We start from the raw sequence: 144,179 nt of genomic DNA, 5'->3' as shown, positions 1-144,179 counted from the left end.
TGATTTATCAGTGGATAATACATATCAATAAACCTATGGGATTTTGTTAATGTATTTACCCTTACTAATTAAAGATAATTTTCCAAAATCTGTTTGCAACTCTCTGTTTTTATTGATACTGTTTTCATTTTTTTAATTCCAAAAAGTTTAAATTGGGGGAAAATAACTTAATATATTAAATAAAGAATAAAACACATGCATATTTGAGGTTGAAAGTCTTCATAGCTAAAAAGTGTTTAGCATCTATGACTTAATTTTACATTTTAATATGTAAGCCATTGCATGTAACACACAAACACACACACATAAATTGAGTCAGGATAAGCCCCTTGACTTATAGTGTTTTAAAAGTTTCTGCCCTGTGCATGTATTTTACTTGACAATTTTATAATTTTATTGGCATAAGAATCTGAGAATAATAACTCATTAAGAATAATGAAATATATATCTTCTTGCCTAACCTCCAATTTTATCACTGACTACTTTTCCCTAATGCCACTAATATTACTTTAGTAGCCCAAAGCACTGTTATCTCTCACCTCAAGTATACTCCTCTAGTTGTCTGGCTCTTCTATTATACTTTCCAATGCACTCTTCACAGTGTAGACAAAATGGTCTTTTGAAAATCCAAACGAGCTTATTTTATCAGTTATAATTCATTGTTGCCTCGCTGCCTTCCATTTTCAACTATCATCTAGGCTGCCCACTTTATATGACCTAATCTCATGCTAGTAAACTTTCATTTGCTAAACTCTAGTCATCTTTACTTTCTTTTCTTTTATCAGCCACAAAAGCTCTCTATCGTCTCACATTTTTTGCATCTACTGTTCTCTCTATATTTAATCCTCTTCTTACAGCTCTGTGAATGAATGATTCTGTCTCATCATTTAGATTTTGGTTCTGTTGTTACCATACTAACACCTATTTAAGGATAAGCTTGTTGCTCAAGCTTCTTCCTAATAACTCTTCTAACTGTTTACTATAACCTTCAGAGCACATATGCACTGCTTACTGGGTATGTCTTTATTTTCTATCTCCTGTTTGAAAATAAGTATCCATAACATGTTACAGCTGTCTTTTTTCACTTCCATTGCTTAGGAGGGTGCCAGGCATATAGTAGGAATTCAATAATTTTTGATTGAGTGAAGACTAATTATGACTCATAAAAGGACTCCTCTGCAATTCAGGAAATAATTTTATGGACCCATAAATGTCCATTTTATGTTTATGTGTTAATGTTTGTATATGCCATCATAACTTGGCAAAAAGAAACTATCTCACTAGAGACTACATCATTCAAAAAAAGATTTTGCATGAATACTTTGAGAAGAAAATAGGACTCTGTGTTGTTGAGGAAATGATAAAAAAAAATTAGAGCAGAAATAACAAGATTCCTAGAAGGAGGCACATTGAGTTTAGAAAAACTAAAGCCTCATCAATGAAGCTTAAAAATATGCCTTGTTTGACAACTTTAAATACTCTGCTTATAACCTCTCCCAGGATTTACCAACTTTAAACTGAATCTATTGATTATTCACCACAGAAATGAGAAATTTATTTCACTCAGAGTGTTTCTCTCCACTGTCCTCTCACAATTTTTGGAGTATTTTTAGTTCTTCCATTTGTCACTTTTACAACTTTAAACATATTTTCTTGATACCTGAACTTTACAGTGTAAATTAGTTTTTGCTCTATATCTAGAAAAGGAAGATAGCACCATTTATTCTTCTTAGCTTCCAGTTTATACAACATAAAAATGTTTATATAGCATTATTGAATATTTTGTCTTGAAACAGAAGTTTATTGTTAAGACTCAGAAGCCTTTACAGTCTTTTAGCGAAATTATATATCATGTTATGTAGGCAATTTGATATAAGTTGGCTTGGCTCTGAAATTTCAAAAGTGGTATTTTCATAATTATTTTTGCCTTTGTTCTATCTGTTTTCCTTTGTCAAACACCTTTCAAATGATTGTTTTACTTTTTAGAAATCATGTGTATCTCAGGAATTTTGTATTTTTTCATGTCATATGTGCCTCAAAATTTCTCTACATTTTATTCTTATGGTTTTCTGGATATGTTATGTAGGTAATGATATTTTAACATCCCAAAAATATTCTTTTGTTTTCAGTATGATGTTTTTTACTACATTTTTTATTGTAATTGATTCAATATAGCTTCTATTCTCAGAAATTTTTATTTGAAAATGTAGGCTATTATTTTTCCTTTCTTTTGAGTCAGTTGTCTGTTAGCTCATTTTGATACTTATGGTATCTACTTTCCTATTTTTCTCAATAGTTTAGCAATCACTGGTTATTCATTCAAATTTAGGAATGCACTACACTTAAAATTATGAGAGTTTCTGCTGCAATCCTAGCAGCAATAAATGTATTTCTTTATTAAGTTTAATCTCTGAATAGTGACATTCTCTGCAAGAATATCTAAAATGCTAAGTTGTAGGCTGCCACCCACATTCATTTCCATTATTTTTTAATATTTTCCATTTATTATTAATAGATTATATCAATAAAATTAATATATTAACTATTAATAATAATATATTGCATTTATTAAACTTATATTCATTTCCAAGATTTATACTGTTCTTTATTCAATAGCTTTTTAAATTCTAAAAATGACTCTTTGTGTTACCATTGGTATCCTCATCTTACATATAAGGAAACAGAATTATAAATGTTTAATACTTGTCCAAATTCACATAGGTGGTGGGTGTTGGAGCCATTATTGTATCCTGACAATTTGATGTCAGAGTTCACTGTGATTTAATCATTCATTCTAGAAAGTTTCTAAATTTTTTTCATCAATGTGTCATTCTTCAATTTTCATTTGTACTCATTCTAACAATTCTAACAGCTATGGTCTGAATGTTTGTGTTCACCCCAGAAATTTATATGTTGATCTCTAATTACTGATGTGATGATATTAGGAGGTGGGAGTCTTTGAGACATGATCAAATGATGAGGGTGAAACCCTCATGAACAGGATTAGTACCTTTTTCAAAGAGGCTCCAGACAGCTGCCTTGTCTCTTTCACCATGTGAGGATGGCATCGAACCCTCACCTGACACTGAATCTGTATATTGATCATGGATCTTGATCATAGATATCTCAATCCCTAGAACTATGAGAAATACATTTCTGTTGTTTATAAGTCAATAAGTTCATAGTATTTTGCTTTAGCAACCCACATGGCCAAGACAAGTACTTGTATTGAGCATTTCTTATTTTTAATTTCATAAGCATTACTATAATATTGGATATGTTTTCTTCTTTTTCCAACTGCTCCTTTTATTATTATTTTTATTTTATGGATTTAATAGATTCTCAGGTATCTTTAATTGATCAATTAGAACACATATTTTTCATTTGTTTTCTGTTTTCTTCAATAACCCTATTCTATTTTCTGTAAATTTAGATAACCAGTTTGTTTTTCCTAAAGACTCTCTTTCATATTTTGCTTGTGTCTGGTGATTATTGGATGAATATTCATATAAATGTATAAAAATTAGGTGGATCAGAGAGGCAGAATATATTTTAATGGTATGTTCTTTGCTATCTTGAGAAGCTTTTCTTAAAACCCCCATATTAATTTCTATTGTTGCTATAATAAATTAGCACAAACTTAATGGCTCAACATGACACAAACTTATCCTCTCTCAGTAATTAATAAAATTAATATATTCATTAATATATTATTAATTAATCAATAAAATTAATATATTAACTATTAATAATAATAGATTGCATTTATTAAACTTATATTCATTTCCAAAATTTATACTGTTCTTTATTCAATAGCAATTCAATCTGCAAGCCAGAGGTATGAAATCAATTAACAAAGATTTTATGTTGTGCTCTTATTTATTCTATTTATCTGAAGAGAATAAATGATGGGTTTGTACTTTTACTTAGGAAGATTATAAAGGGAAAAAGTGTGGGGTGAGGAAAATAACTGCTTTGGATTTGGTAGGTTCAAAATGCACAATAGCCATCCCATTAAAGATTTGCATTGGTTAGTCATCCTGTGGTTTTGCAGTTTAAAATATGATTAAATGAGATCTACCTTGGAAAAGAGTACAGAGAAAAGAAGCTTAGATCCAGGATGAGGCTATGACACCATTCAGTATTCAGAATAAGAGAAAAAATAACAGAGGAGCCCCCAAACGGGTGATTACTGAGGTAGGAGTAAAGCCAGGACTGCAGTGTGACAGAGACCAAAGGAGAAGAGAGCTTAAAAAATGAAAAGAGGGTCAACTGCCGATGACACCAATCTCTGTTGAGAGACAAATCAGGTAAGAATTGAAAAATGATGATTGACTTTGTAAAGCAGAGGTCATTAGTTACCTTGCCAAGAACAGTTTTAGTAAAATAGTGGAAAAATAAATTATTAATTATATCCAGGCTTCTAAAAGTTTGGTTTTTAGTCTACAGTTGCATCATATTTTATAAATGCATATTTTCACATAATGTATAGATATCTTAGTTCATATATGCTTTCAGTTTGCCCATGTTAAAATATATATTAATGCCATTAATTAAAGCAATTCGGTACCAAATTACAACCAAGCATGTTAACAATCATTCTTAGTCTCTCACATAGATACAGTGATACTTGTATAGGTTTAGGTGGTATATTCAAAATTCAATAATTGGTTTCTTTGGCGTTTTAATAGTTAATTATTTGGCATTTAATAGTTAATTTTAATAGTTAATAGTTCACAATGTCCCAGTACAATCAAGAAAGGTTAGCACAGAGAGTAGACTTCTAATATATTAACTGTTGGGTCATAGTCAGAATAGTGGACAAATAAGCACATATTGAAGAGGGAACATTATATAGGAAAGAAAAAAAATGTTGCTACTTAAAGGATGACATGGAATTGTAGATTAAGAAATTTGAGATTTTCTGCAACAGCCAAACTCAAGTATAAAAAAAATTAAAAAAAAAAGAAATGTGAGATTTTTATTTTATAGGATTGAAGTGCCACTGATAAATATTTTCAGTTAGGGTTATCTGATAAAAGATATTAGGAGAAAATTTATCTTTAATTGTACATGGCACATTGCAGTCAGCTGATACACATTAATTTTAATGAGAGCTTTCTTACTGAAGACAAATTTCTATTTAAGTGAACCAGGAAGTTGGATCTGATGTGTGCTATTGCTAAGAAGTAAATGTCTTTGTAAAATGTGAATCTGACAGTATCCAGCAACCTTCTATTAAGTGGTTAAAAATATAATATGCCTACTCTCAATGATTTGACTCATTTTAATCGAAATGAATTACATTTGGTTTTTCCAAACAATTTTTTAAAGTTTCCTATAATGATTTGAGAATATAGCTCCATTAGGGCTCTATTAGAGAGGTTTATTTTAATTTCTTTCCAATCATCATTTAAAGAGCATTAAAGCCAAAGGATATGTGGAGATTTATAGTGCTTTGCCACTGCTATGTTTTTTTGTGTTTTTTTTTTTACAGTAAATGGGAAAAAATTATCTTTGAGTTAGCAATTCAACTAACCAAAAAGTCTGTTTATATTTTATTCAAGTAGCCAGCAAAATATTGGGTAGACTATTCAATATTATAATGTTCATTATTTCCTTTTCCTTTTCCTGGCCTTGGCAGATTTCTTGAGAGCTGCCATAGGAAAATTCTCTGTGTTTGGCAGAAGTCAAGGATTTATGATGTGCCTCTTAGCAATACTGCGGCAAATAGCAAAAACTGTTATCCTTAGTGTTCTTCTGCAAGGCTAACTCTTGAGACATATATCTCACCTAAAGAGTCTGCTTTACAATACAATACTGTTTGTATACAGTTTGTCCCTTGAAAAAAAAAAAAACGCCAAACACAGATCTAGAGAGATCCAGGATTTCTTCTACGTGAGGAATTTTAAAATAAGTCATAAATACTGGACTGAATTACCATAATCTTACTAAGCCAAACTGAGTGATGAAATACCAACACCAGCACCCATTATGATATTAACCTTGGATAGAATCAGTTTTTAAGGTTTAGCAGTAAAAAGGTTAATGGATAATAGATAAAAGTGTGCCATTTAAAGCAGTGAACAATGAATACCTCTTTATCTCAGCAAGATAAAAACTTACTATTCCGATGAGTGAGTATTCACAAGAACAAGAACAACAACAACAACAACAAAATGCTAGTAAATACAATTACTCACCCAATTCTGATTAATAATATATCTTCAGGGATTTACCTAAGACTTGGTTTTTGCCACGTTGGTCCTGAAAATTTATTAGACATGTAGAACTTCAGAACTAGAAAGACCATCAGAGAGAATAAAATCCTGCCTACATTTTAGAATGAAAGTATAGTCTATGAGAAGTTATAAACTATGCCAAAGTTTAAAGAGAACACTGATGGTAGGACTAGGCTGAGAAACATTCAGTTAATCAAAGTTAAATAGATTTTTCATTACAGGACTTTTCAGAACCTTAAATAAATGAATGAGCATTGTGAATCTTCTAGAGGTAATATACACAGCTTATCATATGTACCTAAAAGTGAGAACTGCTAATTTGAAGAATGCCTGTGAATATTTCCCTTCGGGCAAAAGGGAGACATCACACAGTTTAGGAAAATGCTAGAAAACATTGATAGATAGCATTACATATTAATAATTTATTATGTATTCTTTAATATAATAATCCTAATTAACTTATACTGGAATAGAAATAGAAACAATTCATATATATTTAGTTTATTTTATATAGAACATAACATTTCTAAACAGTAATTAGGAATTACTGAGTAATTAATATAAATTTACAATTTTACAAAACTGCCTAAATGTGATTATTTAATCCTTCTTTCCCTTCACCTGATGCCAGAACCCTTCTGTAAACAAGTCAGCTAATTTTAAATCAATTATATATCCTTATAGATATATTCTAAATCTCATTTAATCATATGTGGCAATATGTGCACAAATGCATTTACAGCAATTGTATTTATTTTACACAAATGACAAAATATTATACACAATTTTCTGAATCTTTTATTCACTCATCGCAATACGTGGTAATCCCTCCAAATAACCTAGCTTAGCTAATTTTTCAAAATTGTTTCAATCTTTATTTAATATGGAGATGCATACTGGTTTATCTAGCCAGACTCCTTTTATTAGGCAATCATATTAAGTCCATTTTTTACTTTATGGAAATGCAGAACTAAATATTCTTGATTATACTGCATAACAATATTTAGATACTCTGGGTTTTTTGTTTGTTTGTTTGTTTTTTTAATGGGAAAGATCCTGAAAAAGGATTGCCAAGTCAGGGATATATGCATTTTTTTATACAGACTAGAATAGCCATTGAAATACTGCTTTTGGAAAGCCACAATAAATCAAATATCCAAGAACAATAAGCAATGACTTTTCTCAGCCACTGAAGCATATCTAGCCCTGCCCATGTTGGTTGTTCTTTATTGTCTTGATTCAGTTCTTCCATACTTTTTTCTAGCTTTTACAGTTGCTTTAAGAAGTGGATTATATAAAAGTCATTCTGTTGTGACTGGATCCTGAAGTCCGTCATCATCGTTGTTGTAATAGTTATTTTTTCGTCTTCACTTTTGTGATTCATATTTTACTTCTTCAACAATTTTATATTGATTTATTTTATATTCTATCTTATAAACTTCCCAAAGCTTAGCACTTAAGTCCTCTGTTAATGTTCTTTTATTGTACCCTGTTTCTTCTCATGATTTATCATCTTTTATTGTGAGTTCATATTTGGTGGATGTTAATCTATAAGGATTATAGAGGTCTATACTGAGGAATAATCTCTTACAGAGAGAAGTTTACTTGATTCTGCTAGGATGCCTAGGGCAATGCAGGACAACTTTAGTCTCCTTTCAGGGTTCCTGGTTTAAATGTAGAAGTGTCATCTCCTGTGTTATACCACATGTCTCATGGTTATTTTTTTTATTTCTGTGTTTATAGTTGCAATTTTGCTTGAGGCTTTCCTTCTTTTTCTATTTATTTTTTACTTACTGCTCAATTTATTTACTGCTTCAAATTTCAATTGAAGGGTTTATTATATTTTTATTTGTATTTAAGGATTATTGAAGATTTATAATGCTCCCTTTAGGAATGATAACACATTCAATTGTATCCAATTCAAGAATTTCTCTGAGAAGTTCCTAATTGAAATTGAATATATTTTATATATGAGCACTGAATGCATCAACATATTTTGTTTTTGAATTTTTCCATTCAGGTACATTGATTTGCTTTTTCCATTTATAAAGATCATATTTTATGTCTTCCAGTAAAAATATTTTTCTTGGTAGTTACTATGTCTTTCTTGTTCAAACTATTCACCAATATTTTATATGTTTTTGCTTTTGTATTAACTATTCAAATTGAGTATTTTTAATATTTTTTCTGGTACTCTTTTACTTGAATAAAAAAGCTAATTATGTTTTATACATTTTTGTTAATTCATTTTTTTTATTTTTTATAGATAATACTTTTCTTCATTTTTCTAGGAATATGTTTATATCATCATGAAAACAAGATATTTTAGACCTTGCTTTTTCAATGTTCATATAAGTTATTTAATTTTCTAGTCTTTTTGTCACATTTTACATTTTAAATTTGTTATTATTTTTTGCATTGTGACCTATTTTATTACAGTGAATTGAGCTGATTTACCAAACTGTGAACTCTGTAATCCAGTGTTTATAACAAGTTTTTTAAATTTTTTAAATTTATAATTGACACATAGTAACTAATCTTCAAGACAAGAGCGAACACTATCGGGGAAATTAAGTTCCTTATACAACTAGTGGTTTAATCAAATTACTTTTAAAATTATAGCATTTAGAATAATAGTTGCAAATTATGTTGAAATCAATCTTTTATTAGTTTCCTTATAATCCAGTTTACCTGAAGTTTTATGATGAAGTCACATTTAAATAGTTATTGGTAAAATCTTAAGAAATTTCTCCTTACTTTGCTGTTGTAATGAATTATGTTAAGTCTATACCTGCTAATGAATCAGCTTCTATGTTTTGGAGTAAATCCTCTTCAGTGTAGTGTAACATATTTTTGCATCGTTACTCCATTTTAGTTAATGGGGAAAATCTCATTAAAGAAAGGGAAAAATGAGAAATATATGGTAGTCAGTGATGCCTCGCTCTTACCAACTCATAATGGTGAGGAAAAATGAGATTGCTCTTTCCAGGTATCTTCTTCACGTAGATAACTCCCACACATCTCTCCACCCCCTAAAACTATAACCCAAATTTTGACATCAAGGAATCTCTATTATTCATTGTTATTGACTGCTACTTGGGACATTGGGATGATCTTTTTTACCCTTTTTCTCCCTTGGCCATATGAAATAAATTTTGAGAAGAATGCCTTTTCTGGTGAATGTTCAGCTTTTGTAGTAGGTGATGAAGAGTTATAGACTGTTCCAGTCCATGATTGAAATTACTTTTGCAAAACATTTCTTTTAAAACAATTATGCTTTAAGGATATTTTTTACAGTCAGTTGCTGTACAAGTAACCATTGCCAAAGATTTTGCTTAAACATAGTCTTTAACGATTCCTGTGTTTTTTACTTGTGGTGTTTTTGTTCTATATACACCTCTTTCCTTTCCCCTTCCTATAATGGATGTTGACCCAAGGCAGTTTGAAATGACAGCCTTAGGTGGACAGGCACCATCCTGAATCCTCCCTTGGACACCTGCTGCCTAATTTTATCAATCTTATCTCCTACTGAGACAGCTATTTCCCTGCTTCTTGGAATAGTTGCAATTTGGGGTACACACATTGTCTTTTCAAACCCAGCAGGCCCACAAATTATGGGACTTTAAATCACTTAGATTGCAGGCCACATGTAGAGAGCATATCTCTTAGCAAAGCATTATTTTCTTCCTCTGTGTTTTAGACTGCTTACAGAACTTCGAGTTCATACCTCCTTTTGGAAACTTGGCTGAAAGCAGATAGAGATAACTACTGTACACTAAAATTCTCAGTGTTCCTATTTTGTCTTAACTCTACAGCTTTAGTTAACACTTATCTTGGGTACATCCCAAAATATAGTAGGCTATGTATTTACTCACTGTTTTCTGTGCCACATGTTCATGTGTTCACATGATAGTTGTGTCTGTGATTTTGGCAACAGTCTGCATTCAAGACTGGAATAAGTTACAAAAGGAATCATCAGAGAAACGTCTGTTTATTTTCATCAGGACAGCCAAATACTTTTCAGCATCCATCAAAGACATGTCTGCTTATGTATTAATGTCACTAGTAAGAATTTGTGCACCTGGAGACGCTTACACGCAAGAAAGATAGGAGGAGCTAGTATGTTGTAATTCTAGCTTCTGGAGTCAATGTGGGCAAGCAAAAAAGGGATTGGAAATCTGTTTAAGGGCAGTAAAATAATAAGGTACATCACAGATGAATACTGACTCACTTAATGTATTCTTTATCCCATAATAATAAAGATATAATTTTATTAATTTTCTCTAAGCATTGCATTGAGTGTCCATTAGTTTTAATATAAAGTATGGTGAGAAATAAAAATAAAATTCTAAGCCTGAAAACCAAATGAATGGACCCCTTCTTGGCCAACTGGACCCAAGAGAAACCTTAAAACCATACCTGCCATGATGGTACAGGAGGTTGGACATGCCTTGTTATACCCCCTCGCTCCCAAACTGCCATTAAACATTCTTTTCTAAGGATTAAACAGAAACTGACCCTTTCAAAAGACTTTCATCTTTATGTAGTTATTACTCACAATTGCTTCCATATTTTTAGCCATTTGGTGAGAAGTGCAGGTGACTTGAGGATTTCATTGGTGACTGGGATCTAAAATAAGGGCATTCTGGTGAAGAACCAGGCCCTTAATTTGTGGGATGTATGCTAACTCTGGGTTGTTAGTATCTGCTAGAGTTTGAATGTGTCCTTTTCAAATGTTATGTACTGAAAATAGGCAAAGCAATAATATTAAGAGGTAGAGACTTTAAGAAGTTCATGAAAGTGGCTCCCTTATGAATTGTATTAAGGGCCTTATAAAAGAGGCTTCATGCAGCATTCAGCTCCTTTCACTTTTTCTATTCTTTCACCGATACAGCATTACTCTCCTCTGGAAGATGCACTAAAAAAGTGCTGTCTTGGAATCAGAGAATAGGGTCTCACCAGCCATTAAATCTGCCCACCTCTTGATCTTGGATTCCTAGCATTCAAAACTGTGAGAAATAAATTTGTTCTTTATACATTACCCAGCCTCAGATACTTTGCTATAGCAGCAGGAACATACTAAGACAGCACCAGAATTGAATTACAGAATATCTGTTGGTGTCAGATTAATCTCTATCACCTTGAATAAGACCAGGCACATGGTATTTACTACTTCAAAATTTGGATAATTGAATAAAGAAAGGCTGGAGTGAACCAAAGACAAATTTCTTAGTCCATGGATTTATTTTCAACTTATGTCCTTGAATATCATAGCCCTATTGCAGCCTATTAAAGGCATTAGAAATTTTTTTCTGTGTGTAAGTTTCATCATGCCTCTAAATCAGGAAAGCAATATTCTGCTTGCTGATATCTTTTGTCTATTCAGATATTAATCTATTGCCTATTCCTTACCCGCCTTCTGTTATCATCACTACCAGTCTCAAATTTCTATCCTACAGCTTAAATTCTTCTGCTCTCCCTTTCATAATAATATTAAACAGTAGGTCCCCTATACTTCAATTACCAAATTAGATATATAGTAGTCCCTCTTTATCCATGATTTTATTTTCCACAGTTTCAGTTACCAGCAGTCAATTGCAGTCCAAATATACAAAGATATTTTGAGAGAGAGAAAGGACACATTCACTTAACTTTTATTAAAGTATATTACTATAATTATACTATTTTATTACCAGTTATTGTTGTTAATGTCTTACCATACCTAATTTAAAAAGTAAACCTTATCATAGTTATGTATGTTTAGAAATAGAATTTGGTACTACCTGTGGTTTCAGGCATTTAGTGGGGTTCTTGGAACTTATCCCCTGCTGATAAGTGAGGACTACTGTATTCACAATTCCTTGATCCTCAGTGCTTCAAGCACATGTTAACACAGCTTATCATTGTAATTTAAGGAATTTTTTAGACACTCTCTTCCTCTTATTTCCTTCTCTCTCTCATGCCCCTTCATCAAAAACATTCTTTGAAAAGTGCAATTATCATTTGTACTGCACATTCAAATATTATCATTTGTTGTTACAAAAATATAACAATTGCCAGTAATTTTAAGCTATGAAATAGAAAATACTGAACTCACCTTTTCCTGCTTGTATAATTATTTAAAACCAAGGAATGTGATAAAAAACATCAATTCTTATAAGCCATTAGGTGCATTGCTACTGCAGTGAGGGAATCAAAAGACTCATAATACATACTGTATAAGAATTATAATGTTAGCCAATATTATGCACAAAATATGGTACAAAAATATAGGTGTTTACAAAAGTAACAAACAGTACTATTCTCTCAAATTATATCTGAGTGGGCCTTTGGGGTATGTCTAGCAAAAACATTAACTTCAGAAAATATACATATTCTCTTAATGTAAACAACTTTTATCATAGTAGAAATTAAGATTTAAACTTGGACATAATTCTTTCTTGATTGCTGTAGTATTCAACCTTCAGGTTTCAACAAAATAAAGGTATCATCAATTTTCAAGATAACTACTGTTTTGTTACTCAAAGGCGTTCTTATATTTAAAATTACTGATTAAGTATTACATAGACCTAGATAATCTCCCACTGGGACTCAAATAACTCTATTTACATAATAACCATATAATAGCACATTATCTTTTACTTCATATAAACAACAACAGTGCCATATGTTTTACCATCTGAAAAGTCTGACAAAAAAGTCTAATTTCAAAATTAATTATAAAAGTTGAAGTAATAAAAAAGCCAATATTTGTGTTAGAGCAATCAAGCCTCTTGTGACCATAAAAAGGACAAATATTGATAAGTATGGAGAGTTGGGATGTTAAAGAGATCTCAAAGTCTCTAAATATATATTTCTATTTTATGTATAACAATACTAGAAATTTTACTATTAAACCAGTGTACTAGTCTGGGTTCTCAAGAGAAACAAAACCAATAGGATGGATGAATAGATAGATAGATAGATAGATAGATAGATAGATAGATAGATAGATAGATAGATAGATGGACATCCTCTGGAAACACCTACACAGACACAGAAATAATGCTTTACCATTTCTCTAGTTATTCTTTAATCTAGTCAAGTCAACACCTAAAATTAACCATTATAACCAGGCTCCCTCAAATTTCTCTCTTTTGTATCCTTTGAAAAAATAATAATAGCAAACATTTAAAAAATAGCTTTTTAAAATAATATAAATTATAATGCCAATATTTAATCATAAGTATTTTAGATATTTTTAAAGAATGAAAAAAAATATTTCCCAGGGTCTGAATAGGATGTCATACACTCTTGTGAGTATGAATCAAATAACAGAAATAACTCAGACTATGACAAGATCAGAAATCACTTCTGGGGGCTGAACTCTGAAAGTAGGTTTTCAGATAAAAAACTGTGAGTTCTTAAACTTGTCTCCCTTTCCAGGATACACAGTCAATGATAAGGAAGGAGGGAAAAAAGAAGAAATAATATCTTATAGCATTGGAAACAATGAGTTCTCAGATTCTCTAGTTGCCTCTTATGTTTTCAGATCAACATCCATTGTCTGCTTGTTCACAATCACACCAGCTGGCATTTGGGCTAAAGACAGGTTTGTGTAACCTGGGATATTTCTCCTTCTACTTGCCAGTATGCAGCAGATCTGCTTATCTGCTTTGCCTTTTCCCCCAACTCCTCTGGCATATATGTAGAACATTCTTGACACCTAAAGCACACTTGTGATTCTGATCTCCATTTGTTCCTAAATTAGACAAGTGCTCCTTCTGCCCTTTGAGACTCCACTATGGTGTCTCCTGAAAACTCCCTCAACTAGTCTCTCATAAGAGTTTCTGATATCTATGCATGCCACAACTACAAGTGCCACTCCAGAAAGATAAACTTTATTTTCTTTCTTCCTAATCACTGATGGCATTAGGTTCATTTTACTGTGATTGGAGCTCAAATAAAGAGCGTGTTGAAAACGTCCACATTTTTTTACGTCTCACAAATTATTTCGTTTCTCTAAAGCCATACCCTTTTCTAGGCTCAACCTCAATGCAGAGGCATAGGGGTAGAAAATAACAATTTTCTTAAGGTTTCCTCTGTCACCTTTCTCATACTCTCATTTACTCAAGTTTAGAAAAAAAATAAGCTTTCTCTCTTCTTCTCTTTAAGTAGTACCCTATAATCTAATCCATTATACCTGTTTCATGATAAGTTAAATGAGATCACAAAGGAATCCTCTTTAAGATTATTTTCTCTTCCTAGGCTTGTCTTGAAGACCTATAAAAATCCTATTTTGAAATTTCAGAACCTGCACACTAACTTAGCATTTCCATTTTCACTGATGCTATGAAAGTAATCATCACTGTGTGTTTTTTCCATGTTCCTTTCTCTCTTACTCGAAGACATACGGAACCCTTCAATGAAGGTCATACCAGCAGAAATGTAAAAGAAATATGACTATTTTTTTCTTATAGGCCTAGATGATTAGCCTTCACAATTATATAGCTTAACTTTACATATTACCATGAACTAGTGTTACTTCTTGAATATTGCTACCTCTCAGTTCTTGTGACAATAATATCTATCTTTTTCTGTAACTGCTGCACAATTAAAAGTGCAGTAATTTCCATCAAGGTCAAATTTCTTTTTGCTAGTACCATAGTTTTATTAATGTGAAGATCTTTCACTTAGGTGAAATCTCTCTAATATTAATAAATGAGCTTATGGATGAGTAAAAGATAAGGACAGGAAAAATAATAAATAATAAAAAAGGAGAAAATGAAAGAGTTAAAATTCAGCTAATTAATTCTAATAGTAAAATCTAATTTATTTGAAGTCATTCCTTGTAGAACTTAAATGAATGGTTCCATATAAATTTGTATGCTGAATGTAGTGCATGCACTTTCTTCATATTTAATTTCTCCTCCAACTGCTAATTTTGAAAAAGTGAATTCAGTGACAAGGATTCATTTAAAGTTCTTGGCAATTTTATAATGCATATTTGATAATATGATGGTGATAAATATCAAAACTTTTATTGAAGCTAAATGGATAGAATTGTTATGATGAAATAATTGCTTATTACTTTTATAGTACATAAAGTTACAAACTATTATTTAGAGAAAAAACTGTATATGCAAACAATTATCATCAGTTGACACTATTTGAAAAGTTCTGCCTTTGGTATTTTATTTTTTACCTGCTTTTAAAAGTGTCATTTTCCTAGAGTTTGGTGGTAATGGAATATTTTATATCACTACAAAATAGATGTATAAAATCAGATACTTGTAACTATAAGTATGTTTTATGAGGTTTGTCAATTTAACAAGTCATAATTAGATACATAATATATGTCAGGTGGAATGTTAGGAATTTGAAAGATAAAAAATGAATCAAACTTAGTCCCTGTACTTCAGAAGCTTAACTATAATATATTGGAGAAGACAGACACATACTCATGTAACTATAATGTATAGCAAAACAGGAAAGCTATCATCAGTACAAACAAGGGGATATGAGTATAGAGAAGGGAGAGATTAATTCATATATTATGTCTTTTGTTTTCTTTGTGTACCATATGTTGTATAGTAGGAGCATGCAAAAATGTTTGTTTTCACATAAGATGATAGTATATGATATATTGGTTTTTTTGGGAGACTGTAAGATCTAACCACTGATTAACAGCACAAAACCAGCTCCTGATACTCCAAAAATGAAACTGAGAGAAAAAATTAATATATGTAATTCAGATCAAAGTGATTTCCATACAAAGGTCACTGAAGGCCTGTAAGATCAATGCTTTTTTCTTAAAATTTTGTTCAAGACTTTGAGACTTGTTTTCCAGCATGTGAAAAATTATGAAGGTCTTTGTGGGTAGTAAAGTATTTAAATTTATCATTGTCGTGGAAACTAAATATTTTCTCTCTTCTACCATTTTCTCTTTCAAGTTCAACTCCAATTGCAAAACTTTCACCTTAGGAAATCATAATTTAAACAGGATCTATTTTGCACATTTTGTATGCATTCAGCTGGGATAGTTCTTCCTTGAAAATTCCTTGCTTATCTGCTATACTCTAAGTAGAATTTGTAAGACCACCTGTAGAAAAATGATAGTTGGTGTTGGAATGTAACTGGAGGGAGATTTTTAAAAACATACATATTTATCACTATAGAGCCCATATTATGAAATAATTTGATCAACCAGCAACCAGAGTTATTCTACTTTGAATTGTAGTATATACTACCATTATCTCTTGAGGTAATGAAATTGTGTATCTTTTTTACAGAATCAATAAATTCCACATACATGCCTAATTTGGTTCTGAAGGATGACTACAGGAAAAATAACTACATTAAAATGCAAAATTTATTTTTTCCCCTCAAAGAAAGAACAGAATTTAAATGGATCAGTGATAATAGTCTGCCTTGAATATAAATCCTGGGAAAAATTATATTTTGAATGAGACTTTTCAAAGAGTTAGCAATTCATTTTACTATTATTTACTTATACATTTTAGTATAAGAATATTAGAAAGATATCAAGAGCAATGATTCTTCTGAATTCAAATGGTTTAGAATTAACACGCTGAGTAAATGCGTAACTTTGTGTTTTTCAGTTAATTATTAATATTAAAAGCATGGCATGCTGTAAATATGAAAGTAGTTGCAACCTGAAAAGTAGTACTGAGTAATTTTAATCAAACATATTTATACAGGTTGGAACTTTGATCTGCATATAATCTAATATGATAGACAGTCTTCCACTATAAGACACGACACTCTTCATCAAGGCATAAAAAGCTAGAAATCTTGAAAGAACTAAGTGATGTTCCATGGCTTCAAATCATGCTCTTAGTTTATAGGACACCATTCTTCCTAGGTAGTAAGCAATTTCCTTCTTGTTGTAGCAATGATATGTACATGAAAGATAGAAAAGAATAGAAATAAAGAAAAATCAATATCTTTGATCACAGACGTATGTTAAAATTAATTTTAATTTTGGAGAGAAGGAAATTACATTTAAAGAACACTTAAATGAATTACCTGCTATAAAGTTTCTCTGTATAACCTGCTAACATTTCAATTTCTCATGTATAATTATTGGAAAGATTGAGAATAGAGCCAAATTTAGGCATAGCTAAATTTAATTAAAAGTTGTTTGAGCCTGGATTTGTCTTCATGTATCTAAAATATAAATTTATTAAAACAAATTCTAAACTTACTAGCAATGGATGAAGTGCTGCTAAACTATTCTTATATAATTATTATATTGTTTGTAACCCATTTAACAAAGTATAATCAGAAAAAAAAAAAAAGACCTGTGATTATTTTGTTAGGTCTCCTTTTTCTATCCTCCTAAATTCTTAAATAATAGCAACTAACAACTAATAACAACTAACACTACCAACAAGTAAGACAGCCCTCTACTGCCTTGGATTCTTTTTATTTTCCTTCCACATTAAGACCACTCATTCTCTATCATGTTCATTGATGCTCTTTTCCTCAATCTCTACTTGAAATGGTGATTTCATGACCAAATTTTTCCCGTAGTTTGTACTCTTTGTTTGAGAAATCTCAGTCATTACAATTCCTTCCCTGTATCCAACAGGTCTATAACTCTGAAATATGTACTTCTGTCCCCCTTTCCCCTCAACACTAGATCCATATTTTCATTTGCCACCTTGTCATTTCCTATGAAAAGGTATTTCCTCAAGATCAGCTCATTCACAAGGAAGCACATCACTTTTCCCATTTCCTGCCCAACACCACCATCTCAAATTCTATGTATCATTTTGTTTTTTCCCTACCACAGATAATATTAAATGCTCAAAAATACTGCCATATGAATTTACAGTTTTAAGTTCTACTAAACATCACTTTTTGCTAACCTTCAATTAAAATTTGCTTCTTATTCTGGCATTTCAAAATGTCTCTTTTTTCTTATTTCTTTAGTCTGTTTTTCTTATATAATCTGATTTATATTGTTCAAACTTGCCTCCAAAATAATCTTGGAGTAGTCCCCAAACTAATAGCTTATCTATAATTCATTCCTTCTTCTTTCCTCATAAGTTCAAGTCCAAGTCATTTGAGGTTCTATAAAATATAAGATTCTATCATATATAGAATAATTCTACAAAAATATTCTTAATTAGAAAAACATATATTAAGTATTTGGGTACATATCAGAAGCTCTAGTAGATTATAAATATGGACTGAATAAAAAGTAGATATACAAACTCAGGCCATATTTAAGGGGATGGAGAAGTAGGTTTACTTCTGGATGGGATCAATACAAATTCATGCTGAAAATATGTTAATTTACATAGATGGGAGGAATTTCTGGTAATCAAGCAACAAATCACATTATAGGTACTATAAAATTATGATTGTGAAAGGTCAACTCTGAACCCCAGCCTTTGGTTACTCTACTCAAGTATAACCAATCACATTATAGGCGTCACTGAATTACTTATGGCTGTGAAAAGTCTACTCTCAGCTCCAACCATTGGTTACTCAACCATAGTACACTGTGTATAAACAGAAAACAACATATTGGCAGCCAATTTGAGGTATATACCATATCCAGTAGTATTGAACTCCATAATCGCTGGATATTGATTCCTAGCAGACACTTCAATTGAGCCCTCAGCAAAGCAATTCACTGTTCTATTAAACCACCACAGTGAATTCTGTAGATATGAGTGTATTCCTATTTTTCTGCTATGACTTAAATATTTCTGTCTCTCTAAGATTCATGTTGAAACTTAATCTCCAATGCAATAGCATTAAGAGATGGAGCTTTTAGGAGGCAATTAGGTCATAAGGGCTCCGCCCTCATGAAAGAGATTACTCCTCTTAATAAAGAAGCTTCACACAGCATTTGCCCCTTTTCACCTGTTTTTCCTTTCTGTCCTTTCTGCTATGTGAGGACACAGCCTTTATCCTCTTCATAGGATACAGTATTCAAGGCACTGTCTTAGAAGCAGATACCAGGTCTTTACCAGTCCCTGATCCTGCCAGTTCCTTGACCTTGGCCTTCTCAGCTTCCAGAACTATGAGAAATAAATAAATGTTATTTACAAATACTTGGTTTTTGGCATTCTATTATAGCAGCACAACAGATAATTACCTTCACCATAAAATGCAGTCTCTAGTCAAAGTTTATATTTTGTGGGAAGCCTGAAAATGGAAAAGGAATTTTTAAAGTCTTCGAATGGTAGTCTTGCAGATTTTTTTAATAGAAAAGGGAAATCCTTATGTAGAACATGTATCTATCCCCACAGGACAAACTGTGGCCTTCTCCATGATGAAAAGGGTCTCTAATATAATCAACCTATCACCAGTGGCTGGCTAGATGTTGGCCTCTACTTTTGCTAGCAGTAGTAATAGGTGGTCAGTCAGATCAGCCTTAATTAAGAGATATGCATGTTATTGAGTGAATGTACAGTTTCCATTCTTACTACCATGAAAAGTGTGTAAATAAGCCCATGAGGTAAATAGTAGGATGGATATAGAATTTAATTATCAATATCCACAGGAGAAGTCATCTTTTCCACCCTATAATTGACAGTCTACTCCTCTTGAGTTGCCCTTTTATGGGCATTTACATGGCACACAAATATCTTATATTTTGTGACCATTCTGAAAGGTACACATAAATTGTTCTTCCACAGTCCAGTCCTCAAACTGTCTCTCCTTTCACATGAAGTAGGAAACTAGATGAAATGAAGAAAATTCTGTCCTCCATAGCTACTGTCTTTCATAGTTACTCCTGAACTGGGCTATAATGCAATAGTTAAGTACTTCAAATGGATTTCAGCATATCACACAAACCCAGTTATCAACCACATCCATGTTTTTTCTTCCCATATTAACTGGTCAAAAGAAATTCTCCATAAGATTATCAGTGTTGGTTTAAGAGTGGGCAACAAAGCAATAGAAGCAGACACCCTGATATCTTCATAGATATCTGTATTATATATTTGCTGTATTATATATTTGCTGTATATATATTTGCTGTATTATATATTTGCTATTGCCTCTGAACCTATTCAGACACCACCTCAGATATACAATTTCCATTTACACTAGAATGTTTCTACACAGGTCTGATTTTGATTGTCTCCATTCATGCTGCATAGGTCTGGTCACATGGTATACTACAGACAGGCATCCAACAACTATCATGATTTGTTAACAAGAGAAAGACTCTTTTCAAATGGACAATAGTTATTAGCAAAGGAATTCATGGCTCTACTATAAAACATTAGAACTCTGCACTGTGACTGTTCTACTGGGGTTTTCCAAATATTTCATAGATAATTCCTATGTGCCACAGGCACTTCCAATACCATGTGGTCTACAAGATTATAAAGCTCGTGGTGGTTTCACATTGTGTCAACATAGCTATACTGAAGCTATGTTTTCCAGCAGTTCTTTTCTTGTATGGTTTTTAGTTAGATTTGGCCCAGACAGAAATTTTCATGATATTTGGAATATAGAAATTAAGCTGCAGCAATAATTCTCTGAATGTTGGTATAGTATGCCAGGCACCATTGTAGCTCATGTACATTGTCACTAATTTGCTGATACATATTGTTGGTATAGGATGGCAGCCAAGTCCACAGCTTCTTCAGTTCCTGTCAGATATTTTTCTTCAGCTTCACTGAGCTTTTAGCTGGGTGCATGTGCTCCTTCGTGATGGAGGATGTAGCATCTTTTGAAGTTTATATGTATTGTCAAGGTTGGCAGCAATAATAAAAAGACAGGAGTTGTATTCATAGGTACTAGTTTTTCCTTATGGATGCCTACATTGTCATAGCTTTCCTTGCATCAAGATCAGTATTTGTTATCACCTGTCTTCCCTGTAGACCTAAGGCAACTTCAGGCTCCCCACCAAATGCAGAAGCAACAGCTTATAATAGACTGATTAAATCTGCTCCCATAATTGCATACTACCCAATCCATCAATCTAATGTGTTATATGTTCTGTGAGATAACAAGATGATGGCAATCACTCCAGACTACATAATGGCATTGACTGAGATACTAGATATAGTCCTGATAAAAGACAGAAAAGGAGCAATGTTATTTCTACCAAGTAAAGACAAATTATACCTGCTTATTTTGATTGATAGAAATTTCAAAGAAACAAATTGATAGGCCAATAGCTACATATCAGCTGCCAGGAGTTGTGTTTGTTTCAATATAGATATCACAAATGGCAGAAGTGCATGTGCCATTATTATTATCAACTAATTTGCAATAATCTATGGTAAGTTTTCATTTTTTCAAGGACCATTAGAAGGGTTCTGTTTGGTAGTTCCTACCAGAGTAACCTAAACTCCAAGGGTCAGAAAAGAGTATGAGAATTTTGCCAGGTATTAATACTTGTATTTATACTTTGTATAAATTTATATCATGTACTCTAGAATAGTAAAACAAACACCATATGGATCTGTGATATCACAGGCACTACTGTGAGGATGATTTGAGAAAGACCTTATCAGGTACCTTTCCTTCATGAACGCTTATTTGTCAGATCACTGCAGAGTTATGTGTCCCTAAGAGTTAGTATTGTATTTCAGAAATCCTTTTTGATAACCAAAGCATAATTTTTCTTTCCCAAATGCAATTTCACTCTGAAATGTGTCTGCAAATCACTTTTCAAAATAACAGGGAAAAGAGTCACATTATTCTGTTGTGGGCAGACAGCATAGTTCTCCCTCAAGAAAACTGGTTGTCCTATCAATGATGATTGGTCATGGATTGGCTTAGACTTGGGAACTGCATGAGAGGTTCTAGATTACTGTCAATGCTGCTGAGGTTAGGTCTCTACTTTCCATACCTAGAAGTTTTCCATTTAATTATATTAAGTAGCACCTTTGTAGGATGTCATCTGTTTCATTCACAAGGACCTCATAATAAATTAAATATTGCCAAAAAATTTCCAAAATATTCAAGTTGAGTAAAACTTGGTCCCTGAAGCTTATTATTGGCATTCAAATTGTTTCTCAGGTTAAACTCTAATATATGGCCTTTAACCTTTCAAAATGTGTTATTCTTAATGCCACATCCCACCAAAGCATTTTCCACTGTCACTTCCAATTTATGAAGAAGTCACCAAAGACCTATTTGATAATCCTGGTGAGTGCCTCATCAAATCATTTTGCATGCCCAGGAGTATTCTCCTGGAGGATATAGTTAGAAGTGGCTGAGCAGGTTGCATATAATATAGTCACTACAAGAATCCCATTTCTCTAGGCTTTCAGATGACTTCCTCCTAAGTATACCTGAGTAGCTCTGTCTCTCAGTCTTACTGGCTGCATACCACCATTGAGTCTATGCTTCAGCTGAACTTAGAAAATGCTAATGCCACTCAAAGGCACTTGAGCCAATGATTTAAATTAAGAATTTACTAAGGAGAATCATCATGTAGTTGTGAAGCACCTGCCTCACATGAAATACATTTATTTAAGCAGAAAGATGATTTCTTCATAGAAGGAGAAATAAATTGCTTTTGCTATCAAGAAAGATTCAGAAGGTGAAATTTCACCATAAATATTCTCAGCCTCATCTGGTCTATGCTTGCTCAAACTTTTTCATTGTCTGTTTCAGAGTTTCACTCCTTTCCTCCATCAGTATTTACCTTAGCATAAGAATAGTGATTGGATTGCATATTGGCACTGTAACTTCAATTTTTACAGTTAGGCTCTGGGCTTGATTCTAAGGCATATCTTCCCTGAAAGTATAGGAGATAAGATATTCCTTTAGAACTGCCATTGAGGCATTCTGATTTTTCATCCTTGCACTGGGTACACTCTAAAAGCCTTAAACCTAGATTCCTCAAGCCACGATACAGTGTTTGTAATCATGATTGCTGCCATTGTAACTAAGTGCCCCAGCTGTGTCTCCCACTGCCTTGCCCTCCATCTGCAGCCCATTTCATCAGTAATTAACAGAGTGAAAGGAGTTACTGTAGGCCACAGTTTACCCATAAGTAATCTCCTTCCAGCAATGATGTTTTTGTATACTTTAAAAATATGTTAGCAAACCAATTTCAGTTCCCATTTTAAAAATATATTTCCTGCAGTCATTCTTATTTCTAACAATCTCATAAATCCTGACAGGAAACAACATGGCTTACTCAATGGGATTATTAAAGAAATTTAATGAAAGACCATTTATATGAGTACAGAGTTAAGGAAAACCAACTAGGGTAATGTAGAGTTCCTGAAGGTAAAACTTACAAAAGTGCAAGGCCACCCTTATAACTGGTCCCCCTGGAGTTTTTGAATCTCAGAGTTGTCCACACTGAGTCTCTGGTATTTCAACAATTACAATTTATGTTTTCTTACCCTGTCACTGATTCCTGCAGAGGTTTATGATCCAATGAGATATGATTTCTTTGTATTTGCCTGTCTCCCCAGTTTTGGTGGCAGTGGTTTGCCCTGTGACTCCATTTCTCTGATGGATCTAAGAAGAGCTGTTGGTTTTTCAGTGTGTTCACCTTTGTACTTGTTGTTAGTAGGAAGTGGCAATTTCTAGGCTCCTTATATGCCAGACTGCAAATCAAATTTCTGTACATTTTTAACTGTTAAACAAGTAAAAAGAGATTAGAAGAAATTGGAGCAACTAGTTTTAGGATAAGGGTAATAATAACTCATATTTTTGTTTCAAGGCCTGAACTTTGCTTTGAATTCAAAATTACTTTGTCTATGCTTATTGAATGTCTCATACTTGGGACTTGAATGTCTCATACTTGGGACTATTGAATGTCTCATACTTGGGTATCTCATAAGCATTTTAAAAATCAACATGCCCCAAACTAAATTCATCATGACCTAACCTATCTATGTGTATTTTAGCGAAGCAATATCTATCCACTGGCTCAAGCCAGAATACAAAGAGTCACTATGATTTATCCCTCTCTTCTATATTACACTCATATACAAACACAGTAAAATGGGACTCTTTTATGATTCTCAAATGTGTTCACCTATCCTCTTCCTCACTGTCATGGTCTACCTACCACCAGTGTCTATTCTGAAATCTAAATGTCCTTAGTTCTATCTTTGTCTTTTTTACTCCAATTCCTTTAGAGTCTTACCTACTTAACAAAGTATATTCCCAGATAACCTAGTGATTTAATACTATAAACAGTATTTGTGATAGACTGAAAATACTTACATTTCCACTAATTTGTTTTCCTTGAGGTCATTGCCAATTTTTAGTGTTTGTTTTTATGTTTGTTCATTTAAATATTTATAATTTTACTATTGAATATTAATACATTAGTTGAAATGTAAACTAAAAGAGAAGGTCCTGAGGTAAATACAAGCTTTTCATTTGAAAATTTTGGAACTTTTTAATGTAATGTATTTGTTTAGAAATTATTTTCAAGAAAAGTATAATGATTTTTAGGCATAATTTTGGTTATACTTCAGTATATTTTCCCCATTTACACATTGAGAAGAATGAGTAGCTACAGATATTTGAGGATTTATAATTTATTTATTTGTGGCCTCACAGTAGTAATCCAATTCAGATAGTTGTCAACAGGTTGTAGAGCAGTACTGAGGCCCAGGTAGATAAGAAAATTAATACAAAATTGTAAAGTTTGCCTGATAAGTTTAATAATATATTAAAATATAAATAAAATATAACTGATAGTTTATTTTTTAAAAAACCTATAAATAAATAAAAGAAAGCCTTAAATAAATATTCTTTCCCTAAGATTTGGAATCTCTACCAGTAACATAAACAGTTGATGAACACATATTTTTTATATTATATATTATATGCTGTATTCTTACAATAACATAACTTAGAAAAAAGAAAATGTTATTAGGGAAATCTTAAGGAAAATATATTTACTCTTTATAAGTGAAAGTGAATAATCATAGAAGTCTTCATCTTGGTTGTTTTCCTGTTGAGTAGGATAAGAAGGAGGAGGAATAGGAGGCACTGGTCATGCTGTCTTACAGTGGCACAGGAAGAAAACTATTTGTGTATAGGTAGTCTCATGTATTTCAAAGCCATGTTGTTCAAGAGTCAACCGTGTTTATAATTTTATATATGTATGAAGTAGCATGTAAATTACGATTGTAACATTATGTCTGAGCATAATACACAGATAACTGTCATGGAAATACAAATTAAACTCTTTATGTCATAGAGAAAATCTCCAACCTGCATATTAGGAAAACAATTGAAACATTACTTTATAGTCTTTGGCTAACCAGAAGAGTAGAGACTATAGCATTGTTATCATGCAACTCATTTTTATCCATTTATCAATCAAAGCCATAATCAATTAGATGTCTTCAAATTATAATAAATTCAATTTGCCTAAAACTTGATTTTTCTTGATTCAATAGTTAGTCAAATTTAATCCTCCCTTACACAAATTTTTTTTTTCTATTTCTTTTCTATTTCAGCATAATTTGGGAGTACAAATGTTAAAGTTACATACATTGCTATTGCCTACCCTCCCCCATCGAGTCAGAGTTTCAAGCATGTCCATTCCCCCAACAATGCACAATGCACTTTTGTATATATATATAAACTCATCCCTCCCCCCCACCTGCCTGACATCCGATAAATGATTTTTGTTTTGTTTTTATAACATTTTGGATAGATTTTATAACTTTGCCTTTACTTAGCAAAGGTTAGAGGTATGCCCTTCCCCTCCACACTGTTTGCTGCGTCCCTCAGATGTGGGTCTATCCCCCTACTCTCTGAATCTCTGGTGAACACCACCACCCTTTGAGCACCATATTGATAATCAGTCAGTACCAATGTGTCAGCAAGTACATGTGGAATCCATTTTTCTGATCTTGTGTCACCTCACTTTGGATAATGGGCTTAAGCTTAATCCAGGATAATATAAGTGGTGTTAGCTCACTGTCATTTCTTAGAATTGAGTAATATTCCATTGTAAACATATACCAAATTTTAATTATCTAGTCATGAATTGACAGGCACTTGGGTTGTTTCCCCATCCTTGCAATAGTGAATTGTCCTGCCTTAAACATTCAGGTGCAGATGTCTTTATGATAGAATGTCTTATGCTCTTTGGAGTAGATGCCTAATAATGTTATTGCTGCGTTCAATAGTATTTCTATCTTTAGCTATTTGAGGTATCTCCAAATTCTTTTCCACAAACGTTGCACTAATTTGCAGTCTCACCAGCAGTGTAAGAGTGTTCCTCTCTCTCCACATCCTCGCCAGCATTTGTTGCTTTGGGATTTCTTGATACAGACCGATCTCACTGGGGTTAGATGATATCTCATTGTGGTTTTAATTTGCATTTCTCTAATGATTAGAGATGTTGAGCATTTTTTTTTATATGTTTGCTGACCATTACTCTGTCATCTTTGGAAAAGTTTCTGTTCATTTCCACTGCCCATTTCTTGATGGGGTTGTTTGATTTTTTTCTTGTTAAATCTTTTGAGTTCTAGACAGAGTCTTGTTATCAGACCTTTATGGGAAGTGTAGAGAGCAAATATTTTCTTCCATTCTGTAGGTTGTGTATTTGCTCTAATGATAGTTTATTTGGCTGAGCAGAAGCTTTTTAGTTTGATCAGTTCCCATTTGTTTATTTTTGTTGCTCTGGTGATTGCTTCAGGGGTCTTCTTCAAAAACTATTTGCCTAGGCCAATGTCAGAAAGGGTTTTCTCAACATCTTCTTCTAGGATTCTTAGGGTTTCATGCCTTAGGTTTAAGTCTGTTATCCATTTTGAGTGGATTTTTGTGAGAGGTGAGAGATAGGGATCCTGATTTATTCTTCCACATATAGCTATCCAGTTTTCCCAGCACCATTTATTGAAGATAGATTCTTTTCCCCAATGTGTATTTTTGTCTGCTTTATTGAAGATTAGGTTACCATATGCAGATGGTTTCATCTCTGGAATCTCATTCCTATTTCAAAGATCGAAGCTTCTGTTCTTATGCCAGTAGCGGGCTGATTTAATTGTTATTGCTTTATAGTACAGCTTGAAGTCAGGAAGATTGATGCCTTCCAGTTTGTTGTTTTTTCTTAAGATTGCTTTGGCTATACGTGGTTTTTTCTGGTTCCATACAAAGCGGAGAATTATTTTTTCTAGATCTGTGAAGAATGATCGTGGTATTTTGATGGGGATTGCATTAATTCTGTAGATGACTTTAGGTACTACTGACATTTAAATGATATTGATTCTACCAATCCATGAACAAGGTATATTTTTCCATCTGTTTCCATCTTCTACAATTTCTTTTCTTAGCGTTTCATAGTTCTCCTTGTGTAAGTCCTTCGTATCTTTCATTAGATATATTCCTAGATATTTAATTTTCTTTGAGGCTATAGTAAAAGGAATTGAGTTTTTGATTTGAGCTTCGGCTTGATGGTTCTTGGCATATATGAATGCCACTGATTCCTTATACAAATGTATTTATAATTGTTCATAAACACTATTACACACCAAAGCAATAACAGATGGGATTGCTTTAAAGTTTCAATTATTGTGTACAAAATACCATGAACATAGATAATCTGATGTATGATGACTTCATGTACAAAATGGATCAATCTAAGAAATTTTCTTTAGATCAGAGGGGAGATAATGTGTTTTATGCAATTTAGATAACATGTACCACCTTTAAAAAAAAGATTTAGAGAAAAGTTTTTCTATAGAATATACATACACATATGTATATAAAATATGTATGTGCACATTTGTGTATATGTGTTATAATTGTGCACCTATAGACATATATGTTTATGTTTGACTATTACATTTTCTATTGAATTTTACTTTTTTCTATAGTTTACACTCATTTTCACGTTTTTGCAATTAATTCTGTTAATTAGGCTGTGAATATTTTTTTAAATTAGTGCTCAGGAAGAGTTAGTTCTAATGTTTTTTGTTTTATTTTAATTTCAGAATATTACAGGGGTACAAACACTTTGGTTACATATATTGCCTTTGCACTGCCCATCAGAGCTATAAGCATGCCCATTCCTCAGAAAGTACATATCACACCCATTAGGTGTGAATTTCCCATCCCTTCCTTCCCTTCCCACCTGCCCATCATCCAATGAATATCCAATGTGCACTTATGTGCACATTAGATATGTGCACATAAGTTGATTAATTAGTGCCAATTTAATGGTGAGTACATGTGTTGCTTGTTTTTCTATTCTTGTGATACTTCACTTAGAAGAATGAACTCTAGCTCCATCCAGGATAATAAAAGAGGTATTAGATCACCTTTGTTTTTTATGGCTGAGTATTACTCCATGGTAAACATATGCCACATTTTATTAGTCCACTCATGTATTGATGGGCACCCAAGAGACTTTTGGAATTGTTAAAGGATTCAGCAAAGTCTCCAGATACAAAATTAATGCACACAAATCTGGAGCTTTCATATACACCAATAACAGTCAAGCTGAGAATCACATCAAAGACGCAGTATCTTTCACCATAGCATCAAAGTAAAGAAAACATTTAGGAATATATTTAACTAAAGAAGTAAAATATCTATATAGGGAAAATTGCAAAATACTGAGAAAGACATTGCGGAGGATGTAAACATGGAAAATCATACCATGCACATGGATTGGCAGAATCAATAATGCTAAAATGTCTATACTACCCGAAGTGATCTATAGATTCAATGCAATCCCTATTAAAATACCAGCATCATTTTTTGCAGATCTAGAAAAAATAATTATATGCTTTGTCTGGAACCAGAGAAGACCCCATACAGCCAAAGCATTCTTAAGTGAAAAGAACAAATTGGGAGGCCTCAATCTACCAGATTTCAAGCTATACTACAAAGCTATTGTATCCAGAGCAGCATTGTACTGGCATAAGAACAAAGACATAGACCAATGGAACAGGACTGAGAATCCAGATATAAAACCATCCGCATATTGTCATCTGATCTTTTGCAAAGCAGACAAAAACATACATTGGGGAAAAGAATCCCTATTCAATAAATGGTGTTGGGAAAATTGGATAGCCAAGTATAGAAGGCTGTGAATATTTAGAGGCAACTGGAAATCATTTTAGAACAAGATAAAAAAATAACAAATAAAATATGGATTAATTATAATTTTTACTATGATGCTGGTAGGTGTTATTACTATTCCTATCCTATAGATGAAAAAAACAATAGAACCAATAGATAGATACTCTAATTGCCATTACACATATGTGAACACATTTACATATATGTACCTATGTGCACATATTCATATGCACATATAAGATGCCACTTATTTATTTATTATTTATGTTTTCAAATGCTCATTATGGTCATGCTGAAGTACAGCATAAATATTTGTGTTTCTACAAATGGAAATTCCTATACAAACATATCTCATTTTATTATGCTTTGCTTTATTGCACTCCACAGATGCTGTGTTTTTTGTTTTTTAACAAATTGAATGTTTTTGGCAACTCTACATTGAGTAAGTCTATCGGTACCATTTTTCCAACAGCCATATTTCAGACTTTATTATTATTTTATTTCTATTATAGTGATCTGTTATCAGTGATCTTTGATGTTACTATTGTAATTGTCACCCATATAAGACAGTGAATTTAATCAATAAATGTTGTGTGTGTTCTGACTGCTTCACCAACCATCCATTTCCCCATATCTCTCCTACTCCTCAGGCCTCCCTATTCCCTGAGAAACAACAACATTAAAATTAGGGCAGTAAATAATGAAGTAAAAGGAAGAGTTGTCATTTACTTTAAATCAAAAGCTAGAAATGGTTAAGCTTAGTGTGGAAGGTATGTTGAAAACCCAGATAGGGTAAAAGCTGGGACTTATGCACCAAATAGTTAGCCAGGATGCTAATACAAAGGAAAAGTTCTTGAAGAAAATTATAAGTGCTACTCCAGTGAACACACAAATGACAAGAAAATAAAAGGGCCTTATTGCTGATATGGAGAATGTTTTAGTAGCCTAAAAAGATCAAACTAGCCACAACAGTACTTTAAGCCAAAACCTAATTTAGAGCAAGTCTCTAACTCTCTTCACCTCTATAACAATGGAGAAAGTGAGGATGTTGCAGAATAAAAGAAATTGAAGCTAGCAAAGTTTGCTTCATGAGATTTAGGGAAATAAGTCATGTTCATAAAATCAAAGAGGAAGGTGAAGCCGCAAGTGCTAAATTAGAAGCTGTAGCAGGTATTCCAGAACTAGCTAAAATCACTGATGAAGGTTCGGATACATTAAACAACAGATTTTCAATATAGAAGAAACAGCCTTATCTTGGAAGAAGATTCCATCTAGGACTTTCATAGCTAGAGATGAGAAGTTAACGAGAGGGTTTGAAGCATCAAAGGACAGGCTGACATTATTTTTAGGGACAAATGCAGCTGGTGACTTTAAGTTGAATCCAATGTTCATTTACCATTTCCAAAATCCTAGGGCCCTTAAGAATTATACTAGATATTCTCCACCTGTGCTCTATAAAATAAACAACACAGTCTGGATGACAGCACATCTGTTTATGATATGGTTTACTGAATACTTTAAGTCCACTATTGAGACCTACTTCTCAGATAAAGAGAATTTTTTCAAAATATTACTGCTCACTGACAATGCACCTCGTCACTGAAGAGCTGTGATGAAGATGTCCAGGATTAATGTTTGCCTGCCTGAGAATAAAACATACAATTTCCATCCCATGGATCAAGGAGTAATTTTGACTTTCAAGTCTTATTAATTAAGAAATACATTTCATAAGGCTATAACCACCATAGACAGCAATTCCTCTGATAGATCTTGGCAAAGTAAATTGAAAACCTTCTGGAAATGATTTACCATTATAGATGCCATGAGGAACATTTGTGATCCATGGGAGGAGGTCAAAATATCTACATTAAGAAGAATTTGGAAGAAACTGATTTCAACTCTCATGAATGACTTTGAGGGTTTCAGGACTTCAATGGAGAAAATCACTGCAGATAGGATAGAAACAGTAAGAGAACTAGAAGTGGAGCCTGAAAGATGTGAATAAATTACTGAGGTTTCATGATAAAACTTTAACAGATAAGAAATTGCTTCTTATGGATGAGCAAAGAAAGTGGTTTTTGTTTGTTTGTTTGTTTTGAGATGGAATCTACTGCTGACAACAAAAAGTTTACAATATTACATAATGACAGCAAAAAATCTAGAATATTACATAAACTTATTTGGTAAAGTAGTGGCAGGTTTTGAGAAGATTGACTCCAATTTGGAAAGATCTATTGTCAACAAAACGCTTTCAAACAAAATTGCATGCTGCAGAGAAATCTCTTGTGAAAGGAAGAGTCAATCAATGCAGCAAAGTTCACTGTTGTTTTATTTTAGGAAATTGTCACACCCATCTCAACCTTTTGCAGCCACCACCCTGATCAGTCAGCAGCCATCAACATCTAGACAAGATCCTTCACCAACAAAAACATTGCAACTTACTGAATGCTCAGATGATGATTCACAGTTTTTATAATAATGTATTTTTTAATCAAAGTAGGTAATTTTTAAAGACATAATACTATTGCACTCTTAATAGACAACAGTATATTATAAATATAACTTTTATATGAACTGAAAAATAAAAAAATATATTCTGTGACTTGCTTCAGTGAGATAGTCACTTTATTGTGGTGATTTGAAACCAAACCCACAATATCTCCATGGTATGGTTGTACATAAAATGCAACTGTTTTGCTTAGGGTAAAGGTATTTACATTTTACTCTCCATTTTTCTCTTGTCCTATATATAATATATACTTCACTGAAAACATTTTTACTGGTTTTCCCTTTATATTGTACAACAAATCATCTTCAATTTTTAAAAGTAATAATAATGAGGAAAATTATATCAAATTATCTTCTAATACATTCAATATACAACAGGAAAATCAACAGCATAAATTAAATACTTTCTGTCAATCTGCTGCTAAAGAACTTAGGAGGAGAGGTTAATGTAAGTTAATCAATTTATCATGTTTTGATTGCAGCTCTACATTGTAGGAAGGATTATGTTTCAATTTTAATCTTCCCCAGTGTATATATTGTAGTTGCTTTTAAAGGTATGATTAGAAAGAGCAAAATGATTGTAGATTTTTCTTTTGTGATAAAGGCAACATGCAATGTTGAACTGCTAAAAGAGGGTTGAAAAATCCCCATGTGCCAAACACCCAGATTCTTTGTTCATTGCAGATATTACTAAGGACTCATGATAATAATTCTGACTGAATCAGCATGAGTCTCCAAACACTTCTTTACAAAGGATTATAGGCAGCCACTACCAATTATTTTTCATTTTCATTTAAAATTAATCCTAGAATTTTTAACCCAGTCTGAAATTATTAGACCTACTCTCTGATATGTACACATAACAAGCAAATGATTTCAAGATCAGAACATAAATGTATCTTATATTGATAAATTCAGGTGGCTCACTTAACCCATATTTTAAGAACCTTCCTCTGAATAATCATCACTAAAGTAAACAAAATAGTATGTCATTAGAGAACACCATAGTGTGACATTAGGGAATTATCTGTATCCATTGTTAGAAGTAACAATGTTATGATTGGAACACTTGAGCAACATTAATAAGTATAATATCTAATGCTTATTTAGGATTTTCTATGTGTTAGGCACTATTCCAAGGATTTCACTTGCATTAAGTCACATGTTCATCAGATCAGCATTACAAGGTTGATGTTCTTATCCTTTCTACTTTATGAATAAAGAAATAGCCGGGCGCGGTGGCTCACACCTGTAATCCTAGCTCTCTGGGAGACCGAGGCGGGCAGATTGCTCGAGGTCAGGAGTTCGAAACCAGCCTGAGCAAGAGCGAGACCCCGTCTCTATTATAAATAGAAAGAAATTAATTGGCCAACTAATATATATACAAAAAATTAGCCGGGCATAGTGGCAAATGCCTGTAGTCCCAGCTACTTGGGAGGCTGAGGCAGGAGGATTGCTTGAGCCAGGAGTTTGAGGTTGCTGTGAGCTAGGCTGACGCCATGGCACTCACTCTAGCCTGGGCAACAAAGCGACACTTTGTCTCAAAAAAAAAAAAAAAAAAAAGAAACAGAGACACAGACTTGCCCAAACTTGGCACTCAAGTATTAAGCCCAATATAGTTACAAGTAGAGTACCATATTTTGAACCCATAAGGCATAGTTGTATAGTACATTAAATATCACATATTATATTAAGTATTATATCCTTCATATTACTATTAAAAATATATGGTCCAGGAAGACCAGCTAGAGGAAAGCACTAAAGAAACAAAGTGTAATCTGCCACATGTGAAGTTTAAACCCACTTCACAACAAGTATAAGGGACCCTTAGTGGAATCTCACAATACTTTCCAACTCTATATCACAGTATCTATATTTTAATAAGAAACGTGGACAAGTAAACACAAATCTAAAAATTTTGAATACCCATAAGAACTACACATTTTGCTGGAATGCATAGAGAGATATGATCCAATCTATTGTTCACTGACCATATTTTTATGTGAGAATGCTATTAAAATAAATGGGGTCAAGGTAGATGGTAGTTCCTAGTGAAGAAAACAAATTATTGCCTCAGTAGGTTGAGCAGTTATAAGTAAAACAGGAAAGACAGCCAGGCACAAAATCTGTAGCACAGTTTTCTTGGACCTGTGTCTTTGCCTACTCCCAACAAAATAACAAATATTTTATCTGGCAAAATAAATAGTAAAATTAAAGCATATAAAGTTTCCTCTCCTTTTTTAAGTGGAACATGAACTTATACAATTTCTAATAGTCTCTCTCTCTCTCTAGATAAGTAGAGATATATCATACTTTGTGTATCTTTATTATATATGTGCAAATACTATATATTTATAAAAAGTGTACAGCTATGCCAATATTCTCACTAAATATTTTGTACTGGAAAATATATTATATTTTTATTAAATATATTATTTATATTAACATGTGATAGATTTTTTCTTTTAAACTAAATTAATGCATATTTAATGTTTTCCATTTTATTTTATTTTTTAACATAGTAACTATTGGTGGTATATCTCACATAAAACATTTCTTTGGAATAATCAATTATCTTTAAGACTGTAAAGATCTTCTGAGTTGAAAAAGTTTGAGAGTCACTGAATTAGTTTATACTATATATTTTTTTCTCCGTCAAACTTTCAACATTTCTTCATCCTTGTACCGATAGTGTATCTTTTATATGCAGTATATGATTGCCATTTTTTTGTAAGCTACTGTTTTATGTGTTTAATGGGGACATTTAGTACCTTTACATTTATCCTTCTTACTGATATACGTCAGTTTAAATGTCTGTTTTGTCATATGATTCCTTCAACATTTTAAGATAACTTAATTTTGTTTTCTTTTTATTATATAGCTTTCCCTTTGATTTTTAGTCACAGATTATTTCTCTCTCTACTCAGTTATATTGTTACATATCAGATATTATAGATTAAACTTTTAGAGATAAATTGTATGATAGTGTCATCTTCCAAAGAATACTTACTTTGATTTGGTCAGCCAGCTGAGTTAGGATAGAGGACCTTATTCCTATCAGGGATTGAGCTAATAATAAGCTAAGACTGTGAGAGTTGGCTGATTTTTGGATCACAATTGCTTTTAGGGTGTGGAAATTGGAGTTCCAACTGAAATCCTGTGTCATTTCCCAGAGTCCATCTACTTTAGAGGACTATGAACTCCAAGCTATGTTTCTCTTACCCATGAAGGGGCTGCAAGATCAGTTTAGCTTCTTAGCCTCATGATTACGGCCTTGTGCACTTGATCTTAGCCAAAAGGCCAAGAAGTGATGATTACTTCCTTCCTATCCATATGAAGAGGGGAAGTGGTACCATATATACTTTCCTTTCTTCTCTTATTTCTGGGGTCTGAAAATTTGTACTAATACATAATTATTCTTATTCTTTATTGTCCAGCATTTCCAGTTGCTCTCAGTAGGAAGGATGCTGGGACTCTGTTGATCCACCATGACTGGAAAAAGAATCTCACGTGGTTGTGCTATAATTTCTAGTATAATAAAACTGAAATATTTGAAGCCAGTATTTATCTTTTTCTGTAGATTTTTTCTTTTTTTTTTTTTTTGCTTCTATCATTGCTTCTTGTTCATATTTTATTGATTTCCTTAATTATTGTGGGCATTACTTTCTGAAACACAACTTTTTTCCCTCTAAGTATATTTTTCTATTATTGTCTTAAAGTATAAATAAATAGTATGCACTTCTCAATAAGATTACAAGCAAATATATTTTCCATTAAAAAAAATGTAGGCAGGGTGCAGTGGCTCAACCTGTCATCCTAGCACTTTGGGAGGTCAAGGTGGGAGGATTCCTTGAAGCCAGGAGTTCAAGACCAGACTAAGCAAGAGAGAGACCCATCTCCACAAAAAATAGAAAAATTAGCCAGGTATGGCCACACGTGCATGTAGTCCCAGATATTAGGGAGGCTGAAGTAGGAGGATCACTTAAGCCCAGGAGTTTGAGGTTGCAGTGAGCTATGATGATGCCACCACAGTCTACACCTGGTGACAGAGTAAGACCCTGACTCAAAAAAAAAGTTAAGATATTTCTGCGGGTACTGTAACACTCAGACTAGTAATCAATGACCAAGTGGCAAGACCAAGAAAGTGGAAACCCTAGGGATTTGGGCAAGTAACACATTGTTAATATAAGCCTTGTTGGCCAAATGTTTCATGTCTGTTACTAGGAAACACTGTTTAAGACAATATAGATGGTGATCATTTCACACAGGCATGAGCCACAGGCTGTCTGGTTTCTACAGTAAGAGACTTTAAATAAGATTTTAATATCTTTATCTAATTCCTATATCTGTCAAGCTTTTTTATTGCTTTTATAACTTTTGAGGAGTATTCAGAAATCTTATGGTCAAATAAGCGACAGAACAAGAATAAAGTGTGTTGAGGCATGAGAGGAAAGGAAATTATATTTTGATTCTTATCTACAAAGCAATACAAAATGAAAAAAAGGAAATGAAAAAAACACAAATACCATGCCAGGATTGTATCTTGTAGACTAATCAGTTTTCATAATAGTGTAGAATTATGCACATATTTCCTATTAACAAGATATTTGATTTGCCAGTTTTAAGAAATAAACACATCACTGTTATCAATAAAAAAGAAAAACTATGGCTTTTGAGAAATCAAATAACAATTTATTAATGCAGATAGCATACCAGTAGAAAATGTCACTATTTATTCACCTAAAAAAAAAAAAAAAGAGAAAGAGAAGTAACCAGGCAGCAGTTTTAATTTTAAACTGACAAATATTTCCCAGAAAGATAAGTGCCTCTGGTAAATCTGAAGATTTCACCAGATCTCCTGGTGAAACATTTCTACTTTTCCTTACATATTTTTATTGTTAATGAAGCAACATTAATAAATAAACTGCATTTTAAAGGTATAAAATGTCTTGCATATTAAAATCATCTTGGATAAACTGGATGTTGACATTAATAGATTGTTTTACACAATATATAAAAACTAAGTTGAAATATTTTTGAATCTTTTACTAAATATCTCTATATATTAAATAACATCGCAAAGATTGAAGAATGAGCCCACTGAAATATACTAGAATTATAGGAGTAACATAGGAAAAGAACGTAAAGCATGTTAACTGTGATGAATTGAATTATATGGCTCAATTACATATCTCTTATTTTATCCATGTCATTTGCCATATGATTTTGCTACTTCAACTACTAAAGTCAGATTGGGATTTAGCCATGCACTTTCCTTTGGCTAAATTCATGTAGGCTAAACTCAAAATGTGACAGTCCCATGCATAGGTATTTAGGGGTATTCTATGTTTTCTTCTTTTTTAGTTAACCTCTGCCCTCACCATAAAGCAAATGTCCCCATATAGGTGTTGCCCCTTTAGCCTGGGTCCCAAATTAGTACACAGAAAGCAGACCAGATAAAAACCTGTAACAGTGAGCCCAGTCCAGACAGATCTGTAGCTTAAAGCAGAAATGCCTATAGAGCCCTGTGTAGATGAGCTAATCCCCCTGAAGTTCAGAAGTATAAGAAGAAAAAAAAAATGCTTATTGTTGTATGCCACTAAGGTTTTTGTTGGTTTGCTTTACAGTAATAGCTGACTAATATAATGTTGAAGTAAGTTTGAAGGGAAACATTTAGAGAATAAGAATTGCATCTGAAACCTGTACCTCAAAGATGATATTGTTTCTCCCTAGGAAATTAAACTCTATTTACTTATACATGCTTGCATTCTTGCATACACATGTGTGATTGCACATACACAAAAATACATATAGTTAACCAAGGCTTTGTTATGCATAAAGATTATATATGTTATGATAATCATTTTCTGTACTGTATATTTTAACCTTATTACTGTGATATAATAATAAACATATATATGATTACATAATATTGCTATTTGTCTCCTTTGATGTAATAAGTGCAAGTAAATAGTTTTTAAAATTGTCACCTTATTTCTGTGCATAAATGTGATTTATTAACAGTATTTTCTGACATTAGTATTAAAGAAGTATATTTATAAACATTTCAGAGCAAAATACATCAATTATGAAAATACAGAAGCCAAAAGAAAATATCTCAATAATACTATACTTCTATGTGCAGGCAATCATGGATCACATGACATTAGTTAACAAATAATCTCCACATGTATAAATCAATTGCTCAAAAGTTTTCAAATGATGGTTTTTTCAATCCAGAACTACTGAGTCACAGAAAACAGAACATATTAGAGTCATTTCTACTCTTTGCTTAAATTTATTTAATTATTTTTAAAAGGAAACATTTTAATTATCAGGTAAACTTCCTTACTTGATAAATAAATGCTCAATCTATTTTTTAAAATACACACTCTTAATGTATTGTACTAATTGCTTATCATAACATCTAAAAATATTTCTGGATTTCTTTTTTTCATTTCTAGCACTTTCTAAATATCTACATTTTATAATGATTAAGTATTTTATAGTTAAGTTAATTTCTTTTCAGCATTTTAAAGAAGAATTAATATCCAAAGAACATGTATGAATACACAAGAAAGACAAAGAATCAAAAGGACATGGGAAGATGTAAATTCTACTGTAAGAATCTAGGTAGATAATTCATAAGCTATAAATTATGAAAAACAATCACGACTTAACCATATTTAACCTCAGAGAAACAGAGAAATTCCTTCACTTAAAAAAATGGAGGAAGTTATAGTCCATAATTTAAATCAAAAGTCTATAACATCATAAAACAATGCTATTACAAGTCCAGACATTTTTGCAGAGTCTTTTCCATTCTCTTCTAAAAAAACATGGTCAATTTGTCAATTAATTTAGTTTCAGCAACAGACCAAGGAAAACAGCTAGATGTGATGTATTAAGAAAAAGGCTAATTATCAACCACAAACTAAGGTGACACAGATATACAGAGATAAGTATAGAAACAAAGAGAGGCAGTGAGAGGCAGGGAAATGAGATGGAGAGAGAGAGAGAGAGAGAGAGAGAGAGAGAAAGTATTGAGAGTACCTACTTTGTTCCAGTTGGCAACAATGCTTGAATGTCTGATTCACAGTAGGTTTTGTGATAATAGTTATCAATATCAACTTCGATTCTTGGGTATAAAGGTGGGTTTACCTACCTACCTACACACCCTAATCTAAAAGAATAGTGCACAAACCAGGACCATAAAATGGTAAAACTTCAGTGTATGAAGTGATTAGAATAAAACAAAATGGTGGACTAGAAAGCTCCAAATTCCTATCCTTCTACAAAAACACCAGAAAACAAACAGAGACTGTCAGAATCAATTTTGTCAGGACTCTGAGAAAGAAATATTTGTAAACAGCTCAATGCACAAATTTCCATGACCCTTATATATTTTTTTATAATCCTCTCCCTAGACTAACAACGTGACATTTTCTGTTGTTTCCCAGAAATGATAGATTTTCTGCATAACAAAGGAATTGATATTCTGAAGTCCCCAGGGCAGATTTCCTCATTCCAAGACTCACCAACCCCCTCAACCTGCTACAGGGCACTTGGCTTCTCCTTAAAAAGCCCATAATCTCTGTTAATTGGAGAGATGGATTTAAGGCAGCTTTCTCCTGTTCTCCCTCCCATCAAGACATTTTTCTTATTAAAAATTTCTTTCTTCTTTGTAATACTTGTTGTTTCAATAATTAGATCTTTGTGAGATAAGCAACTGGACCTAGGTCAAAAGCCCCTTGCAGTTTTAATAACATATTTGCAGCAACCAAGCAAAAGATGTGTTAATAAAAATATATATATTAAAAATAACAGAAAAGCTTCTTGCCCTTGCTCAACCAGTTTCCCAATTTATTGGCAGTGTTGATGATAGCAACCCATGTTGCCACTGTGGACCCCTCATCCCGGTTCTGGAGAGAGAAGACTAGACCTTATTCATCTTATTCACAAAGTACTGTGAATGTCTATACTTACTGGTCTTGAAGAACTACCTGAAGGACTGAGGCAAGGCACCTATGACAGTTGCTTCTATCTTATAACTCACTAAGAGCAGAAAATTAGTGAGCATTGTTTGAAAACATTGTAAAGTAAATAAAAAAAAAAAATCTTCAGCTGCCTGGGGTAAAAGATTATGGTTGAGAAAGAAAATAGTCTGCCTAAACAGAAAGAGAAAAACAAAATGGGAGAGAATTTATTTGAAAATTAAGGCTTTTAAAAACAGCCGTGTATACAAGGAAATTGTGTAAGGCATGTGCATACGCCTGGCAGGTTGTATGTTCAAAGAGACATGAAAACACCCTGAGCCTTCACCTTTGACTGATCCCTAGGCTCAGTGGCTAAGCAAACAGCCAATCTGTAAAGAGTCAGAGAGGGTTTTGGTTTTGTTGTTGTTGTAGTTTTTGTTTATTTTTTTTTTAAACTTTTAGCTTCTGGCATTGAAGGAAATTAATGAAAAAACGCCATCTTAACATAAGTTAAAGAAACAAAGATGACCATGCACGTGGCCATATATGACAAGAACCATTTATGAATGGCTATATCTTCTAAAACAAGAAATCCACAAACTTTGCAGAACAAGTAAATTCTTATTTGTAGAGTTTCCACAGTATATTTTTCTAATTTCCAGTTTCAATGATCACAAGGCTTACAAAAAGTAGGAAAGTATAGCCCATTCACAGGGACAAATAAATTTATAGAAAATTTCTGTGTAAGACCAGACATTGGAATTACTAGAAAAGACTTTAAAGCAATTCATTTCAAAATACTTAAAGAGCTAAAAAAAAAAACCTGATTAAAATAACTAAAAAAAATCATAAATTGTATGGACACAATAATAATATCAATAAGGGATAGAAATTATTAAACCCAAACAGAAATGCTGGAGCTAAAAAGTATAATGAATACAATTAAAAACTCATCAGATTCAAAAGCAGATTTCAGCAGACAGAAGAAATAATCAGTGAATATGAAAGTAGAACAATTGAAGTTACCCGATTTGAGTAGCAGAAAGAAAATAAAATAAAAGAAAACCATCATGCAAAATTATGTGCAAATTTTGGGAGTCTCAGAAGTAGAGAGAGTAAGGGAAGAGGGGGAAAAAAAACTTTGAAAGAAATAATGGCTTTAAGTTTCCCAAACTTAGTGAAAGACATTAATTATTGAAAGAGTCAATGAGTTCTCCCAGAGAACTCCCAGGATAAACTCAAAAAATCAACACTGAAACAAATTATAATTAAAGCATTAAAAGTCTAAGAAAAAGAATCTTGAAAGAAGCAACAGATAAGTGACTCCTCATGTACAAGTGATACTCAATATGATCAACAACCAATTTCTCATCAGAATTCACAGAACAAAAGGCAATAGGATAACATATCTAAATTATTAAAGAAAAAAATATCAACCAAGAAATCTATATCCAGCAAAACTGTCCTTCATAGTTGAAAGGGAAATTAAGACATATTCATTTAAACAAAAGTTGAAGAAGTTCATACCCACTAGAACTCCCTAACAAGAAATAATAAAGGGAAATGAGAGTATTATACAATAACATAAAGCCATATGAAGAAATAAATATGTCTGGTGTGTTTTGTGTTTGTGACTTTATTTTGTTTTTTTATAAAATTTAAAAGACAAATGCATAAAATAATAAATATAAATCTATGTTACTGGGCATACAATGAATAAAGGTGTAATTTGTGCAAACAATGTAATGGGGTGAGACCACTGAAGTTGTATTAGAGCTGAGTTTGTGCATGCTATTTAAAGGAAGTTGGTAAGAATTAAAACTAAACTGTTATAGATTTAAGAATTAAACGCAATCCTCATGGTACTCGAAAAGAGAGTATCTACAAAATATACACAAAAGGAAATGAGAAGACAATCACAGTGTTATAATATAAAAGGGTCAGCCAATTACAAAAGAAGGAAGTAATGGAGGATTGAGGGTTAAAAGATATAAGACGTACAGAAAACGAATAGCAAAATGGCAGAAGTAAGTGCTTCCTTACCAGTAATTACTTCAAATGTAAATGGATTAAATCTCCAATAAACAAATAGAGATTAACATAATGAACAACAACAAAACCCCCATGATTTTATTATATGCTTGCTATAGTCTGAATTTAGGTGCTCCCCTACTCTAATTTGCATGCTGATACCTAATGCAGGTTGAGTATTCCTAATCAGAAAATCCTAAACCCAAAATCTGAAACTTTTTGAGTGCTGACATTGAAACTCAAAAGAAATGCTCATTGGAGCATTTTGAATTTCAGATATTTGGATTAGGAATTCTCAATCAGTAAGTATAATGTGAATATTCCAAAAATCAATCAATCAATCAATCAATCAAAACACATCTGGTCCCAAGCATTTCGAATAAGGGATACTCAACCTGTACCCAATATGATAGTATTAAGCAGTGGGGCATTTTGGGAAGTGATTAAGTCATGAAGGCTTCATCTTCATGAATGAGATTAGTACATTTATAAAATAGATTGAAGGGAGCTGCTTTGCCTTTTGCACCATGTGAGATATAGAGAAGGTGCCATCTATGAGGAAAAGGTCTTCACTGAACACTAAATCTACTGGTGTCTTGAACTTGGGCTTCCCAGCCTCTAGAACTCAAAGCAATAAAATCATGCTGCTTCTAAATTATCCTTTCTAAGGTATTTTGTTATAACAGCCCAAACAGGCTCAGACTATGCTGTTTTCAAGAGACTCAAATCTCTTTAGATCTAAAGACCCCAATAACTTGAAAGTGAAAGCATGGAAAAGATATTTCATATAACTAGTAACAAAAAGAGAGCTATTTGTTATAATAGTAACAAAAAGGAATTGTAATATTAATATCAGACAAAATAAATTATAAGTCAAAAACTGTTACAAGAGGAAAAGAAACACATTATTTATTTATGAAGACATCACAAGATAAAAAACAAATATCTCTTTAGAATATAGATGTGAAAATCCTTAATAAAATATTATCAAATCTAATCCAATAGCATATGACAAGAATTATACATCATAAGCAAGTAAGATTTTTCTCAGGCAAAGGTGTTGCAACATAAGCAAATCAATTAATGAAATACGCCACATTAGGAGAGTGAAAAACCAAAACAAAACATGATCATCTCAATATACGCAGAAAAATGTTTAACATAAACTGCACTTCATCAAAATATTTAAAAAATTGTATATTAAAGAACATTATCAAAAAATAATAAAACATAGGAATTGGAAATGTTTGTAAATCACATATATTATGATGTTCTAATTTCCAGAATATATAAAGAACTCCCACAACTTAACAACAAAAAGATAAACACTCCATTTAAAAATGGGCAAAGGATTTGAATACATGTTTCACCAAAATGATACACAAATGGCCAATAAACACATGAGAAGAGGCTCAACATCATTAGTCATTAAGGAAGTGCAAATGAAAATCACAGAGAAATATGGCTTCATGCTAAATAGAATGGCTGCAATTTAAAAAATGGTAAATAATAATGAAGTGTTAGTAGAGAAACTGGAACCCTCCTACATTGTTGGTGAGAATGGAAATTAGCCCAGCCTCTGTAGAAAACAGTTTGGCAGTTTCTTACAAAGTTGCATATAAAATTGCCATATAACACAACAATTCCACTCCTATTTATTTATATACATGACTACTTTAAAAAAAGGAACTCAAACCAATACCCACACATGAATGGTCATAATATTCACAACAGTTAAAATTTAGAGGAAAAAATGTTCATCCATTGATAAATGGATAAACAAAACATAGTATATGCATTCAATGTAATATTATTCAGCCAAAACCAAAATAAAGTTCTTGAACATGCTACAATATGAATGAATCTTGGGAATACAGCACTAAGTGAAATAAGCCAAACAAAGGACAAATACTGTATGATTCCATTTGTGTTATGTATCTAAAATAGGCTGTTTCAGAGAAAAAAAAAATGAAATTTTATCAGAACTGGGGAAGGTGGCAATGGCAACTTGTTTAATTGGTATGTAGTTTCTGTTTGGGATCTTAAATTTTTGGAATCAAACAGTGGTGATGGTTGTACAACATTGTGAATTAATTAGTGCCACTGAACTGTACACTTACAAATGGCAAATTTTATATATATTTTTAACTGTATTAAAAAACAGATTAGAATAAACTTTATCTGCACTAAACAAACAAGCAAATAAACATGAACAACCAGCAAAGAGTTTGTTCTTTCTTCACTTTAGGGATGAGTGGAAAGTAAAATTCTACTCTGAGAATAGGTAATCCCCAGCCAGCCCTCTCATTAGCTTGCAACCTGAACTCTCAGTACCTATATGATTCCAATAAAAAAACCTTATGTGAAAAAAAAAATAATTTAAATAATAGTGATCATGAGATCTTCTTTGGAAGAATTTGATTCCAATTCATGCCATTGGAGATGCTCACCAATAACATTCTAAAGTCTTCTTTTAAAAATCACAAACTTACAAGGAAATAAGATAACAGAAAAGAGAGTGAACATAAATAATAGGAAACAGTATTTGATCTACACATTTTCAGATACTGGAAGCATCAAAAGGAGTATAAATGGAACTATTAGAAAATAGTTTTAAATAAATACGTTTAATATGTTTCAAGGAATAAGAGTTTTAAAACTGTTAGTGAGGGATTCCCCTTCTCCTAGGGACAAAAGTGGGTGTTGTTGCCCTCATCTTGGTCCTGCCCAACCCTAATTCTCCATAGCTGGGGAAGGAGGGAATACCCTATGAATCTGCCAATCAGAATGTGGCATGCCAGCTACAGAACAATGCAGAGTATTCTCTAGTCTATGGGCCAAGCCTCATCGGAACCATAAAGTCTGGAACATGACCCAGAATCCACATGCATAGTTAAGGCTAAGGCCATGTGACTCCCAACTGACTAATCAAAGAAGTTCCATGGTGACCTCTGAATCACAAGGGAATTACCTATCCGGACACTATAAAATAAGACACAGATCGTAGCCAATCTGTCTTTGCCCTTCCTTTTGCCTGCCCTGCTGTGACAATGGATCCAGTCATCATCCATGGTAGTATGCACCATGCTCTGTAAACCTACATCTTGTTCTTGCCCTATAAGCCTGTCTTTCTCTCCTTAATAAATCTCATTTTCATACTTGCCTAACTTTAGCTTGTATGGTCATTCTTCAACCATGGGGACACCAAGAACCGAGGTTTCAGATTGAAACCTAACAAAACTATGAGCAAAAATCAGTTAAAAACAAAGTTTAAAAATAATGGAAAGGCAAATATTTATTTGGTGTTGATGGGGTTCAGAACAGGCCACCTCCATAATATAGCACTTTGGAATATTGATTATTTTGAGTGAAAGGCAATTGAAAAGAGCAGATACAAGAAGGGCACTCTGACCTTTTTTCCCTGAAAACAGGAGATAAAACTCCCACATAAAAGATGCCTTTCTTGAACAAGGAGGAAGGAAGACAATCTTATCACCAGAGACCAGGAGTCAATACTGGGAGAAATCTGTACAAATAAACCTTGTTAAACTAATCCTTATCTTCCTAGTCACTTTCCACATTTAACTGTCCTAACCCAAACCTATTTGTCTTGTCACATTTTCACAATTTACTACTGTTTGTTCAACCAAGTATATAAGCTTTCATCCCTGACTGCTTGTTTGGGTCATCACTTTTCTTTTGAGGGCTCTCATGTACATATAAAAATAACAATAAAATCCATATGCTTTTCTCTTATTAATTTGTCTTATGTCAGTTTAATTCTTAGGCCCAGCAGGAATGCCTAAGAGGGTGCAGGGGAATTTTGCCTACCACAAAGTGTATTAAATCAGAATTTATGATCAACTAAAGAAAGAATTAGTGAAATTTAATGCTCCAAACAATTTACCTAGATTGAAATCAAAGATAGGTAGATTAGTAATATAAACAAGAATTTAAGAAACATGAAAAGAATTTGAGAAATAGCTCCTACATGTTTAATCAGAGGTTCAGAACAAAATAATACTATGATGAAAAAGTGATATTTGAAAATATAATGCCTATAATTTTTCCATAATTATTGAAAGAAAACTAAACTCAGTTCCCAAATCTCAGTCATTACAAACAAAATAAATAAAAAGAAGACAAAATCTATATTAGTAAAAGTATAAATACTGATATGTTAATGTATATTATAATTGTTGGGAGGTTATGCTATTATCTATAAAAAAATAACTTCTCATGGGAAATAAAGGCATCTATAAGAGAATAAACATGTATAAGAAGATGCATGAAATAAATGCTAAAATAAGCATAAAATATCTATACATTGAGTATGATTACAAATAACTTATATGAAAATTCAGTGATTTATTAAAAGGAAATTCATATTATTGATAATTCTGGGGTTAGGGTAAAGAAAGAAAAATGTCGTGCTGAAGGTGTACTCTGGTAATTTTTCTTTTGTAGTAGTAATTTTCTATTTCTTAAGTTGTATATTGCATACAAGTTTTTTATGATGTCTTATTTAATACAGTATTTCTTTAATACTGTATATTCACATTAACATATTTACTTGAAAATACTTTCACAACTTAAAAATATCTCAGAAATAAAATGCCAGAAATTTTGAAGTAATATTTATAGTTTTCACATAATAATTTATATACTCTATAATTACTAATAAATAAAATATATGCCAATAAATGCACAAAACAAAATGGTATTATCAGATAGTTAAGATCTCAGAAATTAATTTATCTGTATTTTGTTCCTGAACAAATGACTGGCTAATAAATTAGCCCAATTCAAATGCTTAATTTGGAGAAGTCAAGAAAAAATTTTTAAATGTTTAAGAATATTAAAAAGAGTTAAGCATATGATTTTAAAATAATTATTTTCAATGTATATGACCACATCTTTTTGAGGAATAAATATATTATATAAAACTAAGTTATTTTTAGTTAATATAATCTTATCAACCAGTATTGCCTATAAAAAAACAGGCCTAAAGAAAGAAAAATCAGTACTCAATTGGAAAATGGGATATTCTTAATTTTGACTATGTATGAAAATAGTAATATAAAATACATATTAATTTTGAGATTTATACTTATATCTTAATAGTTAAACATGTAAAATTGATGTTATTTCTCTTCTCTATTTACATTTATATTTACAGATAGATCTGAGAATTATGATTTAAAAACCAAAAGTTCACATTCTTTTGCCATTCAGAACTAGCAAACTAATAGTAAATTAAGGTTTTAATAATAAATAACAGCTAAAATTAAGAAGGCTACATATAATACATTATATTACCTTATATTTTAGAGTTAAAAATAATTTCACAAATTACCTAATCAACCTCTTAGTTTACTCTGGGTAAAATGAGCTTCTGAAAGTTTGTGACTAGCCAAGGTTATACAGCTGAAAAAGTAGTAAATTTGTGTGATAATATAACCTAAGTTTCTATTGTTACTTTCATTGACTAATTCACTACAGAGGCCAGAGAATTAAAATGTCATTATCAGAGCTATATAATGTAGCTTTGCTACATGTAATTACCAAGTCAATTTGTTTCTGTAGTTTGAGTTCTAAATATTGTATTTTTTACATAGCATTGACAGTTTACACAGAGGAATAATTTATAATTCACTTATGTTACTATTAATGGTATTCAGAAGAATGCTGTTTTTCTGTAATAAACATGCTTTCTTTAAACATAGAAGATATTTATATTAAAAAACAGGCAATCTTAGGGAGGAAATGTGGCCTAGGGGTCTAAGGTCTGGGTTTGGGCTCCAGTCTCTCAAAAAAACAGGCAATCTCACCACAATTTAATATTTGAATCATAAAATTCTGTTGATATTATTTATTTTATACAGTGTGTTTCCAAGTATTTGATGTTGTAGTAAGACACACAAAAATTGGAAAGAAATTGCAAACTAATAGACAATGACCAATAGGAAATTTTAGTATACACCAAAAAAATCATATATAATTGACAACATATATATATATATTTAAACTTACATTGCAAAGGAATTATTACACATTGTTTTATAGTATTGTAAATCATTGGTCTAGTATTGATTTTCAGTATCTCATAGAGCTGTTTTTATTATCATTGATATTATTAAAATGATATAGAGTCATATGGATGATACTGAGAAGATGGTTAAATAATGGGAATAAGTAAAGGAACTCAAAGAAAGATGCTGGTGGTGGTAAGTTTTAGAAGGAGAAATGAGAGAAACTGGGTTTCCCTGCTGGTCAGAAACCCTTTTAGCTGCTGTCTGAAGCCCTAAAACAGGTGCCTCACAATCAAGCAACTCATTGCTTCTACACTCGTGTTTCAGCTCTACTTTTACCGCTTTCATGTAATATTTCAAAATACTGTTACTTTAAAAATTATTTCAACTTGAAAAATGATTGTGTGATGTTTTTGAATTCTCTGTGTGGGTGGAAATCGCAATGTGTTCTGTGCACAGACACATGCTAACTCCTACGTACTGTTACGATGTTCATTGTCTGTCTCGTTTCTGGTATTAGTTTTCTAGGGCTGCCATAACAAAGCACCAAAAACTGGGTGGCTTAAACAAAATAAAGTGATTGTCTCAGAGTTCTGGAGGCCAAAAATCTTAGATCAAGGTTTTGACAGAGTTTACTCCTTTCGAGGTTGTGAGGTATATTCTGCCTCATGCCACTTCCCCTAACTTCTGGTGGTTTGCTGGCATTGCCATTCCTGGGCTTGTGAAAGCATCACCTCTTCTCTGTCTTCATCTTCACATGGCATGCTTCCTATGGGTGTGTGTTTGTGTCCAAATTTTCCTTTTTTTTATAAGGACATCTCTCATACAGAAGTGTGATCCAGTACCCTCATTTTAACTAATTACATTCTGTAACACCCATATTTCTAAGTAAAGTGATCACACCAGGGGTTAGGACTTTAATGTATAAATTTGGGGGGACTACAGTTCACCCAATAGCACTCCTCAGTGTTTCAAGGACTCTCTTTATTAACTCTCTCTTGGTTTACCCATCCTTTCTCTATTTCCTGAAATAATTATACTTGGGAAGAAAGAGCCCTAGGGTCAGTTGACTCAAATCCAGTTTCATCAGGAGTTAGAATTGTCCTTCAAGGTTGTTAGTTTAAACATCCTGTTTCACACATAAATATTCGAAAAGCAAAGGAAGTTAAGTGACCTTCTAGGGCTCAAAGGGATAATATAAAACAGTGCAGAAATTCCAAAACAAATGCTCTGGTTCCAAATGCCTGTTCAAACCTTGTTTAAAATCAATGTTTCCTAAATGTATCTGACCTTGGAACTCTTTTTTAGGCCATTCACATTAACCACCACTTCTTTTTCTCAACTACACCTGTTGTAATGAAAAGAAAAATGGAAAACAAATATCACATTCTTGCATCCTCAAAATTGTATAATAGTGGAGCTATGTTCCATAGGACAAAATGGTTTTCTGTGCTCAAATGGGTTTCAGAAATATGCACTAATGTTTCTCTTTTGTAAATTTACAAAATGCCATAAAATATCAGAGTCTCAAATGTCCAAACTATGTTACCTTTTTTAAACCAATTCCCTAAATTTATGTGACTGCAGATTTCCTTTTTTAAGGCTACTTGCATTAACATCCTGAGGAACATGCTTTGAGAATGTCTACCTTAGTACAAATCCTAATTGTTATCAGCTACTTATAGAATCAAATTGCTACAGAAAGCAGTCTTTACTGCATTAAAATCACTCTCATCTGCAATACAGAGAATAACAAATCCTGATGAAAATATCATTAATTTGTCATTTTATTCAATTTAAACTATCACTACAAACAATTCTTGAAGATGTGACTCATGTACAAGTGTATAAATATAGTCAGTTACTTTGCTACGGTAAAATTACTCTTTACATCCTTGAAGAATATATAATAAAATTACCTGAATGTTAAAAATCAGTTTAACAATAGGTTAATTGCTAGCCTGCTGTTCTCTGAGCCACGGATTTAAAACCTGAATCTCACAGTGTAGCACAAGATAGATTACTTGAGACTAAACATGGGAATTCTGAAGTGGTCAGAAACAACTTTTTCCTTTAAAGGAAAGGGCGACATATTCATTCAATAGTCATAGGTGTTTTGTCAAATATTACCTGTTTCTTGAAGGTCTCTTATAAGCAGTTTACATTAAGTTGACTTTTTTCCCTGCTTTTTTCATTTATAATCTAAATAGTACAAACTAGCAAAAAATAATATTAGGTATATAATAGACATTTTCCGTGTTTACATTTACCACTTTAAGCATATTTATTGCATGGTTTTAAAAAGAAAGGTTTAACATGAAATGTGTCACATAAGACCCATTTTCTTCCTATTTTCTACATTAATTCCTTATTAAGAATCACTGAAGCAAAGACATGGGAAGTTAGATTAACATTGATAGCTGCCTTTAATAAAAGTTAGTGGTGAAAAATTATCCTGTCTTTGCCATTCTATGCCGCAGTATATTTTCTGAGGAAGAAATAGAATAAAAATGAGGGCAGAGAGAGTTTGAGTTTTTTCTCCTACTCTATTCTGAAAGAGAATTTGAGTTTTGAGACAATAAATTTGTTATATACAGAAGATAATGATGGATGAGAAAGTTAAAGTTTGAATTAAAAAAAATATTGGTTAGATATATCATTTAATATTATTTGAGTAGGCGATCATAGAGAGGGAAGTATGGAAATTTAGAGAATGGATTCAGGGATGATGTTGGGAGCTGAGCCCACACAGTCCTGCCCCCTTGCCCCTGACTTTCTTTCCTCTTTATGTGTTAATAACTCCTTTTTCCTGCCTCAAGAGAACACAGGAATGAGAGAACCCAGACAAACAGGCTTCTAAGTCAACCTAGTGTGTCTCTTAGGATATTTCCTTTTCCTGAATAAAATCCCTCCAATGGAACTTGAATTGTAGTGCTTTTAACACAGGACTTAATTAGTGTTTGTATAGTAGTCTCCCCTTATTCACTGTGGATAGGTTCCAAGACCCTCAATTGATGCCTAAAACCACAGATAGTACCGAACCCAGTATATGCTGTTTTTTCTTATACATATGTACATGTGATAAAGTTTAATTTATGCATTAGGCACAGTAAAAAATCAACAATAACAACTAATAATAAATTGAGCAATTATAACAATATACTATAATAAAAGTTACGTGAATGTTTATTTCTATAATTTTCCATTTAATATTTTTGGACCAGAGTTGACCACAGGTAACTGAAACCATAGAAAGTGAAAATATAGATGAGGGGACTACTGTATCTAAATATTTATATAATACACATTTAATATCTTTTAAAATACCATTTAATCAAACATATATGACATATCTACTACATGTGTCCTATTATAATGAAACCTGTATTTCTCCTCTTATCAAAGTACAATCACTCTAGTGTTGGATATCTTGCCATTGTGCTATGAGGTCCTGAAGAACAATCACTTTAAATGTGCCCTGTCTCGTATCCCTTATGCCTCGGTCTTACAAATCCCTGCCTCCTGCAATAGCCCTTCCCCATCAAAAGGGAAGCGATCTTACCACCACTACACTGATCTTTATTTTCCTCTGTCTTCACTTCCCTCTAAATTATTATGACTATGACCATTACTTTTTATACATTCCAAGCAAAATCCAAACTCTGGATAAATTCAATTTAGGACTAACTCACCTAACTTGGTGTTGCTAAAGGGAGAAACAATCTCTTGCCAACTGGTATTCTTGACTTAACTTTCAATCAGTCCTTAATGGTGTCCAGTAGTTCTACAAAACTACCCTGGTTCATTCACCAATATTTACCCCACTCTCACAGATGACAATTTTGAAATTTTATGTATTATTTCAATGCTTGCTATTTTACTGAGAAATAATCACACAACACTACACACATATCCCTACCATTACATCAACCCACTTACTTGCATCTATACTTTTAAAGATGAAGACCCCTTCCTGCTAGGTAAACTTCTCCAATTACTAACTCCTAGACCCCATACACTATTATATGTGCAAAGTGGCTGTTCCAGCATTGTTCTTATACTTGCTAACACTATCAGTTCTTTTCCCTTTCTGCTGAATCATTCACACCAGCATACTATTTTTTTTTTTACCAGTTCCTCTCCTTCCATTTTGTTTTGAACCCACTTAAGTGGTTCTTTATCACTCCACCAGAAGAGCCCCTGGCAAGGTCAACAATGAGCTCCATATTGGTAAATCCTCCAAATGGTTAATTTTTTTGCCAAATCAGACTTTGGTCTTTGAAATTTTTCTTTTTTTTATTTTCTTTACTTCCCTTGAAATTCTGTACACATATTCTTTTGGCTTTCTTCTTACAACATCAGTAATTTCTTTGATGGTTATATTTAATTCTCAAAGTATTAAATATTAAAGTGATATATTTCTATTATAATTGTTCATATCATCTGTGGCTCTAAAATAACATAAGCTGATTAAAGTTAGAAACCATGATTTTATAACTTTTTACTCACAGGCTCTTGCACTGTTGAGGAGGTGAATTATCAGTCTTAAGGCTTCTCTGATGTAGGTAAAGTAGCCTTCAACAAAAGATGAGTTATTCTTCCCTTTAATTTCTATTGTGTAATTCTAAACAATTTGTCTGACATAAGTAACATGTGACTTCTTCTGATTCTCCACATAAGAGAAATAATCTTAATGCAATTACTTATAATAGCATAAAAAATTAATTGTTGTATATTTCAGTTTCATAATACATATTATCACAGAAGTTGAGTGATTCTTAACCAAAAATAGAGAATATAACTCAATATATCTAAATTTATTTACTTTTTACCTGGAGGGTCACTATTTTGAGAATCATGTCTTTGCACAGAGGACAGAAATACCCTGCTACCGATAAAATATGTAATCACTGGAAGTTAATCCTGCTTGCTTATTGGTAATATAATGTTGGCACTTTGTTAAATGTACTTCACTAAATAATAGATAGTATTTTGTTCAGGGCGGGTATCCCTCTTGTTCTTAGGCATTCTTCACACACCATAAAATAAAACTATTTTATGGCTCCTGTATTCACTAAGCAACAATATCATAAATATTATCAATATTGTTTGACCTTCAACTGTCAAAATTGAGTTACAGTGTACAAGAGTCTACACAACTACTGTACTATACATGGGAAAAAATAAAGGAGACCAATTAAGTAACATATGTGTATATATACATGTGAGATATATATGTATATGTGTGTGTGTGTGTCTCCTGTGTACAACAAGGGATTTCTGTTAGAGCATAGGAATAGATCATTCCTGAAAAAAGTGAAGAAAATGATAGAAAAACACTTGAAAAATGCTGAAGTTTAAATTAAAGTAACCTGTTTAATTTCTTTAGATTAATAATATACAATTATTTTCTTACTGTAGGTCAATCTCATACAAAGTGCTTCAATGTTGTACATTTATGTAGAAATATGTTTATAAAGTAAATGGTTTAGTGTAGTTCATGTAATGCATTTATGAGGCATAAATGTCAGTATTGATTTAAATAATTGCAGATTATGTAAAAATGAAGAAAGATACTGTTTCTGAATAACACTGATGATTTTTTTTTGTCATTGAGACTTCAATGACCTTGACACTTTTGAAAAGCACTATATAGGTATTTTCTAAAATGTCCTTCAGTTTGACTTAGTTTGATATTTTCTCATGATTGTATGGGATTATGGACTTAGGAGGAAGAAAACCACAGAGGTGAAATATTATTCTCATTGTTTTTATCAAGGAATACTTGATATCAACACAACTTATTACTGGTGGTGTTAACCTTCATCATTGGGTTAAGGCAGTGAGTACTAAGTTATCCACTGTAAAGATTATTACAGGCAAAGATAACAAAATTATTCATAGGATCCAAGATAAATGTTACAGGTATAAAACAAATTGCAAGAAGTCCAGTGTGGCTAGAAAAAAAAACGAGGGAAAGAATTACAGGGAGGTTTTTAAAAGGACAAGGAATAGAGTTATAGCTCATGAGCATGTCTTATGAGAAATTTTAAGATCTTTAGCTTTTACTTTGAGTGTAATGTGGAAATATTACTATGTTTTCTAAGGATCGCTTTGGCAACAATTAAGATGAAGGTTGTATAGACTAGGTAGACCAGTAGTTGAGGTGCTGATAAGTAATCAAATTTTTTACATATTTTGAAAGTAGAATCAACAGTATTTCATGATGAATTGGATATAAAATGTAAGAAAAAAAGTGAAAGAAAAGGAGTACTCCAAGATCTTTTTGGCATAAATAAGAGACTTAGAAGATTATATGGTAAGCAGATGTAATAGGATAAATCAGCAGTTTGGTTTTGGGTATGTTAAGTCTAGTTGCCTATTAGACACATAAGTGAAAATGTTGTATAGGTTGTTGGATATAAGAGTTACAGTAGAAGTTAAGGCAAAGAAAAAATTTATAAATTATTATTTCTCTGGGTATAGTAAATATTACTAATGTTCAATAATATTTCCAGTCCTCTTATCCTCCCTAATGATAACTATTTCATGGCTCCTTGCTGACTTCAAGTTAAGTATGTCCACATAACTTCTGTTAGCCAACAGTATGTGAATAGAGGTTGTATGTGTCATCTTTGGTTAAAAACATTCCATGTCAGAACATGATTCTCCATGTTATCTTCCCCATGTTATCTTCCCACACCCTGAAAGCTTCATTCTGAGTTGGTAGATCTTGAGATAATGAAGAAATGTATAATAAGGAGAGTATCTGCAATAATCAGAGATAATTTATTAACTTGTATTGCATGTGTTAGATGAGAAAGAAAATAAGAGTTTGTTTTATTAGAAGATTAGAATTGGGCCTTATTACATTTGATTGACTAATACAGATGGCATTTAAATTTGATAAATTTGATAAATTTGATGAGACCACCTACAGATTAAGTAAAGATAGAAATAGAACAGGTTCAAGTACTGAATTCTGAGACACTCTAATGTTAAGCTGATAGAAAGATAAGGGTAAATTAGCAAACAAGACTAAGGTAAAACAGCTTGGCAACCAGTTGAGACAAAGGAAACTACAAAATCAATAAATACTGATACAGACCATGAAGCTATATTATTTTCCTTTGCCTACTGAGGTTTTATCAAAATCAGTGATTTTTTTATAAAATAATAATTGTTATTGAAATTTTATTATTCTTTCCCATCTTCTGACAAAAAATAGTTATAGAGAAGTCACTGAATTTAACAAAAGATCATTACCAAAAGTAGAAGGCCTATTGTTTGTCATATATAATAATGAATTAATAGTATAAGTTTTAGACAAGGCTGACATAGCAGAATTATTACCCCCAGAGAGCTAATTCTTTAAGACGCAATTGACAAAAGAGAAAAGAATAAAACAATATGACAATAGGGTAGTATAACTTATAATTTAAAAATTATACTCTGCTTCTGTTAGCTGTGTGACTTGTAAATATGTTGTTTTTTTTTAACTTCTCTATGTCACTCATCTAAAATGGAGGGAAATAATGTTATTAATCTATTGATAATGGGTTTCTCTGAAAATTAAAAACAATAACAATATAGGTAAAAAGTTTGGATAAAGTCATTTGGTAAGTACAGTTAGTTTAGTTTTAGCTATTATTATTACATTTTTAGGCAGCAGCACAAATTATAGATATCTAAAATCCTAACAATACCCATTTCCCTTCTGCCTACATGCCAATACTCACATAGAGCAATGTACCTTAAGAAAAACACAGATCTCTCCTGGCAGGTCTCATATTAAGTTTATGATTGTAATCCTCAATGAGATTTTAATGTTACCCCCAAATCACACTATATTCCTTAATCCATTCACTTTTCTACAATCCTTGATGAGTTTTTCACCACTTCTTTCCTTAAACTTCCAATATTTCTTTTACAACCTTGTTCCCAGCTGATCATCACATTCTATTTATCTCAGAAAATACAAATGAGAACTCCATATGTTGACACCACAAGTACTGCAAAACTAATTTGCAAGGGATGAGACAAGGCACAATGATTTCCAAAGATGAAAATGAAAGGATATCCACCATTATTCACATAGGGTAGCTTAAACACACGCTGGAAAAAATTAATCTGAGAGTTTAGTTAGTGATAAATTTTCTAAAAGTAGCCCAGACTTAGTGTTATGGGAGAGAAAATTTAGTCTGAGCAGGAATGGTATTTGAATGTATATTAGAGACTTAGAGGAGAACATAAGCAATAGAGGTAATTCACATGCCACATGCAAGACATTAGAATCATTTTCATGTTTCTGGAGTTCAAAGTTGGAAACAGAGTGTAGTCAAAGGTGAGACTGTAGTTTAGAAAAGTTACAACCAGCAACATCAAGTAGTAATTGGATGATACCTTAAGAAGCTTAAAATTCACCTATGGGTAATAAGGTGCCAATTATTACTTGCAATTTAATTTATTTTATTGCATTTAAAAAACACATTTAATAAAATAATTTTCTTCTTGTAAGGGTTAAATAGTAAAAACTCCATGTACATATTAACTAATTACTCTCCTTTTAAATTTTCACATAACTATAATAATTAATATAGTTTATTCATCATACCATTTATTTTTATCTCAATAGATTTAGCCAGTACAAGTGGTTGGTGTTATATGGATGAATTGTATAGTGGTGAACCCAGGAATTTTAGTGTACCGTTTACACATATAGTGTACATTGTACCTGATGGCTAATTTTTGATCCCTCACCCCCCCACCCTCCTCACTCCTGAGTCTCCAAAGTCCATTGTACCACTCTGTATGGCAATGTATACCCATCATTTAGTTCCCATTTATAAGTAAGTACATGTGGTATTTGTTTTTCCATTCCTGAAATAATTCAATACTTCACTTTGGATAATGGCTTCTAATTCCATCCAAGTTGCTGCAAAAGACATTATTCCATTGTGTAGATTTAATTTACAATACTCAAAATCCTAGTAATTCCATGTAAATAATACTCAATTCTGGTGATGAAAGATACAGTCATATACAGAAAAAAAAATTAAGCATTAAAATGAAGAATAGTCTCAACTCTCACACTTGCCTGAAGAACAACCTCTGATATATAAAATGATATTGATATGTGGTAATTTTCTTAAATTCCCAATTTCCTTCCAAGACTTGATTTAGGTACTGTGAAGAATATGGTTTCTAGAGTCTATTAAGCAGGCATTGTGGAACTATGCACTTCTTAAAAATAGCAATCAAATATAATTTTATGAATTAGAAAGTTGAAAAAGTAATTAGACTAACATAACTACTCTGAACACAGTCACATAACATTTGAGAAAATACACAGTCTATGAAACAATTATTTAGATGCTGTATTTATTTTCTGAATAGACTAATAGTTTGTACAGAACAGGTATTATTTACATATTTTGAAGGCAGTGCCTGTCATCAACAGTGTCTATATAGTCCCCTAATGTAATCACATTATGCAATTTTAAATAAACTGTGGTGTAATTAACTTTTTCGCCTAGATAAGGGTTTAGTTTAGAAAATACCTAGTTCTAGCCACTGCCAAGGGCTTTGATCATATCAACTGCCTATTATTCCAGAACATTTGAAATTTTAAAAATCTGTGATTTATACTAATAAATGATCAAATTTGTTGCAATGAGAGGCATTTTTTAAAAATGATTTTTAATACATCCTACTTTAGAAATCTATCAGGATCATGAAGAAAATAAAAATATATAGTTATTTTTTAAAATTGTATTTATTTAAAATGGTCAAAATCTATTAATATTGGGAAAATAACTTAATTTCTTCATTTTGTGAAGAAAAATAAACAATAAAAATAAACATTTTATGCTAACATAAAAAAGATACAACTTATTACAATTATAAAATTATAGAATTGAAAAATGAGAAAATTAGAACATACCTTCTAGACTAATTAGCATTTTTGTATATATATGTATATATTCATGTATATGTATTAAATAGTTGTTGTTAGGAAGATTTTAAAATAACATTTGAAACAGAGAAAGAAAGGTTTTGGAAAAGGGGCAGAGAAATTTTGAACATAGGCTGGTTAGGAGAGCTAATTGCTCAGGAAAGACTTGCATGATATGAAGGAATGAAATATTAAAAGATCTATAAAAGAGTGTTTCAGAAAATAGAAAGTCGTATGTGAAAAACAGAAGTCACTGTGGCAAGAATTTGCTTACACATTTCAAAAGCAAATACCTAATCTGTATTTTAAAATTATCGTGTTTTAGCTAGTTTTCTCTCCTTCTACCTATGTATTTTCTTTTTAGTTTTACTTCGTGTTTATATTTTACAAAATCTAATTGCCTAATTTTCAAATAAAGTATACTGCCTTCATTGATCCACTAGATCACCACATTTAAAGGCGCACAAAAATTATACTTCCTGAAATTCTGAATCATAGAGCGGGATGCTTGTGGTCTGAAGTTGTCTCTTACCCTATGGACTCCTCTCTGTACTTGCATCTCCACTGGGAGTGTTGCAGACAACTTCAGGCCACAAGCCAGTGGCTCTCTGGTGCAGGACAATGCATGTTTTGCCTTCACCTGTCCTAAAAAGTGTTTGCTGCATGTCCCAGTTCTCTTGGGGCATCCCGCTCTATAGATCAGAACTCAGGAACACTGCTGCTCTCCTGTGTTTCCCTATTCCTTTGTGGTTGTCACAGTCCAAGCAGGTGCTGGGAAATGTTCTGTTCGTGTGGGATCCAATGATGAGGAGACTTAGAGGATATGACTTCTCTGGCAGGAGAGAGGATCCTAGCCTTTGCACTGGCAATATGGTGCCTGCTGTCCCAGCTCAGGTCAATGGCAGGAATTCCACACAAGCTTACAGCCTGGTGCTCTGCTACCTACCAAGAAGCTCTGAGTTCCCTGATGGAAGGGCAGCAGTGCCTGTAATCATCAGCATAGAAGGGCTCTCCAACAGATTGGGAGCTGGCAGACTAATACAGGTGTGAGGGAAGGAAAAGTAAACACTCCCACCTATCCTTTACACTGGACTCCAATTTCCTTGGGGGTCAGTCTTTGCCAAAATTTTGCTCCCAATTGTTCTGCTCCACAACTTCTTCCTATGTGATCTCCAGTAAAGGTAGGTTTTGGCACCTTTCCTTCCATATTTCACCTGGACTACGCTTTTTCACCTGAAATTTTTTCTTTAATTTGCTATGATCTGGCAACTGATGTCTCTAGTCGGCCATCTTTCCCCTCCCTCTTCATATATTTTTAGTGTCCATTCAAATATAAACAATGTTGTCATAGCTTTTACAGTTTATGGAAGATAGATTTGATGTAACAGTTCTAGAGAAAGAGAAACTAATTTTAAAATGCAGATAAGAACTGCTTTTAAGTGAGATAGAGTAGCTAGAGAAGGACCAGTTGTCAGAGTTAAAAAAAAAACAAAAAACCTAGAATTGTTTCATAAAATTTACATATTTGAAACTGGAGAGGTATGAAACGAATGGAACGTAAGTATTGAGACACTAGACAAAGGAAACATCCAAGAGGTCAACTAACTTCTGAAGGGCCTTTGACTCTCCACGAGTAGGGCTCATGAAGAACAGCTGCTAAGAATAATGAAACCAAGGAGCCCCATGTGGATACTTGGGGTATCCAGGCCAAGGCCAAATTTCTTCTCAAGAACAATTACTAGATTCTGTGGTGGATAAGATAATGAAGTAAAAATCTATATAATTTTCATCTATGAAAGAATAATTATATAGAACTTGACCTCCCATATTAAACAACTAGAAAACTGGGAAAAAACATATAAAACCATTGCTTTTACATATTTGGCAACAGTCAGTACAGGATTGATCTCTGAGAGTGGAATGGCCTTGAGACAAGCGGCACCATCACTGTGGCTTTCTGCCTGGAGATAATTGTGTGGTCATGGCAAAAGGAGGAAAAGCCAAGGGAGGAGTCCAGTAATCTTGTTGAGGTAGAGACCTAAATTTCAATTAAGAGAGAGTGTGGCAGCTAGAATTTACAGGGCAAAGTACTGAAGAGAGGGGTCAATACAAGAAAAGAACTCCAAGAATATGCTTAAAAGTCTTTTGTATCTATTTCTACAGGTACTAAGTGGAAGTTTGGGAGGCCAGGCAAAGGACAGCTACAATGAGAAGAACAATTACTGGGAAGTAGTAAGCAGGAAAGTTTCCTGAATATCCTCAGGGCTATCAATTATTTTATTTTTTTTACCACCCAGAGTAGAGAAATGCTGTTGCAACTTTGTAGCAATTAGTAAATATTTCCAAAGGGTTCCATCCTATTAGAGGGACTAAACTTATTCTAAAGACTATTCTAGACCCACTGAACCACAAGATTAAATATAAGCATGGAAAAGAGCAAGCTGATCCATAAACAGCATACAAAATGATGTGTATTAAATAGATAAAATAAGAGATTTTGTTATAATTTTTAGAAAATAATAATATTTTTTGGTTGATGGTCATTAGAACTTGGTTCTGTAGTGATACAGCCAAACAATCCTAATAAAGATCTTTAAGTTAAGATGGAATTGGTTCACTTTAAGAACTTGTTCCCTCTCTTTTCCTACTGCATCCATATTTTCCCCATTTTTCACTTCTATTTTTATCCTTCCATCTAAGTAAAACCCATTCTCTTCAAAGACCAAAAATCCTTTCCTGAAAAATAAACCCATTACAGTTATACCTCTTTGTTTTTTGTAAGCTTTTCTGCTATTTTCAGAATCAGAAATATCAATTATGGCAGGGATAGTAATAGCTTGTGATCTTACTGCCATTGTCTCTATTGCTATTATAGTGGGTCTTCTAGCCTGTATTTCTCATCTCTAATCATGTGGAACTTTTAATGAATAATAATTAACAGATTGATGAATATATCAAGAAAGGTTAAACTTAGGGTGGTAGTAGGCAGTATTTACTCCCACATTAGTTAATTTTCTCTTGAAATGAGATTCAGAGTGTAAAATAAATGTAACTGAAATTATACTTCTATGTTATTTTTCAAATATAGTGTGACAAATTTGATTTTTGAAAGGTTAGAATAAATGATTTGATATTTTAAAAGGTCAAAAATATCATCTTTTTAGTTATTTTTCATAGCAGCAAATAAATGGTGATTACTTATTACTTAAGTTTTGCAAATCAAAGATATTTTGGAGGAAAAGTAAAGTAGAAGGAATTGATTGTAAAAGTATACATACAACATACTAAAAGTTTCTAATCTATCTCCTTATAAATAAGATTCAAAGTTGTACTGGCTGTGAATCAAGAATCTCTGAATAATAAAGCATTACTAGCATGCCTGAACAATATTTTTCTTAGGAATTCCAACAGTTCATTACCTAATCAATTACTCATCCTTTTTATTTGCTTAGATGTTGCTGATAATAAGAATATATTTAATTGGTTATCTTTTTTCAAGGAAATATTTTATTTGGGTCATTAAGATATTTATACCTGCACAGAAACCATAATTCTTAAAGAAAAAATGCTGTCTTTAGTTATATTCTGTATTGCTCAAGGAAGTCTTATGTTGTAGAAATAACCTTAGAATAGAAAATATATTATTTCAAACTGAATTCCCATTCAGTGGCTGGATGGGAATTCAGCCACTTACTATTTGTTTCATTCTGAGCAAGTTAAATGGGGATAATATTCTTAGTTATTACTATAAAATTAAAAGTAACATGAGGACCTAATTTATAGTAGATATTTATAAACATATGTTCCATTTTTGATTATCATCCTGTAAACCTGGAAATAGTTGTTTTATAGTTAAAATCCATTAACTACACCTTCTGTAAACTTTACTTTCAAAGCTATGCTAGAGATATAAAATGTAGATATAAGGATGTGAATAATGAAGATAAACATTGTTATTGAAAGAACACATATACACAAATATATGTGCATACTGCACATATGTATATATTGAAAATAGGATATTACTTTTCTTTTTCTGTGTCAAAGCGGTGGTTGATTAAAAATACATCCCATTTACCAACAAAAGGCAATTTAGGAAAAAATATGAGTTCTTTGTTTAGATAATGATAAGAAAAATACATAATCTGCCACAATAATTTCTCTGCCATCTACTTTACATACAGCTCCTCCTGTAACTTTATAAAACATTCTCAAAATCAATTCTCTTTATGTTCTTTCCTTAATGACACTCCTACCTCTCAAATTCACTTCTTTTTGTTTTGTTTTGTTTGTTTGTTTTCCACCCCCACCCTACTACTATTCAACGGTGGTGAGTGGAGAAGAGGTTATTCTAAGAAACTAGCAGCTAAGGAGGTGCTCACATGAACTTAAGAGAGGAGAGAGAGAAGAGAGGAGAGTGAACATGGGAAATGGAAAAAAAAGAGAAAGAGGAAAAAATAACCAGAAATGACCATTTTTGCCTGTACTTTTTTTTTTTTCCAATTGGAGAAGTAATTCATGTTCCTTGAAAGCATCCAATCCTTTTCATAAATGTATTAAACCTTGGGTGACAGCCTCTAACAACTTAGGAACATTCTTTCCGACTATTTCACACACACAAATACCAATGTATAACTTGTTCTTAAAAAAAAAATTAGCGTCATACTATACCCACCATTGTGCAGCGTTCCCACTGGGAAATATATCTTAGACGCCTTTTGAATGAGTATGTGAAGAGTGCAGACAATTTTTAGTTTACATATCTAATTAGACTCGAATGAGAAACCAAATCCCCAGCCCTGTCAGCCCTTTCCCGGAGCCACTTCCGGGAGCGGCAGGCCCTGAGCTGCCTGTTTCCCTTTTCCAGTCAGAGACACTCCGGGGCGCAGGACCTTTTTGCTGCTCAGTGGGCCCACTCCGCTGGGAGGCCAGAAGCCAAGGGAGAAGGCCGGTGGCTGCTCACAGCCTCCACAGGGTCCTCCTTGCTAGCAGCTCCCGGAACCTCGGTGCCTAAGGGTTTTACCATTGCTACAAAATCTCCTGTCAGGGAAGAACTAAACCCATCGCCTCAGGGGCAAACTGGCTTGGATTTCCTATCTTCATAGCCTTTCCCTACAGGTGCGGCCACCACCGCCTAAGCAATGGCCTGGGCCTGCCGTGGCAAGCGTTCTGACAAGCTCTTCCTGGACCTTCCATGAGCTCTGGGGGACCCACAGCTGGTCCCAGGTGTAGAACTCACCTGAGGCATGCAAGCTCCTGGCGTTTGGGCCTGACTCAGCGTCGCAGCTTCTGCAGAACCCCTGGCCGTCCCCATGACTCAGTTACTCCATTTGCTCACGGGAGCCGACTGCACGAGGCACCTGACAGGAAGGCCGCGGGTGCCCCCCACAGCTTTCACGCAGGTGAGTGGCTGTCAGGAGGGCCCGGGAGTTTAAGCAGCCCAGAGCGCTCCTTCTGGGCGTACCTTGCACTGACTGGCCTTGGGACTGAGTCTGCGCTGTCTGCGGTGGTAGCGACCGGGCCAGGTGCACTGGCAAGACGCCTGGGAAGACGCCACCTGGGACCCGTCTGTTGTGGCTCCTGCGGGGCCCAAGCCAGGGAGGGGCCTCCTGGGAGACGCCCGGTGCCCATGCCGGTGCCCGACCAGTGACCACTGTCCGTCGCCTGACGCAATCTGTGACACCCTTACTGCACGGCCTCAAATTAACTTCTTGATTAACTGCCTGAACATCAAAAAAGTTCAGTAAGTGACTAAGAAATGGAATAACTCTTCTTGAGCAACTGGGAACTGGAAAGAATTAGATCGGTTGAGTCAGAACTCTCTGTGGAGGAAAGGTGAGTGAGAAAATCTGAGAAAATGGTTAGCACTTTCATTGCTTGTTTTTTTTGTTTTTGTTTTTGTTTTTTATTCTGAGACAAAGTCTCACTTTGTTGCCCAGGCTAGAGTGAGTGCCTTGGCGTCAGCCTAGCTCACAGCAACCTCAAACTGCTGGGCTCAAGCAATCCTCCTGTGTCAGCCTCTCAAGTGGTTGGGACTACAGGCATGCGCCACCATGCCCGGCTAATGTTTTCTATATATATTAGTTGGCCAATTGATTTCTTTCTATTTATAGTAGAGAGGGGGTCTCGCTCTTGCTCAGGCTGGTTTAGAACTCCTGAGCTCAAACGATCTGCCTGCCTCGGCCTCCCAGAGAGCTAGGATTCCAGGCGTGAGCCACCTCGCTTGGCCACATTGCTTGTTTATATTTAAGAATATTTGTTGAAAACTGAGACCCTTTCCTGGCAAAACATACACTTATAAATGTCTAACTGCATTTTCAAGACCACTGAAGCTATAGAAAATTGTTCCATTACCTTGGAGTCTCTGCCAAGTTTCCAGCTTCAAATTTCCCATGATGCAGAATTATGCTATATTATTATGATTAAGTGTTTTGTTTTCATTTCTTCTGTACCAATGTTGTTGTATCTTTCACTGCATCCTTTACACTTTCTATTCCCTGACATAAAAGAGGAGAAAGAAAAAACAAAAATATAAACACTTCTGAACCAAACTATTTCTATTCCTTTCCAGCTACTATGTTGTCATTTATTCTGTTCTGCCTTTCAAGATGTCTTTGTTTAACCCTACTTCTGACATTTAAAGTTAAAAATAACTCTTTATTTTTACCCTAGTAATATGTAATGATATGAACCTCAAATTATTGAATAATTATTGAATAGTTGTAGCCTACTTAAATAATATGAGAGATGTTAAATGTAAAATGTGTTGTAAAAATCATGTTTAGAAGTTCAAAAACAAGTATTATCTCTGCTTCTTTCTGTAATGTTGATTTATAAATGATCAAAAAAACCCCCAAACCTTATACATAATTTAACTTAAAATTAACTGTAAAGTATTACTGCTTGATCCTCTTTTCTATGGTAGAGTAGGATTGAGATTTTTTTCAAGCTAGGCTATTGATGTGCCTGGCACATGTTCAAGAAAGGTTTCCATTTTCTTGGCATAAAAAGGTGTTTACTACTGAACTTTGATTTAATTAAGAAAGCTATTTTACACCACCCTCCTCTTCATATTCTACCATTTTAATGTCACTAAAATAGGCATAAATTATTTGCTTTTATATTGGCTTTCAGATTGTGCTAGTAGATTTTAACACTCTCCCACCCCAGCAAACCACCCACAAAAGTCCTTGTTTGAAATTCATTTATGCATTGCTATCAATATATATATATGTGTGTATATATACATAATTATATATACACACATATATATATATTTGAAATTCCAGTGGACATGGGCAATACTGTAATATAGGACACTCTTCCACACACCAAACTTTAGGAAAGTTTCCGCAGATGGTAACTCAGGTTTCTCCATCTCAGGGTATTGGGGCTCCAAAATAAAAACAACTTACTTGACCATCTTTGGTGACTAAATAGATCATTGTGCACTCATCTGTCAGTGGATTTTTTTTTTTTTTTTTTTTGAGACAGAGTCTCGCTTTGTTGCCCAGGCTAGAGTGAGTGCCGTGGCGTCAGCCTAGCTCACAGCAACCTCAAACTCCTGGGCTCGAGTGATCCTTCTGCCTCAGCCTCCCGAGTAGCTGGGACTACAGGCATGCGCCACCATGCCCGGCTAATTTTATATATATATATCAATTGGCCAATTAATTTCTTTCTATTTATAGTAGAGACGGGGTCTCGCTCTTGCTCAGGCTGGTTTTGAACTCCTGACCTTGAGCAATCCGCCCGCCTCGGCCTCCCAAGAGCTAGGATTACAGGCGTGAGCCACAGCGCCCGGCCTGTCAGTGGATTTTGCAGGTAGAGTGATACATTCGACCAGGAAATATTTTAATAGGTAAAGCTATACATTCTGACCTATAAATTTATATAATATTTTATGTTAAATTAGAAAATCAAGGACCTTGATACTGTTACCAGAAAGTTTGGAGTTCATTTGCCTGGTGAGTAATAAACGACTCTCCATGAGAATAGGTCTTGATCAGTAGGAATTTTGTTGCTTATAGCAAGTAAGAAAAGCACTGGGAATAGTCTTCAAAGCAATGTCTCCCCAAGGGAAAGTGGTGCAGGGTTTTGAAGAGGCAATAGACACAGAAAAATATGTGTCATCACATGTAGAGAAGAGGTTCTGTTTGCACAGATACAGTGGATTGGTCATGCTAGGACATAGGTCACATGTTATGGTAATGTACTGTAGTTCCTCTGTGGGTGGAGAGTTTAGCATAGTAATAAGAAAAGTTCACTTGAGTTCATCTATAAGCTGCCAAGTCTGTTAGGGGCTAGTTTTAGCTGGCTGTGTAGCTTTGTTTTACATGCTGGAAAACAAAAAGACTGCAAAACAAGCTAATTGCTCAAGCTGGTTGAATTCCTGTAGTCTCTGGAGACCTCCCTTCCTATTTACAATACTGTTTATGATTCTATTTTTTATAAGTAAAACTAGCATTTACATGTAGAAAGACATATGGAAAAGTGCACATGCATAGACATACAAAAAAGATATTTATCATTTAAGAAGTCAAGGATGTTTTACTAGCTTTACATTTGAAGGGAGTAAAAATTTGGAATAAAAATTTTATAATACATTTCATATCTTTACTCTTAATTTTCTAACTGTATACACAAACATAAGTACTAATATTTTTTAAAACTATTAGAATTTATCCAGAACACCAGTGTGGGCCATTTTATAGGCCATTTTTATGTACAGTCTGCTTTCAAAACCAAAAAGACTAATTCATTTATTTTAGCTGATATCTTAGAATATTTGATGCCCTGATCTTTAGCAGAAATTATTACATTTCTGAAACAAAGACATTAATTATATCATAATTCTACTAAAAGAATTTTCAAATATATGTTTATGAATGGTAATGGAAACTCTTTTAGTGTTGATTTTTTAAATATATGTTTTATTAGAAATATATTTTAATTATATGTGAAGGCTTATTAGCAAGTGAAAAAAACCTGAATAAATTCTCTTCTTTATCTCCCATGGCCAGAGGAAAACTTAATCTACAGAAATATTAATATATTTCTTCTGAATTATTAATATTAATATTAATTATGAAGAATTAATTATCCAAAATAAAAACAACTTATTTGAACATCTTTAGTGACTAAATAGATCACTGTACACTCATTTATAATATTAATATATTTCTTCTCCTTTATCTCTCACAGCTAGAGGAAAACTTAATCTAGGGAAATATTAATATTTTTAAAGTATTTTAATTTAAATTAAAGCTTACAGCATATTTTATATAGTAAAATATTTTCAAGCAGTTTATACATGGATTATTTATATAGTTCTCTGTGCAAAATGTATGTATATTAGAAAATAATTATTAGTTGCATAATTTTAAAGGTAGTTTATAAATCTCTTTAGAAGAATTTTAGATACAATATAGTTAAAATTACTGAAATAAATTTAATATCAAATTCCAGTAATTTTGTCTCTATTATTCCCATTAAACAATAAGTAGTAGGTGCTCAGCTTAAATGTATGTTTTATACTGTACTGACAAAGGACTGAAGATTTGTGTACTATGTTGGAAAGCTGATAATTTCAGCTCTGTTATTTGCTAATCTATAGCCTCTGATAATCTGGTTCAATTCTCTGGGATTAAGATCCTTAAGAAGAGAATATAGGACTACATTTCCTCAAACATTTTTATGATTCTAAATGAAATTAAATAAAAACTTTAATCCTGCCTGAGTACAGTTCTAATTAAATATGCTTGTGTGTATTTGAACAAGTTGTTCTCGACATAATTCTACGAAGTAGTCTCACAAACGTGACTTTTCAGCAGTTTTATTAAGCAGTATATTTTATATAATCTTGAAGATTGATGAAATAGCTTGAATATAATTTACACTAAGTTTTCCCCAAAGTAAAAATCAACTTACAAATGAGAAAAAGAGAAAGAAAAAAATAATATGTAGGAAAAATGAGGTTAACGTATGAAAAAGACTGGAAAACATTTGTAGAGAAATTAAGCATCATTCTCAAGACAAAAAGTTTGCAACTAAATTATTTTAAAATTTTGACATTAATAATCACTGTAGAAATCTGTTTTTATTATTTTCATGAAAAGTCTTCTCATTATTTGTTTCAGGGAAGTTGAATATGCTTTAATATCACTTACTAAAATTGTTAGTGAAATGCTATGGGATATATTTTTAAACTGGTATTTGAGGGAATAATAATTAAATTATCCTGTAAATAACAAAATTTACAGGAGTAATAGTATTGTATCATCTCATTCTCATTCAAGGAAATATGAGTGATATTTCTGTCACTATTCTCTATTTAATATCCAGTATATGCCTATTATTTAAGATAACTATTAACAAACATTATATTCTAATGAATATAATAATTAATAATCTGACATATGAGTCTAAACAATGTTCTTAAATAATAGGGAATGTAAAAAATCACAATGGAGATAGCTAGAAAGGGTCTAAAGGATCTTCTAGTCTACTTCATTTTATTAACTATATTTAATTGTATGAGATATATATTTAAATAACTATGCTAATATATATGGTCTTCCATGATATTATGAAAGGCTCATTATCTATCAAAATGAAAAAAAAAACCCAATAGTTGTAGTGTGTATATATTCCCAAAAATACACACCAAAATATAGTTTTGAGATCTAGCCTGGTAGGGGCAAAGGAGAGAATGAACAAAATTATCTCTGTCTTTTTGGAGAGAAAGAGAATTATATTATTCACTGATACTGTAGGGCAGGATTGATTCTTTGCAGATTATGGAACTAATACTATAACTTCTATTAATTTAATGACTCTGAAAATTTGGATGTACCTTGGGGAAAATGAATGTGTTCATACATAAATTCTTATATATATATATATATATATATATATATATATATAATCATAATTGTAATACTTAAGACCCCAAAGAATTTTTCTGTCTCTAAATTGTGAGCCACAGTTCATGTGAAATAGAAATTAGACCAACCACACTACAAGGTAGCCAAGAAGAAAAAGTAAAGATCTGTTCAAATAAAAGTCTTTAGTTGATAATTTTTACTTTTTACAGACAATCCAGCACATAAAAACTTAAGGTTGTATGGAAAATTATTAAATATGTATTGTTCGCCATAGATGAAACATAATTTCATTCAAGATGGATAACAGAATTAAACCTAAGGCATGAAACCCTAAGAATCCTAGAAGAAGAGGTTGGGAAGACCCTCTCAGACATTGGCCTAGGCAAAGAATTCTTGAAGAAGACCTCAAAAGCAATCACTGCAGCAACAAAAATAAACAAATGGGACCTGATCAAATTCAAAAGCTTCTGCACAGCCAAAGATACTATCATTAGAGCAAATACAACCTACAGAATAGGTGAAAATATTTGCTCTCTACACTTCCAATAAAGGTCTGATAACAAGACTCTATCTAGAACTCAAAAGATTTAACAAGAAAAAATCAAACAACCTCATCAAGAAATAGGCAATGGAAATGAACAGAAACTTTTCCAGAGATGACAGAGTAATGGCCAGCAAACATATAAAAAAATGCTTGACATCTCTATCATTAGAGAAATGCAAATTAAAACCACAATGAGATATCATCTAACCCCAGTGAGATCGATCTGTATCAAGAAATCCCAAAACAACAAATGCTGGCGAGGATGCGGAGAGACAGGAATACTCTTCCACTGCTGGTGGGACTGCAAATTAGTGCTGCCTTTGTGGAAAAGAATTTAGAGATAGCTCAAAGAGCTAAAAATAGAAACACCATTGGACCCAGCGATAGCATTATTAGGTATCTACCCAAAAGAGCATAAGACATTCTATTATAAAGACATCTGCACCTGAATGTTTATGGCAGCACAATTTACTATTGCAAGGATGTGGAAACAACCCAAGTGTTCGTCAGTTCATGAGTGAATTATTAAAATTTAGTATGTGTTTACAATGGAATATTCTAAGGAACAACAGTGAGCTAGCACTGCTTATTGAGCTCCTGGATTAAGCTTAAGCCCATTATCCAAAGTGAGGTGACAAAAGATCAGAATAATGGGCTTCATATATACTCGCCATCAAATTGGTACTGACTGATTAACACTATGGTGTTCAAAGAGTGTGGTGTTCACCAGAGATTCCGAGGGTAGGGAGATAGACCCATATTTGAGGGATGTGGCAAGCAGTGTGGAGGGGAAGGGCATACTTCTAACCCTTGCTAGGGAGAGGCAAAGATATAAAATGTAACCAAAATGTTAAGAAAAAAAGAAAAACAAACATTTGTCAGGTGTGGGGTAGGTGGGAGGGGGGAGAAGGAGGTGGGTATATACATACATAGTGAGTGTGATGCACACTGTCTGTGGGATGGACACACTTGAAGCTCTGACTCTAGGGGGGAGGGGAGACAAGGGCAATGTATGTAACCTTAACGTTTGTAGCCCCATAATATGCTGAAATTAAAAACAAAACATATGTTTTTCTTATTTTGCTTTGCCTCTCATAGAGCATAGACACTTGATTTTCCCAGAAATATTGAGATAGAACTTGAAAGAACAGATCTTTGTGTTTGTAGTTATAGACATTTCTTCACTACAAAGAAAGCCATTGAGATGTTCTGAGAACTTTCTAACTAAATAACATCACTGATTAAAAGGCACATGATGCCGATGAATCCATCTCATGTTGAGAAATGTTCACTGTGTGTATTGCCAGAAGATAGGCAACATATTTATCAGCTTCAGGTTGGACAGAAAAATAACAAACTAAATGTATTGGATATTTCAAATTTTATTTTTTATTAATTATTAATGTAAAACCAACTTTTGACTGCAAAAAATGTCAACCCAGTAAACTAGGAATCTTCTACCATGTGCTGGGTATATTTACCTATTGAATAATCTAATAAAACTTATTTCTAAACTTCCTTCTAAGTTCAATGATTTGCAAATTTAAGATAGTTTTACACTTAGAGAGTTTTCAAACAACTGCTATCTCTTTTATTCCTTTAAAAGATAGTAAATTTCTACCTCCATGCCATGGTCACAATGCTATTTGAATACGAAATATTAGAGATATTTCCAGTAAAATTAGAATACCTGCCCCCACATTTTTCTATTTATTGTTATATACGCTAATATGATCTTAATTTTTCTTCCCCAAATTAAATATTGCAATGTCATGTAGGGCAAAAAAGGTAAGAGTTTGTCAACCTTTTAACCTCACCTTAGTCCATGAAGCCTTAGACAGATGTTAAAAATAGTCAAATTCATTATGATGCCATAGATTAGCTTATCTATTGACCTAGCTTAAAGGTTTGATTTTGGAAAATATTTGAGTAAATAAAAAAAACAATAAAACACTTTCAAAGAGTGTGCTGACAAGGAAAGAAAATAAAAAGTAATTGATAGAAAGCTAAAAAGACATTTCTGTTTTATTCCATAATTTTGAAAACACTGCAATCAAAGGGCATGGCTATTTGTTTTTAAACATGTTGAGTAAACCTTTCATAAAATCTGATCAATGATACCTCTAAATTTCACATTAAATTATTTATTCTTTAAAATTTTATATCAAATATGCTAAACCTTTAACAGTTTTCATTTCTGAATCAGCAGATTGCAACAGAATACTGCATATCAAGTGAAAAATAAATGAGTAATGTGAAATGTAATTTTGAATCAATTTCAGAAACACACAAAATTTTCAACTTCATATACCAAATATTATGTAACATTATGTAGTGCCCAGTTTTTCTCAATTTTTTATAGAAAGTTCACATTTTCATTTATTTGCATATCAAGAAGTATTTTCTAATAGTGTTAAAATAAATCTGCTTTGAAAAAATATGTTCTCATTAAGTTTATCCTCATCTCTGATACCATATATTTATTTGGACAGTTATTTTGAAGAATTTGAATCTAGGATTTTTATATAATACTTCATTAACCCTTTTTCTGGATATGCAGCAATTATAGCCTTCTTGAAGGGAAAGTTATCCTTCTGCAGTAACAGCTTATAAAACAAAAGTATCAACTACAAATTCACTAGAAATGCACAAGGTCTGAGCAACAGCATAGGTAAACTCATTTTTAGTAAATTGTTCTTTAAAATGATAGCTTGTTCTTAAAGTAAGTTATAGTCCAGATAGGTAAGGATAAAGAGAAGTTTGAAAGATGCAAAAGAAAAGCAAGAATATAAAATTTAAAATAAAAAACAGTATAAATTGCAACAGAAATGCAATTTTTATAAAAAGTGTTCTAACATATTTCTGAGACTCTAGATATTTACCTCAAAAAATAAAAATTTGGTTTAAATTATGTTCTTGATAATAATAAATTGCTTTTACTTATAAATGTATTAATTCATAAATGGGAAAATTAACAAACACGGAAATTGTCAAAGCTGATGTAAATTGAATTAATTTATATATTTATATAGAATGAATTAGAAAAAATAACTATTTTTTAATTTACTCTTTTTTAATAAAATTATATAGGCATGATGAATTATACCTTTTTTCTTATGAATACATACTCATTTTTGAAAAGTGAATAAAAAATATAAATATACAAACAGATAAAATGTATTCACAAACTTTTAACCTAGAGATAAGTGATTTTTTTTTTTTTTGAGACAGAGTCCCACTCTGTTGCCAGAACTAGAGTGCCGTGGTGTCAGCTTAGCTAACAGCAACCTCAAACTCCTGGGCTCAAGCAATCCTCCTGCCTCAGTCTCCTAAGTAGCTGGTACTACAGGCATGCACCACCATGCTCGGCTAATTTTTTCTATATATTTTTAGTTGGCCAATTAATTTCTTTCTATTTTTAGTAGAGACAGGGTCTCACTCTTGCTCTGGCTGGTTTCGAACTCCTGATCTTGAGCAATCCACCCGCCTCAGCCTCCCAGAGTGCTAGGATTACAGGCGTGAGCCACTGCACTGGGCCTAGATAACTGCTCTTTAAGTTCTTCCCAGCCTCATCTCTGTCTTGATCACAAGCATTCCTTTGTGCCCTTGTGACTATTTCTGCTCCTTCCATTCAATTACATTTACCCCGTACCATTTAAGCATCAGTAACACTCTGTTCTAAGTACCACAGCTTACTACTATATTATACTCTAATACTTTATACAACCTATGATTTTTTAAATTAATTTTTAAATCTGTAAAGATGGAAAAGAATTAAAACCAGAAGGAACTATCAAATATCAATTTATATTTATTAGGCAAATGATGTTATTAAATGTAAGAAAGTAAATGAGGCCTATTACTCTGCAAATCGTGAATTTTTTCTCATAAGAAAAATATATTTTTAACTTGTGCTCATTTTTATTTTATAGTTAATGCATATGATATAAAAATGAAATTTTGGATTTATATTTTCTGTCAATTTTACATCCAATTTCTAGTCTTTGTACCCAGTATAATCAACAGATTCACATAGCATTTTCTACCCCCAAATAGAGCAGAAATGTCAGTTTATGTCTGAGCCTATTTCTAAAGATATTTTTCCGCCCTTTTTCCCACATGCAATTTCCTTGTTTGCTTTCAAATTGATTTTGCTCCACTACCAACTCAATTCATCTCTGAAAATATTTTCTCATGAAATTGATCTAGATCTTTACTTGTATCCCGTTAATCTTAGTGTTCTTCATGTTCAACGGTGATATTTAGACACAGATTCCTCCATTAGTTCTGGCTTGCCTTCCACTTACACAATTGACATTTCTGTATTCTATAAAGAAGGGCCATACTCTCCCTCACCCCCAGCTATTGACATTCCACCACATGTCAATAGTTCCCAATTCCTGTCCGCAAAGCCAATGCATTGTGAGACCGTAATTTTCACTTACAGGCCCATTATGAGAAAGTAAAATATTTTACTTCAAACCATCAGTTCCAGGTACTACTTCTTGCTTCCTTGGCAACAGAGATAAAGCTATAAACATTCTACATTTCCTCTTACTAACAGCAGAAATGCAGAGCTCTGTAGTCAATTTCTTCTCCAGTAGACTATCACATCACTTCAAAACCACCTTTCTAAAATCAAAACTTGACTTTATCCTTACCATAAACATTAAAATGGCTCCTTCCTCCATTTAAGATATAGTTGAAGCTCATTAAACTAAAAGAAGGGCCTTTATTTATAAGCTGGCTTCTATTTATTTCTTCAAGCCGCCTTCAAACCCAAAATACAGTAGCTATATTATACCTCCTGTTCCAAATCAGAAAATTTCAGACATGACCTATTAAAAAATACTTAATATTTAGATAAAACCATCTGAGCTGGGAATGCTGGTGTGCATCTCTAGTCCCAGCTACTGGGGTGGCAGAGTCAGGAGGATCACTTGAGCCCAGGAGTTCAAGGCTGTCATGTGCTATGAATCAAATCTGTGAATTGCCGCTGCACTTTAGCCTGGGCAACATAGCAAGACCCTCTCTTCAAAATAAATCCAACATAGATATTCAAGTTTTTAAGTTCATATGGAATACCTGTTTTTATAACCATTACTGTTTATGAGCAAATGGCTTTTAATGGTCTGTCTTCATAATAATGATCTCAAACACACCAAATAGCTATGATTTGTGTGATTAGACCAAAAACAAGCTCAAACCACACTAAGTACTATTACAGGTATTGCCATGTTTCAAATACCCCAGAGTCACATTATCACAGCTTTTATTATGGCATTATTGCCAATCCAGAGCCAAAACACCACTTTGGTAGAGATAGACAATAGTCATACAATATCTCATTTCATCTACTAAATGATCTCAATCTGTTTTAGCCATTGCTATTCTAGCCATCCAATATATAGTCTATGTCCTCTAGTTTTCTAGGCATCTAATATTTTATTGTAATCTTCAATTTGTTTATCAGTTCTGGATATTTCATAACCAAACTCTCCAAGGCAATAATAAACTGCCCTCTTCTCAACAACTACATATTAATACCCAAACTGTTTTCATCTATTTATAAGCCAACATTGAATAGCTATTAAGTAATTCATTGTTTTTCTAGAATACCTGATTTTATATAAAGTAAGAATTCCACTTTATCTACTGCCTATAAAGCTGAGCATTCTCCAATCCAGAAATATTATTTCCTAGAGGAGTTATAGTAGTCTCCAAAAGATCTACAGGAATTTCGGTTAAGAAAATTTGCTGTATACTATATCAATCGTCAGAACAGCAAAACTTGCTTTTTAAATGATAATTGATATGAAAGACAAAGTCTAGGTACATTGTGAAGTAGGCACTCTTATTCCCATTTTTATGTGAATAAGATGGCTTAAAAGATTAAGTTATATGTTAACTAATGGAATCAGTAAGCAGTAGACTGAGACTTTAAATACAGATTTGTTTAACTGTACTACATTGAGCTCATATTCCTTTGAGCATCTTTCTAGGAAAATGAAATCTGTCATCTCAAATCAATGGATGTAATCATTGTTTTGATTTTCAAATTTACTTTACTTAGATTTTAGCATATATTGCTCTTCTCTCATTGACCTTTCCCTTCCTATGCATCTTCTCCCCAAACTCTGCTCACATTGCATCTTCCTAACTACGATTTTAATAGCAAGCTTTATAAAACTCAATAGACAAGTATTCTTTCCCATACTGATGTCTGCAATTTTTTTCTAAAATTCTCATAACTAAAACATCTGTGGTCCCATTGCAACTCATGTATAACTACTAAATTTGGGGATCTTTAAGTGCATCATATCAGCAACTAAATTTGAAGTTAGTGCTCTATACTGTGAGATTCATTGGAGGATAAATGTTTTTCACTGTTTATGGAGGTCAAAAATCATAAAATTTCATAATAAAAACACTATTTTAAAAATACACAGCATATGGAAAATATAGAAGCTAAATATATGACATTTAAAAAATAGCATTATGGTTGGTGTAACCAATCTAATGGTATAACTTTTTAGTGCATTTCATTTTAATTAGCTTAAATGCTTGATTTTGAGACTTTTTTTTTTCTTTTTTGTTATATAGCTTTTGTTTTGAAGCCCAGCTATTTTATTATTTGGATCTTGATTAGCATTAAAATAACTTTGAAATGGTGATTTTTGACTAATTAGAAGTATATTACTGATCATATTAATCATGATCTTTTGTCTCACAAAGAGTCTCAGTCAGAACTCTTTTTGTTGTAAGTATAGACATTTCAATTCAATGGCTTAAGCAAAAATACAATATGTTGGCTTGCATAAACAGTCAAGCAGTAATCTTGATTGCTGACATGGTACAGAGCAGAGCCCAATCAGTGTTTCCAGGTGCATTTCACCAGGTGGCTTTCCTTCCATTAGGTGGCCTCCACTCTTAAGCTCTGTGTGGTGTTCCCAACAATTTACAGGTAGTCAATAAGAGAAACAAAAATCTCATAATTTAGTCTTCTTTGTCCTCTGTTTTTAATCATCTCCACATTCCTATTCTAGTCTCTGTGACAGTGATATAGTAAGTTGATTGGTCTATAATACACTTGCTATATCCCTGTGCTTTTTTGGAACCAATATTCTAAAATATAGGTACATGAGATATAGGTATTGTTGCCGTAAAAGATGATATAGACACTGGAATAAAAAAACTAACTAACATAAAACCAACATAAAACCACAAAACAAACCAAAGCTTTAAATATTTACTATATAGGACTTACTATAGAACTGCATTCTAACATTTTTTCTTTTTCTTTTAATATTTTATAGTTATGATGCTTTGATTTTTTCATATTGATCTCTAGGAGTTGTATTTTTTTATATTTTCTGAAATTTTTTTTTACCTTATTAATCAAAAACTCTTATTACCAACATGAGTAAAAATACTAATAAGTGTAAAAGGTTTGTTTTTCTTAAATGATTTAGAATTACGATTATTTTCTTTTATTTTTATATTCTTTAGCAAACAAAGGATTATCATGCTAAAAATGCCAAACAAGAATATGTAAATCCATGGGAATTTTTAAAAAATTAAGATAGCAAGCAAGAAAACTAATCAACAGCTCTTTCTTTAACAAAAGAAAAGGTAAAATAAACAACAAAATTCCTTTTGGTTGAGATAACATTTCTCCTCACAAATTATTATCTTGGTCTTTGGGCAAAAACAAAATATTGTACATTCAGGGATTAGATATCCTTCCCAAATTATTTTTGTTGCTTTCCCTTTTGATGCAGCATCATTAAGAAGAACCTGTTTACCTGTGTGTGAATGTAACACAGCAATATTATTCTCATCCATGCTCATGAGAGTAATTAACATTAGATTCACCACAGCTTCACCCTAAATAACTTTGAATGAGAGTTCAATTGAATACTCTGTGCTGATGGCATTAGCCCTCTATTTGTCCTCATATATAGTGTGATTCCTATCTCTCTATAAATATATATATATATATGCTTCTTTTATCTTTGCTCATAGATGCTTACAGAGAGTCCTGTTATTTCTGTACTACTCATTTCACTTCCCTTTGCTTTCTCTTTCCAAACCCTAGAATAATTCAACTCTTTCCCAAATCAGTTAACTAATTTAAATATACATTTTTAAAGCAACACGGATTTTCAAAAAACTTACAAAAGCACTAATCATGTGAGGAAATAGTGATTATCTGACTAAAGATAATGAATGTGATTTGTTAGAATCTTGGAGTTCGCTTGCTTATCATTTAATGTCATCAGTGTAAATGATAGAGTTTGGATATTTGTCCGCTCCAAATCTCATGTTGAAGTTTGATCTCCAATGTTGGAGCTGAGGCTGAGTGTGAGGTGTTTGGGTCCTGGGGGAAGAATGGCTTAGTGCCCTCCCCAGGTAGTGAGTGAGTTCTCACTCTGTTAATTCGTGGGAAAGCTAGTTGTTCTAAAAAGCCTGGCATGCCCTCTTCTCTCTCTTTCCATATGACAGGCCTGTTTACCCTTTGCCTTCTGTCTTTGTTGGGAGCTCTCTGAAGGCCTCACAAGACACAACTGCTGGCACCTTGCTTCTTGTACAGCCTGCAGAACCATGAGCCAAATAAACCATTTTTCATTATAAAGTACTCAGCCTCAGGTGTTCCTTTATAACAACACAAAACTAAGACAGTGAACATGGTAAATATTCTGGAAAAGCAATATTTTTCAACCTAAGAGTGATAAAAGCATATGATGACTTGCCTGTACTTAAAAGAAAATTTCAATCTGCTACTAACTTCAGCCCTTTTGTTATGCCAAGTGATAGGCAAATATGATGATTATAAATTGTCATTGTTAAGAATACTGAATTGAAATTTAACTTGAAATGGTATCAAAAAGGGATGAGTTTGTATTGCAATTCAAATACCTGATAAGAATGGAATAAAGAACCATAAGTCCTCTAAAATACAAAAGTCATTATTTAATATTTGCTAAATTCAATGTAAAAAATGGTGAGTTATAGAGAAAAGAAATCTACTTAAAGGATGTACCACCCTCTGCATTCTTTCCATTCTTCAAAGCTTAACTCTTGTTATCCCCCCATTTGATTTCTACTTTCCACCACTAAATTCAGACAGTATAGCTAATTCTACCCAGAATTGAAGGGTTACATCAAACTAAAAAGGCATGGAAATAATTGGTCCTGGGAGACAAGAAAACACTGTAAAAAGTTTTCAAGGTAATAGAACCAGGCAGCTTGTACCAATGAACTATACTATTTATGAAAGATGTGTGCTTTGGACATTGAGTCAAAGCTAGAGATCAGAGTAGTTTGACAAAGGGGAAAGAGAGAGAGAAGGAGAGAGAGAGAATGAGAGAACTTAAAGTAGAAGTTTGGAAGCTAAGTGTGAAATCAATGAGTCAAAGAAAAAATTGAAAATAGGAAATAAGCTATAACTCAAATTGACTCTCCAGGAATCACCAACTCAGGAAGTAAGGTGCACATATATTATGTAGTGTAATCCTTTGTACCACACATTTTTGTAGTTTATTCTGTTCAATATCAGTTATGTGAATATTCATAATTGCCTTGAATTCCCACTTACCTTATAGAATTTTCCTGGATGGAAAGAACAAGTTGTATTCCTTTGATATAATCACATCGTCTGTACCAATCTGTGACCACACTGCTATGTCCTATGAAAGTATTTGTTCATTTATCAATTCATATAAGCACATCTGTCAAATGTACATTTTTACCTGTTTGATAATGAAGACAATGTTGGAGGATTACTAACCTACAAGAATCTTGAGACATAATAACTTTAAATTATAAGAAATTATGGTTTAGAAATTATTGTTTTCTTTTTATCATAAAACCTGTATGCTCAATGTTAACAATTTAGAAAACAATCCCATTATTCATAGATACTTGCTTTAAGATTTTCATAGACTTTGTTGTTATCAGTTTGCATGCACACACATAGATGATTGATAGATATATAAATGGATATATAAATGGATTTGTAAGATTTGAAAGTACGTAGTTAGTTGCAGTTTGTCCCTGTACTCCTGGATAATGTCCAGATCATAACTAACCATCCCTAAGAGGTTACTGAGAGAGATATATATGAGGTGGAAATTAGAAATACAAATAAATGTTTTATTGTCCAGTGAGCTTTGAGTCTCATAGAGAATTGTGCCTAAAAATACCACTTTTTTGTCCTCTTAAGCCCCTATTCACATCACATTCTGAACACATTCTTTTTGATACATATTGCAATCATATTCTGTTGCCAAATATGGGAGTTATATATTAATTTTAATATACAGTATTTATTTGTGTATAAAAACATATTCCATCGCATAGCAAAACTATAATGCTTATAAAATACCCTTCAGATGGATATTTATATTATTTCCCACTTTACATTATTATAAGGTTTTAATAAGCATTCTCATACCTCTGTTTTTAATCAGTTCACTTTTTCAACACGGAATAAATCTCTAAAAAGATAAAATATGTGGACATATTATTCTTATTCAAATTTTGATTCATTTTGCAAATGGACATTCCAAAACTCAAATCAATTCATACATTTTCCCATGTTTCTGATTGCACATTTTTTAACATCTTCAAAAACAGTGAATATTCATCACCTTTTTGTGACTTTTTGGGCTAACTGTATTTGTTCTCATTATATTGATAGTGAGTTTTATATATTTTTAAAAATATATTATATATTTCTACATTTTAATCTTTTCATTATTCTCTACTGCTCTCTTTTACACATTAATTTTATAAGAGAAAATTTTTATATTAAGAAATTAAGTAGAAATGAGGAATATTCTTTTAAATGATTTTTGTGTTATACTTTATAGAAACTTATTATTACTATTTTTACATACTCCTAGAAGCTTTCCTTTATGGTAATTGGCTTTTGGATTATGCTTTTAAAAACCTACAAACACTAGAAATTAAGTGCAAAAATATATTTTTTTAAATGATTACTAGTGAATGTTCTTAAGCTGGAAATTATTTCTGATATTCTACAGAGGCCACCAGATATGGTGGTAATATTCAATAATGCGACTGGCCAAACCCTAGCAGCATCTAATGGATTACATGAAAAAGTGGCAGTTATCTCTTTGGGGGAAAAAATCTGTCACTTGCTATGTCATTTGAAGCCAAGTCATTGGCTCAGTGGGGTTCATTATTCAAAGAGTCTCTCCTCAGTGCTGAAACACAATGTTTTCCATTGTGCTTCTGTGGCTTTCAAACTCAGCTCCAGCTATGCAAAACAGAAAAATGGGTAAAATTATCTCAGTGGGAGGAAATGAAGGTGGTCACAGAGCTTTGGTCAATTTTATGAACTTTGTTATATTTTCTGACTTTTACGATCTTGCTAATGACTTAGTGGTTTGATCTGTATCTTGGAAAACTATAGAGTGGAGATTAAATTTGGGGGGGACATAAACTGTGGAAAGAATTTGTGTCTGCTGGTTGAATTAACTGGATCACTCTTGTGTACACTCATGATAAAGGCATCATTATATGATGAGGGCAAATGGAATCAAGCTGCTGATTGAGTTTGAAGCTCTCATATTGCTAGCCTTGCTGTCTAGATTGATCTTCATACCAGAGATGATGACCCATCTACGATCCTTGAGTCCACACAAAGTATACAATATTATGCTTTTGATGCAAAGACAGTTGCAGCATACCAGCCGGTGACTGCCGAGAAATGTTGGCTCATTATCTTGCAGTGGGAAAAGTATTGTCTTTGCTCTCTTTGCCTGATCATGGTCAAATATATATCAGACACTTGACAGCCTTTAACCTCCTCCTGAGTCACATACTTTAGTAAGACTATTTGGTCATCAAATATGGCTGTCTTAAAAAAGATTATCCACTCTTGGATGTTTCTAGGTAATGATTTGGACAAAAGACTGTAGAGGTTATATAGACTCATTTTAAAAATTTAAGATTCAATCTTGACCATTACTGGACATAATACATTATTATTTTCTTTAATAGCAATTCTAAGCCAGCCTTTTCCCTACACACCCCAGCCTAGCCAGAAGAAATTCTTGAAGATTCAAATTTAATATCCACTTTTTTGAATATGCTGCTTTCAGTAGTTCTACAGTGACCTATGTTGGCCAAATTTTGTCCCATGATATGTCTCTATAAGTTATTTATAAAGATATTCTCCCCCTCTTGCATATGACTCTTTCAGATGAAAGGGCTGGGGAAGAGCAGTGAATGACTGACTGGGGAAAAAGGGTGAAATTATAGCTAGTGGAATAGAATGCACCAATATTTTGGAAGTGGGAAGATAGCAAAAATGCTGCTAGCATAAACTGTGGGAGGTATGGAGGTGGGAGAGGTATTAATGGTGTTTGTCTTTTAGGATCCCTCCCTAGAGCCTTCGTCCTAAAGGAAAATCCATTGTTGCTGGTCTCACAAACTGTTTAAAACACCTTAAATTTAACTGACTGCTGATTTGCCATCCCTTGCCACATGGTTCTAATCAACATGTGATTCTCTTTAACCTTACCAAGAAGTCTATCAGACTCCAACTCCATCACCTTCCAGGAAAAAGACCTGTCAGTAATTTTGGATGTATTTCCTACCAACATTATCATAACTGCTGTTTCATGCTTCATGGTATGGATAAATGCCTTCCAATTAGTGATATGTATAAACTGGTAAGTTGGTATGGAATACCCTTAGGTAACACTTTTACTATAAAAAAAAAAAGAATTGACTGAAATATTTGAATTTAGGAACCATAAGATCTACCAGCTGTATGGGAGGCTAGGTAGAAGCATTTTTCACCTATGTCTCCAAGTGATGTATGTCCCATATAGTGATCTCCATCAATTGCATACAATGATTTCTTTCTAGAGCACTATGTATACTCCTGGACCCATATTTCTTGTGTGGGAGATCATCACTAATTTGGCTCCCTCCTAAGGGAGGGAAATCTCTCAGTGATTTGCATCTTAGTGGTAGCCATAAGAAATATTTGAATGTTTAAGGAAATACACAAGTAGATCATGTTGCCTTCTGAAAATATCTCCCAAAAGAGGTTACCTTTGATTTCTCAGGAGATCTTCCCAAGGGAATAACTAACTCATTATTTATGCATACCAGGTGGAGAGTTCTCCTTCCAGTGGGGGTTATCCAGTAAGAAACTGTCTTAAAAAACTTTTCCCTGACTTTAGCTGAAATGTCCAATGATATGACCTCAGCCCTAGGAGGCATTTAAGACAACCTATGTCATTGGGCAGGGTTGTTATGTGTGGTGAAATTACCCTATCTTATCCCATTACACCTGGATTAATGCCTCATGTCAAGTGAAAAAGCAAGTATAGAAACTTAGAGAAAGTCATTTGACTTTCTAAGGTAGATCCTACTGGTTTATGGGACTTTTTTCAGCTACTTGAGTCTTAAAAACTGAGAGCATGAGTGAATTCAAGTCTACAGTTGGCTTCATCCTGTTTCTTGGAATCCCATTCTTAGAAACCTTAGGACTCAGGGGTCCTCAAACTTTTTAAACAGGGGGTCAGTTCACTGTCCCTCAGACCATTGGAGGGCCAGACTATAGTTTAAAAAAAAACTATGAACAAATTCCTATGCACACTGCACATATCTTATTTTGAAGTAAAAACAAAACAAAACAAAACAAAACAAAAAACAGGCAAAAACACCCGCATGTGGCCTGTGGGCCGTAGTTTGAGGATGCCTGCCTTAGGTAAATATTGTATGGGACAAAGTGAATAGATTTAGTCCTAGGCCTTTTATTATCAGACTAATCAGAGTGGTCTGTAGTGTGGTATTGGATTGGGAAAATTTGGCAAAATTATATAGGAATGAGGGGTGGATATTTTAGGGAGACAATCAACCATAAGTATTTTTTATTTCTATACTTCTTGAAAGCAGATGCATCACTGATGTTTTTCTGTCCTGTCTAGGATTTTTTTATACTGAACAGCCACAGAAGATGGAGTTTTTTTCTGGAACAGAGGATTTGATTGTTTTCTGTTTAATATAATAATAATTTAAAAAAATGTTTGCTTCTGGAGCAAAGGCCAGTCATGTTTTCTCATGTCTAATTATAAAATATTCTGGTCCCAAAGTTTGAAGTTTCTCTCCCATAACCTAGCATTCTTTTCACATTTCCCTGGCCTCAGAGAACTGGTGCAAAATATGATACTTTATTGCTATTGTTGTGAGTAATAAACTGTCTTTTGTTTCTACTTGGAAATTTCATGTCTTTTCCTCTTGTACAAGAAACTGTCACATGCTGATTTATTAGCTTATAGGTAGGATAACAGTTCAATTTTTGCATATGTCTTGACACTGGTATAAACATGAAAACAAAATAAGGGCTCTATAGGACTGGACTGGTATTCGCACCTCTGAAGAGGGGATACAGAAAATCTAGTGGTGATATATCTTGAGTGGAGTGTGACAAAGCTAGTTCTGAGATTCTTGGTGGGGAGAAGCTGCATAATGGATTAAACTGTGGTTTCTGTACAAAATGGCAAGTACTTAAATGAAGAAATGCTGCTATGGTGAAGCTGACAGGAACAGGAAGTAAAACAGAAACATGAAACAGAAAGTACCAAGCCCATTTTTTTCTCCTCCAAATATCATTTTTCCCTCTACTGCTCATTATTGTCAAAGCCTTAGGGGAAACCAATGACTAAAGCAGAAATACAGGTTGTGGCATCCCTGCCCCAGCATTACAAAATGAAGTATAGAACATTAGTTTGAAACTTACAGTAAACACCTTAGCAATTGGTATAGTCTGTCCTTTTGACTAGTCAGCATCCATATGTACCATGTGCTTATATTTGAATTTGTAAACAAGAACAAAACAATTCTATGTTTTCTTCCAAGATATACCATACTTTGTTTAAATGAATATGCTTTTATGCCATCCAAAATGAGAAAACACAATGTCTCTCTCTGAGATTCTAAGTTGAAGCAGTAAATTAATACCATTTACTAATTTCCTATTCCCTTCATTCCCATAAGTCCAGATAGCCATACTAAATACTTTTCAGTGAGGCCACCAAGACCATCAACTTTGAAGGACATTTACTCCATACCTAGCTGTATTCCCTCCAGTTCACTGGCAGTTCTAGATGCAGAAATTTGGGCAGAAATTTTGCTTTATTCTGTACTTTGGAGGAGTCATGGCACTCTGCCTATTTCCAGGTATGAGGGAGATTAACTTTTCCTGGCGTTGGGACTACATCAAACCTCAGCATACTCAAGGGCTGGTGTAGGATTTGCCCAATACTCTTTCCTGTTAGATATTAAGAGAGAATCTATTTTTTCCATCAGAGAAAGTACCAGGTCTCCCTTTATAAACTCCGTATCAATCCCCTAATGAATATACTTGATAATTAAATATTTTAGAGTAGCAACATCTACCTGTAATTTAGCCTATTCCCAGGATTCTATTTTGTGGCTAATTAGAACACTCATCTCTTATACTTAGCCTCTCTGTACACAGAGAGTAGATGGCTCTCAGAGAAAGAAATCCTATTATTGAGGGGCCTCAGTCATATGTGCCCACTCTCTAAATTTCCTAACACATATATAAAAGGATTTTCTTTCTTTTAAGATACATAGTTCTATTTCTACTAAATTTGATGGGTTTAAATTAGGTGTAACCAGTGAGTCTCACAATTATCCAGGTCCTTCCCTAATCCTTATTTCATTTCATCCAATAAACCCAAGTGCCAATTGGTTAAACTTGACCACGAGATATGTTCTAAATTCAGATATTATCACACATGAAGATTGTCTCTTGATTAAAATCAATTTAACTTGTTAGCTCAAAGCCAGCAAATAAGGGGATATTACAAACTCAGGGACACCGGAAGAGGGCAGGGTTCCCCATTGTTTGATTCATTTTTCAGTGAAAAGCCTCAGAATCTCAGTGATCACAAAAGCTCAGGAAAGAAAAGAAAAAGAGGAGGAATGTACCAGTCAAATCAGAGCAGATTTGGGGCATGTGAATACTCAAGGGTGTGCTTTATTATGAAAAAAAAAAAAAGAAAGAAAAGGAATTTTTACTTCTCTAATGTTAGGCGTTTCCATTTTTTATTTCTTACTGAATCATTAGGTCTACTCAAATACTCAGAGTGGCAGGACTTTGCTCTAGCTACTACCTAGAAAATTAAATTTCCCAGAAAACTCTTTCAGTAAAAACTACCTATTTGATTTATCCTGCTTTTAATTGGGGATCTTTACCACAAAATCTCAGGATGGCATTGATTTGAACACTGGATAAACAGTAACAAGAGAAAATATCCCAGTTCAATGAAAGTGCTTTCATTTTTATTTCAGCGGTGTTTTTTTTTTATAATCCCACTAAGAATTTGTAAGGAATTGAATTTTTTAACAATTGCTGGCAGGATAAAATTTCTATCTGGTTCTATTTATTTTAGTGCTTTCACTGTGTTCGACAATATCATTCCAATTGGAATAGTGTTTTCACTGTGTTTGACAATGTCATAGCATTTGAAATGACACCTCTAGAATTCCCCACACAATATCTTCTGCATAAGTCTGCAAATATGTAAGAACCTGAAAGCCACCAGGACACACTTAGCTTTCTGTTGTGATAGCGATTTATTTAACAAGATACACATACATACACACACACACACAAACCCACTGTTTTGTAGTGTTTTTAAGGTATTTTGGGCATTGGGCACAAATAATTAACTTTTAAAACATGCATTACCCACATCAGGGATAAACATGTAAAAACATGAAAATATCACAAGAGTTGTATAGAACATTATTACAAAGTGACAGTTCATTTCTATAAAATGCTTACATACCGTGTTTCCTTCAAAATAAGACAGAGTCTTATATTTATTTTTCCTCAAGAAGACACCCCAGGGCTTATTTTCTGGGGATTTTTTTTTTTAAGTACGGTACAACAATCTACATTTATTCAAATATAGCTAAGTCGTCTTCTTCTGGAACATCATCATAACTCTCCAAACCCCGAATTCTATCCTGAATTTCTTGCGACTCTATTTCCTTTAGAACCATAGCCCCCAATCTCTCATGTCGAGCAATAGAGCTCTCATGGGGCAGATGAAAAGGGCTGCTCTTCTTCTTTACTGCTCTGCGAGGAAATGCATGAGTTGTGCAGATTAGTTGTGTGGCCATGCCCATCACTAGGTCTTATTTTCAGGGTAGGGCTTAAATTGTGCAAATGCTTAGAAATCCTGCTAGGGCTTATTTTATGGGTAGGTCTTATTTTCAGGGAAACGGTGCCAACACTGAAATTTTGGTGTAACACATTGTTCATAATTCAAACTATATTAATAGTGCATATTCTTGCTTCAAAAATATTTAAGAAATTACTTAAAAGATGTGTATTTATTTCACTCTTCACAAAATTATGGATCTTTGAATTTATCTTTTTTCTCTTTTTAAAATATAACCTCATAATGTTCATGTTGCATCCTTATTTTAAAACTTCTGATTGATGGGTCAATTATTTTAATCATTGTTCAGAATTCTTACTAGATCTGTAATTAACTTATAAGCAAAAAGCTTATCCATTGAAAGTTTGGAAGTAAAAAAAAAATCATTTATTCAATGTCTGAATACACTATCCTACCGTATCTTTTTTATTATAAAATATAAATCCAAATTTTTATGAGTAGATTTTATATAATATCAAATAGTTGACTTCATTGATGGAAAGATGGTGAAAAACAAGATTTAGATAGAGGAAGGATATGTCAAAGGAAGCAGAGTAACACCCAGGTAAGATCAGTGTTCTGGTACATATATCGTCACTGCTGGGTGGTTGTCATCTTTGGAAATTCTCTGCCACTGTGAAGCCATGCACACTGATAATACCACTAAGCATTTATAATTGTCCTTGAACTTCTCCCTTGTTTTCTCAAGTTTCAAAGTCTTGGGCAGGTGCATCTAATTGAGTGAGCCCAGATCACATGTAACACTACACACAATGAGAGTTCTCTGAAAAGTAAGTGTAGACTGATCTTAAGTGGCCAACACCACACACACCTCCTCACACACATATCCCATCCCCACACACAAACATGTGCAAAAATAAAACAGATATGTTTCTTTGTATGCTCAAATAAACAAAAAGACTAAAAGTTGCCTATGGAATTCTGGGAGACAATTGAGTTATGGTTTTAAATATCTTAGCAAAAATGATTTTAAGTTATAAACTAAAAGAATAACTGTCAGTTGAGAGGACAAAACAAAAATATCATTAGATATGCAAGAACACAGACATTTTATATCTTTTATACTTTCTGCAAAAAAGATGTTTTAAAAATATGAACTCCTATAAATAAATGTTAAAGAAAAGGATAAGAAAATATGTGAGAAATACAATATTATAAAACAAACTCAGGTACCCACTGGAGGTAAATTCTAAAAACAGCAAAAAGCACATATAAAAAGCAAAAGTTTTCACAACTACAGAAGTTGTGATTTCTAAGAAATAAGTTGAAGGAAAAAGTTTGTAGTTAAATACTAGATGATAAGGGAGATAGATAATATTGATAACATGGTATGAAAAACAAATCCACTTAATGGAGGAAAATAAAGGTAAATAAAAACCAGAGAAAATGTATGAGATAATATGTTATCCAAATGAAAGTCATGTTAAAACTTGACATTGGACTAAGAAATTGATTATTACAGGAAAAAATAAATTTAATTTCGATAGAAGTTATATTCTGCTATAAATTGTACAGAGATCATTATATAGGATCACCAAAAAAAGAAGGAAATGATATCACAGCACAATAAATGATTCTACAATGAAAAATATTTATATAATTATATTTTAAATGCTATTAGAGATTTTAGTGATTAGAATCAAAATATTAATAAAATATTCAATAATTAAATATAGTTATAACTCACAATGATCTCAAATGTGTAGATGTAAAAACTAAAGAATGCCTAATAAAAGTATGAATTTGAAGAAGAAAAGTGTTTAGAGAAGTGATGCTGTCAAAATTTAGTTGTACAAAGCATACTTATAATTTATTTTAATATATTATTCCAGCATATCATTTATTATATTATATGGAATATCATCTTAATAATTTAATGATTAAAATTATAATTAAAAATTGTCATCACATATAGAAATAATGATATAAGATCACCATTTACAAACTGCTAAGATAACTATCAAGGATTGCTAAACTTGATAAAAGATATAACCAGAAATCTGCACCAAGCAGTAACTAGAATGGTGCTGGGCCAATAGTAGATACTCATTTAATATTTTCTGAATGAAAGTATATATAAAGAAATTTAAATTTAATAATAAAAGGAAATAATTTGACATTCATTATCATAAGGAATTTGGAAGAGACATACAAACAATCTCATGAGAAAAATATTCCAGTTATCCTGTAACAAGGAATTGCAACTTATAATAGGAATGAGAAAGTGATCCATTAATTTGTCAAGTAGTTAAAAAAGGAATTTAACAGTTGGTGTTAGCCAAGTTATAGAGAAAACAGTATTTTCACAAATTCTTTGTAGATGTGGAAAAGTTTATACTTTTTCTGAAAGGGAAAGGTTTTCTGTCTAGATTGTTTCGAGGTACATATTTTCCAAAATGGCAATTATACTTGTGAATTTGAGCTATTTGAACATAAAGGTAAAGGAATAGTTAATGGCATTAGTCACTGTGTCTTTACTGTATAATAGTTATGGAAATGACCTACATGTCTAATAATAAGAGTATAGTGAATAAATTGTGAGATATTTAGTGTGAAAAAGTAGGAATTAGTTAAATAGAAAATATGTTTATACATGAACATGAAAAATTGCCTATTCCACCATGTGAGGAAAAAGGGAAGATGCTGAAAAACAGGCACATCGATACATAACATACATCAAACCTTGCCTGAAGACACACATGCACACTTTCAAAGATTATAGTTTGAATGTTTCACCACATGGAAATCATAAATATTTGAGATCATATATTAATATATACTAATTATCCTAATTTGATGATTATACATTTAAAATATCTATCAAAATATCACACTGAACTCCATAAATTTGTACAATTATTACATGTCAATTAAAATAACATAAAACTTAAGCAATCAAGTTTAGGGAAAAAGCAGTTTTAATAAAACTGAATATAAACTGAAAAAATTAAAAAAAAGAGTTCCACAATACACTACTTTAAGGTAAATATGATAATGATAATAACAGGCTATTTCAGGACTAGTAAACACTGGCAAGTACAGTCCCTTTTACCTATCCTTTGTGTATAGCATTCCAGCTTAATAGATTATAGCATCTTTTCCTTTTATCTAGACACGGCCTTACTCTTTTTCTCAATTTAATATTTCAGATAGATATTGCCAATCTTCCAAATTTGACTTCAGTTTTGCATCTTTAAACTAAGAAATGTAATTCATTAAAAATTTCATAAGATTGATTTGTACCTTGAAATGTATGTATTAGAATAGGGATGGATGTTTGAAGATTTTTAGATTATGTGTCCATCCAGATAAAATTATTACATATATTTTTGAGAGGGGAGGTTGACAAAAAGCCTAGGACAAAATTTCTCAAGTTTTTCTATCTTTCAGAATCATGTGAACTTGTTAGAAATGCAAATATCTGAATTTCTAATCTCAGCATATCTGATTATTGTCATCAAAGGGTAAAATCTAATAATTTAGTAACATGGATTTATCATCATCATTTCCATTAATGTTTCTTAGAGAAAGTCCACTGGCAGCAATTTCAGAAACATTTCTCTTAAGGTAAAAATCCCTTCTAACCCTTATTATTATAGTTATATTATATATAATTATATAGTTATATTATTATAATTATATAATGAAAATGACTATATCTTAGCATTTCAATATGCTTTCACATTATGCAAATGTGAATAGTATTAGCAAATTAACAAGATTTTTTAAAGGGTTAACTAGATTAGATATGATATATTTAATATCTGAAGGTTAGTTTTTACTCTTGTATAAAAACTATCAATACCTATTAATCTATTATTGGTCAAATTAGTATGTGCCTGCTCAGAGTTGGGATATAATCTGTTTTTAGGTCTTCTCAGAATATCTGTTTGCCATATCATACCATCAGAAGATATCTTCTGTGATAACTATTTAAAGTAGCTTTTGTTAACCATTGTCTTTAGAACACTAGATCAAGAATTTAGAATAATATTTTCTCCTAGTATCTGAAATAACACTACAAAAGAAGAAACATTGCCAAGTGAGAAATGAATGATAGTGTCTCATACATGGTCATAGAAACAGTTCTATGATCAGCAGGGAGAGATTCTTTTAAATGCAGAACAAAGTATTACCCCTTGAATGTCCTTTGACCCAATCTGGTAGAAATATCTATCTGGACCCAAACGAAATGGAAATAGCCACCTTTTATGTATCCAATAAAAAGAGCTTTGGGAATCAAGTTCTCTTTTCTTTTTCTGCCATGAAAGTAAACTTTTCCAATGCTAAGAGCAAAAAAAACAGTGGCTGAAGTTTCATATATATCCAGCAGGCAAAGGAAAGAGAATCACGGCTTCATAAGGAATAATTGGTAGAGAAAAAGGATGTATTGGGGCTTTTCTAGAAAGAGAGATAACTAGATTCTATTCAATGTAGGCTTAAAGACAAAGATTTTCATGTAATTGTGTTTTTCTCCTATATATTTGTATAATCTGTGAAAGCAAGAAGTAGATGTATGAAATGTTTGAACATCATAAAGACTATAAAAATATATGGAAGTACGTATGTGTTGTGTGCTCATATAAGGTGGAGATCTTCTTCAAGAATGTTTTTCATTAATTTGCATATTAAATGAAAAATACCAGTCCCATTTTGAAATGACATTTAACATTTCAATATATGGAGTTATTCACTCACCTTTTAGTTTTAATCTACAGTAAATGCTTCCAAGTATGTATCATTTTAGAACAGAGTGAAAGTTTTTATGAGGAAAGTCATTTGTTTGAAAAATATAGAAAAATAATAATCAGGCATATTATCATTTTGTACTTACATGTTTTGTTTTTCATTGTTATTTAGGCAAATTTGGAATGAAAAGTTTAGAAATTGGAATAAAGCTAGACTGGTAAAGCAGTTGTGTTATCTAATCAGTTTTAATTCTAAACTTTCATTGCAAATCCAAATGAGGCAATCATGTATTACAATTACCATTGAATTTCATTTCAAGCTATCATTAAAGGTGATAATACACCATTTAGAGTAGTTGACCCAAAAGTTACCTTCTAAATTTTTCTAAAATTGATACTTAAAGCATCTCTTCATCCTTCCTGCAATTATGGATAAAATATTTCTATTTCAAAAGTAGCAAATTACAGCCCTAAAATGGAGATAATCTTTACTTTTAGATGTGATCTTTACTCAAGTTAGTTCCAAGCACTATGAGTCCAACAGATAAACTTGTCTATGAGGATATTTTTAAATAGTGAATACAAAGGAAAGAATAGAAATAAAATTAAATCAACTCAATTCACAAAAGAAAGTTAAATTCCAAAGAAGTTAAATTTTAGTTTCAGTGAAAACTAATTTTTCCCCTTAGTTTGACATTCATAGACATTTTTGGGTTATTTAGTATTTACTCTTTTTTTCTAATTATAACAACAATCCATAATTATAAAAGATGAATAAAATTCTATAAAGCATAAAAACTAGAATGCAAATAATCTATAACCCTGCTACTCAGAAATAGGTGATATTTATATATTGAGTATTTGCCTTTTTGGTTCAAATGCATTTAATGTTAGTAATCATCTCACAATATCTGTAGTGATTTTATTTAATATTATAAAATAAATATTACCCAAGTAATTACTTTTCAAAAACATAACTTTAGGTAGTTGCACAATTTTTCATCAGCTGTCCTTGCCCTTATTTAAGTATTCTTATCCCAGTGTTCACATATTTCCTTATGGGCAGGGAAGATAAGATGCTTATTACATATCTATACATCTGAAAAGGAAAAGCAAGCAGGCAAAAAAGTTTGAACTGTGATATAGGTCCAACAAACCCTCAATCAACCTGCAGGGAGCACTGTGGAGAATCATATTCAAATGGCCAGCCTTTATACTCCTCCCTCACTCAGTTAGTGGATGAGGGCTTCCTTGGAATAAGTGAGACCTCCCTTCAACAAAGCAATTCTTTGGCGCTGATGCCTATCCTGAAAAAAAAAAAAAAAATCACAGTTAGAAGCTGTCCGCTAATGTCACTCCCCACTTATGAGTATCACATCTCTTCTTAAAGGAAATTTTTATATCTACCACAGAATGCCAGATGTCTTACTTTAAACAGAAAGTTTGAGAGCCTGTGTCTGTCTCATGTAAGTGAAAAATGCAGATGAAGCAACTTGGCAAAGAATATCTATAGAGCCTTTGTGCATGCTAATTAATGCTTATAGATCTGTCATTTAAAAAATTATTTTGAAATAGTTATTGATCAACAGAAAGGTAGAAAGAAATGTGCAGAGAGGTCCTGTGTACCCTTTACCCAGGCTTCTCAGTGTTAACATCTTACATTAATCTGGCAAAATATCGAACACAGGAAATTTACATGGGTACAATCCACACGGTTTAATGCACATTTCACCAGTTATACATGAACTTGTGTGTGGGTGTATCTATACAATTTTTTCATGTGTAGCTTTATGTAACCATCACCATAGTCAAGATACCATTGCCACGATATCCCTTGGAGTATTCTTTTAATAGTCACATACATCATTCTCTAATTTCCTAACCCCTACAAACCAATCATCTGTTCTGCATCTCTATTTTATTTCATGAATGTTATACAAATAGAGTCAATACAGTATGCATCTTCTTGAGAGTGGCTTTTTTTCACTCAGCATTCTTTCCTTGAGATTTATCCAAATTCATGCTTATATTAATGTTTTTTCCCCTTTTTTGATGAGTAGCATTTTATGGTATATATATATTACACAGTTTATTTTACCATTTAACCATTGAAGGATATTTGGATAGTTTCCAGATTTTAGCTATGAGAAATCCAGCTAACATGAACATTACTGCACAAGTGTTGTGGTGAAAATAAGCTTTAGTTTCTCTGACATATGTTGTCTAAAAATGCAATTGCTGAGTAATATGGTCTGATGATTAGCTTTATGTATAAATTTGGCTAGCCATGGTACCCAGTTATTTAATTGAACACTGATCTAGGTGTTGCTGTGAAGGTTGTTAACATCTGCAATCAACTGATTTTAAGTAAAGGAGATTGAGCTCAATTAATGTAGATTGCCTCATTAAATTAGTTGAAAGCCTTAAATCTAAACTCTGAGGTTTTCAGAGATAAAGAAATTATATATCAATACTGCAATGTCAACTCCTGCCAGTATAGCCTATTGGTTCTGTTTCTCTAGAGAACTCTGACTAATAAATATGGCAGTTTTTGTGTGGTTTTAAAAGAACTGCCAGAGTGTCTTTACCATTTTACTTTCCCTTCAGAAATATAGTGATCCTGTTTTTCCACATCCTCACCAGCATTTGTAATCATCATTTTAAATTTAATTTAATTTAGTCTTTCTGGTAGGTGTACAGTGATATCTCATTGTGGTATTAATTTCTATTTCCATAATCATGAATACTGTTGAACATATTATTATATGTTTACTTGCCAACTGCAACTGTGTATCCTCTTTGCTGAAATGTCTGTGTATGTCTATGGTCTCATTTCCTATTGGATTGCTTGTTTTTTATTATTGAGATTTGAGTTGTTCATCTATTTCAGGTACAAGTATTATGTCTGATATGTGGTTTGAAAATATTATCTTCCAATCTTCAATTTGTCTTTTTATATTTTTAACACTACAACACATATTTTGTAGAGAAAAAGTTTTGAATTTTTTTGATATCTAAATGATCAATTTGTTCTTTTATAAACCTTGTTTTGGCATCAATTATAAGAGCTCTTTAAATAGTCCTAAGTGAAGGAGATTTTCCTGTATCTTTTTCCTGGATGTTTTATATATTTGTGTTTTACAAATAAGCTAGGGATCTAATTTGAGTTAACGTTTTTTTATTAGATGTCCGGTTATATAAAGGTTTAGTTTGTGTCAAATTATGTCAGCATCATCTATCAAAAAGTTCTTTTTGATACATTTTCCATTAGATTGCTTTTGCTTGTCAAAATTTAATTGGGCATATTTGTGTGTGTACATTTCTGGGTTGTCTATTCTGTTTCATCACTCTTTTCTTCTGAAAGTACAAAATTATTGTGATTATGTAGCTATATGGAAATTCATAACCGTGGGAAGTACAACTGTTCCCACTTTATACATCTCTTTCACAATTACTTTTGCACTTATAGAAATTATAGAATAAGTTTGCCTATGTCTACAAAAAAAACTTTTCTGAGAATTTGATAGGAATTACATTAAACCTATCAATCATTTTGAGAAAATTAATTTCTATGCTGTTGATTCTTCTAATCAATGAACATGGTATTTCTCTCCATTGCAGGTCTTCATTAATTTTGTTTATTGCATTTTGTAATTTTCATCATACAGATACTGTCCATGTTCAGTTAGAATTCTATATGAGTATTTCCTTTTCTTTGGAGTAATTATAAATGGCATCACACTTTTTTTTTAATTTAGATTTTTACTTGTTTATTTTCATTATATAGAAATGCAGCTAATTTTTGTTTCTTGATCTTGTATCCTGTGACATTAATGAATTTATGTATTTGTATAGTGAATTTTAAAATTCAGTTATTGTATTCAGTTCTTCCACTTGCATTTATTTAATAGTTCTTGTTTTATTTATTTTTAATTGACAAAAATTGTATATATTTATGGAGTTTAATGTGATGTTTTGATACATATGTGCACACAATGTGGAGTGACTAAATCAAGTTAATTAACACACATATTACCTCACATACTTATTGTTTTCTGTACAATAGATCTCAAAAATTTTTCTCTTGTCTAACAGGAATATTGTACCTTTTGACAAACATCTCTCCCTTCTCTGCCATTCTAGCCACTGATAATCACCATTTTACTCTCAACTTCTATGAGTTTCACTATTATAGATTTCATATATAAATGAGATCATACAGTATTTATTTTTCTGTGCCTGGTTTATTTCACTTAGCCATTTAGTGTATGTGTATATGTGTGTGTGTGTACACACACACATCTATATATATATATAACTTCTAATTCTTTGCTGACATTTTTTATATTTTAAATGTGTTTCAAAGGAATTTATAATTGATTGTTGAAGCATTTTAATGCCAGCTGCTTAAAATTCTTGTTAGATAATTCCAACATCTGATACATCTTGGTATTGGCATCTGTTGATTGTCTTCGGATTTAAATTATGGTCTTGCTGGTTCTTGTATGAGCAGATGATTTTCAATTATATCCTGAACATTCTGGTAACTTTGGAAGGAGACTCTTGCTTCTATTTAAATCTTAAATCTAGTTAAATCTCTTTAACAAGCAATCCTGTTTAAGTTTACCCTATAGGTTCTGGCCTACTTTTGTGAACTTTAACTCCAATGACAGTTTAGTTTTTGGAGCCTTTACAATGATATTCTAGTCTGCTTCATTCTTCTGGTGTTGCTGAATTCTCATTAGATTCCTGCTAGTGTCATCTGTGAGGATAGAAATTGCTTCCCTGGGATATTTTGTTGTTGTTGTTGCTGGGTGACCTTCTTGTGGTAGATGAGACAGAAACCACTGGGCTTGTGTCTCCTTAAGCCACTGTGTGGAGATTAGAGAGACATGGAGCTTTGCTGCCGCTGTAGCTGTGAGACACCACTCTTCACATCCCTACCTCCAAATCTCCTACCCTCATTCCTCGTTGAGGAACAGGGGCTGGAATGGCTAGAGGCTTTTGCTGCTGCTGCTATTGTTGCTGTTGCTGCTGAGTCAAAATCAGACCACCTGCCAGTGACCTAGTTGTGAAGCAGCAGGTGCTGGGATGACTAGAGCTTTGCTGCTAGCTAGTTGCTACCACAAGTCATCAGACCTCTGGATCAAGTTGTCAAATAGAGGTTGCAGTGGCTTGGGGTTTTGCTGCTGCTGCTGCAGGCAGGTTAGATAACCTGCCAGGGCCCAGTTAGGGAACAGAAGCTGAGATGATTAAGGGCTTCCTTGCCACCATTGCTGATGGTGGATCAGATCATGCCCGAGTTTGGAGTGAAAGTTTGGAATTCCCTACTAGGTCTCTGTTGGGCTTTCCTTTTTCCAGTCTTTTGGCCATAGAAACCATATAAATCCAAAGATAAGACCTATGACCACTCTTACAAGCTGTGTGACCTTTTGGAGATCGGTGATTCTCACTTACTAAGACTTAGTTTCAGCATCTACTAAATAGTAAAATAATAGCATCTTCCTTATAAAGCCATTATCAAGATTCAACCAATGGTTCCATATAAAGCAATTGGTACAGTATTTTGTCCATCAATTTTAATAAATAATAATAATTATTACTTAATAACTATTATATAATAAAATAATGTTGTTTTGTGGTTATCATTTCTTTCCTATCTTAGTTCTATCAGGATGAACCTTGTCCAAGCCTAGACAATAATATACGTATATATCCTATTATATATATTATATATCTAGCAATGTACTGCAGGAAACTGTCACAAGAGCAAACAGACAACCTACAGAATGGGAAAAAATTTTCGCAAGCTACACATCCAGTAAAGGGCTGATAACTAGAATCTATTTAGAACTCAGGAAAATCAGCAAGAAAAAAATCAAACAACCCTATCAAAAAAGTGGGCTAAAGACATGAACAGAAACTTTTCAAAAGAAGACAGAATAATGGCCAACAAACATATGAAAAAATGCTCAACATCTCTAATCATCAGGGAAATGCAAATCAAAACCACAATGAGATATCACTTATCTCCAGTGAGAATGGCCTTTATCAAAAAGTTCCAAAACAATAAATGTTGGCGTGAATGTGGAGTGATAGGAACACTCCTACACTGCTGGTGGGACTGCCAACTAGTGCAACCTCTGTGGAAAGCAATGTGGAGATACCTTAAAGCGATACAAGTAGATATACCCTTTGATCCAGCAGTCCCATTACTGGGCATCTACCCAAAAGAACAAAAGACATTCTATAAAAAAGACATCTGCACTTGAATGTTTATAGCAGCATAATTCACAATTGCAAAGATGTGGAAACAACCCAAGTGCCGTTAATACATGAGTGGATTAATAAAATATGGTATATGTATACCATGGAGTACTATTCAGCTATAATAAACAATTGTGGTATAGCACCTCTTGTATTTTCCTGGATAGAGCTTGAACCCATTCTACTAAGTGAAGTATTCCAAGAATGGAAAAATAAGCACCACATGTACTCGCCAGCAAATTGGTTTCACTGATCAACACCTATGTGTGCATATAGAAATAACATTTATTTGGTGTCAGGCAGATGGGAGGAGGAGGAGGGTATGGTTATATTCATACACAATGAGTATGATGTGCACCATCTAAAGGATGGACATGCTTGAAGCTCTGATTGGGGCGGTGCAAGGGCAATATACGTAACATAAACTTTTGTACATCCAAAATATGCTAAAATAAAAAAAAGAAAGAAACATGTGAAATGTCTTCAGTCCAACATAATTTGTTCAGTCATAACTTACCTTTTTTTTTGTCTTCAATCCAGACCCTTAGTGAATTCTTTCTACAAAATAAGTAATGATGTTGAAAATCAGTTAAGAATCAAGGTCAACAGACATTTTTTCTTGCTGGCTCACTGATAAGGTTCAAGAGATGAATCACGATAGCATCCAACGATGACTTATTGATTTGCTGATCTAATTAAGTTAGAGTTTTTAAATTTCACTAAAATGCTAAATTGAGACCACACTGAAAGATTGAACGATCTTTCTGAGTGCATATTCTATCTGTAAATGTGCATATTACTATATTGCTTTTACAGAATAGATGAATGTGTACATGTCTATAGCCCTTCATATATATTATCCATATTTAAATATCAAATTATTGAGAGAGATTAATAACTCTGTATGTATGACAGAAATAAACACAACAGCCTTTTCCCCTCTATAAGGACATTAAGATTTGCTCAGATATAAAACTGCAGTCACTATTTTCAGAATCTGTTGTTCTCTGCTATTTTCTTAGATTTAGAGTTGTCCTAAAGTTTTTACCCTTGTAAATGTTTGTCATACTGGTCTATCAGCTGCTGCTATTGCACATTTGTCTATAGCTGTGCTTCAGTACATTCCTAAAACTCTTCTTTCTTCTCCCTGCTTTCGATTGAACCATGTTGGTCTTTGATCGAAATGAATCTCTTTTTGTTTTTGTGGCTAGACAATTTTTTACTTTCTATGAATTTTCAAAGCTTTATCCCAACATACCTTGCATTGTGTCTATTCTTGCATATATCTCATGTCTCATAAATTTATTGAGCTTATTGATGGCAGGAACTTATCTATCACACACACACACACACACACACGCACACACACACACACACACACACACACACACACATATATATATATATACATCCCTCTCCCCAGAAGATTGCCAATAGAGAATGTACAACACAGTATTTTGCACACACATAAACAAAGTTTTAAAAACATTTGTCAATTAAAGGACTATGTCTACATTCTCCTTTGATTTCAAATGAGAGTATATAGATACAATGTAAAATGCTAGAATGGGGAACTCTGGGATGTGGCATAGGCAGAGGTACTTATGATTTTAGTGGAAAAAGTGGATTCCACAGCCAGAAATCACATAAAAGGTTCTAAATTGAAGCAATGGCTCAAGGCAAAGTAGTTGATCATAATCTTATTTATAGATTAAAGGACCCAACAGATAACAAGGTTTATAAAAATAAGCAATGAAAATTTAAGATAAATGTCTTAAATGTCAGGAATGAGGAGTCAGAGCATATAAAAACAAAGTGACAAGAAACTAATCAACAGATTAGTAGAGTCACAGAAATTGGGAGCTATAAAAAAGAAAAACTCAAATTTTTCTTGGTTTCTTCTTTTAACTTCCAACCTTATAGATATTCCTTATTAAAGTTGGAAGCATCTTATTTCATGTCCTTTTTAGGTCTCAAATATTGAAGTAGATAATTAATTGATAGTTGGAAAGCATATGAAAACAGAAAAATGCCTTTGAGTAGACAGAAAAAAAGCATGAGAAATAAAGCAAAATTACACATTTAAGTTTTGCAAATTTAAAATTCTGTGTACTACAAAAGGCAACATAAAGATTTAAAAATCAACAATGGCTTGGGAAAGAAATGTTTTTCCCTCATATACAAATTATAAAGAAATATATCAGGGATATGAACAGAATAGCCACAAATAAACAATAATAATATAATTCTAAATTTGGCCAAACATTATGAAGAGGTGAATCACATTATCAGAAATGTAAAGGATCAATAAACTAATGAAATTTAAAGAAAATGTAATTTATTATTTTCAATTGCCTAATAAAAATGTCTCACAGCATGTTTTAAGTGGTAAATAGATATTATGTAACAAAGACTATCATCAAATATATGTTGGAATGGTCCCAAGAATTCCAATTTAGAAAGTATTGACCTAAATTCATGTATTATATATATGAAATTAAACAATGAAGAGATGATATTTTGAAAATTTGGATAATTTAGAAATTAATTTTAAATATAAAGAAAATATTGGAAATGCAAGATGTATTATTCTAAGTTAATAAATTGAGTTGCTTTTCTCTCACTAAACAAATACTAGTTTTAAACTCCCCTGTACCCCATTTCTCATTTTCCCTTCATAGACAAACTTTTCAAAGAGTTTTTTACACTTGTATTTCTATCCCCTTACCATCACTTACTCCTCAGGTTTCTCTCTGTATTAAAACATTTTCCTGAGGAATGAAAAGAAGATGGCAAACTGGAGACATTGCTTGCTGGACTGTCCTGAAGGGAAGGGAGGGTTTCAGATAAAGGAGAGGGGAGAGAGGATGCAGTTCAGGAGCAGGTCATAGAGAGATGTTCCAGAGCCTGCCAGGGGTCCCACAGAGGAAAACTGCAAAGCAGAGAAGGAAGTTGATAAAGGGGGTGGGGGGAGACATCCATGATGGTCAAACAGAGAGGCTCAGAGCCCAGTAAAAAGGTAAGGGGAATTCCTTTTTTCTTTCCCCACTCCTTCAGTGATCAGCAGGCTACCAAGTTACCTGGAAGTTTTACCACCCCTATGAGCCCAAGCACTGCGGCAAACACAGAATTATGGAGAGAACTTGTGTGATCAGAGAGACTGGACATTCTGTGTGGGGTACCCCTCCAACGAGAGTGACCCAAGAGACCAGAGAGCCACCATTCTCCCAGTCAGTGTCTCATCCTTCTCGGCCCCTCTCCCACCCACTGCAATCAGGAGAGCAGTTTGAGCCAAGAAGTTGGGAATGGGCATCTCTCCCCAGCTGCCACGCCCTCCAGCCTGAGGTTTTGACAGAGAGTTAGGCCCACACCTTTCCCGTTGAGGACGTGCACTGCACCCAGGGTGCTCTATCTGAGAGCTTTCTGCCCGCTGACATTTCTGGGAGATGCACTCCAGCCGGTCAGACACAGGCTGGATTGCATGCTCCCAGGACTCAAGCAGGTTGCTGGGAGACACCAGGGTGAGGTTTGGGAGCTGAACACAGGAGGCCAGGAAGCCACTTGGGCCAAACTGATGGGAGAATACTGTGGGGATCGGAGATGTGGTAAACCTGAGTGATCACCCTCCAAGGAAAGCTGTGCTGTCAGACTAGGGTGAGTCTTCCAGAGAGGAAGATCCCAGCTTGCAGCACCATTGCAACCAAGAAGGGGATGTTCAGGCACCTGGGCTGTTGGAGAATTGCAGCCTATCCCTATTCAACAAACAGTGCTGGGAAAATTTGATAGCAACATACAGAAGAATGAAACAGGATCTCTACCGCTCACCACTCATAAAAATTAATTCAAGATGAATAAAGACTTAGACCTAAGGCATGAAAACTATAACAATTCTAGAGGAAAATGTAAGAAAAATCCTTCTAGATATTGGCCTGGGCAAAGAATTTATGACTAAGATCCCAATGGCAATTATATCAAAAATAAAAATAAATAAATGGGATTTGATTAAACAAAAGTTTCTGCACAGCTAAGGAAACAATCAGTAGAGCAAATAAACAACCTACAGAATGGAAGACAATATTCACAAGCTACACATCCAATAAAGGGCTAGTAACAAGAATTCACAAAGAACTCAACCAAATCAGCAAGAATAAAACAAATAACCTATTAAAAAGTGGTAAAAAGGTGTGAACAGAAGCTTCTCAAAAGAAGGAGGACAAATGACTAATAAACATACGAAAAAATGCTTAATATCACTAATTATTAGGGAAATGCAAATTAAAACAACAATGAGATATCACGTTACCCCAGTTAGAATGGCTTTTATTATAATGTCCAAAACAATAGATGCTGGCATGGATGTAGAAAGAAAGGAACACTTACACATTGTTGGTGGGACTGCAAATTAGTATAACCTCTATGGAAAATAGTTTGGAGATTCTTTGAAGAACTAAACGTAGCCCTACCATTCGATCTAGCAATCTCATTATTATTTACCCCAAAGAAAAGAATACTTTTTATCAAAACGACACCTATACTTGAATGTTCACTGATGCATGATTCACAATTGCAAAGATGTGGAGTCACCTCAAGTGTCCATCTATTCATCATTAGATTAATGAAATGTGGCATATGTATACCATGGATGTATACATACATATGTATGTATATGGTACTACTCAGCCATAAAATAGGTGGATTAATACCTTTTGCAACAATCTGGATGAAACTGGAGATTATTCTCCTAATGAACAATCTCAAGAATAGAAAAACAAACACCACATATACTCACTGTTAATTTGGAACTAGCTGATGAGCACACATGTGCACAGAGGGAAGTAAAAGTCAGTGGAAATCAACCAGGGGCAGGAGGAGAAGGGAAGGGAAATAAAGTAACTTAATGAGTACTATGAACACTACTTGGGTTATGGACACACCTATCACTAGGACTAAAACATTACAAAAATGATCCATAAAATAAAATAAAACATTTGTACCCCCTTAACATTTTGAAATAGAAAAAAATTCCTAATGCTATAATAATAAGAATAATCCTCAATTTAAATATTAACTTTTAGCAGCATTTGGTTCTATAAATCATTGCTTTTTCAAAATGTCCTTTTTTGGACTCCATGCTCTCACACATTCTTTCAAGAATGCCACTACCATCAATACTTTTTACTGCTTTTCTACAGACTCCCTTCTGAGTTAACTGTCTTAGTCTCATGTTATTATAAAAAAATATATCCCTTGCAGTTTTGTGAAAATCATTCTATTAATACAAATCTCATTCTTTGCTTTTTCTATGATGCTTTCCTCTAGAAGGATGCTTTCCTTTCCCAGACCTGAGAATATATTCCACTCTCTTAGTCCATTTACAGCAACCTACCAAATCTTTTTGAACCTAACAACCTATAAGTCTCTCAAATCTGATCCCTCTTCACATTTTGTCTTAGATCATAAAAATAACACTTACAAAAATTTCTGTATGACCTTGCCATATCTTTTCACTGCCTGTATTCTTTCTCTAACCCAATCTTGATATCATATATCAACCATCATGGCAAGGGTGCTAATTTTAAATTATAATGTATAATTCCATACCTAAAATAATTCCATGATATGCTCTTATTCTTAGGATAAAATCCAAAATTTAACACAGGAATTGCAAAGCTTTTCTCTGCTTGCTTCTACAGATTGACTTTAGGCACAAGTTCTCTTATTATTTCTTCTAGCCTTCTGAGTTATTATTGTGTTTAATCCTTCCAACATGGGATCCTTGTTTTGAATCTGGGATTTTGCATATGTTCTTCTCACTCTATTGATAGAAATACCTTCTTGCTTCTTTCTTTTTTCTGCCAAATTCTACTTTTCTCTCAGATATTAGTGTATCCTTAGTTGTAAATGTGCATGAGAGGCCATAGCTATCTATGTGTTTCTGAAATGTTTGATTCTTTGATACAATATCTACTTTACTCATAGTTGGAAGCCCAGTGCCTGGCATGGTGTTTGTGAAATAGTAAACCTACTACATGTTCAATGAATGTCTAAACTGTTCATAGATTTTCTCTTCTCTTTGTTTCATTTTGTTGATATTTTCAAGCGTAATGTAATAAGGACATTTGTACACTGGGCATTCGGATCCCAAGAGTCAATGTCTTTATCTTTTCAGTGCCTGATTTTTCTCTTGGAAACTAAGATCATGATCATTAAATTATCTTGTAATAAAGACACAATTTTAATCAGCACTAGCCTCTCAATTTTCCTGTTTTCATTTCTACTCGTTCAAGTGGAATCAGGAGATATTTGCTTTGTAATAAAATGTATAAAATTCACCGTCTTAAAAGCCAAATGTATTTATTAATATATAAAGTCAATTTGGATATTAAGAGCCTGAACATGTTTTTTTTCTCTTAAAATTCTTCTGAGCTAATATTTACTTTTTGCTTATGGACACTTAGAAGATAGATCAATTAACAAAAGAGAAATTATGCCCCCTCTTGAAATCCTTGAAAATGGATATAATTTAGAAAATGTTGCAAAGGATATTAGTGTTTTTTTCTTCTTCCACCAAATAGAGTGACATGGCAAGCCACAAAATGGAGTTGAGGAGAGTATGACCAGGTTGTAATGAGGGATTTTTATCCTTTGAATTTCATATTATTTTATATTATTGCTGCCAAATGAAAAGATGTTAGGTACATGTGCTAAAAATGTGCTCTCAATGATTACAAAATTATCCAAATCAACCATTATTATTATATGTATGACAGTAAAACAAATATATAACATGAATAAATGAATAAAGTAGAAAATATGGATTCCAGGATTTTACATAATCTGGTATACTAATATAATTTTAAAATTAAATAAGAACACAAACGTTTTTCTCCTTAATGGAGGCTTACTTCTTTCTATAACATAACATTGTAATTATGAAATAAAAATAAGCCAAGATTATGCTAATCGAAATATTTCATCATCAATTATTTTTCATCTAAAGCACATAAGAAAAATCTCTCAGCTATTTCTTTCACTTTGAGTAAAGACACATATTTCCAGAGCTAATAAATAAATCAAACATTATCGTAGAGTTGACACCATTTATTGTTTAAGTAAGACAAGTACTCATGTTTTTTAAATATGGCATTGGTAATGTGGCATGTGGTAACCAATGACTAAAAATAACTTTAAAAAATCACAATGATAATACTAATATCTCTTTATCAGTAGTACAAGTATTTAGAAATGCTCGGCTTTACTATTATCTTTTAATCCTGCTCTTTAATCTTATATCAGATTGTGTGATACTTTGCAGCATGTATCTTTACTGTCTCCTTAATGCCTTGTAAATAATTGGTATTTAGGAAGTGATTACTTGAATGAATTAACACATTATTGTTCTTCTTCATAATCAGTGACATAAATATCAATATACACCTTAGAAATTTGGAAGAGTTTATGTCCACAGTTGAGAAAGCAGCTTAATCAGCTGTATGTTGATTAAGACTGTGCTCTTGTTTTCGGAAACCTATGATTTAATGAATCTATCAGCATATGTACACTTCTGTGAACTTGAAAGCAGGTGACTTTTTTTTTAATGGAAAGGTTTATGGGTGATTATTTCAGCAAAACAACAATATTGATTCTGCAGGAGGATATATAAACTCTGTGAATTATAGAATAAATTCTGTTAGTGCTATTCTTCGTATAAGTATGTATTAGTCATCATGGGCCGATGTATCAAAATAACATAGACTAGGTGGCTTAAAAAAACAATTATTTTCTCACAATTATGGAGGATAGAAGTTCAAGATGAAAGTGCTGTCAAATTTCTATAATGGTTGTCTTTCTTCTTGCCATGTCCATGTGGCCTCTTCTATATATGCATGTGGAAAGATAGAGATCTCTGGTAACTTTTTTTTTTTTTTAATTTTTTCCTTTGGTGCACATAATAGGGTATTGGGCAGGGGAGGGCAGGCGAGTATATACATACATAATGAGTGAGATGAGCACCATCTGGGGGATGGTCATGCTGGAAACTCAGACTTGTGGGGGGAGGGGGGAAAAGGGCATTTATTGAAACCTTAAAATCTGTACCCCCATAATATGCCGCAATTAAAAAAAAAGAAAGAAAAAATATATTTATTTATTTATTTCAGAATACTATGGGGGTACAAAAGTTTTGGTTACATGTATTGCTTTTGTACAGTTTGGATCAATGTTATAAGTGTGCCCTGTAGATTGAGGCTACACCCGTATGCCCTTATTAAACCTTTATTACCTCTGTATAGAACCTATCTCCAAACATAGTCATATAGTGGATTAGGGCTTCAACATATGAATTTTGGGAGAACCCAATTCAGTCTATACATGGTATCTGACTGATGCAGATCCAAAGAATATTTCTTATTCAAGCCATTAGAGAATTTTAAAACCTTGTTTAAAAGGCATCAGTGAGCAGGTTAAAAAAAGTAGGAGAGGAAGATAAAATATTGGTATATATGCTGATGAAATTTAGTATATAAATCAAATAATATGTGTACATGTGCATTTTTGAATCTCATTATATGCTAAAATAATATGTAGTTTTATGTCATTTCTTTAAGTGAAAGCTCAATTCTTCCCAACTTTTCCTAATTCATCTTGAGAATCACTTTTTCTCACTATCATGAACACTTGGAAAACACCAGTAATGATTAATCTTCAGCTTTAGTAGATATTAGCTTGGAATATTATGCATCTAAGTAGTAATTCTACTGATATATTCCACTTAAATCACTGCAGTTCGTGTGTGGAGTTCAGATGTTCTTCACTTTGTCCCTAGCATATAAGTCTACTAATGGATATTCAAAGGGAATAATTCCAGATTTAACACAGGCAATTGCAGTGTGAAAAGAATATCATTTCATTTAGTTTCTTGAATGCTGTAGTTATACATATAAAATATATATGAAATGAAATTAATATCAAGGCATATTAAACCTCAAAACAAGCTAACTTATTTATTGAAATGCTAATAACTCATTTTTAATTAAATATCTTACACTAAATGAACTGAATTTTGTAAGAGACAGAGTTTAATCTAATGATGACAAACTGCCTTTGTTGTTGCACAGAAGTAGTGTTGAAAAATATCTCTACCTTATAAACTTGAGCAAGTTACTTAATGGGCCATCATTTTCTCTTCTCTAAATTGTATATAATAACACTCATGTCCAAGATCTGTTATGAAGACATACTGAGATAATGGATGCATGCTATCTTTCATAATGCTGGATAAGATTATAGTTGGAGAGTGCATTCTGGTATATCTTGTTTGTTTATTAGTTTGTTTTTGTGTTTCAGAGATTATATTCTATGAATAAAAGAGGAATCAATTTCATTAAAAGCCAGTTGCCCAAAATATACATAATTGCTAGTCTTACATATAGCTGGCATATACAATATGTACCACTCACATTCTGCGTAGTAGAACATAAAAAGAATTTTGACTATATTCAGAGACCAAAGGAAAGCTTTAAGAGAAAAAAGAACTAAAATGGGGCCAAATATCAAATAACTAAGGCATTAAAAGAAGAATAACTGCCAAGATAAAGATAATGAAGAATGCACCATCAAACAGAAAGCACACTTTCCTCCTGGTTTATTTTAGAATAATAGTTTTTGGAAACTTTCTGTGGCATATTGGATATAAATAATTATAGAAAATGAATTAATTTAGAGTTAATTTCTGGATTATTGGCTCCAGTATGTTTTCTTTTCTGATATAGATGTCTACCATGAACAGACTTGTGTTCTAGGCAATAAGCATAACTCCTGCAAAGTCTGGATATAAGTTTGGTTCAGATAAAAATGAGGAATACTAAGGGCATATAAAAAACCTGAAGGAGACATTAACCTATGTGAAGTATTGCATATGTCAAAATAACAGACATTTACTAGTGATTTAAATAAAACATAATTTCAAAGTTAAATGAAGATTTATGTATGAAAAAAATTGCACACTTCCTCCAAAGTTAGGGCAAATTTTTATTATTTAATATAAGCCCTTTTCATAAAGTGATTACTTTGAATTATGCTTTGCGAAGTACTGTATGTACTAGCAATTTGGATGTCACAATTTTGAAAATGATTTTGACTGAAAAAGGGCGGGTGTAGACAAGTGTTATTAGATTCAATTCCCTGGGTTACAGTTATGTTGTATTTTTCACTATGTCATTTGGAATTTATCATATCTGTTTTATATTCAATTTTTTTATTCTCCATATTATCTACTATCTCATGTTATACCAATATCGCCTCTAGTATTTTATTTTATCATTTGAAAGCCACTGGACAAGAGCTTATTGAGAGAAATGAACATAGAAGTTAATTTCAAATTTGGAAGCATTAACTTGACAGATTCAAATCATTGTCACTCAATATTAAATCCTTTGTATGAATATGTATGTTACTTTAATTACACATGTGATATTTGAATACTAAATATCCTCACACTTGCTTTAAAAATAGTTAGCACAATATACTGCATTGTCACATATGTGAATAAAGAGGAAAAATACCATCCTTTTAATATAACTTTCAAATCATAGCTAGATTGATTTACTAATATTAATATAGATATCTAACCTTTTTTAAAAAATTGGCTCACATTTAGAGTCTGTTAATTGGTGCAAAAGATAGTAATCATTGGTTTTAAAACATAGTACATTTATTATAAAGACTTCCAACTTAGATTGTCTATCTTTGGAGAAATAAAATACCATTAAGGTGTTAATATATTCACCATATGAACTTAAAAAATCCAGAAATTAATTGAAAGCATGTTGGTGCAATTTAATTTTAAAGTATATATTTATTATCTACTGGTTGGTTTTCAAAAATGTAATATTAAGCTTTATGGACTCTGTTTCTTAAGCTCTTTTCTTAGTGGATTTGAAAATGAAATTCCTTTTAGCTGAGTACCTTTGATCTGTCTTACACATTTTGGCTTTTTTTCCTAATTACAAACCTTGCACAAACGAACCAATTTGTTTGTTCCAAGCACTGTGTGATTATCTTTCTCCAACATGTGCGCAGACACAGCCAGGGCATACAAAGGCTGATAAATGAGCCATTTATTTGATATGGTAATAATCAGATTTATCAGAGGCCACCTATTGACTGCTCTACAGATGTATTAATCACTAAGCTTTTGCTGAACCTCCACAAGGTGACAAATAGCTAAGCCTATTCTAAAACTGTCTATTCTCTTCATTATGTAAAACAAATGAAATATTGATGAATTTTGAGTGTTGGACACCAAATGTAAGCCCTTATAAATCACAGCATATTACCTTCTATGGCTATATAAAGATGATATTTATTTTAATTTAATTATATCTTGTGGAATAAACTAATTATTGTATTTTAAGCATTTTCATTATCTTAGAATTTCATATTTTAAAAAGTTGTAAGTTTTATTTGACTTGATTTTTGCTTCTATATGGACAACAATATCCCTAAATAAATTCTTGTCATACATTATATTCATTGGCTAATAATTGCACAAATAGAAATTTTTTGTAAATCAGTTTTAAAAAAACTTTAACTTTTAAAAATTGGGTAGCGACATCCTCTAATAAAGAGAATCAGGATGGCTAAATAGGTCTTCCTCAGAGATGCAAAGGGAGGATAATTTTGAACCCAGAAATGATTCTATAATAGTTCTGGCCAGCCTGTAAATATATTGTGACATATTTTACTGGAGGTATAGGGAAATTAAAGGGGGGTAATATTTCAGGTACAAATAAATCAAAAATTGAATATTATAAATAACTTTTATTGAAAGTTCTTAGTTATATAGTAAAATAGTTAAGATTCATCTTCCTAGAATCTACAATTTCATTTTTCAAAGACTATAACTCATTCTTTCTTCAGAAATTCAGTAAAATACAGTCTACTATTCAAAGTGATTTAACTCTCAACACTCACATTCTTTCTATTCTCCAGGCCTGAATGTACACTGATTCATTAATTCATTAGACTGGAAAATAGCCCATGTTCTCTATGTCCTACATGTGGAGGTTTATAAAGAATAATAGTTTTAATGTCTTATTAATTATTTGTTTTCTTCCCCTTCCAGATTTTATGATGTAAATAAAAATGAATATAGATTTAATTTCATGAAATCCAAATTCTTTTATAACTACCTACCATGAACACATAGTTACAGTGAAATAGTTTATGAATATTTTCTCTATATTAAACAGAATAAATATTAATGCAATTATTTAAAATGAGTTATGAGATATCAGAGATCCACATGTCAGATAAAGAGTGATAGAATTTTTAAAAGTGACATGCAAAGTTTTAAATGTAATCTAAATATTTTGAACTTTTATTTTCTAAATATATCAGTCCTAATATCCATTGTGGGTGAAAGTGGCCACAAGTTTTTTGACAACCTTCCCATTGAGAGATGGCGTTTATATCCCCTCCCTCTTGAATGTGGGCTTGCCCATGACAACTTTGACAAATAGAGAATAGCATGAATGATAATAAGCTAGATTCATATCTAGCATTTAGAAGGACTATTAGTTTCTGTCTAACTCACTTGGAGCCTTAAGTTTTGAGGAAGAAGTCTGAATTTTCTGCCAAGAGGTCATGTAAAACGTTTCTGAGACTAAGTAGAGAAAGATAAAGTGGTTTAGCTAACCCTCTGCCAAGTTGCAAGGCATGTAAGCAAAACCATTTTATATTATCCAGAGCAATCTAGTTGCCAGCTGAATAACATCCAGTGACAGCAGTTGACACCAATTGGAACTGAAAAATCACTAAGCAGAGGCCTGCCCTCTTTTCTGACTAACAAAAACCATGAGCTATGTTAAATTGCTTGATGGTTTTAAGGCACCAAATTTCAAGGTAGTTTGACATTTAGGCATAACTAACAGAGAATCTGCTAACAAAAGTGGTGTATTGTCATAAGAAAAAGCTAAGCGATGTGACACTATCTTCAGGACAATAGCAGGGAAAAGGTAGAAGATTCTCAAGGAGACTGTTAGTAAATGCTGGAAAAACTTGAGTAGGAAATTAGGAAAAATGGAAGAGTCTAGAAGATATTGTTGGTAAGGGCTTAATTGACAATGAAAAAGCTACTATTAGTAACTGTAGAAAAAAAGGACCCTATATATGCAATAGTGTAGTCTAGCACCACTGTCACCTGTAGTGTGGAACACTGAACGATATTTAATAGACTCATGAGTCTGGCCTGGGAGGATTCTCAAATAAAATGCATAATGTGCCAACTGGCTTCTTATAGCTGCCTGTGATAAGATATGTGAATAAGGAGATTAACTAATGAAACATAACTCAGATTTTTAAAGAATTTAGAAAATATAAATGAGCCAAGACTTGCTATGCTTAAAAATAAAACTCTTACAAAGTATATTTCTCCCAGCAAAATAATCATGTGGAGAAACATCCTTTTTTAAGACATCAAAGAGATGATAGAACCTGTAGCTGTACCAGAAGTTGGCAAACTATGCTTCATGGTATGGCCATGAACTTTTGTAAATAATTTTAATAGGACATAGCCATGTCCATTTGTTTACATATTACTTTGGCTGCTGTTGTGCTACTACAGTCAAATTGGATAGCTGTATCAGAGACCATATGGCTTACAAGCCTAAAGTTTTTATTATCTGAGCCTTTAAGAAAAAGTTTTCCTACTCTTTAGCTAGAAAATAAACCTTTATGGATTTCAAGAGTGAGCCTCATGCCCTCCAGGCTTCTAAGAAACTTAAGGATGTGGTTGAATAGGAGTTTTCCCAAAGAATCAGTAGAAAGAAGGGTCATCTTAAAAAGATTTGTGGTTGTGGCTTTTCTCTAAGTAATTAAACCCTGAAATAATTCACAAGAAACCCATAGCACTTTTTTTTTTTTTTTTTTTTTTGAGACAGAGTCTTGCTTTGTTGTCCAGGCTAGAGTGAGTGCCGTAGCGTCAGCCTAGCTCACAGCAACCTCAAACTCCTGGGCTCTAGCAATCCTCCTGCCTCAGCCTCCCGAGTAGCTGGGACTACAGGCATGCGCCACCATGCCCGGCTAATTTTTTTTTATATATATATCAGTTGGCCAATTAATTTGTTTCTATTTTAAAGTAGAGACGGGGTCTCGCTCTTGCTCAGGCTGGTTTTGAACTCCTGACCTTGAGCAATCCCCCCGCCTCAGCCTCCCAGAGAGCTAGGATTACAGGCGTGAGCCACCGCGCCCGGCTAACTTTTTAAGTAATTATGTTTATATAAGCACCACCACTTTAGACTAAAAGAGGGACAATAAAAAATGAAAGGAAAACTTTTATGGACAGGGGTCAGGCCAAAAATTTAGAGAAAATATAAATGTCAAGTCTGGCTAGGTCCAAAAACAAGTCTCTTTTGCCTTCCCAGTTCCTTCCAGAAAAATAACCTCTGAAAGAAACATTGTTTTTGTTTTTAAGACATCAAAAAAGACAATAGATATCTCTGTTGTAAACATGAGCTATTACCTTGGAAAAGACAGGATGAAGGAGGAATCAAGGCCCCACTGGGAAGAGTAAAGAGCCATAGAGAAGCACTTCCAGAAAACCAAACTGAGCCTTAATAAATGGACTGATGACATATGTTGAGCTAGATTGAAGAACTGTTAAGTGACATTTTTCCCAAGGGCATGGACCTTCTGGGAACTCAACTGAAATTTTGAGGTGTTTTCTCATATCCATCCTCTTTTTGACTGCTGCCGAACTTCCTCATTTTCCTCTGGTCTTGTGAACATAGAAGCTGACCAATATTTGAGCAGAATTTATATTCAAAGTTTTGAGTTCCTTCTATGAAGTCCTTCTCTCTGGGATTTTACTTTTTGCATCCAAGCCACTTAGACCGATCCAACTCTGATCTCTGCCTGTTGAGCCCAGTATGACCACTGCTTCTTGCATAGATTTTACCTCTAAGTGAATTTGGAAAGTTTACTTACAGAAAGGATGATTTGAGAAATTCCTTTAGGGAAAAATACACCTCTGTGCTTCCCTTCTTTTAAGAACTAGAGTCCTTAAAAACTCATTGATTTGTCTCCAGTGTCTTCCAGCTTTAATTGTTCACTGTAAGATGGTTAGTAAAATACAAACTATTTTATCATGGTCAGGAGCATTAAATTGTATTTATATTATTAATTTAACAACTCATGCAGCAACAACAACAACAAAATTGCTTTTCTGATTTGAAATGGAAGAAGCAAGTTTATAGAACAGAATAGAATATCTGGTACAACTCCAGATACAAAGCATATAATTTATTATGATACATGCCTCTATATTAATATTTCAAGAAAATTCAAATATTGGTATTATGTCAACTGAATAACATTTTTAAAATAATTCATAGCACACAGCAACATATATTCTAAAGGTGTTAAATGTTAAATAAAGAAAATAATACAGTACTGGAAAAAGATATAAGTGAAAGACAAATATTGAAACATTTTTACAAGTGCATTTAAAAATACTTACTATGTAATAGACTTTAATTCATAAATATAGAAAAGCCAGTTAAACATATTAAGAAATATAATAGTCTAAGTAATATACTTAAAATATCAACAACTCTCAAATCTATAAAAAAATTCTGACAGCTTACTAATAAAATAAATAGAGTAATAGGCAAAACATACTCAATGTACTAAGCATTCAGAGAAATAAATTATTCCATACACTGTTGTGAAGATTATAATTGAGATTTTAATGTATTTATAACTAGTAATTTGATAACAAAAAGTATATAACTGATATACTTATTTAAAGGCAGATATGAAATATGTAATGGCATTTATATCTGGCCAGGAGGTAATTCATATCAGATATCTTAGTTTACATATTCATAATATTTAAAATAAATAGGACATGCATCTTAATATTAATATATTATAATTATATGAGAGGAATATTAAAGAGAAATACCTATATTAGTTTGCTATGGTTTTTAACATATACAATTATAAAATATTATCTAAGTTCTTCATATTTATGCTAGTCAATCAAAGAAGAAATTTTAATGGATTTTAATTAGAAACAGATTATACATTAAATTTGTCCTAAGATTGTTTTTATATTAGTGTGTGACCTTTTATATATAATATCATGAAATAAATTACTGGGGAGAAACAGTGTCCTGAAGACCTATGATCTAGCATTTCAGCTCACCAGGTAGGCTGCTATTGTAATCTAGCTATGGATTGTGAGTATCACAAAGGTAGCATACTGAAAAAAAAAATTCCCCTTTAGAGAAGAAAATCAGAATGTTACTGCTTATTGTGATAACTTTATTTTATATTTTACATATTTAATATTCTTAATTAACATAATCTTTGGTGATCAGTATGATATTGTATACTTTAAAAAAATTTCACTGTATCTGATCTTGCAATTCTATTTTTAAGATTCGTTAAATTGATATGAAGATGAATGCACGTAGATTTTTGTCCATTATAGTGTGAATCCTAATGCACAGCATTTTATATTGGGATTTGGATAAATAAATTAACCGTATAATATTTTCACTACAAATTGTATTGGCATATGATTAAAAAATATGGAAGTTAGAAAAAATAGCCAGGCGTGGTGGAACACACCTGTAGTCCCAACTACTCAGGAGGCTTAATACTACCCTTGTGGAGTTAGCATTCTACTGTGGAAGACAGTAATAAACAAGTTAGTTAAATATGTTGAATGTTACATAGTGATTCTTGTTACTAACGATAAAAAATAAGTTAGAAAATAGAAGTTTAAAACATTGAGAAATGGGGTTGGTAATTTTGATAAGGCAGTCAGGAAAAGAAGTTCCTCTCTGAGAGTACACGATATGGAAAAGATCCACTCCTTACCTTTCTGTATCTGGTCAGAGATCCCGCATTTGTAATATTACCAGTCACTGACCCTAAGCAGACAGTTGACTTGCTAGAAGTGCATAAATCTGAGATAAGTGAAACTCCACTTTGATTTCTCATCTCCCTGTTTCTTTTTCTCCCCTTCCATCGATTTCTCCTCCCTCCTCTCCCTCTCTCCTCCCTTCTCTGTCTCTCTCCCCCCATCTCTCTCTCTCTCTTCTCAACATTTCAGAAGAGTTATACTAGTTCTATTAAAGTATAATTCTAGGTATGGTCCCACCTTTCTCTCAACCATGAATTGCAAAAATTCATTGTTACATTATTATAGCAACAATTCATATGGCTTTTTATGATACCACTAGATGAAAATTTCAACATTATTTTTTGTTGCTTATAATTTTAAATCTAATACTTCTTACTTATTTTTTCCATACTCAATTGAGATAGTCTCTGTCATTTTCTCACTGTGTTAGAATCTGAAAACAGTTTACCCTCTAAGCAATTTACAACAGTGTGGATGAGCAATTCCTGATCTGACAGCCTTGTTGTATATTATACCTATTTATTTGCAAAGAGGCATGAGTGGTTCATTATCCATGAAATCATAATAAAAATATATTTATGGTGTGTCACACTGTACCTCATACTGAAGTATTCACTCCCTGAAAAGCACTATATTCTGTTTCTTCCTGTTAGAAGCTTATGATCTAAAACAATTCTTCAAGCCACAAGGGAGAACTAAGCTCAAACTTTATATAAAGGATGTGCACTACATAAAATACAGGGACAAAAAAATGCCAAGCTGTCAACACTCACTCAGTTTCCAGGAAGCTCAGGCTTATGTGTGATGTGGATGATTGCCTGGGAGGTCCAGAGTCAGTATGTGGATTAGGAATTAGTGTTGTATTTGATTAAAATAAACTCTAATTTCTAGTAAAATAAATGTGGTTGGATGAAAATTCAACCTTCCCCTGAAAAATTTGTTTATGTTCTAATCTGTGAGTGTTACCTAATGTGGAAAAAAATGATTTTGCAGATGTGATTATTGCCTGGATTACCCAGGTGGTTTCTAAATGTAATCACAGTTGTTCTCATAGAGGAAATCATAGAGGAGTTTTTTTTTTATTTATTTATTATTATTGTATAAATTTAACATATACAGCATGATGGTTTGATACACACATACACAAGAAAATGATTACTATAAACAAGTAATTAACATATTAATCATCTTACATTGTTACTTTTGTGTGTGTCTGATAAGAGCCCCTAAAATCTACTGTCTTAGCAAATTTCCAGTGTACTATAGAATATTACAGTAATCCATTGATATCTGCAGGGGGCTGCCTGTGGGACATGCCTCAGATTCCAAAATCTTCTGATGCTCAAGTCCCTTCTCTAAAGTGGTGCAGTATTTGCATATAACATACACACATCCTCCCATTATACTTTAATTTATCTTCAGATTACTTATTATACCTAATAAAAATCCCTAAACATGACTTCATTTGCGTGGATTCAATGTAGTATTCAATGCAACAGCAAATTTAAGTTTTGCTTTTTGGAACTTTGTGGATTTTTTTTCCCTGAAGATTTTTGATCCACAATTAGTTGAATCAATGGTTGTGGAATCCACGAATACAGATAGCTGATTGTGTTAACTGTAGTCCTCATGCTGTACAATGGATATCTAGCCTTATTCATTCATTCTACATAACTGCAACTTTGTACTCTTTAACTTATAGCTTCCCATTATAGCCGTGTCTCTGGTAACCACTGTTCTGCTCTCTTTTTGTATTTTTTTTACTTTTTTAAAAAAAATTCTACATTTGAGACAGAAAAGAAGGCCATGTGACCACAGAAGCAGAGATTAGGCTGAATAAGAATGCCTGCAGTGACCAGAAGCTGGAAGAGGGAAGCAATGAATGAATTCTCCCTCAGAGACTCTGAAGGCAGTACAGTCCTGCTAACACCTTGATTTTAGCTTCACAAGATTTATTTTTGGCTTCTGGCCTTTTGACAGAGCAAATCTCTGTTGCTTTAAGCTGCCAAGTTTTTGGTAATTTTTTTACAATAGCTGTAGGAAACTAATACAGTAGATATGCACTGAAGCATCAAAGTTGAAATCAATGTTTTAAATAAATTAGCTATAACAATCTGATCATATTTGAATTAAGAAATGAACTGGCATACATCCACATGAGGCTTTCTCCTTTAAAATTCTCTTTACATCTGCATAGGCACAGTTTATTGTAATTGTTTTATAATTATAAGAAGGCAAGTAAATAAAATCTGTTTGCATAAGGAAAAAAAGAAATGAAACTTCATAAAAGATGAGTATGTTAGGCTAATATGTAAATTTTTCATACCTTGAGCACTTCTAAGATAACAAATTGAAATTTTTCCCCTTTGGATTAAGGACTCAGTACACTAATAATTTTATAAACCATATTTTGATATATATCAGTTAATGAGATATTTTATAAGTAAAAACAAACCACTTTGTCACTCTGCCTTAAATGATACATGTGTATTAATGTTATAAAATATTAACTTTCAATTGAAGATTTTTCCTAATGAGGCCCATGAGATTAATCCAATTTCTATAGCAATCTATTTTTAAGTCATACATTAAATTTTAAAACATGCTTTAAATGTGGTTGAACTAATAGAGAAAAATGAACATAAAACATTATTTATTGATAAAAACATGTTTTGGTCTTAATACATTTGAAAGAATCTTTCAGAATTTTTTTTTTCTTTTTAAGATTATATATGGCGAGCATACCATTTTTCCTAATTAAGATCATATTATATTAGAACTCTAAGTGTCCTTAGAAGTCATTTCTTAAATCCTTCATTTTACAAATTAGGAAATTGCAATGTAGAGAAAATGTAAACCCTCTACCTATGTAATTGATATGCTATAGGAAAAAAATCATAATAGCATAATATTGAAACTTAAGAGATATGGTTTTAAAGTAACTAAAAATAAAACTCAAAAAGAATATAAAAGCTCTCTCACTAGGTTAGGCAGAACTAGATTTTTGTGGACATGACAGGATTTTATAAATTCTTCAGAGACCCTTCTAATGCTAATGATTCCACAAACAGGACATGTTTGTTTAGAGATGGTACCTAAATGGTATTTAGAAGTAAATAGCAAGGCCGGGCGCTGTGGCTCACGCCTGTAATCCTAGCTCTTGGGAGGCCGAGGCGGGCGGATTGCTCAAGGTCAGGAGTTCGAAACCAGCCTGAGCAAGAGCGAGACCCCGTCTCTACTATAAATAGAAAGAAATTAATTGGCCAACTGATATATATATAAAAAAAAAAATTAGCCGGGCATGGTGGCGCATGCCTGTAGTCCCAGCTACCCGGGAGGCTGAGGCAGAAGGATCACTCAAGCCCAGGAGTTTGAGGTTGCTGTGAGCTAGGCTGACGCCACGGCACTCACTCTAGCCTGGACAACAAAGTGAGACTCTGTCTCAAAAAAAAAAAAAAAAAAAAAAAAAAAAAAAAAAAAAAAAAAAAGAAGTAAATAGCAGCTGTGAGGGAAGCATATCATTCCATTAGACGAAAATGGAGTGACATTAAGTAAAAATTAACCTGAGCTTCATTTCATGAATGCCCCAATTTTTCATGAAGAAATGCTAAATCCTTATTGAAAAAGACAAAAGTGCTACTTTGTATATTCCCAACTGCTGTGTGATCTAGAGAAGGCACGTCAGTGCCAACAGGAAAAGGGGACAACTAACTCTCACTCTCCCTCAGAGATTGAACTATTAGGAGCAGAAACAACCCAGATGTTCATCAGTGATTTTTGTAAAATGATATAACCATATAATGTAATGCTAATTATCAACTAAAAGGAATACCTTTTGATACATGCAACATGGACGAATCTCAACATGCTAATGCTGATTGAAGGATATCAGAACAATGATAACAAAACAAAGAACATAAGTGGTATTCCATTAGTATAAAAATTCAGATCATGCGAATTATTCTAGAATGACAAAAAGCAGGTAAGTGGTTATCTGGAAATGGGTAGATACAGGGAGAGTTTGGAAGGTGGGACTATGAATGCCATAAGACACTTTTGGAGTTGATGTTTATGTTAGTTATCTTAATTGTGGTGGTGGTGGCTTCAGGGATACATACATCCATCAAAACTTAATAAATTGTGCACTCCAAACACCTGCAGTTTATTGTCTGTCAATTATACCTCCATAAATCTGTTACATAAAAGGGATTGTAAAAATATTCTATTTCTTATTCATAGTGCTATATATCCATGCCCATTAGCCAATTGAATTGTATGATTAGATATAAGACATTTCCTTCATCACAGAAAGTTTTATTGGATGGTAGAGCTCTACATGTTGTTGCTATCAAGAAGCCCCCATTATGATCTTACTTCCAAGTGTATGATCAACATTTTCAATTTTTCCTGCTTACTCTCTAGTTTCCTTGATACTGCATTTTTTGGCCATACTAAAGCCTCTAACATATTGACTCAGTGACACTTACACTTCCCTTGATACCCCTATTTTACTCTTCTTTCTCCTACTGTGTCTTGAATTCTATGCTCCATCATTATAATTACGGAGTTGCAAAAATAGTTAACTCTCTTGTTGTTGTTTTATCTTATTAGCCCAGGAAATTGTCAACACTTGTTAGATCCATCTGTCTTCCCATATATACATCTGAGGATCTCAAAGAGGTTAGAAACACACACACACACATACACATATACAAATGTAATGACTGTTTTCACCTTAAATTCATGAACACTTAAATTAGTGGATCATTAATCCACCGATCTGCAATCCTGCTATTTTTTCTGTGTCAGTCTAATCTCACATTCTCATACATAATTATTTTATCTCTTCTTTTCTCTACTAATATTCTTCCTTCCTTCCTCTTACTTAGCTGAAACGTCTGCCTACCTGTTTAGGTCAATCTTTATTTCTTTACATTTGATAAATAACCTCCTCCTATTGTGCACACTTGAGAATGCCACTTCTGGAGTTGCTCAATCTATCTATCTACTCTTAAGAAACTTAAAACATATTTTTAAGATAATTGTTGTTTCATGTGTCTATTTTATAAATGAATCCTAGGATAAGATGCAGCTATATTACAGTTATATGTATTTTATATTTAATGTTGGCTTTCTCTTCAAATAGTAAATTTTCATATTATTCATATATTTCAGCAGGAACCAAAGCCAAATACCTAAGTCATGTATAGAACTTTAGATTTTGTTTTTAAGCTGCTACAGACATGAATGACCAATATGTTGTTGAAAACCACAGGTACATCCTTTACAAATTTCACATTCTGGTCTCATGAGGAGTAGATGTTTCATGAATAATGTGAAGTTGATTTGCTGCTACAAATTGAAATTATAAGCCAACAATATTTTTCCAGTTAACTCTGAGAAATGCAAATAATAAATGCATTTCAGAGCTCTGAAATAGAAAAAGTATATTCATTTTAATAAATAATGTATTGACTTTTATTTAGTAATGAGAGCTTTTCTATTTGCTTTAATGCTAGGAAACACAGTAACTTTCCTTTAATTTTTCTGATTTAAACATTCCCATCTATTTCACGATTAATTTTTTTCTTCTTAAGGTCTTTCTAAATTATTATACTATTGTATTGTCCTTTTTATCGTATCACTTAAGATATTTTTAAGACTTCTATTCCCAGACATGATAGAGTAATACATTCTACCCTATTCCTCCCACTAAATACAAAAAATATATATATAATAAAAAATATGGTACTATAAGAATATTCTCAAAGGTGGATATAAGAAAAAAACTTGCTAGACTCATTGAGGACAATTTAGCCGATTGCCTGGAGGTGGTTTTTTAATCCTGTTATTGTTATTTTTTCTCCTATATGTGCCAGACTGTGTAGTAGAGTGACAACAACCGAGAGCTGCAATTAGGTGCAGACCTTCTAAATATAATAGTAAAATAAAATCCTGAAGAAAATCTTGATCTCTCTATTTAAATACCAGCAAAAGGGTCCCTTGAAGAATAGAAGCCTTTGACTATACCTCCTCTAATCCAGAGACAAACCACAAAAGGAGCCATACCCCTACCCTTCCCACAGGGGCAGAAAAAATGGTCGGAAAAAATATGTACTATCCCTAGTGAAGGATGCACAGAACTCTTTGTACAATGTTACAATTTTAATACAATTTTTGTACCTACCATGGGAGTCTAAAAGTATCTCTAATAAAATTTTTTAAAAAGTCAATTTGGGACTCTGTGCAGTGGCTCACGCCTGTAATTCTAGCACTTTGGGAGATCAAGATGGGAGGACTGCTTGAGGCCAGGAGTTTGAGACCAGCTTGAGCAAGAGACCCTGTCTCTACAAAAAAAAAAAAAAAGAAAAAAAAAAGAAAAACTTGTCAGGAATGCTGACTGGCACCTATAGTCGCAGGTACTTTGAAGGCTGAGGCAGGAAACTCACTTAAGCCCAGGAATTTTAGGTTATAGTGAGCTATGATGACACCTCTGTATTCCATATCCAGTGACAGAATGAGACCCTGCTTCAAAAACAGTAAGTAAATAAATAAATAAAATAAAAATAAATTTGGAATAAATACCTGTAACTGTTCACTATTAATAACTATGAAGAAAATGGGCATGGCTCTGAAGCTAAAATCCAGTGTTACTGGTAAATGCTGAAGCTATATCTAAGCTAAGGGACACAGTCACAGGTACAATTTCTGAGACATGAGAGTGGGATTTCATTTTGAAACATTGATATTGTCTCCATAATGAAAATCTATTGTTCTAAACTGACCAGTATTGTGCCTCCACTTTTGGGTAACAAATTTGAGATATTATTCCTTGCTCATTTTGTTGAAATTTTGTGTTGCCTTGCTCTGCCTTCCACTTATAAATCAAAGGGTGTGTCTGTGAGCTAAGATAACTAATGAACCACTCTGGTTTGGGAATTTTACTCTCATGTTGGAGAGGCAAGAACCAAAAAAGAGTTGCAGCTGATCCACTGCAATGCAGAAACTCTTAAGATATTATCCATTAATTCCTGCTATCAACTGCCTAAAATTGCTTTGACTTTTGCACTTTCAAAAGTCTGTTTCTTTAGATTTTGCTCCAATTCTTTTTTCTTTCTTTTACTTTTGATATATTTTGTCAAATTCAGTTTCTGTGGCTTATTGACAAAGATTAGAACTGTTACAAAGTATCAATTGTGTGTCTTTGTGGAAATACTTAAAATACAGATGGAAACAGGACCCAGGAAATGCATTTTGTGTGGAAATATGGATTTGAAAATCATATAAAGGGAGTGAGTGAGATTTAAGATAAAGGAAAAATAGCATAAAATATATTTGTCAATAGTGCCCACAATAAAAGTGATTGATAAATTATTATAATCAAACAACACATAGCAAATGTGTATAATGTTCTATTAATATATGTTAACAGCAGAATTGACCTTTTATTTCCTTTAGACTGAACAGTCTTCTGGAATGATAGATTTTCTATATCTTATTGTGACTAAATAGACATACACATAGCCTAACTAAACACAAGTAATAGAAAAATCTGATCTTGAACATTATACAACATCTGATTCTCCAAACCTTAGAGACTATGTGTACATATTCTTTATTTTGTCTCTAATTTTTAAACAAGTGGCATATGTTATACGTAGATGTGCAATATGCTCTCTTAGTAGTATATATTTGAACACTTTTTTATTCTTTTATGTCTTACTAAAACAAAAAAAACATAATAACTACATAACAAAAACTGAAGTATCCCAGAGAGGTAATTGGAGAAACAGATAATATTGTCAATGCGTAAGTTAATTTTCAGTTGTAATTTGTGGCATCAATCTCTTTGCTAACTCTGTCCTCTCTGTTTTTCTCCTTCAAAATTTTACTCTTTATTTTGCTTCAATAAAACTAAATCAATCTAGACAAGATATCAGAGCCTTCTCAATTTTGAAAATGCAATTTAAATCCCATTACTTTTGTGGCAGACTACTAAAATGCCATGATACAAAGAATCCTAGTAATTACTTAAGATTGCCAGATTGTATTTTATCAACATTCTGTGAAACACAGTCTGTATCAACAAATCTATTGATTTTTTGTAGTTCTTATTAATTTTCATAAGATTTTGACATTGAGTCATTTTCATTTGTTTCATCCCCCAGTGTGTTGAAAAATATCTCTTCCCTCATTTGTTCCCCCTATCGTTGTCATAGTTTCACATGTTGCTGCTACTATTTGCCATCAGTGACAGGTACCTTAATCACTTTCAATTATATTTAATATGATATGATTCTATATTGTAGAGTTCTTGAAGTGTTTAATATAGCATTATTCAGCTAACTTAAATACCCTAAGGTAACATTAATTATTTGACTTAAACCTGCAGAACAAAGACACTTTGATGAAGTTTACAGTAAGAGTTCTAGTTCTGCTATTTATTTATGTCTTTAAACAGAAGCAGGCAGAGGAGGGTGTTGAGGGAGGGAGAGAGAGAGAGAGAGAGAATGAAAATACAATTGGAGAAAATACAAAGGTATCAGCACAAGGACATCTTATGCCATAAAGAGCAAAGAGCTTACCCATGTTTTCCATTACTCTGGAATTACTTTGATTGTATTATTTTAAGACAGACTGTTAATGAATATGAATATTTAGCATTTATATAGCCTTTCTATTTTCCAAGCACTTAGCTAATTATTCTTTAAAACATCCTTGTGAGAAGGATGAGTATTATTATACCTATTTGACACATAAAGGAACAGATTCACACAGAGAGGTTAAGTGTTACAGATTCTATTTAGCAAGCAATGAAATGGCAACATGAGGGTGAGAAATTGCAGATACAATGAGATCACACATATTATTTGGCAAGAATTATTTCATATTTCATATTAAGTCAACCACTACTTATCCTATACTAATATAGCAAGAATGGCACTGGTCATAGGCAGTTAAAAACAGCTCTTGCTTGGAGTAGTGAAATAAAGAAGATTGCTTAATACAATAATAAGAGTAGAGTCATTTAAACATTAGGAATAATTTCTAAGTCAGTACCTTTTTCCTCTTCCCTCTTTCCTGTACCAATTGAAGAGAATTCAGTACCATTATTCTAGGACTGAAGTCTCTCACCTGTGTTTTTGACATCTCCATAATCTTGTCCTACTATGGACACTCTCAAGTCTTTATTTTCTTGATTTCATTATTCATTCTCCACATTCATGATGCTTATATCTGTTCATGTGACAGAAGATCACAATACATTTACAATTCATTACAATCTATTTATTGTCATTTTAATTTCATCTTTCAAATTTGAAAATGTTTTACTTAAAGAAAATTGAATTCTTTATGTAAGCAAATAAAAGTGAAAATAAGTCTTTAAAAGATATCAATTAAACATGACCAATTACTTTAGGATTTTCTTGAACATTTTTTCTTATAGTAAATCACCCTCATGTCCTAGCAGACAACTGATAGCATGTGCTGATTTTTTCAAAAATAGTTAAGAAAAGCATTTAAATTAGCATTATTAATTATCAGAACTGTGAATTACTTAGTCATACAATTTTACTACTAATCCTATTATCAGTTGTAAGTATTGGCATACACTCTCTCTCATAGGGTAGATTTGTTCCACTGGATGAAAACTCTGTAATACTAACTGAAAAACACAGACACAAACATGCAAATACAATTCTCCTAAGCCCTAAGATTTCAATCATTTAACTTTATAAATTCCATCTTCCTTTCTATCACTGTCCAATAATTTGAAACATAAAATATTTTTGCTTTTACTACCTCTTCCCCATTTTAAAGTTTCTTCAAATTTGGTTTTGACTTTGTGTACTGGAAAACCCTTTCAGAGTAGCAAATGACAGTGACAACTTTATTGCAATTTCAATGGTCTTCTTATTCACCATTATACTCAAATTTCTTGCAGCATTTTGTATTATTTGATGCAAACTTTTTTTAACTCTCCTCTCGCCCCATATGCCTGTGATCACCAAGTCCTGCTCTCCCTGTTTCCACATTGGATATATTTCTTCTTTTAGAATCTCCAGCCTTTTATCCTGTTTCAAATATATCAATTGACTTAACTCTAAAATTAGCTTTTTAACTGACCTGGTAACCTCCAGTTTGCCTTCACAAAATCTTGAAACCCACCCCGTCCCACACATGAAGACTATATAAATTTGTGGTTGAAAGTTCACATGTGGTTGTATTTCCTGATTTGAATCCTGGCTCCCTCATTTGCTAGGTGGTTAAATAGCAGCCAATTACTTGAAGTTTCCTTTGATTCCTCTACTGAAAATATTGATGCTTGTGAAATGAGTACTACTATAGTAGTCGTTTTTGGAACTCAGTGAATAATTGCTGATATTGTTTGAACAGGGTGATCTTTCTCAAACACACATGTGTGCACACACGTGTGCATTTGATCTGTTTGAATTTTTCAAATACTTTTGTCTCTGTCTTTTTTGTTGTGTTGTGTTGGGTTCAGTATTATACATCCTTCCTTCTTAGTTTGTTACCATCTACCACAATTACAAACCAGAAATATTTACACTCACTCACTATAATTTTGACTTTCCTATCCTCATGTACTTTTTTCTTGATTTTACTTGTGCCAGGCCAGATTGCCCTTTCTTCTATTTCTACATCTCAAAAAATGTTAATTATTTTCTGGAATGCAGATAATGTTATTTTCTCTGTGAAGTTTGTCCCGGACCCAGCCAGAATTTGTTTCTCCACTGATGGCATTTCCTTAGTACTTTTCTGTTATTCCTATTTTTTTCACCCCTTCTAATTAGGAGTTAAGCCTTTAATGCATATAAATTGTTTACTAAACTTACATGCTATATGGTGCTTTCTAATCAATACCAGGCACATAGTAGGTGGTCAATTTTGATATATTAATTAAAACTGCATACTTCTTTGTACTATAGAAGTTATAAACAAGCTAACATTTGCTCATTAATGGATATTTTCAGCCCACTGAATTGACATATCAAAGGTTAACAGTAAAAAAAATGTTTAAAAAAAGGAAGGATATTATGCTTTCTTTTACTTCTCTGTTTTTCCATATTTATAATGCTTTGAGTCACATCATAAATGAGAGTAATACATCATTTTGGTAGTTTATACTGGGCACTTAAAACATTATGGCTTATTTTTCTACTATTGACAAATTGAGAAAATAAAAGTAACATTTGATTCTATGTAAAGTTATGAGTATATGAATAAAAATGGCTGAGAAGCATATAAGTATTGTTCCCAGAGACAAGTGATTTCATTTATCATTTTAAAAAATTTCTGTATTAGCTTTCCTTTGAAGTGTTAATTAGTTCTGGATCGTAGGTAAATAATGAATAGTCCCATTTACTAAGACCTGATTAAACTCCCAAGGCAGCAAATTCTATAGAGTTCATTTTTTTCAAAGTTAGGAGTATTTGGAAGAACAACTTTTCCCAATATATTTTGCACTTATATTCTAAATATAAAATATTTTAAGCAGGTAATACATGCATACTATACAATTAATTGTGTAAAATAGCCATACCATGAAAATTATATATGTCTCTGACTACTATTAAAAAACTACTCAATATCCACCCATATAATAAGCCACTCTAATCATATCATGATTTATCCTCTTTGATTGTTTATACTAATAGAAGCATACATATAGCATGAATGTACTTCATATCCCTAAGTTGTTATATATTTTTTGCCTGGAAAACACAGTCTAGGTTTAATTTGAGAATCAATTTTCTATAAATATACTAAATTAAATGTTTGATCAATCTTTACCTATTATGATTATTTATCACTGTATATTCCATCTAAAAAGGTTTTTATGGCTTAATATGTTTTTAAATATTTGTATTTTGATTGAGAAGGATTTCGAAAAGGTTAAGAAAAATAAGGTCTAGGGAAAACAGTTTAAGTATAAAGTGAGGGATAAATTCAGTACACAAAGTATATGTCATTAGATGTTATATAACTTACTAGAGATGGATTATAGATTTGATTCCTAAATTCTTTATAGTAGAGGAAAATGTTACCAGATAGAAATATTGTAGTCTTTATACATTTTTTAAATGAAGCATTTAGAAAAAAATATAGGAAATAATTTCATTATCTTGATAGTAGAATATATATGAAACAAAATCACAAATCATATTCACAAATTGAGCCTTATCAATTTTTTAAAAAAACAATGAAAATATAAGACACCAATACAAATATGAATAGGCAAACAATGGAGTAGGAAAAATATTTGCACCACACATATATGATGAAGAAATTATTTCTTGAATATATGAAGAACTTTTACAAATCAATAATAAAAAAATAGAACTCATTAAAATTGGTCAAAATATTTAATTGATTTTTCACATGGAAGATATACTGATGGACAATAAACATAAAAAGGTTCTCAGCAATGTTAGTGGTAAGAAAATTTAAATTGAATTTTCAGTGAGATACACCAATTTCATGCTTGCTAAAATGGTTAAAAAATCTAAAGTATCAAACTCATAATTCAAGGGGCAATGGATGGAGTACACAGGAATGTCTTGTTTCAGTAGTAGAAAATTAACCCTAGACTTTCTTTTTCGATGGTTAACTTTCTACTACTGAATAAAATTCGCTCCGATTCTACCCAACAAATCTGAAAAGTGAGAGCCAAAAAGCTCAAACTATTTTTAATGATATAACATTTCCCAGAAAATCCAAGTAGAATTTTCTTCTGCTTAAATAGAAGTATGTAGTCCCTAGATAGTATGTAGGGATACAAAATAAACAGTACCCAAAGGCAAATTTACAATGATTGGTATCCAATAAAAGATTAACAACAGAAGTAAACAGGACAAGAGTTCTGGATCTAGCATTTTTTATGGGATAGCTTTATGGAGATAGCTTGGAGGGTACAAAGAGCACTTTTATAACTTTCTCAATGACTTCTTTTGAAATTGATCTGTTTAGAGTAGATATTCTCAACGTTCTCAGATTTTAGTAATTTCTATTTCTTCCAGTTTTTAAATATGTTGGCATAGAGTTGTGAAAAGTGGTTTGTTTGTTTATTTGTTTATTTTCTCTGTAAATCAGACACCACTCCTTTGGCTCATCTATATCGAGGGACATGGATCACTCATTTGCTCAGCACTAGAGTAATTTACTTCACTTGTAGTTCAAACCCATCTGTGCTGACTTTCATATCTGTGCCTCTATTTTCTCAGCAATCACCCTAAGATTTTCTGATTGCTGAGACCTGAAACACCAGGGTCCTGCTTTGTGCCTGCGAATAGGTACTATCACTTCCTCCCCAAAAGACTTTTCTGAGTTATAGTTAAAAGAGCCTCCCAGAAAAAGCTGTCACAATATCCAATAAACAGTTGTTGATAACAAGTGGCAGGCAACCCCTTAACACATTCCCTTATTTTTCTCCTTTTTTATATGACTTTTTTTTCATCTCTCCTTCTTCCCTGGAATAGTACTTTTTTCAAATTTGTACCTTAGTTATGCCCCATAGGTTTTGACATAAAATTTAACACCATTTTAAAAAAAAATTATATATTTTTCCAATAGTCCATAATTATTTCTGAAATTTATATTAATTCTTATTAATTTCTTGGTTTCTACATGGTAGTCTCTTTTTTAAATTTTTTTTAAAATTCTGTATCATTGTGATCAAAGATTATCTGTAATCATTATTACTATTATTTCCTTTGAATTTATCAAGATTTTTCTGTGTCCTAATACATGGTCACTTTTCACTGAAGAGTAGATCTTTTAACATTTTTTATGGTACAGTTTGTTAGATATCCCTTAAATCTGCCTAACTAATGAGTTTTTAATATAATTTCTGTTTTTGCCCCTCTTAATTAAAATGTATTGAGATTTAAGTGTCATATAATTATTGTGTTTCTATTTTTCTTTGGAAGTTCTGCTTTTTGAAAGTTTCTGACACTTTATTTGATGCATTTGTGGTTATAATATAATTATTATACTGTAATAGTGAAATGTAATATTCAGCTTTATAAAGTTCACAAATCACTTCATTTTATCATAAAATGAGGCTAAATGAGCTAAATTCTGCATTGCAATTTCTATGAAAGGATGATTGAGAGATAGAATGGATAGAATAAGAAAAATGACATACTAATAATTATAATTCCTGACTAACATAATAGAGGGAACTGGAAAAGATGAAGTATTTAAAGCAAATTTTCAAGTACATTAATAAAGAGAAAGCCATAACTAGAAAGAATTTAGTAAAACTACCAAATGTCATGAATAAAAGATAATCTTAAAAGAAATCCAGAGGGAAAAGAGAGATTGCCTTCAGAAAAATGATGCTTAGGTTGATAGCAAGCTTCACTACAATGGAGAAAGCTGGATAATGTGGGGGTATCTTTAAAACTGTTGAAGAAAACTATTAATCTTCAATTGCATAGCTTGATAAACCATCATTTGAGCATGAAGGCCAAGGGAAGACTTTGTTTTAAATATTATCAGCATTTGTATGTAGTTTGCACTTACGTTTAATCCTCTTCCTACAATTCCATGGAGTGGATAATGATTATCATCATCATGAGGATGATACAGCCAACATTACAAATACGAAAAATTAGGGAAAGAGATATTAAATAACTTGACTAAGCCCACTCAGCTTATACATGTGGCTGAGCTATGGCTATGCAGATGCATTCTGGGCCAGAGGCTATTCTCTTAAGCCCATCACCATGCTGCATAAAGAAAGCATTGAGTGAGTTTGACACTAAGAGACATTTATAAAACAGACTGTCAAAGGTTATATAGAAAGTAGACAGAAAGTCATCCCCTCAAAGTCTTCTAAAGCACAAAAAATAGTAGTGATAAAACAAAGTGGTATTCAATGGATAAATCAAATATAATAATGATAGTTCAAAACATTATATCAGGTCTTACTTGGAGACAAGAAATGAGACATGATTGAAATACATGGCAAAAATATAGATACGATAGGAGAAAGGTAATTGGAATTCTACAGTTCTAATTACTTGAAATAAAACTGCAATTATGGATAATATCACACCTAACTAAAGAAAAATATGGTAAAGGATGCTAAGGCCACTGCATTATACAGTGCACTATAGAATTATTGTTAATTTTAAAAAGCAAATGTTGAGTACAACATAAAAGAAATACAGAAATTCTGCATTTCAAGTGAGAACAGGAAAAATTAGAATAAAGTATTATCCCCCCATAAAAGGAAAGGAAAAAGAAATCAAGAAGCATAAAATAATTAGTAAATATTGTATAAATCACAAATAGTGATAAAGAAAAAAGTTCTAAAATATCAGTCAAACTCAATATGACCAGACTAAATTCACAAGTTAAAAGACAGATTGTCAGATTAGATTTTAAAAAGTTGTTTGTTCTTTATAAAAAAAAAATATTTAAAACATATATCTAAAAGATTCAATGAAAAAATACTATTAGAAATTTTAAAAATGATATTAAATCACAATGAAAATATTTTGAACTTAAGAGTAATTGGATAAGCAAAGCAATATTTAAAATTTGATTTATGGCTTTATGTTGTCAATGTTCTCTTGCCAAAGATCAGAAGGAATTCACCTACAGTTGGCCTTATTGACTGGTTGCAGTAAGGGAAACCTCATGCAGTGGAGAATCTTGGGAAGTCTCAATAATAGAATATGAAAATGGGCTTATTGTAGGATTTGGATTTGTGCTAAATACTTTTTAAGAGAGTTCAAGAAAGTAGGCTTTTGTTATAGATTGGATGTTCTAAGGGAGTGAGGAAAATTCTATGACTGGTTATGTTAATAATTTTATCTAGAAGGCAAGAAGAATGAAGAGAGGCTATATCTGTGCCTAGTAAATAACCAATTGTCACTCATATTAGCCTGGATGGGGGATGCCTATCGTGTGTGTGTGTGTGTGTGTGCATGTATGTATGTTTTCACACATGAGTGCTTGAACAATGATATTTCATGTGTGTTCAGACATGGTTACAGAAGTGGTCTGTGGTCTGGTTGCATCGAATTGGTGGTGTGGTCTTTTCTAATGTTAGTGTTTTATGAAATTGTTGTTTAACAGGAGAATAACACAGTCAAGCTGTGACTATCAAGCCAGCTTCTTGAGGTGAGAGGCTATTTCTGTCTTTCTCAAAACCTTATGCAGGAAGGAAGAAGAGTTGAAATCAGTGAGAAACATAGTCCTCTTATGAAATTAGGAAAATGGAAGCTGTTAATCCCTCTAGGGTATACAATGGAGATGTGACATAACAAACACCACTCAAGCGGAGTAGATGAAAGAAAATAATAAAGAGCTATAGTGCATAATGGTTAAGAACTGAGAGTTGGAAGCCAGACTGTCTTAGTTTAAATCCAGGATCCATGCTCTACTAGTTGAGAAACATTGGGTACATTTCTTCACTTCAATATACTTTGGTTCCCTCTTGTATCAATAGGGATAAAGTCATGGTAGGGTTGTGATGATTACATGAATAAATACATGGAAAAAACTTACTAAGTGCCTAGGTCAGAATCAGTAATACGTGAATGCTTTCTATTATCATAAGAACAGAAACAAAGTAAAACCAAAAAGAAGATACAATTTAGTTTTTCTATAATAGTAGACCAATAGTTAGCAATAAAATAATACTATAATGGAGGTGCAGAATATTATCTGGGGCAAAACTTCAAACAGGTGTGCTGCAAATTATATCCTGATAAGTCAGAAAAGAGGCCAGATGTGGTGCCTGTGGTAGCCAGCACTGCAGGGCCAGTCACCAACACCTGTGAGCAGGTTCTCAGTTTTCTCAGATGTAATGTTTAAATAAACTTATTTTCTGTGTGCACAATGATAAGAAATACATTTTTACGGCACTGTATAAAGTGAATCTTAAATTTTTTGTAAGAAAACTTGCATGAAAATATTTATAGCTAACCTGTTTGGATGCAAACTAAATGCCTGTCAAAAGGAGAATGGATACTTATCAGGTTAAGTGATTTAAAATTGATGATATACGATGTTTTTTTGCCTATGAAAAAAGAAACTTTGTATGGATGAAACTGATACTTACTTTCCTAAACTTTAGTGGAATTAAGAGCAACAAAGGGTAGCACTGTGACACCATTCTGGTAAAGAGTAGTAAAGTAGAACTCTATTGAGGTTTTTGTAAGAAAGTTTTATTTTCTTAATGAAAGGGATAGGCATTGCTACTTTGACCTCTTTTGCCCTTGAGCCTGAATGAGAATTGATAAATTGAGCTAGGACTGCTATATTGAAACAGAGGAAAGGGCCAGTATAATTGCATAGATTCTAACACTAACATGATTGAATCGCTAAAATAATTCCAGCCACTATTTATTTGGAGACATTCCTTATTAAGAAAATATATATCAATCTTTACTACTTGAATTTTCTGTTGGCTAAAGCTAAAAGTATTCCTATCATATGCATTACTTAAATTCTTTAAAAGTCAATTGTTCATCAATAAAATTGTTAAAAGTGCACCTTTATATAGGTGCACTTGTATAAAGGTGCACTTATAAAAATTAGCCTACTTAGTTCAGTGTGTGGCATGTCATATAATCTTAATATTATTTAAAAGAAGTAAACTAGCTAACTTTAGAAAATGGACAATGGAGAGGAAAGAGTACTTAATGAATGCTTTTATGTATGTATGGTATTTAATGAATGTGAAATAAATATCCACAGGGATTTGAAATAGGGAAACCAGAGAGATACAGGGAGGATTTAAAGTTGAATATGTTATTTTCCATATCTCCTATGCTCGAAGGTAAATTTCTTGAATCCAAAGTATATAGTTTATTCACCTTTTATCAACAGTACTTGCAGCAACGAAAAAGTTCAAAATATGTGTGGAAAATTAAGAAGAGAGGACAAGAGAGGTTGTGTGACTCGATAGTACTAGCATAATGTTAGAGATATATCCTTAAATATGCAAATTATAATCAATGTTTTCAATAAAGTTAATGTGAGAAGAATATTTTATACTCATAAAAATTATATGACTATAAAAATGTATCTTTTTCATTATTCTACTTTTTAAATATATTAATTTGGCAACCATTGTCTCTATAGATAGATTAACTAGCAATGATAGAAATATTTTGTGGCCTTTTGTTGATATTATGAAATGATAGAAAAGAGTTTGCAGTTTTGAACCAGAATATCTAGAAATTGTCTAGAGCCTTGAAAAATAGAGCACTAATGTTATGATCTGTTAATCTCTTCTGCTTTCTGAAGAGATCTTTGCTTAATAGAGAAATCACAACTCGAATTTTTCCTTCTTGTCAGTCCAATCTCAATCATCACATATGCTTTCCACATTGTGAAATAAAGAATGCCTGCCACTCCAATGCAATCAAAGAGGAATGCAATTAGACCAGCATCTATTCATACTCCAAGTCCCTCTTTTAGAAAATGGAAACCACACACCTTTGTTACCTATCACACTTAATGGAAAGGCCAAGCAATTCAGAAAAGAGTCTATATATCATTTGTGGAAAGTAAGAAAACTAAAAGAAAGATTTTACCTTTTATTCTATAACATTATTCTCAAAGAATTACAGAATGGACATATACTATTAAAGTCCATATAGCACAATTCATCATACTTACTGACTTTCTGGAAAACTGTAATCAAGTTGATATTGTTTAAAAGTGCATGGCCGGGCGCGGTGGCTCACGCCTGTAATCCTAGCTCTCTGGGAGGCCGAGGCGGGCGGATTGCTCAAGGTCAGGAGTTCAAAACCAGCCTGAGCAAGAGCGAGACCCCGTCTCTACTATAAATAGAAAGAAATTAATTGGCCAACTGATATGTATATAAAAAATTAGCCGGGCATGGTGGCGCATGCCTGTAGTCCCAGCTACTTGGGAGGCTGAGGCAGAAGGATCGCTGGAGCCCAAGAGTTTGAGGTTGCTGTGAGCCAGGCTGACGCCACGGCACTCACTCTAGCCTGGACAACAAAGCGAGACTCTGTCTCAAAAAAAAAAAAAAAAAAAAAAAAAAAAAAAAAAAAAAAAGTGCAAGTTATTTTTTCCCCCAAAGTATGTCAAAGGTATAGAATTTGGATTGACACAGTATGTGGAGTATGGTTCTTTATAATCATGGGCAGTTTCCTCCAGAAGGCCAATAGTAGTACATAATTTTAGAATTTTGTGTGTCACACACATTTTGTGGATGGGATTTGATTAGATGATATTACCTATCTGTTTTGGACAACTTATTTAAGCCTTTGGCTAATGATATTGCAATTTACAAATGAAGGTAATTGGATAACATCAGTAAAAATGCTAGAAAGAGGGCATCTGAAACTTTGGTCCACATAAAAGGGGCAAAGATGGTTAAATCAGATTATTTTTTCAAACTCTGAAAATTAATCAAAGGCTTACAGCAGGTAGTGAACATTTAGGAAAAAAAAAGATAAAGCTGGGCTTCAGCCCAGGAGTTCAAGATCCAGTGAGCTATGATCACTGCACTTCAGCCTGGGCAACAAAGTGACACCATGTCTCAGTTAATCCATCAATCGATCAATCAATAAATAAATAGAGAAACTGAGGGAAGCATAGATAAGATGGTTGACATCAGCTGCCAGCTCATCTCAGAAAGAACAAAAAGTTTTAGATGAAAATGAAATAAAAACAAACATAGATCAGGTGTAATTCTGAGGGAAAAGTGCCAGAACCTACCAGAGATTCCACAGGAAGAAGTTGTGGAGCAGAACAAGGAGCACCATCAGAGATCAACCCCTGAGAGGCTTGGAGTCTAGCAAAAAGGGTAGGTGGGGTGGTTTCTTTCTCCCTCCCTTACATCTCTGGAAGTCGGCAGGCTCCTGAGTTGCTGGAGAGCCTTTCTACCCTCATGAGCCCAAAAGCTGCTGCCACCAGTGAACTGGAAGCTTCTTGAGGACAAAGCACCAGACTGCCAGGCCCCTTGGAGTCACTTCCTGTTTACTGCAGACTCGAGCCAAGATATCAGGCACCATATTGCTTCTCCACTCATCTTGTGCTTTTGTCATCCCCAGGGGCTTCAGCCCCTCAGTTTTCAACTCATTGTTCCCACAGAAACATTTCCCACCTTGGGCCCAGGCTGCAGGAGCCACAGGAGCTGATGGGTCTCAAGGCTTCTTCATGACAACAGAGCCTGCACATTCCAGGTGGGCTGCCTTCCAGAGAGAGGGACAGAGATGACCAGAGTGGAGCTTTCCTCCATCCAGACTTTTTTCTCATCTTTCTCTTCCCCTCCCGTGGCTGCGTAGAGAGATAATTGAGCTGGGGCTCTCAGGAAGAGCTGCTCCCTCTCTGTTGGTGCATCCACCACACTGGGGCTTTCACAGAGAATGGAGCTCAAACTTTCCTTCTTAAAGACCTTCAGCAGACTAAAGGGTGCTTAGTCTGTGAGCTCCCTGCTCAGTGGCCTTCCCCGGTGCTGTTTTCTTGGCTGCTGCATCAGAGCAGAGCACATCCCAAAGCAGAGGGACATCAAACCCGATCAAGCACCACATAGGCAACTCAGGAACAGCACACATCTCCTTGCTACAGTCAGGAGTTGATCTTTAGGGACCTGGGACAGGCCTTCAGGCCAGATCCCGTATCCCCAGGACTCAATGATGTTGCTCAGGGGAACAGAGGGGATATTTGTGAACCGGTCTCAGAGTCTGACAGAGCCCACATGGGCAGAACTGAAAAGAGTGCATCATGGATCCCAGTCATAGCTCACTCATGGAGCACCTCTCCCCCTACAAGAAGGCTGGGCTTTAACCCGGGGCAGGATCCTGGACAGGGAAGCTCCCGGTCCAAAGTTCCATCATGGGGAAGCTCATGTTCTGTCTGCTGGAAGATTCGGAATGGAGACTGCAGAGCAGGGGAGAAGAGCAAAATCTGCTCCTGACAGCCAGATTGTGAATCTCAGATGGCCCCTTCTGCACAAGCAGACTTCTTAGCTAGGTTGGGCCCTTTCAACCGCTCCATCTCCTCTATGATGGCTTTATACAGAAACTTGGGAGAGGACATTTGACCCCTGCCAAGACAGATACCTTACCAGCTTTTGTGGAGTCTGAGGCCATGCTCACCCAAGCCAGCCTGGTCCAGAGAAAATTAAATAAAATTTATCTAATTTTAATAAATGTCACCAAGATTGTAAACTTGTGTGATTCAAAAGATACTATCAAGGAAATGATAGACCTACCATGTAATCCAGCAATCCCACTGCTGGGTATATATCCAAAAGAAAGGAATCAGTATATAACAAAGAAATACATACAATCCCATGCTTATTGCAGCACTATTCACAATAGCAAGGATATGGAATCAACCCTTGTGTTCATCAATGGATGAATGGGTAAAGAAAATGTGGTACCTATATACAATGGAATATTATATAGCCATAAAAATGAAAACCTGCCATTTGCAACAACATGGGTGGAACTAGAGGGCATTATGTTAATTGAAATAAGCCAGGCAAAAAAGATGGGGGGTTTAAGAGGGGTAAAGGAAATGCTTAATGGGTACAAAAATACAGTAGAAGGAATAAGACAATATAGTGTTTGGTAGCACAGTAAGTTAATAATAGTTAATATTAAATATTAGGTATCCATAAAAACTAAATTTTCTTAAAAACTTAAAAATGAAAAAAAGACAACCCACAAATTAGGAGAAAATATAGGCAAATCATATATCTAGTAAGGGTCTAATATCCTGAAAATACAAAGGCCATTTACAACTCAGACAAATAAAGAAACATAACTGAATTTAAAATATGGGAAAATTACTTAAATGATGTTTCCCCAAAGAAGATAGATAGCTTTCCAATATGCACACAGAAATATACTCAACATCACTAGGTGTTAGGAAAATTCAAATCAAAGCCACAATGAGATACCAATTGAAATTTACTAGAATGGTGTAATAGTATGGGAAATTTGTGCTAATAGCTATGAGGTTTATTTTTGTGATGAGAAAAATGTTCTTAAATTAGATCATGGTGATTGTTATACACCTATGTAAATATACTAAAAAATACAGACTTTTACACTTTAAAGAGGTAGATTTTATGACATGTGATTGTATCTCAATGCAAAAGTGAAAAAAAATATCATATCCTTAAGGTCTTTTCCAATTTCTAAAATTTTACTTTTGTGATGTGATGAAATATAAAAATCCTAGAATAGTATGTTAACAGAACATTTCTAATACTAGGAGATACTTTAAAGAATATTGAAGAAAAGACAGAATGCAAGGATTTGTTAAAATTAATATTAATTAATGGAGAAGAAAAGGAAGTAAGCAATATATGCAAATCAGTCAGCTCAGGTATATAAGACTCATCATTCTGCATTGATACTCTATATGACAGGAGGAATGACCTACTGCAGAAGTTTGAGCTCACTAAGGATAGAGCTTACATGGTATGATACAGAGGGTTTGGCCTACCCAACTGTTCTGAATGTAACTAACCATTTCCCCTCTTCTCAGCAATATCCCTATCTACTCTATGTACCATCATGACCCAATGTTTGCAAATTGACTTTTATCATCTCTATTTTGAACATTACAAAATAAACTCGCATTCATCCCAGACATTGTTTCAACTATTAATACATCTTATTGACTTCAGATGAAGAAGTGAATGCCTTAGTACTACTCCAGCTCCTTGTTGATTCTGTATAATTTTAACAACTTTTCCTGCCCCACAGATTTGCTTTGTCCTTTTGCCTCTTTAAAAGGATAAGCCTAAGTAAAAGTAGAAAGGAACCTACCAATCTCATCAATATTACACTTAGTCAATATTTAGTAGGGACTTATTCCTTCTTAGCTAGTTAATTAGATTTTCATCTTGGGCAAATCTTTGTACAGTAAATGAGATTCTGTCCCTTGCTAGTGGATTGAAGGGTCTAAGGGAAGAGTACTTCAGCTAAATTAGATCATTCCATATTCTATATAATGGTAACATATAACACATTTGGTGTTTGGTGCAAACAGATTAAGCAAATTTGGCCCCAAAGCAAATCCTGGCTAAAATGTACAAGAGTGTTTTTGATTATATTGTGTAGAAAGGTTTCAGTACTGCTCTAATGGGAAGGTGGAGGTAGGCAGGTATTACTCCAAGGAAGAGACTTTTATGCCAAAAGGGCTTTTATTTCTCTCTTAACTCTCTGGAATAAAGGATACAAAGAAAGTTATAAATAATTCAGGTGTCAAAGCAGAAAAATTTGAACTCCAAATATGAGAAATTATCCAAATAAGCTTAGTTTAGAAAAACAATGTTTCATCTTTACCCAACCATTACTGAGGTTAACAAGTATCAAGGCTCAAGCAAGTCATTTCAGCAAGTTCATAAGCAGAAGTTAAATCTTTATCATCATAACACTGAAATAGTAATTAGATGAACATTCCAGAATTTCTAACTTTGACAAGATGAAGTAAAATTAGAACAACAATAATTCATGAAAGAGAGATAAGCTCAGATCAATACAAAAATTATCTCTTCACCACACCAGTTAAGATATTCCCTAGTTCTTTTGCAAAGACTAACTAGAGTAGGATATCAGGACCCAGTCAGCGTTTGTCCTTTAGAACTTTTGTATATTAAACTGTTAGTTATGTTTACATAGTGTGGGTTAGGTTATTCTGTATTAAACTTTTCCTTCACTAAATCCTGAATTTAAAAAATCCTGTGGATATTTTTTATATGTGGGGGATGAACTGAGTGTTGTTCCCATGCAGGCAAGCATTGTCTCTGCCAGGAACACTGGCAACTTTGGGTTTATCTGACCAGTGTAACAACTTCATTGGAAGAATTAAATTTCTATCAGTGGTTTCAAGGAAATCTCAGAGTTGTACTCTCTGTCCAGGTTTGCAGTAGCTGCTTCTTATGGAGAAGGTAAGGAAGACAAGCAGGTGAAGACACCCTGGCAAAAATTCGATTGAAAGTAAGAAAAGCATGCTTTTCTAAAGAAAAATCAAGATCATGGTGAATAATGAAGGGGAGAGAGAAACTTAAAAGAGTTATGCATTGCTATTTTGTCATATACTAGTAAACAATGTGTAAGAAGAGAGATATAAAAATTATTGCTCACTATTTATATTAGAACTCTCTAAACTTGGGTCTTGAAAAATTTCACACAATACTGTTCATGAAATTTCATGGACTAAAAAAATTGCAGGATGCAAAAAGGCTAAAAGATGAAAGAAAGCAGAGGACTGACAGTGAAAAACTTAAAGTGGAAAATATACTAAAATTGAATGGCTTAAAAACATTGATAAATCCAGCAAGTGTTTAGGGAGTTATAAACTTTTGGGTGACTGAATATTACTATTAGCTACATGGAAAATATGAAATAAGCAAAAACATAACTTCTATAAAAATAATACTTGATATACCTGGACTAGAGAATGATATAATATATATTATGTAAAGAATTACTGACCAAGAAGAGAAAATAATTCCCTCTTCATCTTTATTCATTGGTTGCCCTACATCAAGAGTAGTACACTTTCAAAAAAAGAGAGAGAGAAAGAGAGATTTGTTTTAATGAAATATTGAATAACATATTTTGCCAATGTGAATAGCTCAGATATAGTCAGACTATTTAATATGGGATACTAAACAATGTATATTAATGTTCTTTTGTTACTGTTTATTGAAAGCATATGATCTATTATATATTTTAATTATATAATGAAATATATTAAATTTTATCCTGTTCATAGATTTCCCAAACATATAATATTGATTAAATATTAAGCATATTTAAAAATTAAAGCATCAGCATAGAGATATATGTAGTGATGACAAATAAATATCTTGTTACATTTGGGTGACAAATAGTCATGATTAAATTGAATTGCTGCTACAAAAGTAGTCTTGTTAATTTTCTCATTGTGTACACTTTATTGTTTGATGATGGTTAAAGGGGAACAGTAGGGATAATTTCAAATGCTTTCTAAAAATTATTTTTCTTTTATGATTTCTTCATGCAGCTATAATCAGTGCAAATTAGTTCTTACAGCATTAGCATTTTGTATTTTTCCTACAACATTCAGCAGAATTTTAATTAGAATACTTAAACATAAATATTATAATCACAGTTCATATGCTATTGATTAAAATAAACAACAAGAAAACAAAGGCTGAAAATGATCATGCTTTATTAATATTTATCCCTACTTTGTAATCATTATAGCTAACTAAATCTCAGCCTTTCAATCATATATATTACTTGTGATATATAAAGGGGTCTACAATTTCTTAAGGGAGCAATATGATATTTCTGATCTTATCTTCTTTTATCAAAGATATTTCCTTGAGCAACATCAAACTAATGGACCAATCTAACTATAAAATCATTTTTTTCAAAGCTGTTAAAATGTTAAGGAATGTCTCATAAAATGCTGTTTACCACGTATTCCCTCTTTTTATTTTTCTAATTGATTAATGCATTCACATGATTCCAAAAATAATAACAACAGAAGTGTATACAGTAAAAATCTTAAAATAAATAACATTGTTAAGCCTTTTGCCCCATCCACTTCATTACATACTTCATTACCTGTCTCTTCAGAGGTAACAACTTCTAACTGGCTTCTTTATAAACTTCCAGAGTTTTTCTTTATTAAATAAGCAAGCAAATTAAGCAAATAGGAATATATGTTTATTTTCCCATTTCATTATACAAAGCAGTGGGTATAAAGTACCATTTTCTATCCCTTTGCTTGCACATTGTACATTTAAAAATATTTCCATATTAATATATGAAAAAGGTTCTTAATTATGTTTTATATTTTTGAGGTATAACTAACCTATAATAAAATTCACAGATATGAAATGTTAAATTTGATGAGTTTTATTTTAAATTGTCATATAACATCACACAAATGAACATATAAAACATTTGATTCCCTCCTTACCTGAATAAGTACTTTATAATTTCTATAACAACATACAAGTTTTTCCTATTATATAGAATCATTTCTTACATAGTCTTCTGGGTCTGGCTTCTTTTAATAAACACTGAAGCGAGCTGAGGCGAGCTGTCCCTGGGTCAGATTGGCCGAGACCCATTGCTCGTTCCCACAATTGGTAGGACGTGGCTTGTTGATCCGCCGAAGGAACTGTTTCCCTGGGCAAATGGCCAAGGACCTGTGGTCTCGCATGCGAGCCAAGGTTGTCTGGTATCCTGCACGTGGAGCCAGGTGCTGCAAAACGGCCAAGGACTTGTGGTCTCACACTCGAGCGGAGATTGTTATCTGCAAGCAGTGTCAGACATCAAAGGCCATGTCTTGTGGAAGGCCATCTTTTGATGCTTTGACTGGAGAAGCAGGTGTTGTTGGCTGTGGGAAGTCACATACCAAAAAGTGGCTGGGAAAGTAGCCGGTATGAGAAAATAGCTTCGGAATGTTTGCCCAATTAAGTATAAAATAAGTATAAAAATAAAACAGTATAAAAATAAAACGACTGGCACTTACAGTGCTGAAGTCTCCAACCGTCTCTTGTCTCTGTGTCCTTACTTCTCTGGGACTGCGGCCAATTTTGTCTATCTGTGTTTTATATATGTGTTCTGTGTGTCATCCCCATCCTGCAATCGGGCCACGACAAACACAATGCAAGCATGATGTATACTGTTTTGTATAAGTAGTTATTTTTCTTTGGCAAGTTGAGTAGTAATCCATTTTATAGACAAACCACAACTTACTTATCCTTTGTTCCATTGTTGGACATTTGTGTTGTTTCCAGTTTTGACTTTTAAAGGTGCTATGAACATTTAACAAAACTCTTTTGAAGACATATGTTTTTATTTATCTTACATAAAAAACCTAGTTATGAAACAGTTTAGTCACAGAATATGTAAATGTTTAACTTTACAAGGGATTGTCAAATAGTTTTTCCAAAATAATTTTATCATTTTATGCTATTAGTTGTAATTTATAAGAATTCCAGTAATTTTGTATCTTCCTCATCAGCTAGTTTTTTGGATTCTAGTAACACTAGTGGGTTTCATATCTCATTGTGTTTTTTTTTTTTTTTTTTGAGACAGAGTCTCGCTTTGTTGCCTAGGCTAGAGTGAGTGCCGTGGCGTCAGCCTAGCTCACAGCAACCTCAAACTCCTGGGCTCAAGCGATCCTTCTGTCTCAGCCTCCCAAGTAGCTGGGACTACAGGCATGAGCCACCATGCCTGGCTAATTTTTTCTATATATATTAGTTGGCCAGTTAGTTTCTTTCTATTTATAGTAGAGATGGGGTCTCGCTCTTGCTCAGGCTGGTTTTGAACTCCCGACCTCCAGCAATCCGCCCGCCTCGGCCTCCCAGAGAGCTAGGATTATAGGCGTGAGCCACCGCGCCCGGCTAATTGTGTTTTTAATGGACATTTTCAGGTGACATTATGTGCAGTATCATTTCATGTGTTTATTAACTATGTGTATATTTTCCTCTATGAAGTGTCCCTTCACTATTTGGTCCCTTTTATTCAGTTGTCTTTTTACTGATAACTTATAATTATTTTTTTATATATTGTCAATTTGAATACATTGACAGATATAAGTAAAGCAATATTTGCTAGTCTATCATTGCCTATTAATTTATCTGATAAGCTGATATTATTAATTTTGTTAATTAATTTCATATGTGTTTTTATCCTATCCACTAGTGAGTGTTTCTCTCTGATCAATAAAATCTTTGACTATCCAAAGATTATAAATATATTGCTTTGTATTTTCTTCTAGAATCATTATGGTTTTTCTTTATATGTTTATGTTTATGACTCATAGTGAATTACTATTTGTGTAATATAAGGTAGGTTTGAGGCCCTTTTTTCTATACAGATATCAACTGCATTTATCATTATTTGTTTTAATGAGTGTCCTTTCTACATTAGGTTGATGTAGCACCTTTGTTTTAATTCAATTTCCTGTGTATGAATCAGTCTATCTAGACTCTTCCACTCCATTGTTATGTTTGCTTATTCTTATGCTGACACCACTAAAGATTATTGGAGTGTTATAGTAAGTCTTTAGTGAGGTAGTTTGTTTTCCAAATATTTGTTGTTGTTGTTGAAGAATGTTTTTTACAATTCTACCTCTTTGCATTGTCATAAAAATTACAAAATGATCTCATCAATTTCATAAAATACTGCTGGAATTTTCATTGGAATTGTGTTGTTTATATACCTCATTGGGAAGAATAGAAATTTTAACAATATTGAGTCTTCCAGTGTCATGTTTCTCTAGATATTTTTAAATTTTAAATTTTTTTAGTACTCGTTTAACATGTCTTTGTTTCATGATGTTTTGTTGGAATTTTTCTTAGACTCTTATCTTTGTGATAAACAATTCTAACTTCCAAAGATCATCCTCAGACTATGTACAAGATTGTATCCCAATTAGTAGTTGGTCATTAAGGTGGGCACTCTGCAGCTGTACTTTCCTGAACTTCTCCAAGGATATAAGGAAGTTCATGTATTGTTTTTTGTCTAGATTTATTTGTATTTCAATTTATAGTTAGAAAGGCACACATTTTTATGTTTGGAACATTCTTAGAAGACATTTTTATGTTTTTCCACACTGGTAGTCTGTTAGAAAGGCTTTATCAGTTATTATCTTGAAATTAATTATACAAGATATGGCTAGTCCAGGAGCTGCTATGCAGCATACAGGATCTTTGACTAACAGGGGATCACAAATTTTTGAAAGTTTTAAAAAAGAATGTATACTAATCACAGAAAGAACTTCACAGTTAGATATGCACAGGGCATTTCATTTAAGACAAATTTAAACCAGATTTCTAGGAGCTTTTTGAATCTTCTGAATCTTATCAAATCTAAGTACTTCACTTACTCACGCATCATAAGACCATCGAGTCAATACCATTTACTTTAATTGTTTTCTTTTTGTGTATATTAACACTATATTATGCATATAGTTTTCTTTCAATACTGCTAATTGTACAGAATGAGTTAATAGTTGGATAGAGGAATCAGAAAAATGGAGAGCAAAAAATAATGCCTATGTATGAAAGAAATTGGAGAACATAATTGCAAATGAGACAAAATAGATTTACTGATGTTCTGGCTCTGTTCGCTCTGCATTGTCACCATCAGCATGCTAGTCTGGACCTTGGGAAGCCAACTCAAGGGAAAGCCTAGATCAGTGGAGGAACTCACTCACTTAGAATGCTACCCTGCCCCTTGTGTGAGGGAAGGAAGAAATCCCTTTAAATAGAATATTTTAATAGACTTGTCCCCCCTTTCAATAAACAGACTAATAGCTGCATATCTCAAAGAATGAGTTACTTACTTAATTTTTTCCCCACACTTTCTCTTTTAGTAACTTTCACTCATTGGTTCACAATAAGTGTACTGTTTGCCAAGCACTTTGCAAAGCCCCAAATTTACAGTGTCATAAACACTCCTTGCCCTGATGGAATTTATCATGTTGTAAGGAAGACAACATCAAGCAAAAAATAATGTATGAACAATATTTAAAATAATGATGTCACCAAAAAATCTAATGGAGTACCATGATAGAAAAGAGAAAGAATCTTCTACAGAAAAGATAGTTTGAGGGCAATTCTGAAGAACGGACATTTTAGGTAGATCTGAAGGATCATCAACCAGCCAGAGTAGGAAAAAAGAGTGGGGAGTGGGAAGTAGGGTAGAGTCTGAGGGCAGAGACAGTGCCTATGAAGGCAAAGAAGAGGGCACAGCTTGAATTTGTTGATCAAAAAGGAAAGAGGCAAAAGATGAGGGTGGAGAAGCAGGCACAGGAACCATCATAATAGGTTTTACAAATTTATCAGACTCATCCTGCTTAAA

This window comes from Microcebus murinus, chromosome 11, assembly GCF_040939455.1.
Source record: "Microcebus murinus isolate Inina chromosome 11, M.murinus_Inina_mat1.0, whole genome shotgun sequence".
NCBI lineage: Eukaryota > Metazoa > Chordata > Mammalia > Primates > Cheirogaleidae > Microcebus > Microcebus murinus.
This window is presented reverse-complemented; position numbering follows the sequence as displayed.